This window comes from Mesoplodon bidens (assembly GCF_964165515.1).
Source record: "Mesoplodon bidens genome assembly, contig: HAP1_SCAFFOLD_213, whole genome shotgun sequence".
Taxonomy (NCBI): domain Eukaryota; kingdom Metazoa; phylum Chordata; class Mammalia; order Artiodactyla; family Ziphiidae; genus Mesoplodon; species Mesoplodon bidens.
Genome location: NW_027672455.1, coordinates 590,505 through 734,683, shown reverse-complemented (window position 1 = coordinate 734,683; position 144,179 = coordinate 590,505).

The following is a 144,179-nucleotide window of genomic DNA, read 5'->3' as shown; positions in this document are numbered from 1 at the left end:
TGTGCCTTTTTGATTTCTGGTTTTCTCTGGGTATATGCCCAGAAGTGGGATTGCTGGATCAGATGGTAATTCTATTTCTAGTTTTTTAAAGGAAACTCCATAGTGTTCTCCAAAGTGACTGTATCAATTTACATTCCCACCAATAGTGGAAGAGGGCTCCGTTTGTCCACACCCTCCCCAGAATTTGTTGTTTGTAGATTTTCTGATGATGCCGATCCTAACAGGTGTGAGGTGATACCTCATTGTAGTTTTGATTTGCATTTCTCTAATAATTAGTGCTGTTGAGCAGCTTTTCATGTGCATCTTGGCCATCTCTGTGTCTTCTTTGAAGAAACGTCTCTTTAGATCTTCTGCCCATTTTTGTATTGGGTTGTTTGTTTTTTTAATATTAAGCTGCATGAGCTGTTTATATATATTGGAGATTAAACTTTTGTCCATTGATTCGTTTGCAACGATTTTCGCCCAGTCTGAGGGATGCCTTTTTCCATTCCCGTCTTTTTAACCAAAAAAGAAAAAAAGGCAAAGAAGCAGAACACTAATGTACATAAAATATGCCTTTTGAAACGGTCGTTTTGAAATATGGACGTCCTTTGAATTTTTTGGTCGATATGTGACCCCAGGATTTGTTTTCAGGGCAGGTGTCATTTACAGGCCTGCAATGATTTTGAATATCAACTGACCATTAGCGCTGGGATTAAAGCTGCTGTTGTGTGAAACGGCCACAAGGTGGCAGCAGTTCTCCCTTACCAAATCTGGTTACTAGGGCAGCAGAGCCTCAATGGAAGTCGTGTTCTAGATTGGAATTTAGAATGGAATGTGCCAGGAGAAAGCCCCTCAAGTTTGTCTCCCTACTTCTTGTTCGTATTTTTAATTTAAATTTTTATTTTTTATTACAGCAAGTTTGATTACAATCTTTGGCTTATTGTAGGTGTCGAAGATGTGGTTCTTTTACACATATACAGATGTCTGTTCTCCCTGGGATCCTTTTCCCAGGTACGTTATGACAGAATGTTGAGTAGTCTTCTCTTGGTATTCCGTAGATCTTTGGTGATTATATATGTCACCTGTGTTTGTATATGTCTGTTAACACCGATATCGTAATGAAACCAATCCACACACCTTTCCATTGGTGAACCATAAGTGTGTTTAATGAATCTGTGATTGCCCTTCTCCGTGGAAATATCTGCCCTGGTATCCATTTTTAGGTAACACCTATAAGTGATATGATATGATATGTGTCTTTCACTTTCTGACTTACTACAAGTCACGTGATTACCTCTAGACTCATCTACGGTGCTGCAAATGGCATTGTGTCCTTATTTTCCTTGGCTTCTATTCTGCCTTAGCGAGGTCCATTTTCAACAATGTGATTCCCTGAGGGTTGCGGATTAGCTGACCTGGGCAGCCTTACCCTGCCGGCCGGCCCTCCCCAGGTGTGCCTGGTTGAGGTCAATATAAACAGCGCTCCAGTCAGCAATAGCCCCTGAAGCTGTGCCTGACTCCATATTCTCTGCCCCGTCAGCAGTCTCGGGGCTGAGCTGGTGGGAGGGAATGAGGGGCCACAGCTTTGTTGGTGGCCCGGTGTGAGTGGGGCACTGCTGGCCTTTCTGCAGGAGTTGCCAGGCTGCCACCTGTAAAGAAGAGGATGTGTCACCCACACCTTCCACTGGAATTTCTCTCCTGACAGAGGTGAGGAAGGAAAAACGCAGTGGGGGCCGGGACAGGAGGGGTATCTCAGGCAGGACAATGGAAAGCTTCTGGAAGAGCGCACGGGGCCAGGACCACCCTGGCTGGCCTGCAGTCACCAACTTGGCCTGCGTGCTTTCGCTAGTGTGCTCCATGGCCCTTCCTCTAGGCTTTCAAGCCCTTGTACATATTCAGGTGTTTTACCTGGGAAGGGTGGGAACAGTTCAGCAGCAGCTGGCCTGGGCCTCAGCTCACCTTTATTCAGAGATGCCTCGGCACGGTCTCCCAGCTTTGCAATGAGGACGCTTCTTGCGTGGGGGGTGGGTTCCTGGCTGGATGGGAGATGATTCCCCACCTCTGACCAACTTCAGAATTGTTTACCGCTGGAGAAAGTGCCCTGATAGGGTTTTCCTCTGTATAACTGGTGGGTTCAGGTTTTTTTTCGTTTATGGTTCAAGTTAGATTTTATTCCTCTTTTATGTATTTATAGATATAAGCATGGAAATAATTCATTCCTATAAATACATCTGTGTGAAGGGAATAAATTTTTTCTGTTTTATTTTTAAATTTTATTTTTTAAAATTTTGAAATTTAATTTTATTTACTTTTTTTATACAGCAGGTTATTATTAGTTATGTATTTTATGCATATACATGTATACAGGTCAACCCGAATCTCCCAACTCATCCCACCACCACCACCCCATGGCTTCCCACACTTGGTGTCCATACGTTTGTTCTCGACCTCTGCGTCTCTATTTCTTCCCTGCAAACCAGTTCATCTGTACCATTTTTTAGGTTCCACATATATGCATTAATATACAATATTTGATTTCCTCTTTCTGACTTACTTCATTCTGTATGACAGTCTCTAGATCCATCGATGTCTCTACAAATGACCCAGTTTCATTCCTTTTTGTGGCCGAGTAATATTCCATTTTATATATGTACCCCATCTTTATCCATTCATCTGTCTGTGGGCATTTAGGTTGCTTCCATTACCTGGCTATTGTAAATAGTGCTGCTATGAACATTGTGGTGAATGTGCCTTTTTGATTTCTGGTTTTCTCTGGGTATATGCCCAGAAGTGGGATTGCTGGATCAGATGGTAATTCTATTTCTAGTTTTTTAAAGGAAACTCCATAGTGTTCTCCAAAGTGACTGTATCAATTTACATTCCCACCAATAGTGGAAGAGGGCTCCGTTTGTCCACACCCTCCCCAGAATTTGTTGTTTGTAGATTTTCTGATGATGCCGATCCTAACAGGTGTGAGGTGATACCTCATTGTAGTTTTGATTTGCATTTCTCTAATAATTAGTGCTGTTGAGCAGCTTTTCATGTGCATCTTGGCCATCTCTGTGTCTTCTTTGAAGAAACGTCTCTTTAGATCTTCTGCCCATTTTTGTATTGGGTTGTTTGTTTTTTAAATATTAAGCTGCATGAGCTGTTTATATATATTGGAGATTAAACTTTTGTCCATTGATTCGTTTGCAACGATTTTCGCCCAGTCTGAGGGATGCCTTTTTCCATTCCCGTCTTTTTAACCAAAAAAGAAAGAAAGGCAAAGAAGCAGAACACTAATGTACATAAAATATGCCTTTTGAAACGGTCGTTTTGAAATATGGACGTCCTTTGAATTTTTTGGTCGATATGTGACCCCAGGATTTGTTTTCAGGGCAGGTGTCATTTACAGGCCTGCAATGATTTTGAATATCAACTGACCATTAGCGCTGGGATTAAAGCTGCTGTTGTGTGAAACGGCCACAAGGTGGCAGCAGTTCTCCCTTACCAAATCTGGTTACTAGGGCAGCAGAGCCTCAATGGAAGTCGTGTTCTAGATTGGAATTTAGAATGGAATGTGCCAGGAGAAAGCCCCTCAAGTATGTCTCCCTACTTCGTGTTCGTATTTTTAATTTAAATTTTTATTTTTTATTACAGCAAGTTTGATTACAATGTTTGGCTTATTGTAGGTGTCGAAGATGTGGTTCTTTTACACATATACAGATGTCTGTTCTCCCTGGGATCCTTTTCCCAGGTACGTTATGACAGAATGTTGAGTAGTCTTCTCTTGGTATTCCGTAGGTCTTTGGTGATTATATATGTCACCTGTGTTTGTATATGTCTGTTAACACCGATATCGTAATGAAACCAATCCACACAACTTTCCATTGGTGAACCATAAGTGTGTTTAATGAATCTGTGATTGCCCTTCTCCGTGGAAATATCTGCCCTGGTATCCATTTTTAGGTAACACCTATAAGTGATATGATATGATATGTGTCTTTCACTTTCTGACTTACTACAAGTCACGTGATTACCTCTAGACTCATCTACGGTGCTGCAAATGGCATTGTGTCCTTATTTTCCTTGGCTTCTATTCTGCCTTAGCGAGGTCCATTTTCAACAATGTGTTTCCCTGAGGGTTGCGGATTAGCTGACCTGGGCAGCCTTACCCTGCCGGCCGGCCCTCCCCAGGTGTGCCTGGTTGAGGTCAATATAAACAGCGCTCCAGTCAGCAATAGCCCCTGAAGCTGTGCCTGACTCCATATTCTCTGCCCCGTCAGCAGTCTCGGGGCTGAGCTGGTGGGAGGGAATGAGGGGCCACAGCTTTGTTGGTGGCCCGGTGTGAGTGGGGCACTGCTGGCCTTTCTGCAGGAGTTGCCAGGCTGCCACCTGTAAAGAAGAGGATGTGTCACCCATACCTTCCACTGGAATTTCTCTCCTGACAGAGGTGAGGAAGGAAAAACGCAGTGGGGGCCGGGACAGGAGGGGTATCTCAGGCAGGACAATGGAAAGCTTCCGGAAGAGCGCACGGGGCCAGGACCACCCTGGCTGGCCTGCAGTCACCAACTTGGCCTGCGTGCTTTCGCTAGTGTGCTCCATGGCCCTTCCTCTAGGCTTTCAAGCCCTTGTACATATTCAGGTGTTTTACCTGGGAAGGGTGGGAACAGTTCAGCAGCAGCTGGCCTGGGGCTCAGCTCACCTTTATTCAGAGATGCCTCGGCACGGTCTCCCAGCTTTGCAATGAGGACGCTTCTTGCGTGGGGGGTGGGTTCCTGGCTGGATGGGAGATGATTCCCCACCTCTGACCAACTTCAGAATTGTTTACCGCTGGAGAAAGTGCCCAGATAGGGTTTTCCAATGTATAACTGGTGGGTTCAGGTTTTTTTTCGTTTATGGTTCAAGTTAGATTTTATTCCTCTTTTATGTATTTATAGATATAAGCATGGAAATAATTCATTCCTATAAATACATCTGTGTGAAGGGAATAAATTTTTTCTGTTTTATTTTTAAATTTTATTTTTTAAAATTTTGGAATTTAATTTTATTTACTTTTTTTATACAGCAGGTTATTATTAGTTATGTATTTTATGCATATACATGTATACAGGTCAACCCGAATCTCCCAACTCATCCCACCACCACCACCCCATGGCTTCCCACACTTGGTGTCCATACGTTTGTTCTCGACCTCTGCGTCTCTATTTCTTCCCTGCAAACCAGTTCATCTGTACCATTTTTTAGGTTCCACATATATGCATTAATATACAATATTTGATTTCCTCTTTCTGACTTACTTCATTCTGTATGACAGTCTCTAGATCCATCGATGTCTCTACAAATGACCCAGTTTCATTCCTTTTTGTGGCCGAGTAATATTCCATTTTATATATGTACCCCATCTTTATCCATTCATCTGTCTGTGGGCATTTAGGTTGCTTCCATTACCTGGCTATTGTAAATAGTGCTGCTATGAACATTGTGGTGAATGTGCCTTTTTGATTTCTGGTTTTCTCTGGGTATATGCCCAGAAGTGGGATTGCTGGATCAGATGGTAATTCTATTTCTAGTTTTTTAAAGGAAACTCCATAGTGTTCTCCAAAGTGACTGTATCAATTTACATTCCCACCAATAGTGGAAGAGGGCTCCGTTTGTCCACACCCTCCCCAGAATTTGTTGTTTGTAGATTTTCTGATGATGCCGATCCTAACAGGTGTGAGGTGATACCTCATTGTAGTTTTGATTTGCATTTCTCTAATAATTAGTGCTGTTGAGCAGCTTTTCATGTGCATCTTGGCCATCTCTGTGTCTTCTTTGAAGAAACGTCTCTTTAGATCTTCTGCCCATTTTTGTATTGGGTTGTTTGTTTTTTTAATATTAAGCTGCATGAGCTGTTTATATATATTGGAGATTAAACTTTTGTCCATTGATTCGTTTGCAACGATTTTCGCCCAGTCTGAGGGATGCCTTTTTCCATTCCCGTCTTTTTAACCAAAAAAGAAAAAAAGGCAAAGAAGCAGAACACTAATGTACATAAAATATGCCTTTTGAAACGGTCGTTTTGAAATATGGACGTCCTTTGAATTTTTTGGTCGATATGTGACCCCAGGATTTGTTTTCAGGGCAGGTGTCATTTACAGGCCTGCAATGATTTTGAATATCAACTGACCATTAGCGCTGGGATTAAAGCTGCTGTTGTGTGAAACGGCCACAAGGTGGCAGCAGTTCTCCCTTACCAAATCTGGTTACTAGGGCAGCAGAGCCTCAATGGAAGTCGTGTTCTAGATTGGAATTTAGAATGGAATGTGCCAGGAGAAAGCCCCTCAAGTTTGTCTCCCTACTTCTTGTTCGTATTTTTAATTTAAATTTTTATTTTTTATTACAGCAAGTTTGATTACAATGTTTGGCTTATTGTAGGTGTCGAAGATGTGGTTCTTTTACACATATACAGATGTCTGTTCTCCCTGGGATCCTTTTCCCAGGTACGTTATGACAGAATGTTGAGTAGTCTTCTCTTGGTATTCCGTAGGTCTTTGGTGATTATATATGTCACCTGTGTTTGTATATGTCTGTTAACACCGATATCGTAATGAAACCAATCCACACACCTTTCCATTGGTGAACCATAAGTGTGTTTAATGAATCTGTGATTGCCCTTCTCCGTGGAAATATCTGCCCTGGTATCCATTTTTAGGTAACACCTATAAGTGATATGATATGATATGTGTCTTTCACTTTCTGACTTACTACAAGTCACGTGATTACCTCTAGACTCATCTACGGTGCTGCAAATGGCATTGTGTCCTTATTTTCCTTGGCTTCTATTCTGCCTTAGCGAGGTCCATTTTCAACAATGTGATTCCCTGAGGGTTGCGGATTAGCTGACCTGGGCAGCCTTACCCTGCCGGCCGGCCCTCCCCAGGTGTGCCTGGTTGAGGTCAATATAAACAGCGCTCCAGTCAGCAATAGCCCCTGAAGCTGTGCCTGACTCCATATTCTCTGCCCCGTCAGCAGTCTCGGGGCTGAGCTGGTGGGAGGGAATGAGGGGCCACAGCTTTGTTGGTGGCCCGGTGTGAGTGGGGCACTGCTGGCCTTTCTGCAGGAGTTGCCAGGCTGCCACCTGTAAAGAAGAGGATGTGTCACCCACACCTTCCACTGGAATTTCTCTCCTGACAGAGGTGAGGAAGGAAAAACGCAGTGGGGGCCGGGACAGGAGGGGTATCTCAGGCAGGACAATGGAAAGCTTCCGGAAGAGCGCACGGGGCCAGGACCACCCTGGCTGGCCTGCAGTCACCAACTTGGCCTGCGTGCTTTCGCTAGTGTGCTCCATGGCCCTTCCTCTAGGCTTTCAAGCCCTTGTACATATTCAGGTGTTTTACCTGGGAAGGGTGGGAACAGTTCAGCAGCAGCTGGCCTGGGCCTCAGCTCACCTTTATTCAGAGATGCCTCGGCACGGTCTCCCAGCTTTGCAATGAGGACGCTTCTTGCGTGGGGGGTGGGTTCCTGGCTGGATGGGAGATGATTCCCCACCTCTGACCAACTTCAGAATTGTTTACCGCTGGAGAAAGTGCCCTGATAGGGTTTTCCTCTGTATAACTGGTGGGTTCAGGTTTTTTTTCGTTTATGGTTCAAGTTAGATTTTATTCCTCTTTTATGTATTTATAGATATAAGCATGGAAATAATTCATTCCTATAAATACATCTGTGTGAAGGGAATAAATTTTTTCTGTTTTATTTTTAAATTTTATTTTTTAAAATTTTGAAATTTAATTTTATTTACTTTTTTTATACAGCAGGTTATTATTAGTTATGTATTTTATGCATATACATGTATACAGGTCAACCCGAATCTCCCAACTCATCCCACCACCACCACCCCATGGCTTCCCACACTTGGTGTCCATACGTTTGTTCTCGACCTCTGCGTCTCTATTTCTTCCCTGCAAACCAGTTCATCTGTACCATTTTTTAGGTTCCACATATATGCATTAATATACAATATTTGATTTCCTCTTTCTGACTTACTTCATTCTGTATGACAGTCTCTAGATCCATCGATGTCTCTACAAATGACCCAGTTTCATTCCTTTTTGTGGCCGAGTAATATTCCATTTTATATATGTACCCCATCTTTATCCATTCATCTGTCTGTGGGCATTTAGGTTGCTTCCATTACCTGGCTATTGTAAATAGTGCTGCTATGAACATTGTGGTGAATGTGCATTTTTGATTTCTGGTTTTCTCTGGGTATATGCCCAGAAGTGGGATTGCTGGATCAGATGGTAATTCTATTTCTAGTTTTTTAAAGGAAACTCCATAGTGTTCTCCAAAGTGACTGTATCAATTTACATTCCCACCAATAGTGGAAGAGGGCTCCGTTTGTCCACACCCTCCCCAGAATTTGTTGTTTGTAGATTTTCTGATGATGCCGATCCTAACAGGTGTGAGGTGATACCTCATTGTAGTTTTGATTTGCATTTCTCTAATAATTAGTGCTGTTGAGCAGCTTTTCATGTGCATCTTGGCCATCTCTGTGTCTTCTTTGAAGAAACGTCTCTTTAGATCTTCTGCCCATTTTTGTATTGGGTTGTTTGTTTTTTTAATATTAAGCTGCATGAGCTGTTTATATATATTGGAGATTAAACTTTTGTCCATTGATTCGTTTGCAACGATTTTCGCCCAGTCTGAGGGATGCCTTTTTCCATTCCCGTCTTTTTAACCAAAAAAGAAAGAAAGGCAAAGAAGCAGAACACTAATGTACATAAAATATGCCTTTTGAAACGGTCGTTTTGAAATATGGACGTCCTTTGAATTTTTTGGTCGATATGTGACCCCAGGATTTGTTTTCAGGGCAGGTGTCATTTACAGGCCTGCAATGATTTTGAATATCAACTGACCATTAGCGCTGGGATTAAAGCTGCTGTTGTGTGAAACGGCCACAAGGTGGCAGCAGTTCTCCCTTACCAAATCTGGTTACTAGGGCAGCAGAGCCTCAATGGAAGTCGTGTTCTAGATTGGAATTTAGAATGGAATGTGCCAGGAGAAAGCCCCTCAAGTTTGTCTCCCTACTTCTTGTTCGTATTTTTAATTTAAATTTTTATTTTTTATTACAGCAAGTTTGATTACAATCTTTGGCTTATTGTAGGTGTCGAAGATGTGGTTCTTTTACACATATACAGATGTCTGTTCTCCCTGGGATCCTTTTCCCAGGTACGTTATGACAGAATGTTGAGTAGTCTTCTCTTGGTATTCCGTAGGTCTTTGGTGATTATATATGTCACCTGTGTTTGTATATGTCTGTTAACACCGATATCGTAATGAAACCAATCCACACACCTTTCCATTGGTGAACCATAAGTGTGTTTAATGAATCTGTGATTGCCCTTCTCCGTGGAAATATCTGCCCTGGTATCCATTTTTAGGTAACACCTATAAGTGATATGATATGATATGTGTCTTTCACTTTCTGACTTACTACAAGTCACGTGATTACCTCTAGACTCATCTACGGTGCTGCAAATGGCATTGTGTCCTTATTTTCCTTGGCTTCTATTCTGCCTTAGCGAGGTCCATTTTCAACAATGTGATTCCCTGAGGGTTGCGGATTAGCTGACCTGGGCAGCCTTACCCTGCCGGCCGGCCCTCCCCAGGTGTGCCTGGTTGAGGTCAATATAAACAGCGCTCCAGTCAGCAATAGCCCCTGAAGCTGTGCCTGACTCCATATTCTCTGCCCCGTCAGCAGTCTCGGGGCTGAGCTGGTGGGAGGGAATGAGGGGCCACAGCTTTGTTGGTGGCCCGGTGTGAGTGGGGCACTGCTGGCCTTTCTGCAGGAGTTGCCAGGCTGCCACCTGTAAAGAAGAGGATGTGTCACCCACACCTTCCACTGGAATTTCTCTCCTGACAGAGGTGAGGAAGGAAAAACGCAGTGGGGGCCGGGACAGGAGGGGTATCTCAGGCAGGACAATGGAAAGCTTCTGGAAGAGCGCACGGGGCCAGGACCACCCTGGCTGGCCTGCAGTCACCAACTTGGCCTGCGTGCTTTCGCTAGTGTGCTCCATGGCCCTTCCTCTAGGCTTTCAAGCCCTTGTACATATTCAGGTGTTTTACCTGGGAAGGGTGGGAACAGTTCAGCAGCAGCTGGCCTGGGCCTCAGCTCACCTTTATTCAGAGATGCCTCGGCACGGTCTCCCAGCTTTGCAATGAGGACGCTTCTTGCGTGGGGGGTGGGTTCCTGGCTGGATGGGAGATGATTCCCCACCTCTGACCAACTTCAGAATTGTTTACCGCTGGAGAAAGTGCCCTGATAGGGTTTTCCTCTGTATAACTGGTGGGTTCAGGTTTTTTTTCGTTTATGGTTCAAGTTAGATTTTATTCCTCTTTTATGTATTTATAGATATAAGCATGGAAATAATTCATTCCTATAAATACATCTGTGTGAAGGGAATAAATTTTTTCTGTTTTATTTTTAAATTTTATTTTTTAAAATTTTGAAATTTAATTTTATTTACTTTTTTTATACAGCAGGTTATTATTAGTTATGTATTTTATGCATATACATGTATACAGGTCAACCCGAATCTCCCAACTCATCCCACCACCACCACCCCATGGCTTCCCACACTTGGTGTCCATACGTTTGTTCTCGACCTCTGCGTCTCTATTTCTTCCCTGCAAACCAGTTCATCTGTACCATTTTTTAGGTTCCACATATATGCATTAATATACAATATTTGATTTCCTCTTTCTGACTTACTTCATTCTGTATGACAGTCTCTAGATCCATCGATGTCTCTACAAATGACCCAGTTTCATTCCTTTTTGTGGCCGAGTAATATTCCATTTTATATATGTACCCCATCTTTATCCATTCATCTGTCTGTGGGCATTTAGGTTGCTTCCATTACCTGGCTATTGTAAATAGTGCTGCTATGAACATTGTGGTGAATGTGCCTTTTTGATTTCTGGTTTTCTCTGGGTATATGCCCAGAAGTGGGATTGCTGGATCAGATGGTAATTCTATTTCTAGTTTTTTAAAGGAAACTCCATAGTGTTCTCCAAAGTGACTGTATCAATTTACATTCCCACCAATAGTGGAAGAGGGCTCCGTTTGTCCACACCCTCCCCAGAATTTGTTGTTTGTAGATTTTCTGATGATGCCGATCCTAACAGGTGTGAGGTGATACCTCATTGTAGTTTTGATTTGCATTTCTCTAATAATTAGTGCTGTTGAGCAGCTTTTCATGTGCATCTTGGCCATCTCTGTGTCTTCTTTGAAGAAACGTCTCTTTAGATCTTCTGCCCATTTTTGTATTGGGTTGTTTGTTTTTTTAATATTAAGCTGCATGAGCTGTTTATATATATTGGAGATTAAAATTTTGTCCATTGATTCGTTTGCAACGATTTTCGCCCAGTCTGAGGGATGCCTTTTTCCATTCCCGTCTTTTTAACCAAAAAAGAAAGAAAGGCAAAGAAGCAGAACACTAATGTACATAAAATATGCCTTTTGAAACGGTCGTTTTGAAATATGGACGTCCTTTGAATTTTTTGGTCGATATGTGACCCCAGGATTTGTTTTCAGGGCAGGTGTCATTTACAGGCCTGCAATGATTTTGAATATCAACTGACCATTAGCGCTGGGATTAAAGCTGCTGTTGTGTGAAACGGCCACAAGGTGGCAGCAGTTCTCCCTTACCAAATCTGGTTACTAGGGCAGCAGAGCCTCAATGGAAGTCGTGTTCTAGATTGGAATTTAGAATGGAATGTGCCAGGAGAAAGCCCCTCAAGTTTGTCTCCCTACTTCGTGTTCGTATTTTTAATTTAAATTTTTATTTTTTATTACAGCAAGTTTGATTACAATGTTTGGCTTATTGTAGGTGTCGAAGATGTGGTTCTTTTACACATATACAGATGTCTGTTCTCCCTGGGATCCTTTTCCCAGGTACGTTATGACAGAATGTTGAGTAGTCTTCTCTTGGTATTCCGTAGGTCTTTGGTGATTATATATGTCACCTGTGTTTGTATATGTCTGTTAACACCGATATCGTAATGAAACCAATCCACACAACTTTCCATTGGTGAACCATAAGTGTGTTTAATGAATCTGTGATTGCCCTTCTCCGTGGAAATATCTGCCCTGGTATCCATTTTTAGGTAACACCTATAAGTGATATGATATGATATGTGTCTTTCACTTTCTGACTTACTACAAGTCACGTGATTACCTCTAGACTCATCTACGGTGCTGCAAATGGCATTGTGTCCTTATTTTCCTTGGCTTCTATTCTGCCTTAGCGAGGTCCATTTTCAACAATGTGTTTCCCTGAGGGTTGCGGATTAGCTGACCTGGGCAGCCTTACCCTGCCGGCCGGCCCTCCCCAGGTGTGCCTGGTTGAGGTCAATATAAACAGCGCTCCAGTCAGCAATAGCCCCTGAAGCTGTGCCTGACTCCATATTCTCTGCCCCGTCAGCAGTCTCGGGGCTGAGCTGGTGGGAGGGAATGAGGGGCCACAGCTTTGTTGGTGGCCCGGTGTGAGTGGGGCACTGCTGGCCTTTCTGCAGGAGTTGCCAGGCTGCCACCTGTAAAGAAGAGGATGTGTCACCCATACCTTCCACTGGAATTTCTCTCCTGACAGAGGTGAGGAAGGAAAAACGCAGTGGGGGCCGGGACAGGAGGGGTATCTCAGGCAGGACAATGGAAAGCTTCCGGAAGAGCGCACGGGGCCAGGACCACCCTGGCTGGCCTGCAGTCACCAACTTGGCCTGCGTGCTTTCGCTAGTGTGCTCCATGGCCCTTCCTCTAGGCTTTCAAGCCCTTGTACATATTCAGGTGTTTTACCTGGGAAGGGTGGGAACAGTTCAGCAGCAGCTGGCCTGGGGCTCAGCTCACCTTTATTCAGAGATGCCTCGGCACGGTCTCCCAGCTTTGCAATGAGGACGCTTCTTGCGTGGGGGGTGGGTTCCTGGCTGGATGGGAGATGATTCCCCACCTCTGACCAACTTCAGAATTGTTTACCGCTGGAGAAAGTGCCCAGATAGGGTTTTCCAATGTATAACTGGTGGGTTCAGGTTTTTTTTCGTTTATGGTTCAAGTTAGATTTTATTCCTCTTTTATGTATTTATAGATATAAGCATGGAAATAATTCATTCCTATAAATACATCTGTGTGAAGGGAATAAATTTTTTCTGTTTTATTTTTAAATTTTATTTTTTAAAATTTTGGAATTTAATTTTATTTACTTTTTTTATACAGCAGGTTATTATTAGTTATGTATTTTATGCATATACATGTATACAGGTCAACCCGAATCTCCCAACTCATCCCACCACCACCACCCCATGGCTTCCCACACTTGGTGTCCATACGTTTGTTCTCGACCTCTGCGTCTCTATTTCTTCCCTGCAAACCAGTTCATCTGTACCATTTTTTAGGTTCCACATATATGCATTAATATACAATATTTGATTTCCTCTTTCTGACTTACTTCATTCTGTATGACAGTCTCTAGATCCATCGATGTCTCTACAAATGACCCAGTTTCATTCCTTTTTGTGGCCGAGTAATATTCCATTTTATATATGTACCCCATCTTTATCCATTCATCTGTCTGTGGGCATTTAGGTTGCTTCCATTACCTGGCTATTGTAAATAGTGCTGCTATGAACATTGTGGTGAATGTGCCTTTTTGATTTCTGGTTTTCTCTGGGTATATGCCCAGAAGTGGGATTGCTGGATCAGATGGTAATTCTATTTCTAGTTTTTTAAAGGAAACTCCATAGTGTTCTCCAAAGTGACTGTATCAATTTACATTCCCACCAATAGTGGAAGAGGGCTCCGTTTGTCCACACCCTCCCCAGAATTTGTTGTTTGTAGATTTTCTGATGATGCCGATCCTAACAGGTGTGAGGTGATACCTCATTGTAGTTTTGATTTGCATTTCTCTAATAATTAGTGCTGTTGAGCAGCTTTTCATGTGCATCTTGGCCATCTCTGTGTCTTCTTTGAAGAAACGTCTCTTTAGATCTTCTGCCCATTTTTGTATTGGGTTGTTTGTTTTTTTAATATTAAGCTGCATGAGCTGTTTATATATATTGGAGATTAAACTTTTGTCCATTGATTCGTTTGCAACGATTTTCGCCCAGTCTGAGGGATGCCTTTTTCCATTCCCGTCTTTTTAACCAAAAAAGAAAGAAAGGCAAAGAAGCAGAACACTAATGTACATAAAATATGCCTTTTGAAACGGTCGTTTTGAAATATGGACGTCCTTTGAATTTTTTGGTCGATATGTGACCCCAGGATTTGTTTTCAGGGCAGGTGTCATTTACAGGCCTGCAATGATTTTGAATATCAACTGACCATTAGCGCTGGGATTAAAGCTGCTGTTGTGTGAAACGGCCACAAGGTGGCAGCAGTTCTCCCTTACCAAATCTGGTTACTAGGGCAGCAGAGCCTCAATGGAAGTCGTGTTCTAGATTGGAATTTAGAATGGAATGTGCCAGGAGAAAGCCCCTCAAGTTTGTCTCCCTACTTCTTGTTCGTATTTTTAATTTAAATTTTTATTTTTTATTACAGCAAGTTTGATTACAATGTTTGGCTTATTGTAGGTGTCGAAGATGTGGTTCTTTTACACATATACAGATGTCTGTTCTCCCTGGGATCCTTTTCCCAGGTACGTTATGACAGAATGTTGAGTAGTCTTCTCTTGGTATTCCGTAGGTCTTTGGTGATTATATATGTCACCTGTGTTTGTATATGTCTGTTAACTCCGATATCGTAATGAAACCAATCCACACACCTTTCCATTGGTGAACCATAAGTGTGTTTAATGAATCTGTGATTGCCCTTCTCCGTGGAAATATCTGCCCTGGTATCCATTTTTAGGTAACACCTATAAGTGATATGATATGATATGTGTCTTTCACTTTCTGACTTACTACAAGTCACGTGATTACCTCTAGACTCATCTACGGTGCCGCAAATGGCATTGTGTCCTTATTTTCCTTGGCTTCTATTCTGCCTTAGCGAGGTCCATTTTCAACAATGTGATTCCCTGAGGGTTGCGGATTAGCTGACCTGGGCAGCCTTACCCTGCCGGCCGGCCCTCCCCAGGTGTGCCTGGTTGAGGTCAATATAAACAGCGCTCCAGTCAGCAATAGCCCCTGAAGCTGTGCCTGACTCCATATTCTCTGCCCCGTCAGCAGTCTCGGGGCTGAGCTGGTGGGAGGGAATGAGGGGCCACAGCTTTGTTGGTGGCCCGGTGTGAGTGGGGCACTGCTGGCCTTTCTGCAGGAGTTGCCAGGCTGCCACCTGTAAAGAAGAGGATGTGTCACCCATACCTTCCACTGGAATTTCTCTCCTGACAGAGGTGAGGAAGGAAAAACGCAGTGGGGGCCGGGACAGGAGGGGTATCTCAGGCAGGACAATGGAAAGCTTCCGGAAGAGCGCACGGGGCCAGGACCACCCTGGCTGGCCTGCAATCACCAACTTGGCCTGCGTGCTTTCGCTAGTGTGCTCCATGGCCCTTCCTCTAGGCTTTCAAGCCCTTGTACATATTCAGGTGTTTTACCTGGGAAGGGTGGGAACAGTTCAGCAGCAGCTGGCCTGGGGCTCAGCTCACCTTTATTCAGAGATGCCTCGGCACGGTCTCCCAGCTTTGCAATGAGGACGCTTCTTGCGTGGGGGGTGGGTTCCTGGCTGGATGGGAGATGATTCCCCACCTCTGACCAACTTCAGAATTGTTTACCGCTGGAGAAAGTGCCCTGATAGGGTTTTCCTCTGTATAACTGGTGGGTTCAGGTTTTTTTTCGTTTATGGTACAAGTTAGATTTTATTCCTCTTTTATGTATTTATAGATATAAGCATGGAAATAATTCATTCCTATAAATACATCTGTGTGAAGGGAATAAATTTTTTCTGTTTTATTTTTAAATTTTATTTTTTAAAATTTTGGAATTTAATTTTATTTACTTTTTTTATACAGCAGGTTATTATTAGTTATGTATTTTATGCATATACATGTATACAGGTCAACCCGAATCTCCCAACTCATCCCACCACCACCACCCCATGGCTTCCCACACTTGGTGTCCATACGTTTGTTCTCGACCTCTGCGTCTCTATTTCTTCCCTGCAAACCAGTTCATCTGTACCATTTTTTAGGTTCCACATATATGCATTAATATACAATATTTGATTTCCTCTTTCTGACTTACTTCATTCTGTATGACAGTCTCTAGATCCATCGATGTCTCTACAAATGACCCAGTTTCATTCCTTTTGTGGCCGAGTAATATTCCATTTTATATATGTACCCCATCTTTATCCATTCATCTGTCTGTGGGCATTTAGGTTGCTTCCATTACCTGGCTATTGTAAATAGTGCTGCTATGAACATTGTGGTGAATGTGCATTTTTGATTTCTGGTTTTCTCTGGGTATATGCCCAGAAGTGGGATTGCTGGATCAGATGGTAATTCTATTTCTAGTTTTTTAAAGGAAACTCCATAGTGTTCTCCAAAGTGACTGTATCAATTTACATTCCCACCAATAGTGGAAGAGGGCTCCGTTTGTCCACACCCTCCCCAGAATTTGTTGTTTGTAGATTTTCTGATGATGCCGATCCTAACAGGTGTGAGGTGATACCTCATTGTAGTTTTGATTTGCATTTCTCTAATAATTAGTGCTGTTGAGCAGCTTTTCATGTGCATCTTGGCCATCTCTGTGTCTTCTTTGAAGAAACGTCTCTTTAGATCTTCTGCCCATTTTTGTATTGGGTTGTTTGTTTTTTTAATATTAAGCTGCATGAGCTGTTTATATATATTGGAGATTAAACTTTTGTCCATTGATTCGTTTGCAACGATTTTCGCCCAGTCTGAGGGATGCCTTTTTCCATTCCCGTCTTTTTAACCAAAAAAGAAAGAAAGGCAAAGAAGCAGAACACTAATGTACATAAAATATGCCTTTTGAAACGGTCGTTTTGAAATATGGACGTCCTTTGAATTTTTTGGTCGATATGTGACCCCAGGATTTGTTTTCAGGGCAGGTGTCATTTACAGGCCTGCAATGATTTTGAATATCAACTGACCATTAGCGCTGGGATTAAAGCTGCTGTTGTGTGAAACGGCCACAAGGTGGCAGCAGTTCTCCCTTACCAAATCTGGTTACTAGGGCAGCAGAGCCTCAATGGAAGTCGTGTTCTAGATTGGAATTTAGAATGGAATGTGCCAGGAGAAAGCCCCTCAAGTTTGTCTCCCTACTTCGTGATCGTATTTTTAATTTAAATTTTTATTTTTTATTACAGCAAGTTTGATTACAATGTTTGGCTTATTGTAGGTGTCGAAGATGTGGTTCTTTTACACATATACAGATGTCTGTTCTCCCTGGGATCCTTTTCCCAGGTACGTTATGACAGAATGTTGAGTAGTCTTCTCTTGGTATTCCGTAGGTCTTTGGTGATTATATATGTCACCTGTGTTTGTATATGTCTGTTAACTCCGATATCGTAATGAAACCAATCCACACACCTTTCCATTGGTGAACCATAAGTGTGTTTAATGAATCTGTGATTGCCCTTCTCCGTGGAAATATCTGCCCTGGTATCCATTTTTAGGTAACACCTATAAGTGATATGATATGATATGTGTCTTTCACTTTCTGACTTACTACAAGTCACGTGATTACCTCTAGACTCATCTACGGTGCTGCAAATGGCATTGTGTCCTTATTTTCCTTGGCTTCTATTCTGCCTTAGCGAGGTCCATTTTCAACAATGTGATTCCCTGAGGGTTGCGGATTAGCTGACCTGGGCAGCCTTACCCTGCCGGCCGGCCCTCCCCAGGTGTGCCTGGTTGAGGTCAATATAAACAGCGCTCCAGTCAGCAATAGCCCCTGAAGCTGTGCCTGACTCCATATTCTCTGCCCCGTCAGCAGTCTCGGGGCTGAGCTGGTGGGAGGGAATGAGGGGCCACAGCTTTGTTGGTGGCCCGGTGTGAGTGGGGCACTGCTGGCCTTTCTGCAGGAGTTGCCAGGCTGCCACCTGTAAAGAAGAGGATGTGTCACCCATACCTTCCACTGGAATTTCTCTCCTGACAGAGGTGAGGAAGGAAAAACGCAGTGGGGGCCGGGACAGGAGGGGTATCTCAGGCAGGACAATGGAAAGCTTCCGGAAGAGCGCACGGGGCCAGGACCACCCTGGCTGGCCTGCAGTCACCAACTTGGCCTGCGTGCTTTCGCTAGTGTGCTCCATGGCCCTTCCTCTAGGCTTTCAAGCCCTTGTACATATTCAGGTGTTTTACCTGGGAAGGGTGGGAACAGTTCAGCAGCAGCTGGCCTGGGGCTCAGCTCACCTTTATTCAGAGATGCCTCGGCACGGTCTCCCAGCTTTGCAATGAGGACGCTTCTTGCGTGGGGGGTGGGTTCCTGGCTGGATGGGAGATGATTCCCCACCTCTGACCAACTTCAGAATTGTTTACCGCTGGAGAAAGTGCCCTGATAGGGTTTTCCTCTGTATAACTGGTGGGTTCAGGTATTTTTTCGTTTATGGTTCAAGTTAGATTTTATTCCTCTTTTATGTATTTATAGATATAAGCATGGAAATAATTCATTCCTATAAATACATCTGTGTGAAGGGAATAAATTTTTTCTGTTTTATTTTTAAATTTTATTTTTTAAAATTTTGGAATTTAATTTTATTTACTTTTTTTATACAGCAGGTTATTATTAGTTATGTATTTTATGCATATACATGTATACAGGTCAACCCGAATCTCCCAACTCATCCCACCACCACCACCCCATGGCTTCCCACACTTGGTGTCCATACGTTTGTTCTCGACCTCTGCGTCTCTATTTCTTCCCTGCAAACCAGTTCATCTGTACCATTTTTTAGGTTCCACATATATGCATTAATATACAATATTTGATTTCCTCTTTCTGACTTACTTCATTCTGTATGACAGTCTCTAGATCCATCGATGTCTCTACAAATGACCCAGTTTCATTCCTTTTTGTGGCCGAGTAATATTCCATTTTATATATGTACCCCATCTTTATCCATTCATCTGTCTGTGGGCATTTAGGTTGCTTCCATTACCTGGCTATTGTAAATAGTGCTGCTATGAACATTGTGGTGAATGTGCCTTTTTGATTTCTGGTTTTCTCTGGGTATATGCCCAGAAGTGGGATTGCTGGATCAGATGGTAATTCTATTTCTAGTTTTTTAAAGGAAACTCCATAGTGTTCTCCAAAGTGACTGTATCAATTTACATTCCCACCAATAGTGGAAGAGGGCTCCGTTTGTCCACACCCTCCCCAGAATTTGTTGTTTGTAGATTTTCTGATGATGCCGATCCTAACAGGTGTGAGGTGATACCTCATTGTAGTTTTGATTTGCATTTCTCTAATAATTAGTGCTGTTGAGCAGCTTTTCATGTGCATCTTGGCCATCTCTGTGTCTTCTTTGAAGAAACGTCTCTTTAGATCTTCTGCCCATTTTTGTATTGGGTTGTTTGTTTTTTTAATATTAAGCTGCATGAGCTGTTTATATATATTGGAGATTAAACTTTTGTCCATTGATTCGTTTGCAACGATTTTCGCCCAGTCTGAGGGATGCCTTTTTCCATTCCCGTCTTTTTAACCAAAAAAGAAAGAAAGGCAAAGAAGCAGAACACTAATGTACATAAAATATGCCTTTTGAAACGGTCGTTTTGAAATATGGACGTCCTTTGAATTTTTTGGTCGATATGTGACCCCAGGATTTGTTTTCAGGGCAGGTGTCATTTACAGGCCTGCAATGATTTTGAATATCAACTGACCATTAGCGCTGGGATTAAAGCTGCTGTTGTGTGAAACGGCCACAAGGTGGCAGCAGTTCTCCCTTACCAAATCTGGTTACTAGGGCAGCAGAGCCTCAATGGAAGTCGTGTTCTAGATTGGAATTTAGAATGGAATGTGCCAGGAGAAAGCCCCTCAAGTTTGTCTCCCTACTTCTTGTTCGTATTTTTAATTTAAATTTTTATTTTTTATTACAGCAAGTTTGATTACAATGTTTGGCTTATTGTAGGTGTCGAAGATGTGGTTCTTTTACACATATACAGATGTCTGTTCTCCCTGGGATCCTTTTCCCAGGTACGTTATGACAGAATGTTGAGTAGTCTTCTCTTGGTATTCCGTAGGTCTTTGGTGATTATATATGTCACCTGTGTTTGTATATGTCTGTTAACTCCGATATCGTAATGAAACCAATCCACACACCTTTCCATTGGTGAACCATAAGTGTGTTTAATGAATCTGTGATTGCCCTTCTCCGTGGAAATATCTGCCCTGGTATCCATTTTTAGGTAACACCTATAAGTGATATGATATGATATGTGTCTTTCACTTTCTGACTTACTACAAGTCACGTGATTACCTCTAGACTCATCTACGGTGCCGCAAATGGCATTGTGTCCTTATTTTCCTTGGCTTCTATTCTGCCTTAGCGAGGTCCATTTTCAACAATGTGATTCCCTGAGGGTTGCGGATTAGCTGACCTGGGCAGCCTTACCCTGCCGGCCGGCCCTCCCCAGGTGTGCCTGGTTGAGGTCAATATAAACAGCGCTCCAGTCAGCAATAGCCCCTGAAGCTGTGCCTGACTCCATATTCTCTGCCCCGTCAGCAGTCTCGGGGCTGAGCTGGTGGGAGGGAATGAGGGGCCACAGCTTTGTTGGTGGCCCGGTGTGAGTGGGGCACTGCTGGCCTTTCTGCAGGAGTTGCCAGGCTGCCACCTGTAAAGAAGAGGATGTGTCACCCATACCTTCCACTGGAATTTCTCTCCTGACAGAGGTGAGGAAGGAAAAACGCAGTGGGGGCCGGGACAGGAGGGGTATCTCAGGCAGGACAATGGAAAGCTTCCGGAAGAGCGCACGGGGCCAGGACCACCCTGGCTGGCCTGCAGTCACCAACTTGGCCTGCGTGCTTTCGCTAGTGTGCTCCATGGCCCTTCCTCTAGGCTTTCAAGCCCTTGTACATATTCAGGTGTTTTACCTGGGAAGGGTGGGAACAGTTCAGCAGCAGCTGGCCTGGGGCTCAGCTCACCTTTATTCAGAGATGCCTCGGCACGGTCTCCCAGCTTTGCAATGAGGACGCTTCTTGCGTGGGGGGTGGGTTCCTGGCTGGATGGGAGATGATTCCCCACCTCTGACCAACTTCAGAATTGTTTACCGCTGGAGAAAGTGCCCTGATAGGGTTTTCCTCTGTATAACTGGTGGGTTCAGGTTTTTTTTCGTTTATGGTTCAAGTTAGATTTTATTCCTCTTTTATGTATTTATAGATATAAGCATGGAAATAATTCATTCCTATAAATACATCTGTGTGAAGGGAATAAATTTTTTCTGTTTTATTTTTAAATTTTATTTTTTAAAATTTTGGAATTTAATTTTATTTACTTTTTTTATACAGCAGGTTATTATTAGTTATGTATTTTATGCATATACATGTATACAGGTCAACCCGAATCTCCCAACTCATCCCACCACCACCACCCCATGGCTTCCCACACTTGGTGTCCATACGTTTGTTCTCGACCTCTGCGTCTCTATTTCTTCCCTGCAAACCAGTTCATCTGTACCATTTTTTAGGTTCCACATATATGCATTAATATACAATATTTGATTTCCTCTTTCTGACTTACTTCATTCTGTATGACAGTCTCTAGATCCATCGATGTCTCTACAAATGACCCACTTTCATTCCTTTTTGTGGCCGAGTAATATTCCATTTTATATATGTACCCCATCTGTATCCATTCATCTGTCTGTGGGCATTTAAGTTGCTTCCATTACCTGGCTATTGTAAATAGTGCTGCTATGAACATTGTGGTGAATGTGCCTTTTTGATTTCTGGTTTTCTCTGGGTATATGCCCAGAAGTGGGATTGCTGGATCAGATGGTAATTCTATTTCTAGTTTTTTAAAGGAAACTCCATAGTGTTCTCCATAGTGACTGTATCAATTTACATTCCCACCAATAGTGGAAGAGGGCTCCGTTTGTCCACACCCTCCCCAGAATTTGTTGTTTGTAGATTTTCTGATGATGCCGATCCTAACAGGTGTGAGGTGATACCTCATTGTAGTTTTGATTTGCATTTCTGTAATAATTAGTGCTGTTGAGCAGCTTTTCATGTGCATCTTGGCCATCTCTGTGTCTTCTTTGAAGAAACGTCTCTTTAGATCTTCTGCCCATTTTTGTATTGGGTTGTTGGTTTTTTTAATATTAAGCTGCATGAGCTGTTTATATATATTGGAGATTAAACCTTTGTCCACTGATTCGTTTGCAACGATTTTCGCCCAGTCTGAGGGATGCCTTTTTCCATTCCCGTCTTTTTAACCAAAAAAGAAAGAAAGGCAAAGAAGCAGAACACTAATGTACATAAAATATGCCTTTTGAAACGGTCGTTTTGAAATATGGACGTCCTTTGAATTTTTTGGTCGATATGTGACCCCAGGATTTGTTTTCAGGGCAGGTGTCATTTACAGGCCTGCAATGATTTTGAATATCAACTGACCATTAGCGCTGGGATTAAAGCTGCTGTGGTGTGAAACGGCCACAAGGTGGCAGCAGTTCTCCCTTACCAAATCTGGTTACTAGGGCAGCAGAGCCTCAATGGAAGTCGTGTTCTAGATTGGAATTTAGAATGGAATGTGCCAGGAGAAAGCCCCTCAAGTTTGTCTCCCTACTTCTTGTTCGTATTTTTAATTTAAATTTTTATTTTTTATTACAGCAAGTTTGATTACAATCTTTGGCTTATTGTAGGTGTCGAAGATGTGGTTCTTTTACACATATACAGATGTCTGTTCTCCCTGGGATCCTTTTCCCAGGTACCTTATGACAGAATGTTGAGTAGTCTTCTCTTGGTATTCCGTAGGTCTTTGGTGATTATATATGTCACCTGTGTTTGTATATGTCTGTTAACACCGATATCGTAATGAAACCAATCCACACACCTTTCCATTGGTGAACCATAAGTGTGTTTAATGAATCTGTGATTGCCCTTCTCCGTGGAAATGTCTGCCCTGGTATCCATTTTTAGGTAACACCTATAAGTGATATGATATGATATGTGTCTTTCACTTTCTGACTTACTACAAGTCACGTGATTACCTCTAGACTCATCTACGGTGCTGCAAATGGCATTGTGTCCTTATTTTCCTTGGCTTCTATTCTGCCTTCGCGAGGTCCATTTTCAACAATGTGATTCCCTGAGGGTTGCGGATTAGCTGACCTGGGCAGCCTTACCCTGCCGGCCGGCCCTTCCCAGGTGTGCCTGGTTGAGGTCAATATAAACAGCGCTCCAGTCAGCAATAGCCCCTGAAGCTGTGCCTGACTCCATATTCTCTGCCCCGTCAGCAGTCTCGGGGCTGAGCTGGTGGGAGGGAATGAGGGGCCACAGCTTTGTTGGTGGCCCGGTGTGAGTGGGGCACTGCTGGCCTTTCTGCAGGAGTTGCCAGGCTGCCACCTGTAAAGAAGAGGATGTGTCACCCATACCTTCCACTGGAATTTCTCTCCTGACAGAGGTGAGGAAGGAAAAACGCAGTGGGGGCCGGGACAGGAGGGGTATCTCAGGCAGGACAATGGAAAGCTTCCGGAAGAGCGCACGGGGCCAGGACCACCCTGGCTGGCCTGCAGTCACCAACTTGGCCTGCGTGCTTTCGCTAGTGTGCTCCATGGCCCTTCCTCTAGGCTTTCAAGCCCTTGTACATATTCAGGTGTTTTACCTGGGAAGGGTGGGAACAGTTCAGCAGCAGCTGGCCTGGGGCTCAGCTCACCTTTATTCAGAGATGCCTCGGCACGGTCTCCCAGCTTTGCAATGAGGACGCTTCTTGCGTGGGGGGTGGGTTCCTGGCTGGATGGGAGATGATTCCCCACCTCTGACCAACTTCAGAATTGTTTACCGCTGGAGAAAGTGCCCTGATAGGGTTTTCCTCTGTATAACTGGTGGGTTCAGGTTTTTTTTCGTTTATGGTTCAAGTTAGATTTTATTCCTCTTTTATGTATTTATAGATATAAGCATGGAAATAATTCATTCCTATAAATACATCTGTGTGAAGGGAATAAATTTTTTCTGTTTTATTTTTAAATTTTATTTTTTTAAATTTTGAAATTTAATTTTATTTACTTTTTTTATACAGCAGGTTATTATTAGTTATGTATTTTATGCATATACATGTATACAGGTCAACCCGAATCTCCCAACTCATCCCACCACCACCACCCCATGGCTTCCCACACTTGGTGTCCATACGTTTGTTCTCGACCTCTGCGTCTCTATTTCTTCCCTGCAAACCAGTTCATCTGTACCATTTTTTAGGTTCCACATATATGCATTAATATACAATATTTGATTTCCTCTTCCTGACTTACTTCATTCTGTATGACAGTCTCTAGATACATCGATGTCTCTACAAATGACCCAGTTTCATTCCTTTTTTTGGCCGAGTAATATTCCATTTTATATATGTACCCCATCTTTATCCATTCATCTGTCTGTGGGCATTTAGGTTGCTTCCATTACCTGGCTATTGTAAATAGTGCTGCTATGAACATTGTGGTGAATGTGCCTTTTTGATTTCTGGTTTTCTCTGGGTATATGCCCAGAAGTGGGATTGCTGGATCAGATGGTAATTCTATTTCTAGTTTTTTAAAGGAAACTCCATAGTGTTCTCCAAAGTGACTGTATCAATTTACATTCCCACCAATAGTGGAAGAGGGCTCCGTTTGTCCACACCCTCCCCAGAATTTGTTGTTTGTAGATTTTCTGATGATGCCGATCCTAACAGGTGTGAGGTGATACCTCATTGTAGTTTTGATTTGCATTTCTCTAATAATTAGTGCTGTTGAGCAGCTTTTCATGTGCATCTTGGCCGTCTCTGTGTCTTCTTTGAAGAAACGTCTCTTTAGATCTTCTGCCCATTTTTGTATTGGGTTGTTTGTTTTTTTAATATTAAGCTGCATGAGCTGTTTATATATATTGGAGATTAAACTTTTGTCCATTGATTCGTTTGCAACGATTTTCGCCCAGTCTGAGGGATGCCTTTTTCCATTCCCGTCTTTTTAACCAAAAAAGAAAGAAAGGCAAAGAAGCAGAACACTAATGTACATAAAATATGCCTTTTGAAACGGTCGTTTTGAAATATGGATGTCCTTTGAATTTTTTGGTCGATATGTGACCCCAGGATTTGTTTTCAGGGCAGGTGTCATTTACAGGCCTGCAATGATTTTGAATATCAACTGACCATTAGCGCTGGGATTAAAGCTGCTGTTGTGTGAAACGGCCACAAGGTGGCAGCAGTTCTCCCTTACCAAATCTGGTTACTAGGGCAGCAGAGCCTCAATGGAAGTCGTGTTCTAGATTGGAATTTAGAATGGAATGTGCCAGGAGAAAGCCCCTCAAGTTTGTCTCCCTACTTCTTGTTCGTATTTTTAATTTAAATTTTTATTTTTTATTACAGCAAGTTTGATTACAATCTTTGGCTTATTGTAGGTGTCGAAGATGTGGTTCTTTTACACATATACAGATGTCTGTTCTCCCTGGGATCCTTTTCCCAGGTACGTTATGACAGAATGTTGAGTAGTCTTCTCTTGGTATTCCGTAGGTCTTTGGTGATTATATATGTCACCTGTGTTTGTATATGTCTGTTAACTCCGATATCGTAATGAAACCAATCCACACACCTTTCCATTGGTGAACCATAAGTGTGTTTAATGAATCTGTGATTGCCCTTCTCCGTGGAAATATCTGCCCTGGTATCCATTTTTAGGTAACACCTATAAGTGATATGATATGATATGTGTCTTTCACTTTCTGACTTACTACAAGTCACGTGATTACCTCTAGACTCATCTACGGTGCTGCAAATGGCATTGTGTCCTTATTTTCCTTGGCTTCTATTCTGCCTTAGCGAGGTCCATTTTCAACAATGTGATTCCCTGAGGGTTGCGGATTAGCTGACCTGGGCAGCCTTACCCTGCCGGCCGGCCCTCCCCAGGTGTGCCTGGTTGAGGTCAATATAAACAGCGCTCCAGTCAGCAATAGCCCCTGAAGCTGTGCCTGACTCCATATTCTCTGCCCCGTCAGCAGTCTCGGGGCTGAGCTGGTGGGAGGGAATGAGGGGCCACAGCTTTGTTGGTGGCCCGGTGTGAGTGGGGCACTGCTGGCCTTTCTGCAGGAGTTGCCAGGCTGCCACCTGTAAAGAAGAGGATGTGTCACCCATACCTTCCACTGGAATTTCTCTCCTGACAGAGGTGAGGAAGGAAAAACGCAGTGGGGGCCGGGACAGGAGGGGTATCTCAGGCAGGACAATGGAAAGCTTCCGGAAGAGCGCACGGGGCCAGGACCACCCTGGCTGGCCTGCAATCACCAACTTGGCCTGCGTGCTTTCGCTAGTGTGCTCCATGGCCCTTCCTCTAGGCTTTCAAGCCCTTGTACATATTCAGGTGTTTTACCTGGGAAGGGTGGGAACAGTTCAGCAGCAGCTGGCCTGGGGCTCAGCTCACCTTTATTCAGAGATGCCTCGGCACGGTCTCCCAGCTTTGCAATGAGGACGCTTCTTGCGTGGGGGGTGGGTTCCTGGCTGGATGGGAGATGATTCCCCACCTCTGACCAACTTCAGAATTGTTTACCGCTGGAGAAAGTGCCCTGATAGGGTTTTCCTCTGTATAACTGGTGGGTTCAGGTTTTTTTTCGTTTATGGTTCAAGTTAGATTTTATTCCTCTTTTATGTATTTATAGATATAAGCATGGAAATAATTCATTCCTATAAATACATCTGTGTGAAGGGAATAAATTTTTTCTGTTTTATTTTTAAATTTTATTTTTTAAAATTTTGAACTTTAATTTTATTTACTTTTTTTATACAGCAGGTTATTATTAGTTATGTATTTTATGCATATACATGTATACAGGTCAACCCGAATCTCCCAACTCATCCCACCACCACCACCCCATGGCTTCCCACACTTGGTGTCCATACGTTTGTTCTCGACCTCTGCGTCTCTATTTCTTCCCTGCAAACCAGTTCATCTGTACCATTTTTTAGGTTCCACATATATGCATTAATATACAATATTTGATTTCCTCTTTCTGACTTACTTCATTCTGTATGACAGTCTCTAGATCCATCGATGTCTCTACAAATGACCCAGTTTCATTCCTTTTTGTGGCCGAGTAATATTCCATTTTATATATGTACCCCATCTTTATCCATTCATCTGTCTGTGGGCATTTAGGTTGCTTCCATTACCTGGCTATTGTAAATAGTGCTGCTATGAACATTGTGGTGAATGTGCCTTTTTGATTTCTGGTTTTCTCTGGGTATATGCCCAGAAGTGGGATTGCTGGATCAGATGGTAATTCTATTTCTAGTTTTTTAAAGGAAACTCCATAGTGTTCTCCAAAGTGACTGTATCAATTTACATTCCCACCAATAGTGGAAGAGGGCTCCGTTTGTCCACACCCTCCCCAGAATTTGTTGTTTGTAGATTTTCTGATGATGCCGATCCTAACAGGTGTGAGGTGATACCTCATTGTAGTTTTGATTTGCATTTCTCTAATAATTAGTGCTGTTGAGCAGCTTTTCATGTGCATCTTGGCCATCTCTGTGTCTTCTTTGAAGAAACGTCTCTTTAGATCTTCTGCCCATTTTTGTATTGGGTTGTTTGTTTTTTTAATATTAAGCTGCATGAGCTGTTTATATATATTGGAGATTAAACTTTTGTCCATTGATTCGTTTGCAACGATTTTCGCCCAGTCTGAGGGATGCCTTTTTCCATTCCCGTCTTTTTAACCAAAAAAGAAAGAAAGGCAAAGAAGCAGAACACTAATGTACATAAAATATGCCTTTTGAAACGGTCGTTTTGAAATATGGACGTCCTTTGAATTTTTTGGTCGATATGTGACCCCAGGATTTGTTTTCAGGGCAGGTGTCATTTACAGGCCTGCAATGATTTTGAATATCAACTGACCATTAGCGCTGGGATTAAAGCTGCTGTTGTGTGAAACGGCCACAAGGTGGCAGCAGTTCTCCCTTACCAAATCTGGTTACTAGGGCAGCAGAGCCTCAATGGAAGTCGTGTTCTAGATTGGAATTTAGAATGGAATGTGCCAGGAGAAAGCCCCTCAAGTTTGTCTCCCTACTTCGTGTTCGTATTTTTAATTTAAATTTTTATTTTTTATTACAGCAAGTTTGATTACAATGTTTGGCTTATTGTAGGTGTCGAAGATGTGGTTCTTTTACACATATACAGATGTCTGTTCTCCCTGGGATCCTTTTCCCAGGTACGTTATGACAGAATGTTGAGTAGTCTTCTCTTGGTATTCCGTAGGTCTTTGGTGATTATATATGTCACCTGTGTTTGTATATGTCTGTTAACTCCGATATCGTAATGAAACCAATCCACACACCTTTCCATTGGTGAACCATAAGTGTGTTTAATGAATCTGTGATTGCCCTTCTCCGTGGAAATATCTGCCCTGGTATCCATTTTTAGGTAACACCTAGAAGTGATATGATATGATATGTGTCTTTCACTTTCTGACTTACTACAAGTCACGTGATTACCTCTAGACTCATCTACGGTGCTGCAAATGGCATTGTGTCCTTATTTTCCTTGGCTTCTATTCTGCCTTCGCGAGGTCCATTTTCAACAATGTGATTCCCTGAGGGTTGCGGATTAGCTGACCTGGGCAGCCTTACCCTGCCGGCCGGCCCTCCCCAGGTGTGCCTGTTTGAGGTCAATATAAACAGCGCTCCAGTCAGCAATAGCCCCTGAAGCTGTGCCTGACTCCATATTCTCTGCCCCGTCAGCAGTCTCGGGGCTGAGCTGGTGGGAGGGAATGAGGGGCCACAGCTTTGTTGGTGGCCCGGTGTGAGTGGGGCACTGCTGGCCTTTCTGCAGGAGTTGCCAGGCTGCCACCTGTAAAGAAGAGGATGTGTCACCCATACCTTCCACTGGAATTTCTCTCCTGACAGAGGTGAGGAAGGAAAAACGCAGTGGGGGCCGGGACAGGAGGGGTATCTCAGGCAGGACAATGGAAAGCTTCTGGAAGAGCGCACGGGGCCAGGACCACCCTGGCTGGCCTGCAGTCACCAACTTGGCCTGCGTGCTTTCGCTAGTGTGCTCCATGGCCCTTCCTCTAGGCTTTCAAGCCCTTGTACATATTCAGGTGTTTTACCTGGGAAGGGTGGGAACAGTTCAGCAGCAGCTGGCCTGGGCCTCAGCTCACCTTTATTCAGAGATGCCTCGGCACGGTCTCCCAGCTTTGCAATGAGGACGCTTCTTGCGTGGGGGGTGGGTTCCTGGCTGGATGGGAGATGATTCCCCACCTCTGACCAACTTCAGAATTGTTTACCGCTGGAGAAAGTGCCCTGATAGGGTTTTCCTCTGTATAACTGGTGGGTTCAGGTTTTTTTTCGTTTATGGTTCAAGTTAGATTTTATTCCTCTTTTATGTATTTATAGATATAAGCATGGAAATAATTCATTCCTATAAATACATCTGTGTGAAGGGAATAAATTTTTTCTGTTTTATTTTTAAATTTTATTTTTTAAAATTTTGAAATTTAATTTTATTTACTTTTTTTATACAGCAGGTTATTATTAGTTATGTATTTTATGCATATACATGTATACAGGTCAACCCGAATCTCCCAACTCATCCCACCACCACCACCCCATGGCTTCCCACACTTGGTGTCCATACGTTTGTTCTCGACCTCTGCGTCTCTATTTCTTCCCTGCAAACCAGTTCATCTGTACCATTTTTTAGGTTCCACATATATGCATTAATATACAATATTTGATTTCCTCTTTCTGACTTACTTCATTCTGTATGACAGTCTCTAGATCCATCGATGTCTCTACAAATGACCCAGTTTCATTCCTTTTTTTGGCCGAGTAATATTCCATTTTATATATGTACCCCATCTTTATCCATTCATCTGTCTGTGGGCATTTAGGTTGCTTCCATTACCTGGCTATTGTAAATAGTGCTGCTATGAACATTGTGGTGAATGTGCCTTTTTGATTTCTGGTTTTCTCTGGGTATATGCCCAGAAGTGGGATTGCTGGATCAGATGGTAATTCTATTTCTAGTTTTTTAAAGGAAACTCCAGAGTGTTCTCCAAAGTGACTGTATCAATTTACATTCCCACCAATAGTGGAAGAGGGCTCCGTTTGTCCACACCCTCCCCAGAATTTGTTGTTTGTAGATTTTCTGATGATGCCGATCCTAACAGGTGTGAGGTGATACCTCATTGTAGTTTTGATTTGCATTTCTCTAATAATTAGTGCTGTTGAGCAGCTTTTCATGTGCATCTTGGCCGTCTCTGTGTCTTCTTTGAAGAAACGTCTCTTTAGATCTTCTGCCCATTTTTGTATTGGGTTGTTTGTTTTTTTAATATTAAGCTGCATGAGCTGTTTATATATATTGGAGATTAAACTTTTGTCCATTGATTCGTTTGCAACGATTTTCGCCCAGTCTGAGGGATGCCTTTTTCCATTCCCGTCTTTTTAACCAAAAAAGAAAGAAAGGCAAAGAAGCAGAACACTAATGTACATAAAATATGCCTTTTGAAACGGTCGTTTTGAAATATGGACGTCCTTTGAATTTTTTGGTCGATATGTGACCCCAGGATTTGTTTTCAGGGCAGGTGTCATTTACAGGCCTGCAATGATTTTGAATATCAACTGACCATTAGCGCTGGGATTAAAGCTGCTGTTGTGTGAAACGGCCACAAGGTGGCAGCAGTTCTCCCTTACCAAATCTGGTTACTAGGGCAGCAGAGCCTCAATGGAAGTCGTGTTCTAGATTGGAATTTAGAATGGAATGTGCCAGGAGAAAGCCCCTCAAGTTTGTCTCCCTACTTCGTGTTCGTATTTTTAATTTAAATTTTTATTTTTTATTACAGCAAGTTTGATTACAATGTTTGGCTTATTGTAGGTGTCGAAGATGTGGTTCTTTTACACATATACAGATGTCTGTTCTCCCTGGGATCCTTTTCCCAGGTACGTTATGACAGAATGTTGAGTAGTCTTCTCTTGGTATTCCGTAGGTCTTTGGTGATTATATATTTCACCTGTGTTTGTATATGTCTGTTAACACCGATATCGTAATGAAACCAATCCACACAACTTTCCATTGGTGAACCATAAGTGTGTTTAATGAATCTGTGATTGCCCTTCTCCGTGGAAATATCTGCCCTGGTATCCATTTTTAGGTAACACCTATAAGTGATATGATATGATATGTGTCTTTCACTTTCTGACTTACTACAAGTCACGTGATTACCTCTAGACTCATCTACGGTGCTGCAAATGGCATTGTGTCCTTATTTTCCTTGGCTTCTATTCTGCCTTAGCGAGGTCCATTTTCAACAATGTGTTTCCCTGAGGGTTGCGGATTAGCTGACCTGGGCAGCCTTACCCTGCCGGCCGGCCCTCCCCAGGTGTGCCTGGTTGAGGTCAATATAAACAGCGCTCCAGTCAGCAATAGCCCCTGAAGCTGTGCCTGACTCCATATTCTCTGCCCCGTCAGCAGTCTCGGGGCTGAGCTGGTGGGAGGGAATGAGGGGCCACAGCTTTGTTGGTGGCCCGGTGTGAGTGGGGCACTGCTGGCCTTTCTGCAGGAGTTGCCAGGCTGCCACCTGTAAAGAAGAGGATGTGTCACCCATACCTTCCACTGGAATTTCTCTCCTGACAGAGGTGAGGAAGGAAAAACGCAGTGGGGGCCGGGACAGGAGGGGTATCTCAGGCAGGACAATGGAAAGCTTCCGGAAGAGCGCACGGGGCCAGGACCACCCTGGCTGGCCTGCAGTCACCAACTTGGCCTGCGTGCTTTCGCTAGTGTGCTCCATGGCCCTTCCTCTAGGCTTTCAAGCCCTTGTACATATTCAGGTGTTTTACCTGGGAAGGGTGGGAACAGTTCAGCAGCAGCTGGCCTGGGGCTCAGCTCACCTTTATTCAGAGATGCCTCGGCACGGTCTCCCAGCTTTGCAATGAGGACGCTTCTTGCGTGGGGTGTGGGTTCCTGGCTGGATGGGAGATGATTCCCCACCTCTGACCAAATTCAGAATTGTTTACCGCTGGAGAAAGTGCCCTGATAGGGTTTTCCAATGTATAACTGGTGGGTTCAGGTTTTTTTTCGTTTATGGTTCAAGTTAGATTTTATTCCTCTTTTATGTATTTATAGATATAAGCATGGAAATAATTCATTCCTATAAATACATCTGTGTGAAGGGAATAAATTTTTTCTGTTTTATTTTTAAATTTTATTTTTTAAAATTTTGGAATTTAATTTTATTTACTTTTTTTATACAGCAGGTTATTATTAGTTATGTATTTTATGCATATACATGTATACAGGTCAACCCGAATCTCCCAACTCATCCCACCACCACCACCCCATGGCTTCCCACACTTGGTGTCCATACGTTTGTTCTCGACCTCTGCGTCTGTATTTCTTCCCTGCAAACCAGTTCATCTGTACCATTTTTTAGGTTCCACATATATGCATTAATATACAATATTTGATTTCCTCTTTCTGACTTACTTCATTCTGTATGACAGTCTCTAGATCCATCGATGTCTCTACAAATGACCCAGTTTCATTCCTTTTTGTGGCCGAGTAATATTCCATTTTATATATGTACCCCATCTTTATCCATTCATCTGTCTGTGGGCATTTAGGTTGCTTCCATTACCTGGCTATTGTAAATAGTGCTGCTATGAACATTGTGGTGAATGTGCCTTTTTGATTTCTGGTTTTCTCTGGGTATATGCCCAGAAGTGGGATTGCTGGATCAGATGGTAATTCTATTTCTAGTTTTTTAAAGGAAACTCCATAGTGTTCTCCAAAGTGACTGTATCAATTTACATTCCCACCAATAGTGGAAGAGGGCTCCGTTTGTCCACACCCTCCCCAGAATTTGTTGTTTGTAGATTTTCTGATGATGCCGATCCTAACAGGTGTGAGGTGATACCTCATTGTAGTTTTGATTTGCATTTCTCTAATAATTAGTGCTGTTGAGCAGCTTTTCATGTGCATCTTGGCCATCTCTGTGTCTTCTTTGAAGAAACGTCTCTTTAGATCTTCTGCCCATTTTTGTATTGGGTTGTTTGTTTTTTTAATATTAAGCTGCATGAGCTGTTTATATATATTGGAGATTAAACTTTTGTCCATTGATTCGTTTGCAACGATTTTCGCCCAGTCTGAGGGATGCCTTTTTCCATTCCCGTCTTTTTAACCAAAAAAGAAAGAAAGACAAAGAAGCAGAACACTAATGTACATAAAATATGCCTTTTGAAACGGTCGTTTTGAAATATGGACGTCCTTTGAATTTTTTGGTCGATATGTGACCCCAGGATTTGTTTTCAGGGCAGGTGTCATTTACAGGCCTGCAATGATTTTGAATATCAACTGACCATTAGCGCTGGGATTAAAGCTGCTGTTGTGTGAAACGGCCACAAGGTGGCAGCAGTTCTCCCTTACCAAATCTGGTTACTAGGGCAGCAGAGCCTCAATGGAAGTCGTGTTCTAGATTGGAATTTAGAATGGAATGTGCCAGGAGAAAGCCCCTCAAGTTTGTCTCCCTACTTCGTGTTCGTATTTTTAATTTAAATTTTTATTTTTTATTACAGCAAGTTTGATTACAATGTTTGGCTTATTGTAGGTGTCGAAGTTGTGGTTCTTTTACACATATACAGATGTCTGTTCTCCCTGGGATCCTTTTCCCAGGTACGTTATGACAGAATGTTGAGTAGTCTTCTCTTGGTATTCCGTAGGTCTTTGGTGATTATATATGTCACCTGTGTTTGTATATGTCTGTTAACACCGATATCGTAATGAAACCAATCCACACACCTTTCCATTGGTGAACCATAAGTGTGTTTAATGAATCTGTGATTGCCCTTCTCCGTGGAAATATCTGCCCTGGTATCCATTTTTAGGTAACACCTATAAGTGATATGATATGATATGTGTCTTTCACTTTCTGACTTACTACAAGTCACGTGATTACCTCTAGACTCATCTACGGTGCTGCAAATGGCATTGTGTCCTTATTTTCCTTGGCTTCTATTCTGCCTTCGCGAGGTCCATTTTCAACAATGTGATTCCCTGAGGGTTGCGGATTAGCTGACCTGGGCAGCCTTACCCTGCCGGCCGGCCCTCCCCAGGTGTGCCTGGTTGAGGTCAATATAAACAGCGCTCCAGTCAGCAATAGCCCCTGAAGCTGTGCCTGACTCCATATTCTCTGCCCCGTCAGCAGTCTCGGGGCTGAGCTGGTGGGAGGGAATGAGGGGCCACAGCTTTGTTGGTGGCCCGGTGTGAGTGGGGCACTGCTGGCCTTTCTGCAGGAGTTGCCAGGCTGCCACCTGTAAAGAAGAGGATGTGTCACCCATACCTTCCACTGGAATTTCTCTCCTGACAGAGGTGAGGAAGGAAAAACGCAGTGGGGGCCGGGACAGGAGGGGTATCTCAGGCAGGACAATGGAAAGCTTCCGGAAGAGCGCACGGGGCCAGGACCACCCTGGCTGGCCTGCAGTCACCAACTTGGCCTGCGTGCTTTCGCTAGTGTGCTCCATGGCCCTTCCTCTAGGCTTTCAAGCCCTTGTACATATTCAGGTGTTTTACCTGGGAAGGGTGGGAACAGTTCAGCAGCAGCTGGCCTGGGGCTCAGCTCACCTTTATTCAGAGATGCCTCGGCACGGTCTCCCAGCTTTGCAATGAGGACGCTTCTTGCGTGGGGGGTGGGTTCCTGGCTGGATGGGAGATGATTCCCCACCTCTGACCAACTTCAGAATTGTTTACCGCTGGAGAAAGTGCCCTGATAGGGTTTTCCAATGTATAACTGGTGGGTTCAGGTTTTTTTTCGTTTATGGTTCAAGTTAGATTTTATTCCTCTTTTATGTATTTATAGATATAAGCATGGAAATAATTCATTCCTATAAATACATCTGTGTGAAGGGAATAAATTTTTTCTGTTTTATTTTTAAATTTTATTTTTTAAAATTTTGGAATTTAATTTTATTTACTTTTTTTATACAGCAGGTTATTATTAGTTATGTATTTTATGCATATACATGTATACAGGTCAACCCGAATCTCCCAACTCATCCCACCACCACCACCCCATGGCTTCCCACACTTGGTGTCCATACGTTTGTTCTCGACCTCTGCGTCTCTATTTCTTCCCTGCAAACCAGTTCATCTGTACCATTTTTTAGGTTCCACATATATGCATTAATATACAATATTTGATTTCCTCTTTCTGACTTACTTCATTCTGTATGACAGTCTCTAGATCCATCGATGTCTCTACAAATGACCCAGTTTCATTCCTTTTTGTGGCCGAGTAATATTCCATTTTATATATGTACCCCATCTTTATCCATTCATCTGTCTGTGGGCATTTAGGTTGCTTCCATTACCTGGCTATTGTAAATAGTGCTGCTATGAACATTGTGGTGAATGTGCATTTTTGATTTCTGGTTTTCTCTGGGTATATGCCCAGAAGTGGGATTGCTGGATCAGATGGTAATTCTATTTCTAGTTTTTTAAAGGAAACTCCATAGTGTTCTCCAAAGTGACTGTATCAATTTACATTCCCACCAATAGTGGAAGAGGGCTCCGTTTGTCCACACCCTCCCCAGAATTTGTTGTTTGTAGATTTTCTGATGATGCCGATCCTAACAGGTGTGAGGTGATACCTCATTGTAGTTTTGATTTGCATTTCTCTAATAATTAGTGCTGTTGAGCAGCTTTTCATGTGCATCTTGGCCATCTCTGTGTCTTCTTTGAAGAAACGTCTCTTTAGATCTTCTGCCCATTTTTGTATTGGGTTGTTTGTTTTTTTAATATTAAGCTGCATGAGCTGTTTATATATATTGGAGATTAAACTTTTGTCCATTGATTCGTTTGCAACGATTTTCGCCCAGTCTGAGGGATGCCTTTTTCCATTCCCGTCTTTTTAACCAAAAAAGAAAGAAAGGCAAAGAAGCAGAACACTAATGTACATAAAATATGCCTTTTGAAACGGTCGTTTTGAAATATGGACGTCCTTTGAATTTTTTGGTCGATATGTGACCCCAGGATTTGTTTTCAGGGCAGGTGTCATTTACAGGCCTGCAATGATTTTGAATATCAACTGACCATTAGCGCTGGGATTAAAGCTGCTGTTGTGTGAAACGGCCACAAGGTGGCAGCAGTTCTCCCTTACCAAATCTGGTTACTAGGGCAGCAGAGCCTCAATGGAAGTCGTGTTCTAGATTGGAATTTAGAATGGAATGTGCCAGGAGAAAGCCCCTCAAGTTTGTCTCCCTACTTCGTGTTCGTATTTTTAATTTAAATTTTTATTTTTTATTACAGCAAGTTTGATTACAATGTTTGGCTTATTGTAGGTGTCGAAGATGTGGTTCTTTTACACATATACAGATGTCTGTTCTCCCTGGGATCCTTTTCCCAGGTACGTTATGACAGAATGTTGAGTAGTCTTCTCTTGGTATTCCGTAGGTCTTTGGTGATTATATATGTCACCTGTGTTTGTATATGTCTGTTAACTCCGATATCGTAATGAAACCAATCCACACACCTTTCCATTGGTGAACCATAAGTGTGTTTAATGAATCTGTGATTGCCCTTCTCCGTGGAAATATCTGCCCTGGTATCCATTTTTAGGTAACACCTATAAGTGATATGATATGATATGTGTCTTTCACTTTCTGACTTACTACAAGTCACGTGATTACCTCTAGACTCATCTACGGTGCTGCAAATGGCATTGTGTCCTTATTTTCCTTGGCTTCTATTCTGCCTTCGCGAGGTCCATTTTCAACAATGTGATTCCCTGAGGGTTGCGGATTAGCTGACCTGGGCAGCCTTACCCTGCCGGCCGGCCCTCCCCAGGTGTGCCTGGTTGAGGTCAATATAAACAGTGCTCCAGTCAGCAATAGCCCCTGAAGCTGTGCCTGACTCCATATTCTCTGCCCCGTCAGCAGTCTCGGGGCTGAGCTGGTGGGAGGGAATGAGGGGCCACAGCTTTGTTGGTGGCCCGGTGTGAGTGGGGCACTGCTGGCCTTTCTGCAGGAGTTGCCAGGCTGCCACCTGTAAAGAAGAGGATGTGTCACCCATACCTTCCACTGGAATTTCTCTCCTGACAGAGGTGAGGAAGGAAAAACGCAGTGGGGGCCGGGACAGGAGGGGTATCTCAGGCAGGACAATGGAAAGCTTCCGGAAGAGCGCACGGGGCCAGGACCACCCTGGCTGGCCTGCAGTCACCAACTTGGCCTGCGTGCTTTCGCTAGTGTGCTCCATGGCCCTTCCTCTAGGCTTTCAAGCCCTTGTACATATTCAGGTGTTTTACCTGGGAAGGGTGGGAACAGTTCAGCAGCAGCTGGCCTGGGGCTCAGCTCACCTTTATTCAGAGATGCCTCGGCACGGTCTCCCAGCTTTGCAATGAGGACGCTTCTTGCGTGGGGTGTGGGTTCCTGGCTGGATGGGAGATGATTCCCCACCTCTGACCAACTTCAGAATTGTTTACCGCTGGAGAAAGTGCCCTGATAGGGTTTTCCAATGTATAACTGTTGGGTTCAGGTTTTTTTTCGTTTATGGTTCAAGTTAGATTTTATTCCTCTTTTATGTATTTATAGATATAAGCATGGAAATAATTCATTCCTATAAATACATCTGTGTGAAGGGAATAAATTTTTTCTGTTTTATTTTTAAATTTTATTTTTTTAAATTTTGGAATTTAATTTTATTTACTTTTTTTATACAGCAGGTTATTATTAGTTATGTATTTTATGCATATACATGTATACAGGTCAACCCGAATCTCCCAACTCATCCCACCACCACCACCCCATGGCTTCCCACACTTGGTGTCCATACGTTTGTTCTCGACCTCTGCGTCTCTATTTCTTCCCTGCAAACCAGTTCATCTGTACCATTTTTTAGGTTCCACATATATGCATTAATATACAATATTTGATTTCCTCTTTCTGACTTACTTCATTCTGTATGACAGTCTCTAGATCCATCGATGTCTCTACAAATGACCCAGTTTCATTCCTTTTTGTGGCCGAGTAATATTCCATTTTATATATGTACCCCATCTTTATCCATTCATCTGTCTGTGGGCATTTAGGTTGCTTCCATTACCTGGCTATTGTAAATAGTGCTGCTATGAACATTGTGGTGAATGTGCCTTTTTGATTTCTGGTTTTCTCTGGGTATATGCCCAGAAGTGGGATTGCTGGATCAGATGGTAATTCTATTTCTAGTTTTTTAAAGGAAACTCCATAGTGTTCTCCAAAGTGACTGTATCAATTTACATTCCCACCAATAGTGGAAGAGGGCTCCGTTTGTCCACACCCTCCCCAGAATTTGTTGTTTGTAGATTTTCTGATGATGCCGATCCTAACAGGTGTGAGGTGATACCTCATTGTAGTTTTGATTTGCATTTCTCTAATAATTAGTGCTGTTGAGCAGCTTTTCATGTGCATCTTGGCCATCTCTGTGTCTTCTTTGAAGAAACGTCTCTTTAGATCTTCTGCCCATTTTTGTATTGGGTTGTTTGTTTTTTTAATATTAAGCTGCATGAGCTGTTTATATATATTGGAGATTAAACTTTTGTCCATTGATTCGTTTGCAACGATTTTCGCCCAGTCTGAGGGATGCCTTTTTCCATTCCCGTCTTTTTAACCAAAAAAGAAAGAAAGGCAAAGAAGCAGAACACTAATGTACATAAAATATGCCTTTTGAAACGGTCGTTTTGAAATATGGACGTCCTTTGAATTTTTTGGTCGATATGTGACCCCAGGATTTGTTTTCAGGGCAGGTGTCATTTACAGGCCTGCAATGATTTTGAATATCAACTGACCATTAGCGCTGGGATTAAAGCTGCTGTTGTGTGAAACGGCCACAAGGTGGCAGCAGTTCTCCCTTACCAAATCTGGTTACTAGGGCAGCAGAGCCTCAATGGAAGTCGTGTTCTAGATTGGAATTTAGAATGGAATGTGCCAGGAGAAAGCCCCTCAAGTTTGTCTCCCTACTTCTTGTTCGTATTTTTAATTTAAATTTTTATTTTTTATTACAGCAAGTTTGATTACAATGTTTGGCTTATTGTAGGTGTCGAAGATGTGGTTCTTTTACACATATACAGATGTCTGTTCTCCCTGGGATCCTTTTCCCAGGTACGTTATGACAGAATGTTGAGTAGTCTTCTCTTGGTATTCCGTAGGTCTTTGGTGATTATATATGTCACCTGTGTTTGTATATGTCTGTTAACACCGATATCGTAATGAAACCAATCCACACACCTTTCCATTGGTGAACCATAAGTGGGTTTAATGAATCTGTGATTGCCCTTCTCCGTGGAAATATCTGCCCTGGTATCCATTTTTAGGTAACACCTATAAGTGATATGATATGATATGTGTCTTTCACTTTCTGACTTACTACAAGTCACGTGATTACCTCTAGACTCATCTACGGTGCTGCAAATGGCATTGTGTCCTTATTTTCCTTGGCTTCTATTCTGCCTTCGCGAGGTCCATTTTCAACAATGTGATTCCCTGAGGGTTGCGGATTAGCTGACCTGGGCAGCCTTACCCTGCCGGCCGGCCCTCCCCAGGTGTGCCTGGTTGAGGTCAATATAAACAGCGCTCCAGTCAGCAATAGCCCCTGAAGCTGTGCCTGACTCCATATTCTCTGCCCCGTCAGCAGTCTCGGGGCTGAGCTGGTGGGAGGGAATGAGGGGCCACAGCTTTGTTGGTGGCCCGGTGTGAGTGGGGCACTGCTGGCCTTTCTGCAGGAGTTGCCAGGCTGCCACCTGTAAAGAAGAGGATGTGTCACCCATACCTTCCACTGGAATTTCTCTCCTGACAGAGGTGAGGAAGGAAAAACGCAGTGGGGGCCGGGACAGGAGGGGTATCTCAGGCAGGACAATGGAAAGCTTCCGGAAGAGCGCACGGGGCCAGGACCACCCTGGCTGGCCTGCAGTCACCAACTTGGCCTGCGTGCTTTCGCTAGTGTGCTCCATGGCCCTTCCTCTAGGCTTTCAAGCCCTTGTACATATTCAGGTGTTTTACCTGGGAAGGGTGGGAACAGTTCAGCAGCAGCTGGCCTGGGGCTCAGCTCACCTTTATTCAGAGATGCCTCGGCACGGTCTCCCAGCTTTGCAATGAGGACGCTTCTTGCGTGGGGTGTGGGTTCCTGGCTGGATGGGAGATGATTCCCCACCTCTGACCAACTTCAGAATTGTTTACCGCTGGAGAAAGTGCCCTGATAGGGTTTTCCAATGTATAACTGGTGGGTTCAGGTTTTTTTTCGTTTATGGTTCAAGTTAGATTTTATTCCTCTTTTATGTATTTATAGATATAAGCATGGAAATAATTCATTCCTATAAATACATCTGTGTGAAGGGAATAAATTTTTTCTGTTTTATTTTTAAATTTTATTTTTTTAAATTTTGGAATTTAATTTTATTTACTTTTTTTATACAGCAGGTTATTATTAGTTATGTATTTTATGCATATACATGTATACAGGTCAACCCGAATCTCCCAACTCATCCCACCACCACCACCCCATGGCTTCCCACACTTGGTGTCCATACGTTTGTTCTCGACCTCTGCGTCTCTATTTCTTCCCTGCAAACCAGTTCATCTGTACCATTTTTTAGGTTCCACATATATGCATTAATATACAATATTTGATTTCCTCTTTCTGACTTACTTCATTCTGTATGACAGTCTCTAGATCCATCGATGTCTCTACAAATGACCCAGTTTCATTCCTTTTTGTGGCCGAGTAATATTCCATTTTATATATGTACCCCATCTTTATCCATTCATCTGTCTGTGGGCATTTAGGTTGCTTCCATTACCTGGCTATTGTAAATAGTGCTGCTATGAACATTGTGGTGAATGTGCCTTTTTGATTTCTGGTTTTCTCTGGGTATATGCCCAGAAGTGGGATTGCTGGATCAGATGGTAATTCTATTTCTAGTTTTTTAAAGGAAACTCCATAGTGTTCTCCAAAGTGACTGTATCAATTTACATTCCCACCAATAGTGGAAGAGGGCTCCGTTTGTCCACACCCTCCCCAGAATTTGTTGTTTGTAGATTTTCTGATGATGCCGATCCTAACAGGTGTGAGGTGATACCTCATTGTAGTTTTGATTTGCATTTCTCTAATAATTAGTGCTGTTGAGCAGCTTTTCATGTGCATCTTGGCCATCTCTGTGTCTTCTTTGAAGAAACGTCTCTTTAGATCTTCTGCCCATTTTTGTATTGGGTTGTTTGTTTTTTTAATATTAAGCTGCATGAGCTGTTTATATATATTGGAGATTAAACTTTTGTCCATTGATTCGTTTGCAACGATTTTCGCCCAGTCTGAGGGATGCCTTTTTCCATTCCCGTCTTTTTAACCAAAAAAGAAAGAAAGGCAAAGAAGCAGAACACTAATGTACATAAAATATGCCTTTTGAAACGGTCGTTTTGAAATATGGACGTCCTTTGAATTTTTTGGTCGATATGTGACCCCAGGATTTGTTTTCAGGGCAGGTGTCATTTACAGGCCTGCAATGATTTTGAATATCAACTGACCATTAGCGCTGGGATTAAAGCTGCTGTTGTGTGAAACGGCCACAAGGTGGCAGCAGTTCTCCCTTACCAAATCTGGTTACTAGGGCAGCAGAGCCTCAATGGAAGTCGTGTTCTAGATTGGAATTTAGAATGGAATGTGCCAGGAGAAAGCCCCTCAAGTTTGTCTCCCTACTTCTTGTTCGTATTTTTAATTTAAATTTTTATTTTTTATTACAGCAAGTTTGATTACAATGTTTGGCTTATTGTAGGTGTCGAAGATGTGGTTCTTTTACACATATACAGATGTCTGTTCTCCCTGGGATCCTTTTCCCAGGTACGTTATGACAGAATGTTGAGTAGTCTTCTCTTGGTATTCCGTAGGTCTTTGGTGATTATATATGTCACCTGTGTTTGTATATGTCTGTTAACACCGATATCGTAATGAAACCAATCCACACACCTTTCCATTGGTGAACCATAAGTGGGTTTAATGAATCTGTGATTGCCCTTCTCCGTGGAAATATCTGCCCTGGTATCCATTTTTAGGTAACACCTATAAGTGATATGATATGATATGTGTCTTTCACTTTCTGACTTACTACAAGTCACGTGATTACCTCTAGACTCATCTACGGTGCTGCAAATGGCATTGTGTCCTTATTTTCCTTGGCTTCTATTCTGCCTTCGCGAGGTCCATTTTCAACAATGTGATTCCCTGAGGGTTGCGGATTAGCTGACCTGGGCAGCCTTACCCTGCCGGCCGGCCCTCCCCAGGTGTGCCTGGTTGAGGTCAATATAAACAGCGCTCCAGTCAGCAATAGCCCCTGAAGCTGTGCCTGACTCCATATTCTCTGCCCCGTCAGCAGTCTCGGGGCTGAGCTGGTGGGAGGGAATGAGGGGCCACAGCTTTGTTGGTGGCCCGGTGTGAGTGGGGCACTGCTGGCCTTTCTGCAGGAGTTGCCAGGCTGCCACCTGTAAAGAAGAGGATGTGTCACCCATACCTTCCACTGGAATTTCTCTCCTGACAGAGGTGAGGAAGGAAAAACGCAGTGGGGGCCGGGACAGGAGGGGTATCTCAGGCAGGACAATGGAAAGCTTCCGGAAGAGCGCACGGGGCCAGGACCACCCTGGCTGGCCTGCAGTCACCAACTTGGCCTGCGTGCTTTCGCTAGTGTGCTCCATGGCCCTTCCTCTAGGCTTTCAAGCCCTTGTACATATTCAGGTGTTTTACCTGGGAAGGGTGGGAACAGTTCAGCAGCAGCTGGCCTGGGGCTCAGCTCACCTTTATTCAGAGATGCCTCGGCACGGTCTCCCAGCTTTGCAATGAGGACGCTTCTTGCGTGGGGGGTGGGTTCCTGGCTGGATGGGAGATGATTCCCCACCTCTGACCAACTTCAGAATTGTTTACCGCTGGAGAAAGTGCCCTGATAGGGTTTTCCAATGTATAACTGGTGGGTTCAGGTTTTTTTTCGTTTATGGTTCAAGTTAGATTTTATTCCTCTTTTATGTATTTATAGATATAAGCATGGAAATAATTCATTCCTATAAATACATCTGTGTGAAGGGAATAAATTTTTTCTGTTTTATTTTTAAATTTTATTTTTTTAAATTTTGGAATTTAATTTTATTTACTTTTTTTATACAGCAGGTTATTATTAGTTATGTATTTTATGCATATACATGTATACAGGTCAACCCGAATCTCCCAACTCATCCCACCACCACCACCCCATGGCTTCCCACACTTGGTGTCCATACGTTTGTTCTCGACCTCTGCGTCTCTATTTCTTCCCTGCAAACCAGTTCATCTGTACCATTTTTTAGGTTCCACATATATGCATTAATATACAATATTTGATTTCCTCTTTCTGACTTACTTCATTCTGTATGACAGTCTCTAGATCCATCGATGTCTCTACAAATGACCCAGTTTCATTCCTTTTTGTGGCCGAGTAATATTCCATTTTATATATGTACCCCATCTTTATCCATTCATCTGTCTGTGGGCATTTAGGTTGCTTCCATTACCTGGCTATTGTAAATAGTGCTGCTATGAACATTGTGGTGAATGTGCCTTTTTGATTTCTGGTTTTCTCTGGGTATATGCCCAGAAGTGGGATTGCTGGATCAGATGGTAATTCTATTTCTAGTTTTTTAAAGGAAACTCCATAGTGTTCTCCAAAGTGACTGTATCAATTTACATTCCCACCAATAGTGGAAGAGGGCTCCGTTTGTCCACACCCTCCCCAGAATTTGTTGTTTGTAGATTTTCTGATGATGCCGATCCTAACAGGTGTGAGGTGATACCTCATTGTAGTTTTGATTTGCATTTCTCTAATAATTAGTGCTGTTGAGCAGCTTTTCATGTGCATCTTGGCCATCTCTGTGTCTTCTTTGAAGAAACGTCTCTTTAGATCTTCTGCCCATTTTTGTATTGGGTTGTTTGTTTTTTTAATATTAAGCTGCATGAGCTGTTTATATATATTGGAGATTAAACTTTTGTCCATTGATTCGTTTGCAACGATTTTCGCCCAGTCTGAGGGATGCCTTTTTCCATTCCCGTCTTTTTAACCAAAAAAGAAAGAAAGGCAAAGAAGCAGAACACTAATGTACATAAAATATGCCTTTTGAAACGGTCGTTTTGAAATATGGACGTCCTTTGAATTTTTTGGTCGATATGTGACCCCAGGATTTGTTTTCAGGGCAGGTGTCATTTACAGGCCTGCAATGATTTTGAATATCAACTGACCATTAGCGCTGGGATTAAAGCTGCTGTTGTGTGAAACGGCCACAAGGTGGCAGCAGTTCTCCCTTACCAAATCTGGTTACTAGGGCAGCAGAGCCTCAATGGAAGTCGTGTTCTAGATTGGAATTTAGAATGGAATGTGCCAGGAGAAAGCCCCTCAAGTTTGTCTCCCTACTTCTTGTTCGTATTTTTAATTTAAATTTTTATTTTTTATTACAGCAAGTTTGATTACAATCTTTGGCTTATTGTAGGTGTCGAAGATGTGGTTCTTTTACACATATACAGATGTCTGTTCTCCCTGGGATCCTTTTCCCAGGTACGTTATGACAGAATGTTGAGTAGTCTTCTCTTGGTATTCCGTAGGTCTTTGGTGATTATATATGTCACCTGTGTTTGTATATGTCTGTTAACACCGATATCGTAATGAAACCAATCCACACACCTTTCCATTGGTGAACCATAAGTGGGTTTAATGAATCTGTGATTGCCCTTCTCCGTGGAAATATCTGCCCTGGTATCCATTTTTAGGTAACACCTATAAGTGATATGATATGATATGTGTCTTTCACTTTCTGACTTACTACAAGTCACGTGATTACCTCTAGACTCATCTACGGTGCTGCAAATGGCATTGTGTCCTTATTTTCCTTGGCTTCTATTCTGCCTTCGCGAGGTCCATTTTCAACAATGTGATTCCCTGAGGGTTGCGGATTAGCTGACCTGGGCAGCCTTACCCTGCCGGCCGGCCCTCCCCAGGTGTGCCTGGTTGAGGTCAATATAAACAGCGCTCCAGTCAGCAATAGCCCCTGAAGCTGTGCCTGACTCCATATTCTCTGCCCCGTCAGCAGTCTCGGGGCTGAGCTGGTGGGAGGGAATGAGGGGCCACAGCTTTGTTGGTGGCCCGGTGTGAGTGGGGCACTGCTGGCCTTTCTGCAGGAGTTGCCAGGCTGCCACCTGTAAAGAAGAGGATGTGTCACCCATACCTTCCACTGGAATTTCTCTCCTGACAGAGGTGAGGAAGGAAAAACGCAGTGGGGGCCGGGACAGGAGGGGTATCTCAGGCAGGACAATGGAAAGCTTCCGGAAGAGCGCACGGGGCCAGGACCACCCTGGCTGGCCTGCAGTCACCAACTTGGCCTGCGTGCTTTCGCTAGTGTGCTCCATGGCCCTTCCTCTAGGCTTTCAAGCCCTTGTACATATTCAGGTGTTTTACCTGGGAAGGGTGGGAACAGTTCAGCAGCAGCTGGCCTGGGGCTCAGCTCACCTTTATTCAGAGATGCCTCGGCACGGTCTCCCAGCTTTGCAATGAGGACGCTTCTTGCGTGGGGGGTGGGTTCCTGGCTGGATGGGAGATGATTCCCCACCTCTGACCAACTTCAGAATTGTTTACCGCTGGAGAAAGTGCCCTGATAGGGTTTTCCTCTGTATAACTGGTGGGTTCAGGTTTTTTTTCGTTTATGGTTCAAGTTAGATTTTATTCCTCTTTTATGTATTTATAGATATAAGCATGGAAATAATTCATTCCTATAAATACATCTGTGTGAAGGGAATAAATTTTTTCTGTTTTATTTTTAAATTTTATTTTTTAAAATTTTGGAATTTAATTTTATTTACTTTTTTTATACAGCAGGTTATTATTAGTTATGTATTTTATGCATATACATGTATACAGGTCAACCCGAATCTCCCAACTCATCCCACCACCACCACCCCATGGCTTCCCACACTTGGTGTCCATACGTTTGTTCTCGACCTCTGCGTCTCTATTTCTTCCCTGCAAACCAGTTCATCTGTACCATTTTTTAGGTTCCACATATATGCATTAATATACAATATTTGATTTCCTCTTTCTGACTTACTTCATTCTGTATGACAGTCTCTAGATCCATCGATGTCTCTACAAATGACCCAGTTTCATTCCTTTTTGTGGCCGAGTAATATTCCATTTTATATATGTACCCCATCTTTATCCATTCATCTGTCTGTGGGCATTTAGGTTGCTTCCATTACCTGGCTATTGTAAATAGTGCTGCTATGAACATTGTGGTGAATGTGCCTTTTTGATTTCTGGTTTTCTCTGGGTATATGCCCAGAAGTGGGATTGCTGGATCAGATGGTAATTCTATTTCTAGTTTTTTAAAGGAAACTCCATAGTGTTCTCCAAAGTGACTGTATCAATTTACATTCCCACCAATAGTGGAAGAGGGCTCCGTTTGTCCACACCCTCCCCAGAATTTGTTGTTTGTAGATTTTCTGATGATGCCGATCCTAACAGGTGTGAGGTGATACCTCATTGTAGTTTTGATTTGCATTTCTCTAATAATTAGTGCTGTTGAGCAGCTTTTCATGTGCATCTTGGCCATCTCTGTGTCTTCTTTGAAGAAACGTCTCTTTAGATCTTCTGCCCATTTTTGTATTGGGTTGTTTGTTTTTTTAATATTAAGCTGCATGAGCTGTTTATATATATTGGAGATTAAACTTTTGTCCATTGATTCGTTTGCAACGATTTTCGCCCAGTCTGAGGGATGCCTTTTTCCATTCCCGTCTTTTTAACCAAAAAAGAAAGAAAGGCAAAGAAGCAGAACACTAATGTACATAAAATATGCCTTTTGAAACGGTCGTTTTGAAATATGGACGTCCTTTGAATTTTTTGGTCGATATGTGACCCCAGGATTTGTTTTCAGGGCAGGTGTCATTTACAGGCCTGCAATGATTTTGAATATCAACTGACCATTAGCGCTGGGATTAAAGCTGCTGTTGTGTGAAACGGCCACAAGGTGGCAGCAGTTCTCCCTTACCAAATCTGGTTACTAGGGCAGCAGAGCCTCAATGGAAGTCGTGTTCTAGATTGGAATTTAGAATGGAATGTGCCAGGAGAAAGCCCCTCAAGTTTGTCTCCCTACTTCTTGTTCGTATTTTTAATTTAAATTTTTATTTTTTATTACAGCAAGTTTGATTACAATGTTTGGCTTATTGTAGGTGTCGAAGATGTGGTTCTTTTACACATATACAGATGTCTGTTCTCCCTGGGATCCTTTTCCCAGGTACGTTATGACAGAATGTTGAGTAGTCTTCTCTTGGTATTCCGTAGGTCTTTGGTGATTATATATGTCACCTGTGTTTGTATATGTCTGTTAACACCGATATCGTAATGAAACCAATCCACACACCTTTCCATTGGTGAACCATAAGTGGGTTTAATGAATCTGTGATTGCCCTTCTCCGTGGAAATATCTGCCCTGGTATCCATTTTTAGGTAACACCTATAAGTGATATGATATGATATGTGTCTTTCACTTTCTGACTTACTACAAGTCACGTGATTACCTCTAGACTCATCTACGGTGCTGCAAATGGCATTGTGTCCTTATTTTCCTTGGCTTCTATTCTGCCTTAGCGAGGTCCATTTTCAACAATGTGATTCCCTGAGGGTTGCGGATTAGCTGACCTGGGCAGCCTTACCCTGCCGGCCGGCCCTCCCCAGGTGTGCCTGGTTGAGGTCAATATAAACAGCGCTCCAGTCAGCAATAGCCCCTGAAGCTGTGCCTGACTCCATATTCTCTGCCCCGTCAGCAGTCTCGGGGCTGAGCTGGTGGGAGGGAATGAGGGGCCACAGCTTTGTTGGTGGCCCGGTGTGAGTGGGGCACTGCTGGCCTTTCTGCAGGAGTTGCCAGGCTGCCACCTGTAAAGAAGAGGATGTGTCACCCATACCTTCCACTGGAATTTCTCTCCTGACAGAGGTGAGGAAGGAAAAACGCAGTGGGGGCCGGGACAGGAGGGGTATCTCAGGCAGGACAATGGAAAGCTTCCGGAAGAGCGCACGGGGCCAGGACCACCCTGGCTGGCCTGCAGTCACCAACTTGGCCTGCGTGCTTTCGCTAGTGTGCTCCATGGCCCTTCCTCTAGGCTTTCAAGCCCTTGTACATATTCAGGTGTTTTACCTGGGAAGGGTGGGAACAGTTCAGCAGCAGCTGGCCTGGGGCTCAGCTCACCTTTATTCAGAGATGCCTCGGCACGGTCTCCCAGCTTTGCAATGAGGACGCTTCTTGCGTGGGGGGTGGGTTCCTGGCTGGATGGGAGATGATTCCCCACCTCTGACCAACTTCAGAATTGTTTACCGCTGGAGAAAGTGCCCTGATAGGGTTTTCCAATGTATAACTGGTGGGTTCAGGTTTTTTTTCGTTTATGGTTCAAGTTAGATTTTATTCCTCTTTTATGTATTTATAGATATAAGCATGGAAATAATTCATTCCTATAAATACATCTGTGTGAAGGGAATAAATTTTTTCTGTTTTATTTTTAAATTTTATTTTTTTAAATTTTGGAATTTAATTTTATTTACTTTTTTTATACAGCAGGTTATTATTAGTTATGTATTTTATGCATATACATGTATACAGGTCAACCCGAATCTCCCAACTCATCCCACCACCACCACCCCATGGCTTCCCACACTTGGTGTCCATACGTTTGTTCTCGACCTCTGCGTCTCTATTTCTTCCCTGCAAACCAGTTCATCTGTACCATTTTTTAGGTTCCACATATATGCATTAATATACAATATTTGATTTCCTCTTTCTGACTTACTTCATTCTGTATGACAGTCTCTAGATCCATCGATGTCTCTACAAATGACCCAGTTTCATTCCTTTTTGTGGCCGAGTAATATTCCATTTTATATATGTACCCCATCTTTATCCATTCATCTGTCTGTGGGCATTTAGGTTGCTTCCATTACCTGGCTATTGTAAATAGTGCTGCTATGAACATTGTGGTGAATGTGCCTTTTTGATTTCTGGTTTTCTCTGGGTATATGCCCAGAAGTGGGATTGCTGGATCAGATGGTAATTCTATTTCTAGTTTTTTAAAGGAAACTCCATAGTGTTCTCCAAAGTGACTGTATCAATTTACATTCCCACCAATAGTGGAAGAGGGCTCCGTTTGTCCACACCCTCCCCAGAATTTGTTGTTTGTAGATTTTCTGATGATGCCGATCCTAACAGGTGTGAGGTGATACCTCATTGTAGTTTTGATTTGCATTTCTCTAATAATTAGTGCTGTTGAGCAGCTTTTCATGTGCATCTTGGCCATCTCTGTGTCTTCTTTGAAGAAACGTCTCTTTAGATCTTCTGCCCATTTTTGTATTGGGTTGTTTGTTTTTTTAATATTAAGCTGCATGAGCTGTTTATATATATTGGAGATTAAACTTTTGTCCATTGATTCGTTTGCAACGATTTTCGCCCAGTCTGAGGGATGCCTTTTTCCATTCCCGTCTTTTTAACCAAAAAAGAAAGAAAGGCAAAGAAGCAGAACACTAATGTACATAAAATATGCCTTTTGAAACGGTCGTTTTGAAATATGGACGTCCTTTGAATTTTTTGGTCGATATGTGACCCCAGGATTTGTTTTCAGGGCAGGTGTCATTTACAGGCCTGCAATGATTTTGAATATCAACTGACCATTAGCGCTGGGATTAAAGCTGCTGTTGTGTGAAACGGCCACAAGGTGGCAGCAGTTCTCCCTTACCAAATCTGGTTACTAGGGCAGCAGAGCCTCAATGGAAGTCGTGTTCTAGATTGGAATTTAGAATGGAATGTGCCAGGAGAAAGCCCCTCAAGTTTGTCTCCCTACTTCTTGTTCGTATTTTTAATTTAAATTTTTATTTTTTATTACAGCAAGTTTGATTACAATGTTTGGCTTATTGTAGGTGTCGAAGATGTGGTTCTTTTACACATATACAGATGTCTGTTCTCCCTGGGATCCTTTTCCCAGGTACGTTATGACAGAATGTTGAGTAGTCTTCTCTTGGTATTCCGTAGGTCTTTGGTGATTATATATGTCACCTGTGTTTGTATATGTCTGTTAACACCGATATCGTAATGAAACCAATCCACACACCTTTCCATTGGTGAACCATAAGTGGGTTTAATGAATCTGTGATTGCCCTTCTCCGTGGAAATATCTGCCCTGGTATCCATTTTTAGGTAACACCTATAAGTGATATGATATGATATGTGTCTTTCACTTTCTGACTTACTACAAGTCACGTGATTACCTCTAGACTCATCTACGGTGCTGCAAATGGCATTGTGTCCTTATTTTCCTTGGCTTCTATTCTGCCTTAGCGAGGTCCATTTTCAACAATGTGATTCCCTGAGGGTTGCGGATTAGCTGACCTGGGCAGCCTTACCCTGCCGGCCGGCCCTCCCCAGGTGTGCCTGGTTGAGGTCAATATAAACAGCGCTCCAGTCAGCAATAGCCCCTGAAGCTGTGCCTGACTCCATATTCTCTGCCCCGTCAGCAGTCTCGGGGCTGAGCTGGTGGGAGGGAATGAGGGGCCACAGCTTTGTTGGTGGCCCGGTGTGAGTGGGGCACTGCTGGCCTTTCTGCAGGAGTTGCCAGGCTGCCACCTGTAAAGAAGAGGATGTGTCACCCATACCTTCCACTGGAATTTCTCTCCTGACAGAGGTGAGGAAGGAAAAACGCAGTGGGGGCCGGGACAGGAGGGGTATCTCAGGCAGGACAATGGAAAGCTTCCGGAAGAGCGCACGGGGCCAGGACCACCCTGGCTGGCCTGCAGTCACCAACTTGGCCTGCGTGCTTTCGCTAGTGTGCTCCATGGCCCTTCCTCTAGGCTTTCAAGCCCTTGTACATATTCAGGTGTTTTACCTGGGAAGGGTGGGAACAGTTCAGCAGCAGCTGGCCTGGGGCTCAGCTCACCTTTATTCAGAGATGCCTCGGCACGGTCTCCCAGCTTTGCAATGAGGACGCTTCTTGCGTGGGGGGTGGGTTCCTGGCTGGATGGGAGATGATTCCCCACCTCTGACCAACTTCAGAATTGTTTACCGCTGGAGAAAGTGCCCTGATAGGGTTTTCCAATGTATAACTGGTGGGTTCAGGTTTTTTTTCGTTTATGGTTCAAGTTAGATTTTATTCCTCTTTTATGTATTTATAGATATAAGCATGGAAATAATTCATTCCTATAAATACATCTGTGTGAAGGGAATAAATTTTTTCTGTTTTATTTTTAAATTTTATTTTTTAAAATTTTGGAATTTAATTTTATTTACTTTTTTTATACAGCAGGTTATTATTAGTTATGTATTTTATGCATATACATGTATACAGGTCAACCCGAATCTCCCAACTCATCCCACCACCACCACCCCATGGCTTCCCACACTTGGTGTCCATACGTTTGTTCTCGACCTCTGCGTCTCTATTTCTTCCCTGCAAACCAGTTCATCTGTACCATTTTTTAGGTTCCACATATATGCATTAATATACAATATTTGATTTCCTCTTTCTGACTTACTTCATTCTGTATGACAGTCTCTAGATCCATCGATGTCTCTACAAATGACCCAGTTTCATTCCTTTTTGTGGCCGAGTAATATTCCATTTTATATATGTACCCCATCTTTATCCATTCATCTGTCTGTGGGCATTTAGGTTGCTTCCATTACCTGGCTATTGTAAATAGTGCTGCTATGAACATTGTGGTGAATGTGCCTTTTTGATTTCTGGTTTTCTCTGGGTATATGCCCAGAAGTGGGATTGCTGGATCAGATGGTAATTCTATTTCTAGTTTTTTAAAGGAAACTCCATAGTGTTCTCCAAAGTGACTGTATCAATTTACATTCCCACCAATAGTGGAAGAGGGCTCCGTTTGTCCACACCCTCCCCAGAATTTGTTGTTTGTAGATTTTCTGATGATGCCGATCCTAACAGGTGTGAGGTGATACCTCATTGTAGTTTTGATTTGCATTTCTCTAATAATTAGTGCTGTTGAGCAGCTTTTCATGTGCATCTTGGCCATCTCTGTGTCTTCTTTGAAGAAACGTCTCTTTAGATCTTCTGCCCATTTTTGTATTGGGTTGTTTGTTTTTTTAATATTAAGCTGCATGAGCTGTTTATATATATTGGAGATTAAACTTTTGTCCATTGATTCGTTTGCAACGATTTTCGCCCAGTCTGAGGGATGCCTTTTTCCATTCCCGTCTTTTTAACCAAAAAAGAAAGAAAGGCAAAGAAGCAGAACACTAATGTACATAAAATATGCCTTTTGAAACGGTCGTTTTGAAATATGGACGTCCTTTGAATTTTTTGGTCGATATGTGACCCCAGGATTTGTTTTCAGGGCAGGTGTCATTTACAGGCCTGCAATGATTTTGAATATCAACTGACCATTAGCGCTGGGATTAAAGCTGCTGTTGTGTGAAACGGCCACAAGGTGGCAGCAGTTCTCCCTTACCAAATCTGGTTACTAGGGCAGCAGAGCCTCAATGGAAGTCGTGTTCTAGATTGGAATTTAGAATGGAATGTGCCAGGAGAAAGCCCCTCAAGTTTGTCTCCCTACTTCTTGTTCGTATTTTTAATTTAAATTTTTATTTTTTATTACAGCAAGTTTGATTACAATCTTTGGCTTATTGTAGGTGTCGAAGATGTGGTTCTTTTACACATATACAGATGTCTGTTCTCCCTGGGATCCTTTTCCCAGGTACGTTATGACAGAATGTTGAGTAGTCTTCTCTTGGTATTCCGTAGGTCTTTGGTGATTATATATGTCACCTGTGTTTGTATATGTCTGTTAACTCCGATATCGTAATGAAACCAATCCACACACCTTTCCATTGGTGAACCATAAGTGTGTTTAATGAATCTGTGATTGCCCTTCTCCGTGGAAATATCTGCCCTGGTATCCATTTTTAGGTAACACCTATAAGTGATATGATATGATATGTGTCTTTCACTTTCTGACTTACTACAAGTCACGTGATTACCTCTAGACTCATCTACGGTGCTGCAAATGGCATTGTGTCCTTATTTTCCTTGGCTTCTATTCTGCCTTAGCGAGGTCCATTTTCAACAATGTGATTCCCTGAGGGTTGCGGATTAGCTGACCTGGGCAGCCTTACCCTGCCGGCCGGCCCTCCCCAGGTGTGCCTGGTTGAGGTCAATATAAACAGCGCTCCAGTCAGCAATAGCCCCTGAAGCTGTGCCTGACTCCATATTCTCTGCCCCGTCAGCAGTCTCGGGGCTGAGCTGGTGGGAGGGAATGAGGGGCCACAGCTTTGTTGGTGGCCCGGTGTGAGTGGGGCACTGCTGGCCTTTCTGCAGGAGTTGCCAGGCTGCCACCTGTAAAGAAGAGGATGTGTCACCCATACCTTCCACTGGAATTTCTCTCCTGACAGAGGTGAGGAAGGAAAAACGCAGTGGGGGCCGGGACAGGAGGGGTATCTCAGGCAGGACAATGGAAAGCTTCCGGAAGAGCGCACGGGGCCAGGACCACCCTGGCTGGCCTGCAGTCACCAACTTGGCCTGCGTGCTTTCGCTAGTGTGCTCCATGGCCCTTCCTCTAGGCTTTCAAGCCCTTGTACATATTCAGGTGTTTTACCTGGGAAGGGTGGGAACAGTTCAGCAGCAGCTGGCCTGGGGCTCAGCTCACCTTTATTCAGAGATGCCTCGGCACGGTCTCCCAGCTTTGCAATGAGGACGCTTCTTGCGTGGGGGGTGGGTTCCTGGCTGGATGGGAGATGATTCCCCACCTCTGACCAACTTCAGAATTGTTTACCGCTGGAGAAAGTGCCCTGAAAGGGTTTTCCTCTGTATAACTGGTGGGTTCAGGTATTTTTTCGTTTATGGTTCAAGTTAGATTTTATTCCTCTTTTATGTATTTATAGATATAAGCATGGAAATAATTCATTCCTATAAATACATCTGTGTGAAGGGAATAAATTTTTTCTGTTTTATTTTTAAATTTTATTTTTTAAAATTTTGGAATTTAATTTTATTTACTTTTTTTATACAGCAGGTTATTATTAGTTATGTATTTTATGCATATACATGTATACAGGTCAACCCGAATCTCCCAACTCATCCCACCACCACCACCCCATGGCTTCCCACACTTGGTGTCCATACGTTTGTTCTCGACCTCTGCGTCTCTATTTCTTCCCTGCAAACCAGTTCATCTGTACCATTTTTTAGGTTCCACATATATGCATTAATATACAATATTTGATTTCCTCTTTCTGACTTACTTCATTCTGTATGACAGTCTCTAGATCCATCGATGTCTCTACAAATGACCCAGTTTCATTCCTTTTTGTGGCCGAGTAATATTCCATTTTATATATGTACCCCATCTTTATCCATTCATCTGTCTGTGGGCATTTAGGTTGCTTCCATTACCTGGCTATTGTAAATAGTGCTGCTATGAACATTGTGGTGAATGTGCCTTTTTGATTTCTGGTTTTCTCTGGGTATATGCCCAGAAGTGGGATTGCTGGATCAGATGGTAATTCTATTTCTAGTTTTTTAAAGGAAACTCCATAGTGTTCTCCAAAGTGACTGTATCAATTTATATTCCCACCAATAGTGGAAGAGGGCTCCGTTTGTCCACACCCTCCCCAGAATTTGTTGTTTGTAGATTTTCTGATGATGCCGATCCTAACAGGTGTGAGGTGATACCTCATTGTAGTTTTGATTTGCATTTCTGTAATAATTAGTGCTGTTGAGCAGCTTTTCATGTGCATCTTGGCCATCTCTGTGTCTTCTTTGAAGAAACGTCTCTTTAGATCTTCTGCCCATTTTTGTATTGGGTTGTTGGTTTTTTTAATATTAAGCTGCATGAGCTGTTTATATATATTGGAGATTAAACCTTTGTCCACTGATTCGTTTGCAACGATTTTCGCCCAGTCTGAGGGATGCCTTTTTCCATTCCCGTCTTTTTAACCAAAAAAGAAAGAAAGGCAAAGAAGCAGAACACTAATGTACATAAAATATGCCTTTTGAAACGGTCGTTTTGAAATATGGACGTCCTTTGAATTTTTTGGTCGATATGTGACCCCAGGATTTGTTTTCAGGGCAGGTGTCATTTACAGGCCTGCAATGATTTTGAATATCAACTGACCATTAGCGCTGGGATTAAAGCTGCTGTTGTGTGAAACGGCCACAAGGTGGCAGCAGTTCTCCCTTACCAAATCTGGTTACTAGGGCAGCAGAGCCTCAATGGAAGTCGTGTTCTAGATTGGAATTTAGAATGGAATGTGCCAGGAGAAAGCCCCTCAAGTTTGTCTCCCTACTTCTTGTTCGTATTTTTAATTTAAATTTTTATTTTTTATTACAGCAAGTTTGATTACAATCTTTGGCTTATTGTAGGTGTCGAAGATGTGGTTCTTTTACACATATACAGATGTCTGTTCTCCCTGGGATCCTTTTCCCAGGTACGTTATGACAGAATGTTGAGTAGTCTTCTCTTGGTATTCCGTAGGTCTTTGGTGATTATATATGTCACCTGTGTTTGTATATGTCTGTTAACTCCGATATCGTAATGAAACCAATCCACACACCTTTCCATTGGTGAACCATAAGTGTGTTTAATGAATCTGTGATTGCCCTTCTCCGTGGAAATATCTGCCCTGGTATCCATTTTTAGGTAACACCTATAAGTGATATGATATGATATGTGTCTTTCACTTTCTGACTTACTACAAGTCACGTGATTACCTCTAGACTCATCTACGGTGCTGCAAATGGCATTGTGTCCTTATTTTCCTTGGCTTCTATTCTGCCTTAGCGAGGTCCATTTTCAACAATGTGATTCCCTGAGGGTTGCGGATTAGCTGACCTGGGCAGCCTTACCCTGCCGGCCGGCCCTCCCCAGGTGTGCCTGGTTGAGGTCAATATAAACAGCGCTCCAGTCAGCAATAGCCCCTGAAGCTGTGCCTGACTCCATATTCTCTGCCCCGTCAGCAGTCTCGGGGCTGAGCTGGTGGGAGGGAATGAGGGGCCACAGCTTTGTTGGTGGCCCGGTGTGAGTGGGGCACTGCTGGCCTTTCTGCAGGCGTTGCCAGGCTGCCACCTGTAAAGAAGAGGATGTGTCACCCATACCTTCCACTGGAATTTCTCTCCTGACAGAGGTGAGGAAGGAAAAACGCAGTGGGGGCCGGGACAGGAGGGGTATCTCAGGCAGGACAATGGAAAGCTTCCGGAAGAGCGCACGGGGCCAGGACCACCCTGGCTGGCCTGCAATCACCAACTTGGCCTGCGTGCTTTCGCTAGTGTGCTCCATGGCCCTTCCTCTAGGCTTTCAAGCCCTTGTACATATTCAGGTGTTTTACCTGGGAAGGGTGGGAACAGTTCAGCAGCAGCTGGCCTGGGGCTCAGCTCACCTTTATTCAGAGATGCCTCGGCACGGTCTCCCAGCTTTGCAATGAGGACGCTTCTTGCGTGGGGGGTGGGTTCCTGGCTGGATGGGAGATGATTCCCCACCTCTGACCAACTTCAGAATTGTTTACCGCTGGAGAAAGTGCCCTGATAGGGTTTTCCTCTGTATAACTGGTGGGTTCAGGTTTTTTTTCGTTTATGGTTCAAGTTAGATTTTATTCCTCTTTTATGTATTTATAGATATAAGCATGGAAATAATTCATTCCTATAAATACATCTGTGTGAAGGGAATAAATTTTTTCTGTTTTATTTTTAAATTTTATTTTTTAAAATTTTGGAATTTAATTTTATTTACTTTTTTTATACAGCAGGTTATTATTAGTTATGTATTTTATGCATATACATGTATACAGGTCAACCCGAATCTCCCAACTCATCCCACCACCACCACCCCATGGCTTCCCACACTTGGTGTCCATACGTTTGTTCTCGACCTCTGCGTCTCTATTTCTTCCCTGCAAACCAGTTCATCTGTACCATTTTTTAGGTTCCACATATATGCATTAATATACAATATTTGATTTCCTCTTTCTGACTTACTTCATTCTGTATGACAGTCTCTAGATCCATCGATGTCTCTACAAATGACCCACTTTCATTCCTTTTTGTGGCCGAGTAATATTCCATTTTATATATGTACCCCATCTGTATCCATTCATCTGTCTGTGGGCATTTAAGTTGCTTCCATTACCTGGCTATTGTAAATAGTGCTGCTATGAACATTGTGGTGAATGTGCCTTTTTGATTTCTGGTTTTCTCTGGGTATATGCCCAGAAGTGGGATTGCTGGATCAGATGGTAATTCTATTTCTAGTTTTTTAAAGGAAACTCCATAGTGTTCTCCATAGTGACTGTATCAATTTACATTCCCACCAATAGTGGAAGAGGGCTCCGTTTGTCCACACCCTCCCCAGAATTTGTTGTTTGTAGATTTTCTGATGATGCCGATCCTAACAGGTGTGAGGTGATACCTCATTGTAGTTTTGAATTGCATTTCTGTAATAATTAGTGCTGTTGAGCAGCTTTTCATGTGCATCTTGGCCATCTCTGTGTCTTCTTTGAAGAAACGTCTCTTTAGATCTTCTGCCCATTTTTGTATTGGGTTGTTGGTTTTTTTAATATTAAGCTGCATGAGCTGTTTATATATATTGGAGATTAAACCTTTGTCCACTGATTCGTTTGCAACGATTTTCGCCCAGTCTGAGGGATGCCTTTTTCCATTCCCGTCTTTTTAACCAAAAAAGAAAGAAAGGCAAAGAAGCAGAACACTAATGTACATAAAATATGCCTTTTGAAACGGTCGTTTTGAAATATGGACGTCCTTTGAATTTTTTGGTCGATATGTGACCCCAGGATTTGTTTTCAGGGCAGGTGTCATTTACAGGCCTGCAATGATTTTGAATATCAACTGACCATTAGCGCTGGGATTAAAGCTGCTGTTGTGTGAAACGGCCACAAGGTGGCAGCAGTTCTCCCTTACCAAATCTGGTTACTAGGGCAGCAGAGCCTCAATGGAAGTCGTGTTCTAGATTGGAATTTAGAATGGAATGTGCCAGGAGAAAGCCCCTCAAGTTTGTCTCCCTACTTCTTGTTCGTATTTTTAATTTAAATTTTTATTTTTTATTACAGCAAGTTTGATTACAATCTTTGGCTTATTGTAGGTGTCGAAGATGTGGTTCTTTTACACATATACAGATGTCTGTTCTCCCTGGGATCCTTTTCCCAGGTACCTTATGACAGAATGTTGAGTAGTCTTCTCTTGGTATTCCGTAGGTCTTTGGTGATTATATATGTCACCTGTGTTTGTATATGTCTGTTAACACCGATATCGTAATGAAACCAATCCACACACCTTTCCATTGGTGAACCATAAGTGTGTTTAATGAATCTGTGATTGCCCTTCTCCGTGGAAATGTCTGCCCTGGTATCCATTTTTAGGTAACACCTATAAGTGATATGATATGATATGTGTCTTTCACTTTCTGACTTACTACAAGTCACGTGATTACCTCTAGACTCATCTACGGTGCTGCAAATGGCATTGTGTCCTTATTTTCCTTGGCTTCTATTCTGCCTTCGCGAGGTCCATTTTCAACAATGTGATTCCCTGAGGGTTGCGGATTAGCTGACCTGGGCAGCCTTACCCTGCCGGCCGGCCCTCCCCAGGTGTGCCTGGTTGAGGTCAATATAAACAGCGCTCCAGTCAGCAATAGCCCCTGAAGCTGTGCCTGACTCCATATTCTCTGCCCCGTCAGCAGTCTCGGGGCTGAGCTGGTGGGAGGGAATGAGGGGCCACAGCTTTGTTGGTGGCCCGGTGTGAGTGGGGCACTGCTGGCCTTTCTGCAGGAGTTGCCAGGCTGCCACCTGTAAAGAAGAGGATGTGTCACCCATACCTTCCACTGGAATTTCTCTCCTGACAGAGGTGAGGAAGGAAAAACGCAGTGGGGGCCGGGACAGGAGGGGTATCTCAGGCAGGACAATGGAAAGCTTCCGGAAGAGCGCACGTGGCCAGGACCACCCTGGCTGGCCTGCAGTCACCAACTTGGCCTGCGTGCTTTCGCTAGTGTGCTCCATGGCCCTTCCTCTAGGCTTTCAAGCCCTTGTACATATTCAGGTGTTTTACCTGGGAAGGGTGGGAACAGTTCAGCAGCAGCTGGCCTGGGGCTCAGCTCACCTTTATTCAGAGATGCCTCGGCACGGTCTCCCAGCTTTGCAATGAGGACGCTTCTTGCGTGGGGGGTGGGTTCCTGGCTGGATGGGAGATGATTCCCCACCTCTGACCAACTTCAGAATTGTTTACCGCTGGAGAAAGTGCCCTGATAGGGTTTTCCTCTGTATAACTGGTGGGTTCAGGTTTTTTTTCGTTTATGGTTCAAGTTAGATTTTATTCCTCTTTTATGTATTTATAGATATAAGCATGGAAATAATTCATTCCTATAAATACATCTGTGTGAAGGGAATACATTTTTTCTGTTTTATTTTTAAATTTTATTTTTTAAAATTTTGAAATTTAATTTTATTTACTTTTTTTATACAGCAGGTTATTATTAGTTATGTATTTTATGCATATACATGTATACAGGTCAACCCGAATCTCCCAACACATCCCACCACCACCACCCCATGGCTTCCCACACTTGGTGTCCATACGTTTGTTCTCGACCTCTGCGTCTCTATTTCTTCCCTGCAAACCAGTTCATCTGTACCATTTTTTAGGTTCCACATATATGCATTAATATACAATATTTGATTTCCTCTTTCTGACTTACTTCATTCTGTATGACAGTCTCTAGATCCATCGATGTCTCTACAAATGACCCAGTTTCATTCCTTTTTGTGGCCGAGTAATATTCCATTTTATATATGTACCCCATCTTTATCCATTCATCTGTCTGTGGGCATTTAAGTTGCTTCCATTACCTGGCTATTGTAAATAGTGCTGCTATGAACATTGTGGTGAATGTGCCTTTTTGATTTCTGGTTTTCTCTGGGTATATGCCCAGAAGTGGGATTGCTGGATCAGATGGCAATTCTATTTCTAGTTTTTTAAAGGAAACTCCATAGTGTTCTCCATAGTGACTGTATCAATTTACATTCCCACCAATAGTGGAAGAGGGCTCCGTTTGTCCACACCCTCCCCAGAATTTGTTGTTTGTAGATTTTCTGATGATGCCGATCCTAACAGGTGTGAGGTGATACCTCATTGTAGTTTTGATTTGCATTTCTCTAATAATTAGTGCTGTTGAGCAGCTTTTCATGTGCATCTTGGCCATCTCTGTGTCTTCTTTGAAGAAACGTCTCTTTAGATCTTCTGCCCATTTTTGTATTGGGTTGTTTGTTTTTTTAATATTAAGCTGCATGAGCTGTTTATATATATTGGAGATTAAACTTTTGTCCATTGATTCGTTTGCAACGATTTTCGCCCAGTCTGAGGGATGCCTTTTTCCATTCCCGTCTTTTTAACCAAAAAAGAAAGAAAGGCAAAGAAGCAGAACACTAATGTACATAAAATATGCCTTTTGAAACGGTCGTTTTGAAATATGGACGTCCTTTGAATTTTTTGGTCGATATGTGACCCCAGGATTTGTTTTCAGGGCAGGTGTCATTTACAGGCCTGCAATGATTTTGAATATCAACTGACCATTAGCGCTGGGATTAAAGCTGCTGTTGTGTGAAACGGCCACAAGGTGGCAGCAGTTCTCCCTTACCAAATCTGGTTACTAGGGCAGCAGAGCCTCAATGGAAGTCGTGGTCTAGATTGGAATTTAGAATGGAATGTGCCAGGAGAAAGCCCCTCAAGTTTGTCTCCCTACTTCTTGTTCGTATTTTTAATTTAAATTTTTATTTTTTATTACAGCAAGTTTGATTACAATGTTTGGCTTATTGTAGGTGTCGAAGATGTGGTTCTTTTACACATATACAGATGTCTGTTCTCCCTGGGATCCTTTTCCCAGGTACCTTATGACAGAATGTTGAGTAGTCTTCTCTTGGTATTCCGTAGGTCTTTGGTGATTATATATGTCACCTGTGTTTGTATATGTCTGTTAACACCGATATCGTAATGAAACCAATCCACACACCTTTCCATTGGTGAACCATAAGTGTGTTTAATGAATCTGTGATTGCCCTTCTCCGTGGAAATGTCTGCCCTGGCCTGCAGTCACCAACTTGGCCTGCGTGCTTTCGCTAGTGTGCTCCATGGCCCTTCCTCTAGGCTTTCAAGCCCTTGTACATATTCAGGTGTTTTACCTGGGAAGGGTGGGAACAGTTCAGCAGCAGCTGGCCTGGGGCTCAGCTCACCTTTATTCAGAGATGCCTCGGCACGGTCTCCCAGCTTTGCAATGAGGACGCTTCTTGCGTGGGGGGTGGGTTCCTGGCTGGATGGGAGATGATTCCCCACCTCTGACCAACTTCAGAATTGTTTACCGCTGGAGAAAGTGCCCTGATAGGGTTTTCCTCTGTATAACTGGTGGGTTCAGGTTTTTTTTCGTTTATGGTTCAAGTTAGATTTTATTCCTCTTTTATGTATTTATAGATATAAGCATGGAAATAATTCATTCCTATAAATACATCTGTGTGAAGGGAATACATTTTTTCTGTTTTATTTTTAAATTTTATTTTTTAAAATTTTGAAATTTAATTTTATTTACTTTTTTTATACAGCAGGTTATTATTAGTTATGTATTTTATGCATATACATGTATACAGGTCAACCCGAATCTCCCAACACATCCCACCACCACCACCCCATGGCTTCCCACACTTGGTGTCCATACGTTTGTTCTCGACCTCTGCGTCTCTATTTCTTCCCTGCAAACCAGTTCATCTGTACCATTTTTTAGGTTCCACATATATGCATTAATATACAATATTTGATTTCCTCTTTCTGACATACTTCATTCTGTATGACAGTCTCTAGATCCATTGATGTCTCTACAAATGACCCAGTTTCATTCCTTTTTGTGGCCGAGTAATATTCCATTTTATATATGTACCCCATCTTTATCCATTCATCTGTCTGTGGGCATTTAGGTTGCTTCCATTACCTGGCTATTGTAAATAGTGCTGCTATGAACATTGTGGTAAATGTGCCTGTTTGATTTCTGGTTTTCTCTGGGTATATGCCCAGAAGTGGGATTGCTGGATCAGATGGTAATTCTATTTCTAGTTTTTTAAAGGAAACTCCATAGTGTTCTCCATAGTGACTGTATCAATTTACATTCCCACCAATAGTGGAAGAGGGCTCCGTTTGTCCACACCCTCCCCAGAATTTGTTGTTTGTAGATTTTCTGATGATGCCGATCCTAACAGGTGTGAGGTGATACCCCATTGTAGTTTTGATTTGCATTTCTCTAATAATTAGTGCTGTTGAGCAGCTTTTCATGTGCATCTTGGCCGTCTCTGTGTCTTCTTTGAAGAAACGTCTCTTTAGATCTTCTGCCCATTTTTGTATTGTGTTGTTTGTTTTTTTAATATTAAGCTGCATGAGCTGTTTATATATATTGGAGATTAAACTTTTGTCCATTGATTCGTTTGCAACGATTTTCGCCCAGTCTGAGGGATGCCTTTTTCCATTCCCGTCTTTTTAACCAAAAAAGAAAGAAAGACAAAGAAGCAGAACACTAATGTACATAAAATATGCCTTTTGAAACGGTCGTTTTGAAATATGGACGTCCTTTGAATTTTTTGGTCGATATGTGACCCCAGGATTTGTTTTCAGGGCAGGTGTCATTTACAGGCCTGCAATTATTTTGAATATCAACTGACCATTAGCGCTGGGATTAAAGCTGCTGTTGTGTGAAACGGCCACAAGGTGGCAGCAGTTCTCCCTTACCAAATCTGGTTACTAGGGCAGCAGAGCCTCAATGGAAGTCGTGTTCTAGATTGGAATTTAGAATGGAATGTGCCAGGAGAAAGCCCCTCAAGTTTGTCTCCCTACTTCTTGTTCGTATTTTTAATTTAAATTTTTATTTTTTATTACAGCAAGTTTGATTACAATCTTTGGCTTATTGTAGGTGTCGAAGATGTGGTTCTTTTACACATATACAGATGTCTGTTCTCCCTGGGATCCTTTTCCCAGGTACGTTATGACAGAATGTTGAGTAGTCTTCTCTTGGTATTCCGTAGGTCTTTGGTGATTATATATGTCACCTGTGTTTGTATATGTCTGTTAACACCGATATCGTAATGAAACCAATCCACACACCTTTCCATTGGTGAACCATAAGTGTGTTTAATGAATCTGTGATTGCCCTTCTCCGTGGAAATGTCTGCCCTGGTATCCATTTTTAGGTAACACCTATAAGTGATATGATATGATATGTGTCTTTCACTTTCTGACTTACTACAAGTCACGTGATTACCTCTAGACTCATCTACGGTGCTGCAAATGGCATTGTGTCCTTATTTTCCTTGGCTTCTATTCTGCCTTAGCGAGGTCCATTTTCAACAATGTGATTCCCTGAGGGTTGTGGATTAGCTGACCTGGGCAGCCTTACCCTGCCGGCCGGCCCTCCCCAGGTGTGCCTGGTTGAGGTCAATATAATGAGCGCTCCAGTCAGCAATAGCCCCTGAAGCTGTGCCTGACTCCATATTCTCTGCCCCGTCAGCAGTCTCGGGGCTGAGCTGGTGGGAGGGAATGAGGGGCCACAGCTTTGTTGGTGGCCCGGTGTGAGTGGGGCACTGCTGGCCTTTCTGCAGGAGTTGCCAGGCTGCCACCTGTAAAGAAGAGGATGTGTCACCCATACCTTCCACTGGAATTTCTCTCCTGACAGAGGTGAGGAAGGAAAAACGCAGTGGGGGCCAGGACAGGAGGGGTATCTCAGGCAGGACAATGGAAAGCTTCCGGAAGAGCGCACGGGGCCAGGACCACCCTGGCTGGCCTGCAGTCACCAACTTGGCCTGCGTGCTTTCGCTAGTGTGCTCCATGGCCCTTCCTCTAGGCTTTCAAGCCCTTGTACATATTCAGGTGTTTCACTTGGGAAGGGTGGGAACAGTTCAGCAGCAGCTGGCCTGGGGCTCAGCTCACCTTTATTCAGAGATGCCTCGGCACGGTCTCCCAGCTTTGCAATGAGGACGCTTCTTGCGTGGGGGGTGGGTTCCTGGCTGGATGGGAGATGATTCCCCACCTCTGACCAACTTCAGAATTGTTTACCGCTGGAGAAAGTGCCCTGATAGGGTTTTCCTCTGTATAACTGGTGGGTTCAGGTTTTTTTTCCTTTATGGTTCAAGTTAGATTTTATTCCTCTTTTATGTATTTATAGATATAAGCATGGAAATAATTCATTCCTATAAATACATCTGTGTGAAGGGAATAAATTTTTTCTGTTTTATTTTTAAATTTTATTTTTTAAAATTTTGAAATTTAATTTTATTTACTTTTTTTATACAGCAGGTTATTATTAGTTATGTATTTTATGCATATACATGTATACAGGTCAACCCGAATCTCCCAACTCATCCCACCACCACCACCCCATGGCTTCCCACACTTGGTGTCCATACGTTTGTTCTCGACCTCTACGTCTCTATTTCTTCCCTGCAAACCAGTTCATCTGTACCATTTTTTAGGTTCCACATATATGCATTAATATACAATATTTGATTTCCTCTTTCTGACTTACTTCATTCTGTATGACAGTCTCTAGATCCATCGATGTCTCTACAAATGACCCAGTTTCATTCCTTTTTCTGGCCGAGTAATATTCCATTTTATATATGTACCCCATCTTTATCCATTCATCTGTCTGTGGGCATTTAAGTTGCTTCCATTACCTGGCTATTGTAAATAGTGCTGCTATGAACATTGTGGTGAATGTGCCTTTTTGATTTCTGGTTTTCTCTGGGTATATGCCCAGAAGTGGGATTGCTGGATCAGATGGTAATTCTATTTCTAGATTTTTAAAGGAAACTCCATAGTGTTCTCCAAAGTGACTGTATCAATTTACATTCCCACCAATAGTGGAAGAGGGCTCCGTTTGTCCACACCCTCCCCAGAATTTGTTGTTTGTAGATTTTCTGATGATGCCGATCCTAACAGGTGTGAGGTGATACCTCATTGTAGTTTTGATTTGCATTTCTCTAATAATTAGTGCTGTTGAGCAGCTTTTCATGTGCATCTTGGCCATCTCTGTGTCTTCTTTGAAGAAACGTCTCTTTAGATCTTCTGCCCATTTTTGTATTGGGTTGTTTGTTTTTTTAATATTAAGCTGCATGAGCTGTTTATATATATTGGAGATTAAACCTTTGTCCACTGATTCGTTTGCAACGATTTTCGCCCAGTCTGAGGGATGCCTTTTTCCATTCCCGTCTTTTTAACCAAAAAAGAAAGAAAGACAAAGAAGCAGAACACTAATGTACATAAAATATGCCTTTTGAAACGGTCGTTTTGAAATATGGACGTCCTTTGAATTTTTGGGTCGATATGTGACCCCAGGATTTGTTTTCAGGGCAGGTGTCATTTACAGGCCTGCAATGATTTTGAATATCAACTGACCATTAGCGCTGGGATTAAAGCTGCTGTTGTGTGAAACGGCCACAAGGTGGCAGCAGTTCTCCCTTACCAAATCTGGTTACTAGGGCAGCAGAGCCTCAATGGAAGTCGTGTTCTAGATTGGAATTTAGAATGGAATGTGCCAGGAGAAAGCCCCTCAAGTTTGTCTCCCTACTTCTTGTTCGTATTTTTAATTAAAATTTTTATTTTTTATTACAGCAAGTTTGATTACAATCTTTGGCTTATTGTAGGTGTCGAAGATGTGGTTCTTTTACACATATACAGATGTCTGTTCTCCCTGGGATCCTTTTCCCAGGTACCTTATGACAGAATGTTGAGTAGTCTTCTCTTGGTATTCCGTAGGTCTTTGGTGATTATATATGTCACCTGTGTTTGTATATGTCTGTTAACACCGATATCGTAATGAAACCAATCCACACACCTTTCCATTGGTGAACCATAAGTGTGTTTAATGAATCTGTGATTGCCCTTCTCCGTGGAAATGTCTGCCCTGGTATCCATTTTTAGGTAACACCTATAAGTGATATGATATGATATGTGTCTTTCACTTTCTGACTTACTACAAGTCACGTGATTACCTCTAGACTCATCTACGGTGCTGCAAATGGCATTGTGTCCTTATTTTCCTTGGCTTCTATTCTGCCTTAGCGAGGTCCATTTTCAACAATGTGATTCCCTGAGGGTTGCGGATTAGCTGACCTGGGCAGCCTTACCCTGCCGGCCGGCCCTCCCCAGGTGTGCCTGGTTGAGGTCAATATAAACAGCGCTCCAGTCAGCAATAGCCCCTGAAGCTGTGCCTGACTCCATATTCTCTGCCCCGTCAGCAGTCTCGGGGCTGAGCTGGTGGGAGGGAATGAGGGGCCACAGCTTTGTTGGTGGCCCGGTGTGAGTGGGGCACTGCTGGCCTTTCTGCAGGAGTTGCCAGGCTGCCACCTGTAAAGAAGAGGATGTGTCACCCATACCTTCCACTGGAATTTCTCTCCTGACAGAGGTGAGGAAGGAAAAACGCAGTGGGGGCCGGGACAGGAGGGGTATCTCAGGCAGGACAATGGAAAGCTTCCGGAAGAGCGCACGGGGCCAGGACCACCCTGGCTGGCCTGCAGTCACCAACTTGGCCTGCGTGCTTTCGCTAGTGTGCTCCATGGCCCTTCCTCTAGGCTTTCAAGCCCTTGTACATATTCAGGTGTTTTACCTGGGAAGGGTGGGAACAGTTCAGCAGCAGCTGGCCTGGGGCTCAGCTCACCTTTATTCAGAGATGCCTCGGCACGGTCTCCCAGCTTTGCAATGAGGACGCTTCTTGCGTGGGGGGTGGGTTCCTGGCTGGATGGGAGATGATTCCCCACCTCTGACCAACTTCAGAATTGTTTACCGCTGGAGAAAGTGCCCTGATAGGGTTTTCCTCTGTATAACTGGTGGGTTCAGGTTTTTTTTCGTTTATGGTTCAAGTTAGATTTTATTCCTCTTTTATGTATTTATAGATATAAGCATGGAAATAATTCATTCCTATAAATACATCTGTGTGAAGGGAATACATTTTTTCTGTTTTATTTTTAAATTTTATTTTTTAAAATTTTGAAATTTAATTTTATTTACTTTTTTTATACAGCAGGTTATTATTAGTTATGTATTTTATGCATATACATGTATACAGGTCAACCCGAATCTCCCAACTCATCCCACCACCACCACCCCATGGCTTCCCACACTTGGTGTCCATACGTTTGTTCTCGACCTCTGCGTCTCTATTTCTTCCCTGCAAACCAGTTCATCTGTACCATTTTTTAGGTTCCACATATATGCATTAATATACAATATTTGATTTCCTCTTTCTGACTTACTTCATTCTGTATGACAGTCTCTAGATCCATCGATGTCTCTACAAATGACCCAGTTTCATTCCTTTTTGTGGCCGAGTAATATTCCATTTTATATATGTACCCCATCTTTATCCATTCATCTGTCTGTGGGCATTTAGGTTGCTTCCATTACCTGGCTATTGTAAATAGTGCTGCTATGAACATTGTGGTGAATGTGCCTTATTGATTTCTGGTTTTCTCTGGGTATATGCCCAGAAGTGGGATTGCTGGATCAGATGGTAATTCTATTTCTAGTTTTTTAAAGGAAACTCCATAGTGTTCTCCATAGTGACTGTATCAATTTACATTCCCACCAATAGTGGAAGAGGGCTCCGTTTGTCCACACCCTCCCCAGAATTTGTTGTTTGTAGATTTTCTAATGATGCCAATCCTAACAGGTGTGAGGTGATACCTCATTGTAGTTTTGATTTGCATTTCTCTAATAATTAGTGCTGTTGAGCAGCTTTTCATGTGCATCTTGGCCATCTCTGTGTCTTCTTTGAAGAAACGTCTCTTTAGATCTTCTGCCCATTTTTGTATTGGGTTGTTTGTTTTTTTAATATTAAGCTGCATGAGCTGTTTATATATATTGGAGATTAAACTTTTGTCCATTGATTCGTTTGCAATGATTTTCGCCCAGTCTGAGGGATGCCTTTTTCCATTCCCGTCTTTTTAACCAAAAAAGAAAGAAAGACAAAGAAGCAGAACACTAATGTGCATAAAATATGCCTTTTGAAACGGTCGTTTTGAAATATGGACGTCCTTTGAATTTTTTGGTCGATATGTGACCCCAGGATTTGCTTCCAGGGCAGGTGTCATTTACAGGCCTGCAATGATTTTGAATATCAACTGACCATTAGCGATGGGATTAAAGCTGCTGTTGTGTGAAACGGCCACAAGGTGGCAGCAGTTCTCCCTTACCAAATCTGCTTACTAAGGCAGCAGAGCCTCAATGGCAGTCGTGTTCTAGATTGGAATTTAGAATGGAATGTGCCAGGAGACAGCCCCTCAAGTTTGTCTCCCTACTTCTTGTTCGTATTTTTAATTTAAATTTTTATTTTTTATTACAGCAAGTTTGATTACAATGTTTGGCTTATTGTAGGTGTCAAAGATGTGGTTCTTTTACACATATACAGATGTCTGTTCTCCCTGGGATCCTTTTCCCAGGTACCTTATGACAGAATGTTGAGTAGTCTTCTCTTGGTATTCCTTAGGTCTTTGGTGATTATATATGTCACCTGTGTTTGTATATGTCTGTTAACACCGATATCGTAATGAAACCAATCCACACACCTTTCCATTGGTGAACCATAAGTGTGTTTAATGAATCTGTGATTGCCCTTCTCCGTGGAAATATCTGCCCTGGTATCCATTTTTAGGTAACACCTATAAGTGATATGATATGATATGTGTCTTTCACTTTCTGACTTACTACAAGTCACGTGATTACCTCTAGACTCATCTACGGTGCTGCAAATGGCATTGTGTCCTTATTTTCCTTGGCTTCTATTCTGCCTTAGCGAGGTCCATTTTCAACAATGTGATTCCCTGAGGGTTGCGGATTAGCTGACCTGGGCAGCCTTACCCTGCCGGCCGGCCCTCCCCAGGTGTGCCTGGTTGAGGTCAATATAAACAGCGCTCCAGTCAGCAATAGCCCCTGAAGCTGTGCCTGACTCCATATTCTCTGCCCCGTCAGCAGTCTCGGGGCTGAGCTGGTGGGAGGGAATGAGGGGCCACAGCTTTGTTGGTGGCCCGGTGTGAGTGGGGCACTGCTGGCCTTTCTGCAGGAGTTGCCAGGCTGCCACCTGTAAAGAAGAGGATGTGTCACCCATACCTTCCACTGGAATTTCTCTCCTGACAGAGGTGAGGAAGGAAAAACGCAGTGGGGGCCGGGACAGGAGGGGTATCTCAGGCAGGACAATGGAAAGCTTCCGGAAGAGCGCACGGGGCCAGGACCACCCTGGCTGGCCTGCAGTCACCAACTTGGCCTGCGTGCTTTCGCTAGTGTGCTCCATGGCCCTTCCTCTAGGCTTTCAAGCCCTTGTACATATTCAGGTGTTTTACCTGGGAAGGGTGGGAACAGTTCAGCAGCAGCTGGCCTGGGGCTCAGCTCACCTTTATTCAGAGATGCCTCGGCACGGTCTCCCAGCTTTGCAATGAGGACGCTTCTTGCGTGGGGGGTGGGTTCCTGGCTGGATGGGAGATGATTCCCCACCTCTGACCAACTTCAGAATTGTTTACCGCTGGAGAAAGTGCCCTGATAGGGTTTTCCTCTGTATAACTGGTGGGTTCAGGTTTTTTTTCGTTTATGGTTCAAGTTAGATTTTATTCCTCTTTTATGTATTTATAGATATAAGCAGGGAAATAATTCATTCCTATAAATACATCTGTGTGAAGGGAATAAATTTTTTCTGTTTTATTTTTAAATTTTATTTTTTAAAATTTTGAAATTTAATTTTATTTACTTTTTTTATACAGCAGGTTATTATTAGTTATGTATTTTATGCATATACATGTATACAGGTCAACCCGAATCTCCCAACTCATCCCACCACCACCACCCCATGGCTTCCCACACTTGGTGTCCATACGTTTGTTCTCGACCTCTGCGTCTCTGTTTCTTCCCTGCAAACCAGTTCATCTGTACCATTTTTTATGTTCCACATATATGCATTAATATACAATATTTGATTTCCTCTTTCTGACTTACTTCATTCTGTATGACAGTCTCTAGATCCATCGATGTCTCTACAAATGACCCAGTTTCATTCCTTTGTGTGGCCGAGTAATATTCCATTTGATATAAGTACCCCATCTGTATCCATTCATCTGTCTGTGGGCATTTAGGTTGCTTCCATTACCTGGCTATTGTAAATAGTGCTGCTATGAACATTGTGGTGAATGTGCCTTTTTGATTTCTGGTTTTCTCTGGGGATATGCCCAGAAGTGGGATTGCTGGATCAGATGGTAATTCTATTTCTAGTTTTTTAAAGGAAACTCCATAGTGTTCTCCATAGTGACTGTATCAATTTACATTCCCACCAGTAGTGGAAGAGGGCTCCGTTTGTCCACACCCTCCCCAGAATTTGTTGTTTGTAGATTTTCTGATGATGCCGATCCTAACAGGTGTGAGGTGATACCTCATTGTAGTTTTGATTTGCATTTCTCTAATAATTAGTGCTGTTGAGCAGCTTTTCATGTGCATCTTGGCCATCTCTGTGTCTTCTTTGAAGAAACGTCTCTTTAGATCTTCTGCCCATTTTTGTATTGGGTTGTTTGTTTTTTTAATATTAAGCTGCATGAGCTGTTTATATATATTGGAGATTAAACTTTTGTCCATTGATTCGTTTGCAACGATTTTCGCCCAGTCTGAGGGATGCCTTTTTCCATTCCCGTCTTTTTAACCAAAAAAGAAAGAAAGACAAAGAAGCAGAACACTAATGTGCATAAAATATGCCTTTTGAAACGGTCGTTTTGAAATATGGACGTCCTTTGAATTTTTGGGTCGATATGTGACCCCAGGATTTGCTTCCAGGGCAGGTGTCATTTACAGGCCTGCAATGATTTTGAATATCAACTGACCATTAGCGCTGGGATTAAAGCTGCTGTTGTGTGAAACGGCCACAAGGTGGCAGCAGTTCTCCCTTACCAAATCTGGTTACTAGGGCAGCAGAGCCTCAATGGAAGTCGTGTTCTAGATTGGAATTTAGAATGGAATGTGCCAGGAGAAAGCCCCTCAAGTTTGTCTCCCTACTTCTTGTTCGTATTTTTAATTTAAATTTTTATTTTTTATTACAGCAAGTTTGATTACAATGTTTGGCTTATTGTAGGTGTCGAAGATGTGGTTCTTTTACACATATACAGATGTCTGTTCTCCCTGGGATCCTTTTCCCAGGTACCTTATGACAGAATGTTGAGTAGTCTTCTCTTGGTATTCCGTAGGTCTTTGGTGATTATATATGTCACCTGTGTTTGTATATGTCTGTTAACACCGATATCGTAATGAAACCAATCCACACACCTTTCCATTGGTGAACCATAAGTGTGTTTAATGAATCTGTGATTGCCCTTCTCCGTGGAAATATCTGCCCTGGTATCCATTTTTAGGTAACACCTATAAGTGATATGATATGATATGTGTCTTTCACTTTCTGACTTACTACAAGTCACGTGATTACCTCTAGACTCATCTACGGTGCTGCAAATGGCATTGTGTCCTTATTTTCCTTGGCTTCTATTCTGCCTTAGCGAGGTCCATTTTCAACAATGTGATTCCCTGAGGGTTGCGGATTAGCTGACCTGGGCAGCCTTACCCTGCCGGCCGGCCCTCCCCAGGTGTGCCTGGTTGAGGTCAATATAAACAGCGCTCCAGTCAGCAATAGCCCCTGAAGCTGTGCCTGACTCCATATTCTCTGCCCCGTCAGCAGTCTCGGGGCTGAGCTGGTGGGAGGGAATGAGGGGCCACAGCTTTGTTGGTGGCCCGGTGTGAGTGGGGCACTGCTGGCCTTTCTGCAGGAGTTGCCAGGCTGCCACCTGTAAAGAAGAGGATGTGTCACCCATACCTTCCACTGGAATTTCTCTCCTGACAGAGGTGAGGAAGGAAAAACGCAGTGGGGGCCGGGACAGGAGGGGTATCTCAGGCAGGACAATGGAAAGCTTCCGGAAGAGCGCACGGGGCCAGGACCACCCTGGCTGGCCTGCAGTCACCAACTTGGCCTGCGTGCTTTCGCTAGTGTGCTCCATGGCCCTTCCTCTAGGCTTTCAAGCCCTTGTACATATTCAGGTGTTTTACCTGGGAAGGGTGGGAACAGTTCAGCAGCAGCTGGCCTGGGGCTCAGCTCACCTTTATTCAGAGATGCCTCGGCACGGTCTCCCAGCTTTGCAATGAGGACGCTTCTTGCGTGGGGGGTGGGTTCCTGGCTGGATGGGAGATGATTCCCCACCTCTGACCAACTTCAGAATTGTTTACCGCTGGAGAAAGTGCCCTGATAGGGTTTTCCTCTGTATAACTGGTGGGTTCAGGTTTTTTTTCCTTTATGGTTCAAGTTAGATTTTATTCCTCTTTTATGTATTTATAGATATAAGCATGGAAATAATTCATTCCTATAAATACATCTGTGTGAAGGGAATAAATTTTTTGTTTTATTTTTAAATTTTATTTTTTAAAATTTTGAAATTTAATTTTATTTACTTTTTTTATACAGCAGGTTATTATTAGTTATGTATTTTATGCATATACATGTATACAGGTCAACCCGAATCTCCCAACTCATCCCACCACCACCACCCCATGGCTTCCCACACTTGGTGTCCATACGTTTGTTCTCGACCTCTGCGTCTCTATTTCTTCCCTGCAAACCAGTTCATCTGTACCATTTTTTAGGTTCCACATATATGCATTAATATACAATATTTGATTTCCTCTTTCTGACTTACTTCATTCTGTATGACAGTCTCTAGATCCATCGATGTCTCTACAAATGACCCAGTTTCATTCCTTTTTGTGGCCGAGTAATATTCCATTTGATATATGTACCCCATCTTTATCCATTCATCTGTCTGTGGGCATTTAGGTTGCTTCCATTACCTGGCTATTGTAAATAGTGCTGCTATGAACATTGTGGTGAATGTGCCTTTTTGATTTATGGTTTTCTCTGGGTATATGCCCAGAAGTGGGATTGCTGGATCAGATGGTAATTCTATCTCTAGTTTTTTAAAAGAAACTCCATAGTGTTCTCCATAGTGACTGTATCAATTTACATTCCCACCAGTAGTGGAAGAGGGCTCCGTTTGTCCACACCCTCCCCAGAATTTGTTGTTTGTAGATTTTCTGATGATGCCGATCCTAACAGGTGTGAGGTGATACCTCATTGTAGTTTTGATTTGCATTTCTCTAATAATTAGTGCTGTTGAGCAGCTTTTCATGTGCATCTTGGCCATCTCTGTGTCTTCTTTGAAGAAACGTCTCTTTAGATCTTCTGCCCATTTTTGTATTGGGTTGTTTGTTTTTTTAATATTAAGCTGCCTGAGCTGTTTATATATATTGGAGATTAAACTTTTGTCCATTGATTCGTTTGCAACGATTTTCGCCCAGTCTGAGGGATGCCTTTTTCCATTCCCGTCTTTTTAACCAAAAAAGAAAGAAAGACAAAGAAGCAGAACACTAATGTGCATAAAATATGCCTTTTGAAACGGTCGTTTTGAAATATGGACGTCCTTTGAATTTTTGGGTCGATATGTGACCCCAGGATTTGCTTCCAGGGCAGGTGTCATTTACAGGCCTGCAATGATTTTGAATATCAACTGACCATTAGCGCTGGGATTAAAGCTGCTGTTGTGTGAAACGGCCACAAGGTGGCAGCAGTTCTCCCTTACCAAATCTGGTTACTAGGGCAGCAGAGCCTCAATGGAAGTCGTGTTCTAGATTGGAGTTTAGAATGGAATGTGCCAGGAGAAAGCCCCTCAAGTTTGTCTCCCTACTTCTTGTTCGTATTTTTAATTTAAATTTTTATTTTTTATTACAGCAAGTTTGATTACAATGTTTGGCTTATTGTAGGTGTCGAAGATGTGGTTCTTTTACACATATACAGATGTCTGTTCTCCCTGGGATCCTTTTCCCAGGTACCTTATGACAGAATGTTGAGTAGTCTTCTCTTGGTATTCCGTAGGTCTTTGGTGATTATATATGTCACCTGTGTTTGTATATGTCTGTTAACACCGATATCGTAATGAAACCAATCCACACACCTTTCCATTGGTGAACCATAAGTGTGTTTAATGAATCTGTGATTGCCCTTCTCCGTGGAAATATCTGCCCTGGTATCCATTTTTAGGTAACACCTATAAGTGATATGATATGATATGTGTCTTTCACTTTCTGACTTACTACAAGTCACGTGATTACCTCTAGACTCATCTACGGTGCTGCAAATGGCATTGTGTCCTTATTTTCCTTGGCTTCTATTCTGCCTTAGCGAGGTCCATTTTCAACAATGTGATTCCCTGAGGGTTGCGGATTAGCTGACCTGGGCAGCCTTACCCTGCCGGCCGGCCCTCCCCAGGTGTGCCTGGTTGAGGTCAATATAAACAGCGCTCCAGTCAGCAATAGCCCCTGAAGCTGTGCCTGACTCCATATTCTCTGCCCCGTCAGCAGTCTCGGGGCTGAGCTGGTGGGAGGGAATGAGGGGCCACAGCTTTGTTGGTGGCCCGGTGTGAGTGGGGCACTGCTGGCCTTTCTGCAGGAGTTGCCAGGCTGCCACCTGTAAAGAAGAGGATGTGTCACCCATACCTTCCACTGGAATTTCTCTCCTGACAGAGGTGAGGAAGGAAAAACGCAGTGGGGGCCGGGACAGGAGGGGTATCTCAGGCAGGACAATGGAAAGCTTCCGGAAGAGCGCACGGGGCCAGGACCACCCTGGCTGGCCTGCAGTCACCAACTTGGCCTGCGTGCTTTCGCTAGTGTGCTCCATGGCCCTTCCTCTAGGCTTTCAAGCCCTTGTACATATTCAGGTGTTTTACCTGGGAAGGGTGGGAACAGTTCAGCAGCAGCTGGCCTGGGGCTCAGCTCACCTTTATTCAGAGATGCCTCGGCACGGTCTCCCAGCTTTGCAATGAGGACGCTTCTTGCGTGGGGGGTGGGTTCCTGGCTGGATGGGAGATGATTCCCCACCTCTGACCAACTTCAGAATTGTTTACCGCTGGAGAAAGTGCCCTGATAGGGTTTTCCTCTGTATAACTGGTGGGTTCAGGTTTTTTTTCGTTTATGGTTCAAGTTAGATTTTATTCCTCTTTTATGTATTTATAGATATAAGCATGGAAATAATTCATTCCTATAAATACATCTGTGTGAAGGGAATACATTTTTTCTGTTTTATTTTTAAATTTTATTTTTTAAAATTTTGAAATTTAATTTTATTTACTTTTTTTATACAGCAGGTTATTATTAGTTATGTATTTTATGCATATACATGTATACAGGTCAACCCGAATCTCCCAACTCATCCCACCACCACCACCCCATGGCTTCCCACACTTGGTGTCCATACGTTTGTTCTCGACCTCTGCGTCTCTATTTCTTCCCTGCAAACCAGTTCATCTGTACCATTTTTTAGGTTCCACATATATGCATTAATATACAATATTTGATTTCCTCTTTCTGACTTACTTCATTCTGTATGACAGTCTCTAGATCCATCGATGTCTCTACAAATGACCCAGTTTCATTCCTTTTTGTGGCCGAGTAATATTCCATTTTATATATGTACCCCATCTTTATCCATTCATCTGTCTGTGGGCATTTAGGTTGCTTCCATTACCTGGCTATTGTAAATAGTGCTGCTATGAACATTGTGGTGAATGTGCCTTTTTGATTTCTGGTTTTCTCTGGGTATATGCCCAGAAGTGGGATTGCTGGATCAGATGGTAATTCTATTTCTAGTTTTTTAAAGGAAACTCCATAGTGTTCTCCAAAGTGACTGTATCAATTTACATTCCCACCAATAGTGGAAGAGGGCTCCGTTTGTCCACACCCTCCCCAGAATTTGTTGTTTGTAGATTTTCTGATGATGCCGATCCTAACAGGTGTGAGGTGATACCTCATTGTAGTTTTGATTTGCATTTCTCTAATAATTAGTGCTGTTGAGCAGCTTTTCATGTGCATCTTGGCCATCTCTGTGTCTTCTTTGAAGAAACGTCTCTTTAGATCTACTGCCCATTTTTGTATTGGGTTGTTTGTTTTTTTTAATATTAAGCTGCATGAGCTGTTTATATATATTGGAGATTAAACTTTTGTCCATTGATTCGTTTGCAATGATTTTCGCCCAGTCTGAGGGATGCCTTTTTCCATTCCCGTCTTTTTAACCAAAAAAGAAAGAAAGGCAAAGAAGCAGAACACTAATGTATATAAAATATGCCTTTTGAAACGGTCGTTTTGAAATATGGACGTCCTTTGAATTTTTGGGTCGATATGTGACCCCAGGATTTGTTTTCAGGGCAGGTGTCATTTACAGGCCTGCAATGATTTTGAATATCAACTGACCATTAGCGCTGGGATTAAAGCTTCTGTCGTGTGAAACGGCCACAAGGTGGCAACAGTTCTCCCTTACCAAATCTGGTTACTAGGGCAGCAGAGCCTCAATGGAAGTCGTGTTCTAGATTGGAATTTAGAATGGAATGTGCCAGGAGAAAGCCCCTCAAGTTTGTCTCCCTACTTCTTGTTCGTATTTTTAATTTAAATTTTTATTTTTTATTACAGCAAGTTTGATTACAATGTTTGGCTTATTGTAGGTGTCGAAGATGTGGTTCTTTTACACATATACAGATGTCTGTTCTCCCTGGGATCCTTTTCCCAGGTACGTTATGACAGAATGTTGAGTAGTCTTCTCTTGGTATTCCGTAGGGCTTTGGTGATTATATATGTCACCTGTGTTTGTATATGTCTGTTAACCCCGTTATCGTAATGAAACCAATCCTCACACCTTTCCATTGGTGAACCATAAGTGTACCATAAGTGTGTTTAATGAATCTGTGATTGCCCTTCTCCGTGGAAATGTCTGCCCTGGTATCCATTTTTAGGTAACACCTATAAGTGATATGATATGATATGTGTCTTTCACTTTCTGACTTACTACAAGTCACGTGATTACCTCTAGACTCATCTACGGTGCTGCAAATGGCATTGTGTCCTTATTTTCCTTGGCTTCTATTCTGCCTTAGCGAGGTCCATTTTCAACAATGTGATTCCCTGAGGGTTGCGGATTAGCTGACCTGGGCAGCCTTACCCTGCCGGCCGGCCCTCCCCAGGTGTGCCTGGTTGAGGTCAATATAAACAGCGCTCCAGTCAGCAATAGCCCCTGAAGCTGTGCCTGACTCCATATTCTCTGCCCCGTCAGCAGTCTCGGGGCTGAGCTGGTGGGAGGGAATGAGGGGCCACAGCTTTGTTGGTGGCCCGGTGTGAGTGGGGCACTGCTGGCCTTTCTGCAGGAGTTGCCAGGCTGCCACCTGTAAAGAAGAGAATGTGTCACCCATACCTTCCACTGGAATTTCTCTCCTGACAGAGGTGAGGAAGGAAAAACGCAGTGGGGGCCGGGACAGGAGGGGTATCTCAGGCAGGACAATGGAAAGCTTCCGGAAGAGCGCACGGGGCCAGGACCACCCTGGCTGGCCTGCAGTCACCAACTTGGCCTGCGTGCTTTCGCTAGTGTGCTCCATGGCCCTTCCTCTAGGCTTTCAAGCCCTTGTACATATTCAGGTGTTTTACCTGGGAAGGGTGGGAACAGTTCAGCAGCAGCTGGCCTGGGGCTCAGCTCACCTTTATTCAGAGATGCCTTGGCACGGTCTCCCAGCTTTGCAATGAGGACGCTTCTTGCGTGGGGGGTGGGTTCCTGGCTGGATGGGAGATGATTCCCCACCTCTGACCAACTTCAGAATTGTTTACCGCTGGAGAAAGTGCCCTGATAGGGTTTTCCTCTGTATAACTGGTGGGTTCAGGTTTTTTTTCGTTTATGGTTCAAGTTAGATTTTATTCCTCTTTTATGTATTTATAGATATAAGCATGGAAATAATTCATTCCTATAAATACATCTGTGTGAAGGGAATACATTTTTTCTGTTTTATTTTTAAATTTTATTTTTTAAAATTTTGAAATTTAATTTTATTTACTTTTTTTATACAGCAGGTTATTATTAGTTATGTATTTTATGCATATACATGTATACAGGTCAACCCGAATCTCCCAACTCATCCCACCACCACCACCCCATGGCTTCCCACACTTGGTGTCCATACGTTTGTTCTCGACCTCTGCGTCTCTATTTCTTCCCTGCAAACCAGTTCATCTGTACCATTTTTTAGGTTCCACATATATGCATTAATATACAATATTTGATTTCCTCTTTCTGACTTACTTCATTCTGTATGACAGTCTCTAGATCCATCGATGTCTCTACAAATGACCCAGTTTCATTCCTTTTTGTGGCCGAGTAATATTCCATTTTATATATGTACCCCATCTTTATCCATTCATCTGTCTGTGGGCATTTAGGTTGCTTCCATTACCTGGCTATTGTAAATAGTGCTGCTATGAACATTGTTGTGAATGTGCCTTTTTGATTTATGGTTTTCTCTGGGTATATGCCCAGAAGTGGGATTGCTGGATCAGATGGTAATTCTATTTCTAGTTTTTTAAAGGAAACTCCATAGTGTTCTCCAAAGTGACTGTATCAATTTACATTCCCACCAATAGTGGAAGAGGGCTCCGTTTGTCCACACCCTCCCCAGAATTTGTTGTTTGTAGATTTTCTGATGATGCCGATCCTAACAGGTGTGAGGTGATACCTCATTGTAGTTTTGATTTGCATTTCTCTAATAATTAGTGCTGTTGAGCAGCTTTTCATGTGCATCTTGGCCATCTCTGTGTCTTCTTTGAAGAAACGTCTCTTTAGATCTACTGCCCATTTTTGTATTGGGTTGTTTGTTTTTTTTAATATTAAGCTGCATGAGCTGTTTATATATATTGGAGATTAAACTTTTGTCCATTGATTCGTTTGCAATGATTTTCGCCCAGTCTGAGGGATGCCTTTTTCCATTCCCGTCTTTTTAACCAAAAAAGAAAGAAAGGCAAAGAAGCAGAACACTAATGTATATAAAATATGCCTTTTGAAACGGTCGTTTTGAAATATGGACGTCCTTTGAATTTTTGGGTCGATATGTGACCCCAGGATTTGTTTTCAGGGCAGGTGTCATTTACAGGCCTGCAATGATTTTGAATATCAACTGACCATTAGCGCTGGGATTAAAGCTTCTGTCGTGTGAAACGGCCACAAGGTGGCAACAGTTCTCCCTTACCATATCTGGTTACTAGGGCAGCAGAGCCTCAATGGAAGTCGTGTTCTAGATTGGAATTTAGAATGGAATGTGCCAGGAGAAAGCCCCTCAAGTTTGTCTCCCTACTTCTTGTTCGTATTTTTAATTTAAATTTTTATTTTTTATTACAGCAAGTTTGATTACAATGTTTGGCTTATTGTAGGTGTCGAAGATGTGGTTCTTTTACACATATACAGATGTCTGTTCTCCCTGGGATCCTTTTCCCAGGTACGTTATGACAGAATGTTGAGTAGTCTTCTCTTGGTATTCCGTAGGGCTTTGGTGATTATATATGTCACCTGTGTTTGTATATGTCTGTTAACCCCGATATCGTAATGAAACCAATCCTCACACCTTTCCATTGGTGAACCATAAGTTTGTTTAATGAATCTGTGATTGCCCTTCTCCGTGGAAATGTCTGCCCTGGTATCCATTTTTAGGTAACACCTATAAGTGATATGATATGATATGTGTCTTTCACTTTCTGACTTACTACAAGTCACGTGATTACCTCTAGACTCATCTACGGTGCTGCAAATGGCATTGTGTCCTTATTTTCCTTGGCTTCTATTCTGCCTTAGCGAGGTCCATTTTCAACAATGTGATTCCCTGAGGGTTGCGGATTAGCTGACCTGGGCAGCCTTACCCTGCCGGCCGGCCCTCCCCAGGTGTGCCTGGTTGAGGTCAATATAAACAGCGCTCCAGTCAGCAATAGCCCCTGAAGCTGTGCCTGACTCCATATTCTCTGCCCCGTCAGCAGTCTCGGGGCTGAGCTGGTGGGAGGGAATGAGGGGCCACAGCTTTGTTGGTGGCCCGGTGTGAGTGGGGCACTGCTGGCCTTTCTGCAGGAGTTGCCAGGCTGCCACCTGTAAAGAAGAGGATGTGTCACCCATACCTTCCACTGGAATTTCTCTCCTGACAGAGGTGAGGAAGGAAAAACGCAGTGGGGGCCGGGACAGGAGGGGTATCTCAGGCAGGACAATGGAAAGCTTCCGGAAGAGCGCACGGGGCCAGGACCACCCTGGCTGGCCTGCAGTCACCAACTTGGCCTGCGTGCTTTCGCTAGTGTGCTCCATGGCCCTTCCTCTAGGCTTTCAAGCCCTTGTACATATTCAGGTGTTTTACCTGGGAAGGGTGGGAACAGTTCAGCAGCAGCTGGCCTGGGGCTCAGCTCACCTTTATTCAGAGATGCCTCGGCACGGTCTCCCAGCTTTGCAATGAGGACGCTTCTTGCGTGGGGGGTGGGTTCCTGGCTGGATGGGAGATGATTCCCCACCTCTGACCAACTTCAGAATTGTTTACCGCTGGAGAAAGTGCCCTGATAGGGTTTTCCTCTGTATAACTGGTGGGTTCAGGTTTTTTTTCGTTTATGGTTCAAGTTAGATTTTATTCCTCTTTTATGTATTTATAGATATAAGCAGGGAAATAATTCATTCCTATAAATACATCTGTGTGAAGGGAATAAATTTTTTCTGTTTTATTTTTAAATTTTATTTTTTAAAATTTTGAAATTTAATTTTATTTACTTTTTTTATACAGCAGGTTATTATTAGTTATGTATTTTATGCATATACATGTATACAGGTCAACCCGAATCTCCCAACTCATCCCACCACCACCACCCCATGGCTTCCCACACTTGGTGTCCATACGTTTGTTCTCGACCTCTGCGTCTCTGTTTCTTCCCTGCAAACCAGTTCATCTGTACCATTTTTTAGGTTCCACATATATGCATTAATATACAATATTTGATTTCCTCTTTCTGACTTACTTCATTCTGTATGACAGTCTCTAGATCCATCGATGTCTCTACAAATGACCCAGTTTCATTCCTTTGTGTGGCCGAGTAATATTCCATTTGATATAAGTACCCCATCTGTATCCATTCATCTGTCTGTGGGCATTTAGGTTGCTTCCATTACCTGGCTATTGTAAATAGTGCTGCTATGAACATTGTGGTGAATGTGCCTTTTTGATTTCTGGTTTTCTCTGGGGATATGCCCAGAAGTGGGATTGCTGGATCAGATGGTAATTCTATTTCTAGTTTTTTAAAGGAAACTCCATAGTGTTCTCCATAGTGACTGTATCAATTTACATTCCCACCAGTAGTGGAAGAGGGCTCCGTTTGTCCACACCCTCCCCAGAATTTGTTGTTTGTAGATTTTCTGATGATGCCGATCCTAACAGGTGTGAGGTGATACCTCATTGTAGTTTTGATTTGCATTTCTCTAATAATTAGTGCTGTTGAGCAGCTTTTCATGTGCATCTTGGCCATCTCTGTGTCTTCTTTGAAGAAACGTCTCTTTAGATCTTCTGCCCATTTTTGTATTGGGTTGTTTGTTTTTTTAATATTAAGCTGCATGAGCTGTTTATATATATTGGAGATTAAACTTTTGTCCATTGATTCGTTTGCAACGATTTTCGCCCAGTCTGAGGGATGCCTTTTTCCATTCCCGTCTTTTTAACCAAAAAAGAAAGAAAGACAAAGAAGCAGAACACTAATGTGCATAAAATATGCCTTTTGAAACGGTCGTTTTGAAATATGGACGTCCTTTGAATTTTTGGGTCGATATGTGACCCCAGGATTTGCTTCCAGGGCAGGTGTCATTTACAGGCCTGCAATGATTTTGAATATCAACTGACCATTAGCGCTGGGATTAAAGCTGCTGTTGTGTGAAACGGCCACAAGGTGGCAGCAGTTCTCCCTTACCAAATCTGGTTACTAGGGCAGCAGAGCCTCAATGGAAGTCGTGTTCTAGATTGGAATTTAGAATGGAATGTGCCAGGAGAAAGCCCCTCAAGTTTGTCTCCCTACTTCTTGTTCGTATTTTTAATTTAAATTTTTATTTTTTATTACAGCAAGTTTGATTACAATGTTTGGCTTATTGTAGGTGTCGAAGATGTGGTTCTTTTACACATATACAGATGTCTGTTCTCCCTGGGATCCTTTTCCCAGGTACCTTATGACAGAATGTTGAGTAGTCTTCTCTTGGTATTCCGTAGGTCTTTGGTGATTATATATGTCACCTGTGTTTGTATATGTCTGTTAACACCGATATCGTAATGAAACCAATCCACACACCTTTCCATTGGTGAACCATAAGTGTGTTTAATGAATCTGTGATTGCCCTTCTCCGTGGAAATATCTGCCCTGGTATCCATTTTTAGGTAACACCTATAAGTGATATGATATGATATGTGTCTTTCACTTTCTGACTTACTACAAGTCACGTGATTACCTCTAGACTCATCTACGGTGCTGCAAATGGCATTGTGTCCTTATTTTCCTTGGCTTCTATTCTGCCTTAGCGAGGTCCATTTTCAACAATGTGATTCCCTGAGGGTTGCGGATTAGCTGACCTGGGCAGCCTTACCCTGCCGGCCGGCCCTCCCCAGGTGTGCCTGGTTGAGGTCAATATAAACAGCGCTCCAGTCAGCAATAGCCCCTGAAGCTGTGCCTGACTCCATATTCTCTGCCCCGTCAGCAGTCTCGGGGCTGAGCTGGTGGGAGGGAATGAGGGGCCACAGCTTTGTTGGTGGCCCGGTGTGAGTGGGGCACTGCTGGCCTTTCTGCAGGAGTTGCCAGGCTGCCACCTGTAAAGAAGAGGATGTGTCACCCATACCTTCCACTGGAATTTCTCTCCTGACAGAGGTGAGGAAGGAAAAACGCAGTGGGGGCCGGGACAGGAGGGGTATCTCAGGCAGGACAATGGAAAGCTTCCGGAAGAGCGCACGGGGCCAGGACCACCCTGGCTGGCCTGCAGTCACCAACTTGGCCTGCGTGCTTTCGCTAGTGTGCTCCATGGCCCTTCCTCTAGGCTTTCAAGCCCTTGTACATATTCAGGTGTTTTACCTGGGAAGGGTGGGAACAGTTCAGCAGCAGCTGGCCTGGGGCTCAGCTCACCTTTATTCAGAGATGCCTCGGCACGGTCTCCCAGCTTTGCAATGAGGACGCTTCTTGCGTGGGGGGTGGGTTCCTGGCTGGATGGGAGATGATTCCCCACCTCTGACCAACTTCAGAATTGTTTACCGCTGGAGAAAGTGCCCTGATAGGGTTTTCCTCTGTATAACTGGTGGGTTCAGGTTTTTTTTCCTTTATGGTTCAAGTTAGATTTTATTCCTCTTTTATGTATTTATAGATATAAGCATGGAAATAATTCATTCCTATAAATACATCTGTGTGAAGGGAATAAATTTTTTGTTTTATTTTTAAATTTTATTTTTTAAAATTTTGAAATTTAATTTTATTTACTTTTTTTATACAGCAGGTTATTATTAGTTATGTATTTTATGCATATACATGTATACAGGTCAACCCGAATCTCCCAACTCATCCCACCACCACCACCCCATGGCTTCCCACACTTGGTGTCCATACGTTTGTTCTCGACCTCTGCGTCTCTATTTCTTCCCTGCAAACCAGTTCATCTGTACCATTTTTTAGGTTCCACATATATGCATTAATATACAATATTTGATTTCCTCTTTCTGACTTACTTCATTCTGTATGACAGTCTCTAGATCCATCGATGTCTCTACAAATGACCCAGTTTCATTCCTTTTTGTGGCCGAGTAATATTCCATTTGATATATGTACCCCATCTTTATCCATTCATCTGTCTGTGGGCATTTAGGTTGCTTCCATTACCTGGCTATTGTAAATAGTGCTGCTATGAACATTGTGGTGAATGTGCCTTTTTGATTTATGGTTTTCTCTGGGTATATGCCCAGAAGTGGGATTGCTGGATCAGATGGTAATTCTATCTTTAGTTTTTTAAAAGAAACTCCATAGTGTTCTCCATAGTGACTGTATCAATTTACATTCCCACCAGTAGTGGAAGAGGGCTCCGTTTGTCCACACCCTCCCCAGAATTTGTTGTTTGTAGATTTTCTGATGATGCCGATCCTAACAGGTGTGAGGTGATACCTCATTGTAGTTTTGATTTGCATTTCTCTAATAATTAGTGCTGTTGAGCAGCTTTTCATGTGCATCTTGGCCATCTCTGTGTCTTCTTTGAAGAAACGTCTCTTTAGATCTTCTGCCCATTTTTGTATTGGGTTGTTTGTTTTTTTAATATTAAGCTGCCTGAGCTGTTTATATATATTGGAGATTAAACTTTTGTCCATTGATTCGTTTGCAACGATTTTCGCCCAGTCTGAGGGATGCCTTTTTCCATTCCCGTCTTTTTAACCAAAAAAGAAAGAAAGACAAAGAAGCAGAACACTAATGTGCATAAAATATGCCTTTTGAAACGGTCGTTTTGAAATATGGACGTCCTTTGAATTTTTGGGTCGATATGTGACCCCAGGATTTGCTTCCAGGGCAGGTGTCATTTACAGGCCTGCAATGATTTTGAATATCAACTGACCATTAGCGCTGGGATTAAAGCTGCTGTTGTGTGAAACGGCCACAAGGTGGCAGCAGTTCTCCCTTACCAAATCTGGTTACTAGGGCAGCAGAGCCTCAATGGAAGTCGTGTTCTAGATTGGAGTTTAGAATGGAATGTGCCAGGAGAAAGCCCCTCAAGTTTGTCTCCCTACTTCTTGTTCGTATTTTTAATTTAAATTTTTATTTTTTATTACAGCAAGTTTGATTACAATGTTTGGCTTATTGTAGGTGTCGAAGATGTGGTTCTTTTACACATATACAGATGTCTGTTCTCCCTGGGATCCTTTTCCCAGGTACCTTATGACAGAATGTTGAGTAGTCTTCTCTTGGTATTCCGTAGGTCTTTGGTGATTATATATGTCACCTGTGTTTGTATATGTCTGTTAACACCGATATCGTAATGAAACCAATCCACACACCTTTCCATTGGTGAACCATAAGTGTGTTTAATGAATCTGTGATTGCCCTTCTCCGTGGAAATATCTGCCCTGGTATCCATTTTTAGGTAACACCTATAAGTGATATGATATGATATGTGTCTTTCACTTTCTGACTTACTACAAGTCACGTGATTACCTCTAGACTCATCTACGGTGCTGCAAATGGCATTGTGTCCTTATTTTCCTTGGCTTCTATTCTGCCTTAGCGAGGTCCATTTTCAACAATGTGATTCCCTGAGGGTTGCGGATTAGCTGACCTGGGCAGCCTTACCCTGCCGGCCGGCCCTCCCCAGGTGTGCCTGGTTGAGGTCAATATAAACAGCGCTCCAGTCAGCAATAGCCCCTGAAGCTGTGCCTGACTCCATATTCTCTGCCCCGTCAGCAGTCTCGGGGCTGAGCTGGTGGGAGGGAATGAGGGGCCACAGCTTTGTTGGTGGCCCGGTGTGAGTGGGGCACTGCTGGCCTTTCTGCAGGAGTTGCCAGGCTGCCACCTGTAAAGAAGAGGATGTGTCACCCATACCTTCCACTGGAATTTCTCTCCTGACAGAGGTGAGGAAGGAAAAACGCAGTGGGGGCCGGGACAGGAGGGGTATCTCAGGCAGGACAATGGAAAGCTTCCGGAAGAGCGCACGGGGCCAGGACCACCCTGGCTGGCCTGCAGTCACCAACTTGGCCTGCGTGCTTTCGCTAGTGTGCTCCATGGCCCTTCCTCTAGGCTTTCAAGCCCTTGTACATATTCAGGTGTTTTACCTGGGAAGGGTGGGAACAGTTCAGCAGCAGCTGGCCTGGGGCTCAGCTCACCTTTATTCAGAGATGCCTCGGCACGGTCTCCCAGCTTTGCAATGAGGACGCTTCTTGCGTGGGGGGTGGGTTCCTGGCTGGATGGGAGATGATTCCCCACCTCTGACCAACTTCAGAATTGTTTACCGCTGGAGAAAGTGCCCTGATAGGGTTTTCCTCTGTATAACTGGTGGGTTCAGGTTTTTTTTCGTTTATGGTTCAAGTTAGATTTTATTCCTCTTTTATGTATTTATAGATATAAGCATGGAAATAATTCATTCCTATAAATACATCTGTGTGAAGGGAATACATTTTTTCTGTTTTATTTTTAAATTTTATTTTTTAAAATTTTGAAATTTAATTTTATTTACTTTTTTTATACAGCAGGTTATTATTAGTTATGTATTTTATGCATATACATGTATACAGGTCAACCCGAATCTCCCAACTCATCCCACCACCACCACCCCATGGCTTCCCACACTTGGTGTCCATACGTTTGTTCTCGACCTCTGCGTCTCTATTTCTTCCCTGCAAACCAGTTCATCTGTACCATTTTTTAGGTTCCACATATATGCATTAATATACAATATTTGATTTCCTCTTTCTGACTTACTTCATTCTGTATGACAGTCTCTAGATCCATCGATGTCTCTACAAATGACCCAGTTTCATTCCTTTTTGTGGCCGAGTAATATTCCATTTTATATATGTACCCCATCTTTATCCATTCATCTGTCTGTGGGCATTTAGGTTGCTTCCATTACCTGGCTATTGTAAATAGTGCTGCTATGAACATTGTTGTGAATGTGCCTTTTTGATTTATGGTTTTCTCTGGGTATATGCCCAGAAGTGGGATTGCTGGATCAGATGGTAATTCTATTTCTAGTTTTTTAAAGGAAACTCCATAGTGTTCTCCAAAGTGACTGTATCAATTTACATTCCCACCAATAGTGGAAGAGGGCTCCGTTTGTCCACACCCTCCCCAGAATTTGTTGTTTGTAGATTTTCTGATGATGCCGATCCTAACAGGTGTGAGGTGATACCTCATTGTAGTTTTGATTTGCATTTCTCTAATAATTAGTGCTGTTGAGCAGCTTTTCATGTGCATCTTGGCCATCTCTGTGTCTTCTTTGAAGAAACGTCTCTTTAGATCTACTGCCCATTTTTGTATTGGGTTGTTTGTTTTTTTTAATATTAAGCTGCATGAGCTGTTTATATATATTGGAGATTAAACTTTTGTCCATTGATTCGTTTGCAATGATTTTCGCCCAGTCTGAGGGATGCCTTTTTCCATTCCCGTCTTTTTAACCAAAAAAGAAAGAAAGGCAAAGAAGCAGAACACTAATGTATATAAAATATGCCTTTTGAAACGGTCGTTTTGAAATATGGACGTCCTTTGAATTTTTGGGTCGATATGTGACCCCAGGATTTGTTTTCAGGGCAGGTGTCATTTACAGGCCTGCAATGATTTTGAATATCAACTGACCATTAGCGCTGGGATTAAAGCTTCTGTCGTGTGAAACGGCCACAAGGTGGCAACAGTTCTCCCTTACCAAATCTGGTTACTAGGGCAGCAGAGCCTCAATGGAAGTCGTGTTCTAGATTGGAATTTAGAATGGAATGTGCCAGGAGAAAGCCCCTCAAGTTTGTCTCCCTACTTCTTGTTCGTATTTTTAATTTAAATTTTTATTTTTTATTACAGCAAGTTTGATTACAATGTTTGGCTTATTGTAGGTGTCGAAGATGTGGTTCTTTTACACATATACAGATGTCTGTTCTCCCTGGGATCCTTTTCCCAGGTACGTTATGACAGAATGTTGAGTAGTCTTCTCTTGGTATTCCGTAGGGCTTTGGTGATTATATATGTCACCTGTGTTTGTATATGTCTGTTAACCCCGTTATCGTAATGAAACCAATCCTCACACCTTTCCATTGGTGAACCATAAGTGTACCATAAGTGTGTTTAATGAATCTGTGATTGCCCTTCTCCGTGGAAATGTCTGCCCTGGTATCCATTTTTAGGTAACACCTATAAGTGATATGATATGATATGTGTCTTTCACTTTCTGACTTACTACAAGTCACGTGATTACCTCTAGACTCATCTACGGTGCTGCAAATGGCATTGTGTCCTTATTTTCCTTGGCTTCTATTCTGCCTTAGCGAGGTCCATTTTCAACAATGTGATTCCCTGAGGGTTGCGGATTAGCTGACCTGGGCAGCCTTACCCTGCCGGCCGGCCCTCCCCAGGTGTGCCTGGTTGAGGTCAATATAAACAGCGCTCCAGTCAGCAATAGCCCCTGAAGCTGTGCCTGACTCCATATTCTCTGCCCCGTCAGCAGTCTCGGGGCTGAGCTGGTGGGAGGGAATGAGGGGCCACAGCTTTGTTGGTGGCCCGGTGTGAGTGGGGCACTGCTGGCCTTTCTGCAGGAGTTGCCAGGCTGCCACCTGTAAAGAAGAGGATGTGTCACCCATACCTTCCACTGGAATTTCTCTCCTGACAGAGGTGAGGAAGGAAAAACGCAGTGGGGGCCGGGACAGGAGGGGTATCTCAGGCAGGACAATGGAAAGCTTCCGGAAGAGCGCACGGGGCCAGGACCACCCTGGCTGGCCTGCAGTCACCAACTTGGCCTGCGTGCTTTCGCTAGTGTGCTCCATGGCCCTTCCTCTAGGCTTTCAAGCCCTTGTACATATTCAGGTGTTTTACCTGGGAAGGGTGGGAACAGTTCAGCAGCAGCTGGCCTGGGGCTCAGCTCACCTTTATTCAGAGATGCCTTGGCACGGTCTCCCAGCTTTGCAATGAGGACGCTTCTTGCGTGGGGGGTGGGTTCCTGGCTGGATGGGAGATGATTCCCCACCTCTGACCAACTTCAGAATTGTTTACCGCTGGAGAAAGTGCCCTGATAGGGTTTTCCTCTGTATAACTGGTGGGTTCAGGTTTTTTTTCGTTTATGGTTCAAGTTAGATTTTATTCCTCTTTTATGTATTTATAGATATAAGCATGGAAATAATTCATTCCTATAAATACATCTGTGTGAAGGGAATACATTTTTTCTGTTTTATTTTTAAATTTTATTTTTTAAAATTTTGAAATTTAATTTTATTTACTTTTTTTATACAGCAGGTTATTATTAGTTATGTATTTTATGCATATACATGTATACAGGTCAACCCGAATCTCCCAACTCATCCCACCACCACCACCCCATGGCTTCCCACACTTGGTGTCCATACGTTTGTTCTCGACCTCTGCGTCTCTATTTCTTCCCTGCAAACCAGTTCATCTGTACCATTTTTTAGGTTCCACATATATGCATTAATATACAATATTTGATTTCCTCTTTCTGACTTACTTCATTCTGTATGACAGTCTCTAGATCCATCGATGTCTCTACAAATGACCCAGTTTCATTCCTTTTTGTGGCCGAGTAATATTCCATTTTATATATGTACCCCATCTTTATCCATTCATCTGTCTGTGGGCATTTAGGTTGCTTCCATTACCTGGCTATTGTAAATAGTGCTGCTATGAACATTGTTGTGAATGTGCCTTTTTGATTTATGGTTTTCTCTGGGTATATGCCCAGAAGTGGGATTGCTGGATCAGATGGTAATTCTATTTCTAGTTTTTTAAAGGAAACTCCATAGTGTTCTCCAAAGTGACTGTATCAATTTACATTCCCACCAATAGTGGAAGAGGGCTCCGTTTGTCCACACCCTCCCCAGAATTTGTTGTTTGTAGATTTTCTGATGATGCCGATCCTAACAGGTGTGAGGTGATACCTCATTGTAGTTTTGATTTGCATTTCTCTAATAATTAGTGCTGTTGAGCAGCTTTTCATGTGCATCTTGGCCATCTCTGTGTCTTCTTTGAAGAAACGTCTCTTTAGATCTACTGCCCATTTTTGTATTGGGTTGTTTGTTTTTTTTAATATTAAGCTGCATGAGCTGTTTATATATATTGGAGATTAAACTTTTGTCCATTGATTCGTTTGCAATGATTTTCGCCCAGTCTGAGGGATGCCTTTTTCCATTCCCGTCTTTTTAACCAAAAAAGAAAGAAAGGCAAAGAAGCAGAACACTAATGTATATAAAATATGCCTTTTGAAACGGTCGTTTTGAAATATGGACGTCCTTTGAATTTTTGGGTCGATATGTGACCCCAGGATTTGTTTTCAGGGCAGGTGTCATTTACAGGCCTGCAATGATTTTGAATATCAACTGACCATTAGCGCTGGGATTAAAGCTTCTGTCGTGTGAAACGGCCACAAGGTGGCAACAGTTCTCCCTTACCATATCTGGTTACTAGGGCAGCAGAGCCTCAATGGAAGTCGTGTTCTAGATTGGAATTTAGAATGGAATGTGCCAGGAGAAAGCCCCTCAAGTTTGTCTCCCTACTTCTTGTTCGTATTTTTAATTTAAATTTTTATTTTTTATTACAGCAAGTTTGATTACAATGTTTGGCTTATTGTAGGTGTCGAAGATGTGGTTCTTTTACACATATACAGATGTCTGTTCTCCCTGGGATCCTTTTCCCAGGTACGTTATGACAGAATGTTGAGTAGTCTTCTCTTGGTATTCCGTAGGGCTTTGGTGATTATATATGTCACCTGTGTTTGTATATGTCTGTTAACCCCGATATCGTAATGAAACCAATCCTCACACCTTTCCATTGGTGAACCATAAGTTTGTTTAATGAATCTGTGATTGCCCTTCTCCGTGGAAATGTCTGCCCTGGTATCCATTTTTAGGTAACACCTATAAGTGATATGATATGATATGTGTCTTTCACTTTCTGACTTACTACAAGTCACGTGATTACCTCTAGACTCATCTACGGTGCTGCAAATGGCATTGTGTCCTTATTTTCCTTGGCTTCTATTCTGCCTTAGCGAGGTCCATTTTCAACAATGTGATTCCCTGAGGGTTGCGGATTAGCTGACCTGGGCAGCCTTACCCTGCCGGCCGGCCCTCCCCAGGTGTGCCTGGTTGAGGTCAATATAAACAGCGCTCCAGTCAGCAATAGCCCCTGAAGCTGTGCCTGACTCCATATTCTCTGCCCCGTCAGCAGTCTCGGGGCTGAGCTGGTGGGAGGGAATGAGGGGCCACAGCTTTGTTGGTGGCCCGGTGTGAGTGGGGCACTGCTGGCCTTTCTGCAGGAGTTGCCAGGCTGCCACCTGTAAAGAAGAGGATGTGTCACCCATACCTTCCACTGGAATTTCTCTCCTGACAGAGGTGAGGAAGGAAAAACGCAGTGGGGGCCGGGACAGGAGGGGTATCTCAGGCAGGACAATGGAAAGCTTCCGGAAGAGCGCACGGGGCCAGGACCACCCTGGCTGGCCTGCAGTCACCAACTTGGCCTGCGTGCTTTCGCTAGTGTGCTCCATGGCCCTTCCTCTAGGCTTTCAAGCCCTTGTACATATTCAGGTGTTTTACCTGGGAAGGGTGGGAACAGTTCAGCAGCAGCTGGCCTGGGGCTCAGCTCACCTTTATTCAGAGATGCCTCGGCACGGTCTCCCAGCTTTGCAATGAGGACGCTTCTTGCGTGGGGGGTGGGTTCCTGGCTGGATGGGAGATGATTCCCCACCTCTGACCAACTTCAGAATTGTTTACCGCTGGAGAAAGTGCCCTGATAGGGTTTTCCTCTGTATAACTGGTGGGTTCAGGTTTTTTTTCGTTTATGGTTCAAGTTAGATTTTATTCCTCTTTTATGTATTTATAGATATAAGCATGGAAATAATTCATTCCTATAAATACATCTGTGTGAAGGGAATACATTTTTTCTGTTTTATTTTTAAATTTTATTTTTTAAAATTTTGAAATTTAATTTTATTTACTTTTTTTATACAGCAGGTTATTATTAGTTATGTATTTTATGCATATACATGTATACAGGTCAACCCGAATCTCCCAACTCATCCCACCACCACCACCCCATGGCTTCCCACACTTGGTGTCCATACGTTTGTTCTCGACCTCTGCGTCTCTATTTCTTCCCTGCAAACCAGTTCATCTGTACCATTTTTTAGGTTCCACATATATGCATTAATATACAATATTTGATTTCCTCTTTCTGACTTACTTCATTCTGTATGACAGTCTCTAGATCCATCGATGTCTCTACAAATGACCCAGTTTCATTCCTTTTTGTGGCCGAGTAATATTCCATTTTATATATGTACCCCATCTGTATCCATTCATCTGTCTGTGGGCATTTAGGTTGCTTCCATTACCTGGCTATTGTAAATAGTGCTGCTATGAACATTGTGGTGAATGTGCCTTTTTGATTTCTGGTTTTCTCTGGGTATATGCCCAGAAGTGGGATTGCTGGATCAGATGGTAATTCTATTTCTAGATTTTTAAAGGAAACTCCATAGTGTTCTCCAAAGTGACTGTATCAATTTACATTCCCACCAATAGTGGAAGAGGGCTCCGTTTGTCCACACCCTCCCCAGAATTTGTTGTTTGTAGATTTTCTGATGATGCCGATCCTAACAGGTGTGAGGTGATACCTCATTGTAGTTTTGATTTGCATTTCTCTAATAATTAGTGCTGTTGAGCAGCTTTTCATGTGCATCTTGGCCATCTCTGTGTCTTCTTTGAAGAAACGTCTCTTTAGATCTTCTGCCCATTTTTGTATTGGGTTGTTTGTTTTTTTAATATTAAGCTGCATGAGCTGTTTATATATATTGGAGATTAAACTTTTGTCCATTGATTCGTTTGCAACGATTTTCGCCCAGTCTGAGGGATGCCTTTTTCCATTCCCGTCTTTTTAACCAAAAAAGAAAGAAAGGCAAAGAAGCAGAACACTAATGTACATAAAATATGCCTTTTGAAACGGTCGTTTTGAAATATGGACGTCCTTTGAATTTTTTGGTCGATATGTGACCCCAGGATTTGTTTTCAGGGCAGGTGTCATTTACAGGCCTGCAATGATTTTGAATATCAACTGACCATTAGCGCTGGGATTAAAGCTGCTGTTGTGTGAAACGGCCACAAGGTGGCAGCAGTTCTCCCTTACCAAATCTGGTTACTAGGGCAGCAGAGCCTCAATGGAAGTCGTGTTCTAGATTGGAATTTAGAATGGAATGTGCCAGGAGAAAGCCCCTCAAGTTTGTCTCCCTACTTCTTGTTCGTATTTTTAATTTAAATTTTTATTTTTTATTACAGCAAGTTTGATTACAATGTTTGGCTTATTGTAGGTGTCGAAGATGTGGTTCTTTTACACATATACAGATGTCTGTTCTCCCTGGGATCCTTTTCCCAGGTACCTTATGACAGAATGTTGAGTAGTCTTCTCTTGGTATTCCGTAGGTCTTTGGTGATTATATATGTCACCTGTGTTTGTATATGTCTGTTAACTCCGATATCGTAATGAAACCAATCCACACACCTTTCCATTGGTGAACCATAAGTGTGTTTAATGAATCTGTGATTGCCCTTCTCCGTGGAAATGTCTGCCCTGGTATCCATTTTTAGGTAACACCTATAAGTGATATGATATGATATGTGTCTTTCACTTTCTGACTTACTACAAGTCACGTGATTACCTCTAGACTCATCTACGGTGCTGCAAATGGCATTGTGTCCTTATTTTCCTTGGCTTCTATTCTGCCTTAGCGAGGTCCATTTTCAACAATGTGATTCCCTGAGGGTTGCGGATTAGCTGACCTGGGCAGCCTTACCCTGCCGGCCGGCCCTCCCCAGGTGTGCCTGGTTGAGGTCAATATAAACAGCGCTCCAGTCAGCAATAGCCCCTGAAGCTGTGCCTGACTCCATATTCTCTGCCCCGTCAGCAGTCTCGGGGCTGAGCTGGTGGGAGGGAATGAGGGGCCACAGCTTTGTTGGTGGCCCGGTGTGAGTGGGGCACTGCTGGCCTTTCTGCAGGAGTTGCCAGGCTGCCACCTGTAAAGAAGAGGATGTGTCACCCATACCTTCCACTGGAATTTCTCTCCTGACAGAGGTGAGGAAGGAAAAACGCAGTGGGGGCCGGGACAGGAGGGGTATCTCAGGCAGGACAATGGAAAGCTTCCGGAAGAGCGCACGGGGCCAGGACCACCCTGGCTGGCCTGCAGTCACCAACTTGGCCTGCGTGCTTTCGCTAGTGTGCTCCATGGCCCTTCCTCTAGGCTTTCAAGCCCTTGTACATATTCAGGTGTTTTACCTGGGAAGGGTGGGAACAGTTCAGCAGCAGCTGGCCTGGGGCTCAGCTCACCTTTATTCAGAGATGCCTCGGCACGGTCTCCCAGCTTTGCAATGAGGACGCTTCTTGCGTGGGGGGTGGGTTCCTGGCTGGATGGGAGATGATTCCCCACCTCTGACCAACTTCAGAATTGTTTACCGCTGGAGAAAGTGCCCTGATAGGGTTTTCCTCTGTATAACTGGTGGGTTCAGGTTTTTTTTCGTTTATGGTTCAAGTTAGATTTTATTCCTCTTTTATGTATTTATAGATATAAGCAGGGAAATAATTCATTCCTATAAATACATCTGTGTGAAGGGAATAAATTTTTTCTGTTTTATTTTTAAATTTTATTTTTTAAAATTTTGAAATTTAATTTTATTTACTTTTTTTATACAGCAGGTTATTATTAGTTATGTATTTTATGCATATACATGTATACAGGTCAACCCGAATCTCCCAACTCATCCCACCACCACCACCCCATGGCTTCCCACACTTGGTGTCCATACGTTTGTTCTCGACCTCTGCGTCTCTATTTCTTCCCTGCAAACCAGTTCATCTGTACCATTTTTTAGGTTCCACATATATGCATTAATATACAATATTTGATTTCCTCTTTCTGACTTACTTCATTCTGTATGACAGTCTCTAGATCCATCGATGTCTCTACAAATGACCCAGTTTCATTCCTTTTTGTGGCCGAGTAATATTCCATTTTATATATGTACCCCATCTGTATCCATTCATCTGTCTGTGGGCATTTAGGTTGCTTCCATTACTTGGCTATTGTAAATAGTGCTGCTATGAACATTGTGGTGAATGTGCCTTTTTGATTTCTGGTTTTCTCTGGGTATATGCCCAGAAGTGGGATTGCTGGATCAGATGGTAATTCTATTTCTAGATTTTTAAAGGAAACTCCATAGTGTTCTCCAAAGTGACTGTATCAATTTACATTCCCACCAATAGTGGAAGAGGGCTCCGTTTGTCCACACCCTCCCCAGAATTTGTTGTTTGTAGATTTTCTGATGATGCCGATCCTAACAGGTGTGAGGTGATACCTCATTGTAGTTTTGATTTGCATTTCTCTAATAATTAGTGCTGTTGAGCAGCTTTTCATGTGCATCTTGGCCATCTCTGTGTCTTCTTTGAAGAAACGTCTCTTTAGATCTTCTGCCCATTTTTGTATTGGGTTGTTTGTTTTTTTAATATTAAGCTGCATGAGCTGTTTATATATATTGGAGATTAAACTTTTGTCCATTGATTCGTTTGCAACGATTTTCGCCCAGTCTGAGGGATGCCTTTTTCCATTCCCGTCTTTTTAACCAAAAAAGAAAGAAAGGCAAAGAAGCAGAACACTAATGTACATAAAATATGCCTTTTGAAACGGTCGTTTTGAAATATGGACGTCCTTTGAATTTTTTGGTGGATATGTGACCCCAGGATTTGTTTTCAGGGCAGGTGTCATTTACAGGCCTGCAATGATTTTGAATATCAACTGACCATTAGCGCTGGGATTAAAGCTGCTGTTGTGTGAAACGGCCACAAGGTGGCAGCAGTTCTCCCTTACCAAATCTGGTTACTAGGGCAGCAGAGCCTCAATGGAAGTCGTGTTCTAGATTGGAATTTAGAATGGAATGTGCCAGGAGAAAGCCCCTCAAGTTTGTCTCCCTACTTCTTGTTCGTATTTTTAATTTAAATTTTTATTTTTTATTACAGCAAGTTTGATTACAATGTTTGGCTTATTGTAGGTGTCGAAGATGTGGTTCTTTTACACATATACAGATGTCTGTTCTCCCTGGGATCCTTTTCCCAGGTACCTTATGACAGAATGTTGAGTAGTCTTCTCTTGGTATTCCGTAGGTCTTTGGTGATTATATATGTCACCTGTGTTTGTATATGTCTGTTAACTCCGATATCGTAATGAAACCAATCCACACACCTTTCCATTGGTGAACCATAAGTGTGTTTAATGAATCTGTGATTGCCCTTCTCCGTGGAAATGTCTGCCCTGGTATCCATTTTTAGGTAACACCTATAAGTGATATGATATGATATGTGTCTTTCACTTTCTGACTTACTACAAGTCACGTGATTACCTCTAGACTCATCTACGGTGCTGCAAATGGCATTGTGTCCTTATTTTCCTTGGCTTCTATTCTGCCTTAGCGAGGTCCATTTTCAACAATGTGATTCCCTGAGGGTTGCGGATTAGCTGACCTGGGCAGCCTTACCCTGCCGGCCGGCCCTCCCCAGGTGTGCCTGGTTGAGGTCAATATAAACAGCGCTCCAGTCAGCAATAGCCCCTGAAGCTGTGCCTGACTCCATATTCTCTGCCCCGTCAGCAGTCTCGGGGCTGAGCTGGTGGGAGGGAATGAGGGGCCACAGCTTTGTTGGTGGCCCGGTGTGAGTGGGGCACTGCTGGCCTTTCTGCAGGAGTTGCCAGGCTGCCACCTGTAAAGAAGAGGATGTGTCACCCATACCTTCCACTGGAATTTCTCTCCTGACAGAGGTGAGGAAGGAAAAACGCAGTGGGGGCCGGGACAGGAGGGGTATCTCAGGCAGGACAATGGAAAGCTTCCGGAAGAGCGCACGGGGCCAGGACCACCCTGGCTGGCCTGCAGTCACCAACTTGGCCTGCGTGCTTTCGCTAGTGTGCTCCATGGCCCTTCCTCTAGGCTTTCAAGCCCTTGTACATATTCAGGTGTTTTACCTGGGAAGGGTGGGAACAGTTCAGCAGCAGCTGGCCTGGGGCTCAGCTCACCTTTATTCAGAGATGCCTCGGCACGGTCTCCCAGCTTTGCAATGAGGACGCTTCTTGCGTGGGGGGTGGGTTCCTGGCTGGATGGGAGATGATTCCCCACCTCTGACCAACTTCAGAATTGTTTACCGCTGTAGAAAGTGCCCTGATAGGGTTTTCCTCTGTATAACTGGTGGGTTCAGGTTTTTTTTCGTTTATGGTTCAAGTTAGATTTTATTCCTCTTTTATGTATTTATAGATATAAGCATGGAAATAATTCATTCCTATAAATACATCTGTGTGAAGGGAATACATTTTTTCTGTTTTATTTTTAAATTTTATTTTTTAAAATTTTGAAATTTAATTTTATTTACTTTTTTTATACAGCAGGTTATTATTAGTTATGTATTTTATGCATATACATGTATACAGGTCAACCCGAATCTCCCAACTCATCCCACCACCACCACCCCATGGCTTCCCACACTTGGTGTCCATACGTTTGTTCTCGACCTCTGCGTCTCTATTTCTTCCCTGCAAACCAGTTCATCTGTACCATTTTTTAGGTTCCACATATATGCATTAATATACAATATTTGATTTCCTCTTTCTGACTTACTTCATTCTGTATGACAGTCTCTAGATCCATCGATGTCTCTACAAATGACCCAGTTTCATTCCTTTTTGTGGCCGAGTAATATTCCATTTTATATATGTACTCCATCTTTATCCATTCATCTGTCTGTGGGCATTTAGGTTGCTTCCATTACCTGGCTATTGTAAATAGTGCTGCTATGAACATTGTGGTGAATGTGCCTTTTTGATTTATGGTTTTCTCTGGGTATATGCCCAGAAGTGGGATTGCTGGATCAGATGGTAATTCTATTTCTAGTTTTTTAAAGGAAACTCCATAGTGTTCTCCATAGTGACTGTATCAATTTACATTCCCACCAATAGTGGAAGAGGGCTCCGTTTGTCCACACCCTCCCCAGAATTTGTTGTTTGTAGATTTTCTGATGATGCCGATCCTAACAGGTGTGAGGTGATACCTCATTGTAGTTTTGATTTGCATTTCTCTAATAATTAGTGCTGTTGAGCAGCTTTTCATGTGCATCTTGGCCATCTCTGTGTCTTCTTTGAAGAAACGTCTCTTTAGATCTTCTGCCCATTTTTGTATTGGGTTGTTTGTTTTTTTAATATTAAGCTGCATGAGCTGTTTATATATATTGGAGATTAAACCTTTGTCCACTGATTCGTTTGCAACGATTTTCGCCCAGTCTGAGGGATGCCTTTTTCCATTCCCGTCTTTTTAACCAAAAAAGAAAGAAAGACAAAGAAGCAGAACACTAATGTACATAAAATATGCCTTTTGAAACGGTCGTTTTGAAATATGGACGTCCTTTGAATTTTTGGGTCGATATGTGACCCCAGGATTTGTTTTCAGGGCAGGTGTCATTTACAGGCCTGCAATGATTTTGAATATCAACTGACCATTAGCGCTGGGATTAAAGCTGCTGTTGTGTGAAACGGCCACAAGGTGGCAGCAGTTCTCCCTTACCAAATCTGGTTACTAGGGCAGCAGAGCCTCAATGGAAGTCGTGTTCTAGATTGGAATTTAGAATGGAATGTGCCAGGAGAAAGCCCCTCAAGTTTGTCTCCCTACTTCTTGTTCGTATTTTTAATTTAAATTTTTATTTTTTATTACAGCAAGTTTGATTACAATGTTTGGCTTATTGTAGGTGTCGAAGATGTGGTTCTTTTACACATATACAGATGTCTGTTCTCCCTGGGATCCTTTTCCCAGGTACGTTATGACAGAATGTTGAGCAGTCTTCTCTTGGTATTCCGTAGGACTTTGGTGATTATATATGTCACCTGTGTTTGTATATGTCTGTTAACACCGATATCGTAATGAAACCAATCCACACACCTTTCCATTGGTGAACCATAAGTGTGTTTAATGAATCTGTGATTGCCCTTCTCCGTGGAAATATCTGCCCTGGTATCCATTTTTAGGTAACACCTATAAGTGATATGATATGATATGTGTCTTTCACTTTCTGACTTACTACAAGTCACGTGATTACCTCTAGACTCATCTACGGTGCTGCAAATGGCATTGTGTCCTTAGTTTCCTTGGCTTCTATTCTGCCTTAGCGAGGTCCATTTTCAACAATGTGATTCCCTGAGGGTTGTGGATTAGCTGACCTGGGCAGCCTTACCCTGCCGGCCGGCCCTCCCCAGGTGTGCCTGGTTGAGGTCAATATAAACAGCGCTCCAGTCAGCAATAGCCCCTGAAGCTGTGCCTGACTCCATATTCTCTGCCCCGTCAGCAGTCTCGGGGCTGAGCTGGTGGGAGGGAATGAGGGGCCACAGCTTTGTTGGTGGCCCGGTGTGAGTGGGGCACTGCTGGCCTTTCTGCAGGAGTTGCCAGGCTGCCACCTGTAAAGAAGAGGATGTGTCACCCATACCTTCCACTGGAATTTCTCTCCTGACAGAGGTGAGGAAGGAAAAACGCAGTGGGGGCCGGGACAGGAGGGGTATCTCAGGCAGGACAATGGAAAGCTTCCGGAAGAGCGCATGGGGCCAGGACCACCCTGGCTGGCCTGCAGTCACCAACTTGGCCTGCGTGCTTTCGCTAGTGTGCTCCATGGCCCTTCCTCTAGGCTTTCAAGCCCTTGTACATATTCAGGTGTTTTACCTGGGAAGGGTGGGAACAGTTCAGCAGCAGCTGGCCTGGGGCTCAGCTCACCTTTATTCAGAGATGCCTCGGCACGGTCTCCCAGCTTTGCAATGAGGACGCTTCTTGCGTGGGGGGTGGGTTCCTGGCTGGATGGGAGATGATTCCCCACCTCTGACCAACTTCAGAATTGTTTACCGCTGGAGAAAGTGCCCTGATAGGGTTTTCCTCTGTATAACTGGTGGGTTCAGGTTTTTTTTCGTTTATGGTTCAAGTTAGATTTTATTCCTCTTTTATGTATTTATAGATATAAGCATGGAAATAATTCATTCCTATAAATACATCTGTGTGAAGGGAATACATTTTTTCTGTTTTATTTTTAAATTTTATTTTTTAAAATTTTGAAATTTAATTTTATTTACTTTTTTTATACAGCAGGTTATTATTAGTTATGTATTTTATGCATATACATGTATACAGGTCAACCCGAATCTCCCAACTCATCCCACCACCACCACCCCATGGCTTCCCACACTTGGTGTCCATACGTTTGTTCTCGACCTCTGCGTCTCTATTTCTTCCCTGCAAACCAGTTCATCTGTACCATTTTTTAGGTTCCACATATATGCATTAATATACAATATTTGATTTCCTCTTTCTGACTTACTTCATTCTGTATGACAGTCTCTAGATCCATCGATGTCTCTACAAATGACCCAGTTTCATTCCTTTTTGTGGCCGAGTAATATTCCATTTTATATATGTACACCATCTTTATCCATTCATCTGTCTGTGGGCATTTAGGTTGCTTCCATTACCTGGCTATTGTAAATAGTGCTGCTATGAACATTGTGGTGAATGTGCTGTTTGATTTATGGTTTTCTCTGGGTATATGCCCAGAAGTGGGATTGCTGGATCAGATGGTAATTCTATTTCTAGTTTTTTAAAGGAAACTCCATAGTGTTCTCCGAAGTGACTGTATCAATTTACATTCCCACCAATAGTGGAAGAGGGATCCGTTTGTCCACACCCTCCCCAGAATTTGTTGTTTGTAGATTTTCTGATGATGCCGATCCTAACAGGTGTGAGGTGATACCTCATTGTAGTTTTGATTTGCATTTCTCTAATAATTAGTGCTGTTGAGCAGCTTTTCATGTGCATCTTGGCCATCACTGTGTCTTCTTTGAAGAAACGTCTCTTTAGATCTTCTGCCCATTTTTGTATTGGGTTGTTTGTTTTTTTTAATATTAAGCTGCATGAGCTGTTTATATATATTGGAGATTAAACTTTTGTCCATTGATTCGTTTGCAACGATTTTCGCCCAGTCTGAGGGATGCCTTTTTCCATTCCCGTCTTTTTAACCAAAAAAGAAAGAAAGGCAAAGAAGCAGAACACTAATGTACATAAAATATGCCTTTTGAAACGGTCGTTTTGAAATATGGACGTCCTTTGAATTTTTGGGTCGATATGTGACCCCAAGATTTGTTTTCAGGGCAGGTGTCATTTACAGGCCTGCAATGATTTTGAATATCAACTGACCATTAGCGCTGGGATTAAAGCTTCTGTTGTGTGAAACGGCCACAAGGTGGCAACAGTTCTCCCTTACCAAATCTGGTTACTAGGGCAGCAGAGCCTCAATGGAAGTCGTGTTCTAGATTGGAATTTAGAATGGAATGTGCCAGGAGAAAGCCCCTCAAGTTTGTCTCCCTACTTCTTGTTCGTATTTTTAATTTAAATTTTTATTTTTTATTACAGCAAGTTTGATTACAATGTTTGGCTTATTGTAGGTGTCGAAGATGTGGTTCTTTTACACATATACAGATGTCTGTTCTCCCTGGGATCCTTTTCCCAGGTACGTTATGACAGAATGTTGAGTAGTTTTCTCTTGGTATTCCGTAGGGCTTTGGTGATTATATATGTCACCTGTGTTTGTATATGTCTGTTAACCCCGTTATCGTAATGAAACCAATCCTCACACCTTTCCATTGGTGAACCATAAGTGTACCATAAGTGTGTTTAATGAATCTGTGATTGCCCTTCTCCGTGGAAATATCTGCCCTGGTATCCATTTTTAGGTAACACCTATAAGTGATATGATATGATATGTGTCTTTCACTTTCTGACTTACTACAAGTCACGTGATTACCTCTAGACTCATCTACGGTGCTGCAAATGGCATTGTGTCCTTATTTTCCTTGGCTTCTATTCTGCCTTAGCGAGGTCCATTTTCAACAATGTGATTCCCTGAGGGTTGCGGATTAGCTGACCTGGGCAGCCTTACCCTGCCGGCCGGCCCTCCACAGGTGTGCCTGGTTGAGGTCAATATAAACAGCGCTCCAGTCAGCAATAGCCCCTGAAGCTGTGCCTGACTCCATATTCTCTGCCCCGTCAGCAGTCTCGGGGCTGAGCTGGTGGGAGGGAATGAGGGGCCACAGCTTTGTTGGTGGCCCGGTGTGAGTGGGGCACTGCTGGCCTTTCTGCAGGAGTTGCCAGGCTGCCACCTGTAAAGAAGAGGATGTGTCACCCATACCTTCCACTGAAATTTCTCTCCTGACAGAGGTGAGGAAGGAAAAACGCAGTGGGGGCCGGGACAGGAGGGGTATCTCAGGCAGGACAATGGAAAGCTTCCGGAAGAGCGCATGGGGCCAGGACCACCCTGGCTGGCCTGCAGTCACCAACTTGGCCTGTGTGCTTTCGCTAGTGTGCTCCATGGCCCTTCCTCTAGGCTTTCAAGCCCTTGTACATATTCAGGTGTTTTACCTGGGAAGGGTGGGAACAGTTCAGCAGCAGCTGGCCTGGGGCTCAGCTCACCTTTATTCAGAGATGCCTCGGCACGGTCTCCCAGCTTTGCAATGAGGACGCTTCTTGCGTGGGGGGTGGGTTCCTGGCTGGATGGGAGATGATTCCCCACCTCTGACCAACTTCAGAATTGTTTACCGCTGGAGAAAGTGCCCTGATAGGGTTTTCCTCTGTATAACTGGTGGGTTCAGGTTTTTTTTCGTTTATGGTTCAAGTTAGATTTTATTCCTCTTTTATGTATTTATAGATATAAGCATGGAAATAATTCATTCCTATAAATACATCTGTGTGAAGGGAATACATTTTTTCTGTTTTATTTTTAAATTTTATTTTTTAAAATTTTGAAATTTAATTTTATTTACTTTTTTTATACAGCAGGTTATTATTAGTTATGTATTTTATGCATATACATGTATACAGGTCAACCCGAATCTCCCAACTCATCCCACCACCACCACCCCATGGCTTCCCACACTTGGTGTCCATACGTTTGTTCTCGACCTCTGCGTCTCTATTTCTTCCCTGCAAACCAGTTCATCTGTACCATTTTTTAGGTTCCACATATATGCATTAATATACAATATTTGATTTCCTCTTTCTGACTTACTTCATTCTGTATGACAGTCTCTAGATCCATCGATGTCTCTACAAATGACCCAGTTTCATTCCTTTTTGTGGCCGAGTAATATTCCATTTTATATATGTACACCATCTTTATCCATTCATCTGTCTGTGGGCATTTAGGTTGCTTCCATTACCTGGCTATTGTAAATAGTGCTGCTATGAACATTGTGGTGAATGTGCTGTTTGATTTATGGTTTTCTCTGGGTATATGCCCAGAAGTGGGATTGCTGGATCAGATGGTAATTCTATTTCTAGTTTTTTAAAGGAAACTCCATAGTGTTCTCCGAAGTGACTGTATCAATTTACATTCCCACCAATAGTGGAAGAGGGCTCCGTTTGTCCACACCCTCCCCAGAATTTGTTGTTTGTAGATTTTCTGATGATGCCGATCCTAACAGGTGTGAGGTGATACCTCATTGTAGTTTTGATTTGCATTTCTCTAATAATTAGTGCTGTTGAGCAGCTTTTCATGTGCATCTTGGCCATCTCTGTGTCTTCTTTGAAGAAACGTCTCTTTAGATCTTCTGCCCATTTTTGTATTGGGTTGTTTGTTTTTTTAATATTAAGCTGCATGAGCTGTTTATATATATTGGAGATTAAACTTTTGTCCATTGATTCGTTTGCAACGATTTTCGCCCAGTCTGAGGGATGCCTTTTTCCATTCCCGTCTTTTTAACCAAAAAAGAAAGAAAGGCAAAGAAGCAGAACACTAATGTACATAAAATATGCCTTTTGAAACGGTCGTTTTGAAATATGGACGTCCTTTGAATTTTTGGGTCGATATGTGACCCCAGGATTTGTTTTCAGGGCAGGTGTCATTTACAGGCCTGCAATGATTTTGAATATCAACTGACCATTAGCGCTGGGATTAAAGCTGCTGTTGTGTGAAACGGCCACAAGGTGGCAGCAGTTCTCCCTTACCAAATCTGGTTACTAGGGCAGCAGAGCCTCAATGGAAGTCGTGTTCTAGATTGGAATTTAGAATGGAATGTGCCAGGAGAAAGCCCCTCAAGTTTGTCTCCCTACTTCTTGTTCGTATTTTTAATTTAAATTTTTATTTTTTATTACAGCAAGTTTGATTACAATGTTTGGCTTATTGTAGGTGTCGAAGATGTGGTTCTTTTACACATATACAGATGTCTGTTCTCCCTGGGATCCTTTTCCCAGGTACGTTATGACAGAATGTTGAGTAGTTTTCTCTTGGTATTCCGTAGGGCTTTGGTGATTATATATGTCACCTGTGTTTGTATATGTCTGTTAACCCCGTTATCGTAATGAAACCAATCCTCACACCTTTCCATTGGTGAACCATAAGTGTACCATAAGTGTGTTTAATGAATCTGTGATTGCCCTTCTCCGTGGAAATATCTGCCCTGGTATCCATTTTTAGGTAACACCTATAAGTGATATGATATGATATGTGTCTTTCACTTTCTGACTTACTACAAGTCACGTGATTACCTCTAGACTCATCTACGGTGCTGCAAATGGCATTGTGTCCTTATTTTCCTTGGCTTCTATTCTGCCTTAGCGAGGTCCATTTTCAACAATGTGATTCCCTGAGGGTTGCGGATTAGCTGACCTGGGCAGCCTTACCCTGCCGGCCGGCCCTCCACAGGTGTGCCTGGTTGAGGTCAATATAAACAGCGCTCCAGTCAGCAATAGCCCCTGAAGCTGTGCCTGACTCCATATTCTCTGCCCCGTCAGCAGTCTCGGGGCTGAGCTGGTGGGAGGGAATGAGGGGCCACAGCTTTGTTGGTGGCCCGGTGTGAGTGGGGCACTGCTGGCCTTTCTGCAGGAGTTGCCAGGCTGCCACCTGTAAAGAAGAGGATGTGTCACCCATACCTTCCACTGAAATTTCTCTCCTGACAGAGGTGAGGAAGGAAAAACGCAGTGGGGGCCGGGACAGGAGGGGTATCTCAGGCAGGACAATGGAAAGCTTCCGGAAGAGCGCATGGGGCCAGGACCACCCTGGCTGGCCTGCAGTCACCAACTTGGCCTGTGTGCTTTCGCTAGTGTGCTCCATGGCCCTTCCTCTAGGCTTTCAAGCCCTTGTACATATTCAGGTGTTTTACCTGGGAAGGGTGGGAACAGTTCAGCAGCAGCAGGCCTGGGGCTCAGCTCACCTTTATTCAGAGATGCCTCGGCACGGTCTCCCAGCTTTGCAATGAGGACGCTTCTTGCGTGGGGGGTGGGTTCCTGGCTGGATGGGAGATGATTCCCCACCTCTGACCAACTTCAGAATTGTTTACCGCTGGAGAAAGTGCCCTGATAGGGTTTTCCTCTGTATAACTGGTGGGTTCAGGTTTTTTTTCGTTTATGGTTCAAGTTAGATTTTATTCCTCTTTTATGTATTTATAGATATAAGCATGGAAATAATTCATTCCTATAAATACATCTGTGTGAAGGGAATACATTTTTTCTGTTTTATTTTTAAATTTTATTTTTTAAAATTTTGAAATTTAATTTTATTTACTTTTTTTATACAGCAGGTTATTATTAGTTATGTATTTTATGCATATACATGTATACAGGTCAACCCGAATCTCCCAACTCATCCCACCACCACCACCCCATGGCTTCCCACACTTGGTGTCCATACGTTTGTTCTCGACCTCTGCGTCTCTATTTCTTCCCTGCAAACCAGTTCATCTGTACCATTTTTTAGGTTCCACATATATGCATTAATATACAATATTTGATTTCCTCTTTCTGACTTACTTCATTCTGTATGACAGTCTCTAGATCCATCGATGTCTCTACAAATGACCCAGTTTCATTCCTTTTTGTGGCCGAGTAATATTCCATTTTATATATGTACACCATCTTTATCCATTCATCTGTCTGTGGGCATTTAGGTTGCTTCCATTACCTGGCTATTGTAAATAGTGCTGCTATGAACATTGTGGTGAATGTGCTGTTTGATTTATGGTTTTCTCTGGGTATATGCCCAGAAGTGGGATTGCTGGATCAGATGGTAATTCTATTTCTAGTTTTTTAAAGGAAACTCCATAGTGTTCTCCGAAGTGACTGTATCAATTTACATTCCCACCAATAGTGGAAGAGGGCTCCGTTTGTCCACACCCTCCCCAGAATTTGTTGTTTGTAGATTTTCTGATGATGCCGATCCTAACAGGTGTGAGGTGATACCTCATTGTAGTTTTGATTTGCATTTCTCTAATAATTAGTGCTGTTGAGCAGCTTTTCATGTGCATCTTGGCCATCTCTGTGTCTTCTTTGAAGAAACGTCTCTTTAGATCTTCTGCCCATTTTTGTATTGGGTTGTTTGTTTTTTTAATATTAAGCTGCATGAGCTGTTTATATATATTGGAGATTAAACTTTTGTCCATTGATTCGTTTGCAACGATTTTCGCCCAGTCTGAGGGATGCCTTTTTCCATTCCCGTCTTTGTAACCAAAAAAGAAAGAAAGGCAAAGAAGCAGAACACTAATGTACATAAAATATGCCTTTTGAAACGGTCGTTTTGAAATATGGACGTCCTTTGAATTTTTGGGTCGATATGTGACCCCAGGATTTGTTTTCAGGGCAGGTGTCATTTACAGGCCTGCAATGATTTTGAATATCAACTGACCATTAGCGCTGGGATTAAAGCTGCTGTTGTGTGAAACGGCCACAAGGTGGCAGCAGTTCTCCCTTACCAAATCTGGTTACTAGGGCAGCAGAGCCTCAATGGAAGTCGTGTTCTAGATTGGAATTTAGAATGGAATGTGCCAGGAGAAAGCCCCTCAAGTTTGTCTCCCTACTTCTTGTTCGTATTTTTAATTTAAATTTTTATTTTTTATTACAGCAAGTTTGATTACAATGTTTGGCTTATTGTAGGTGTCGAAGATGTGGTTCTTTTACACATATACAGATGTCTGTTCTCCCTGGGATCCTTTTCCCAGGTACCTTATGACAGAATGTTGAGTAGTCTTCTCTTGGTATTCCGTAGGTCTTTGGTGATTATATATGTCACCTGTGTTTGTATATGTCTGTTAACTCCGATATCGTAATGAAACCAATCCACACACCTTTCCATTGGTGAACCATAAGTGCGTTTAATGAATCTGTGATTGCCCTTCTCCGTGGAAATATCTGCCCTGGTATCCATTTTTAGGTAACACCTATAAGTGATATGATATGATATGTGTCTTTCACTTTCTGACTTACTACAAGTCACGTGATTACCTCTAGACTCATCTACGGTGCTGCAAATGGCATTGTGTCCTTATTTTCCTTGGCTTCTATTCTGCCTTAGCGAGGTCCATTTTCAACAATGTGATTCCCTGAGGGTTGCGGATTAGCTGACCTGGGCAGCCTTACCCTGCCGGCCGGCCCTCCCCAGGTGTGCCTGGTTGAGGTCAATATAAACAGCGCTCCAGTCAGCAATAGCCCCTGAAGCTGTGCCTGACTCCATATTCTCTGCCCCGTCAGCAGTCTCGGGGCTGAGCTGGTGGGAGGGAATGAGGGGCCACAGCTTTGTTGGTGGCCCGGTGTGAGTGGGGCACTGCTGGCCTTTCTGCAGGAGTTGCCAGGCTGCCACCTGTAAAGAAGAGGATGTGTCACCCATACCTTCCACTGGAATTTCTCTCCTGACAGAGGTGAGGAAGGAAAAACGCAGTGGGGGCCGGGACAGGAGGGGTATCTCAGGCAGGACAATGGAAAGCTTCCGGAAGAGCGCACGGGGCCAGGACCACCCTGGCTGGCCTGCAGTCACCAACTTGGCCTGCGTGCTTTCGCTAGTGTGCTCCATGGCCCTTCCTCTAGGCTTTCAAGCCCTTGTACATATTCAGGTGTTTTACCTGGGAAGGGTGGGAACAGTTCAGCAGCAGCTGGCCTGGGGCTCAGCTCACCTTTATTCAGAGATGCCTCGGCACGGTCTCCCAGCTTTGCAATGAGGACGCTTCTTGCGTGGGGGGTGGGTTCCTGGCTGGATGGGAGATGATTCCCCACCTCTGACCAACTTCAGAATTGTTTACCGCTGGAGAAAGTGCCCTGATAGGGTTTTCCTCTGTATAACTGGTGGGTTCAGGTTTTTTTTCGTTTATGGTTCAAGTTAGATTTTATTCCTCTTTTATGTATTTATAGATATAAGCATGGAAATAATTCATTCCTATAAATACATCTGTGTGAAGGGAATAAATTTTTTCTGTTTTATTTTTAAATTTTATTTTTTAAAATTTTGAAATTTAATTTTATTTACTTTTTTTATACAGCAGGTTATTATTAGTTATGTATTTTATGCATATACATGTATACAGGTCAACCCGAATCTCCCAACTCATCCCACCACCACCACCCCATGGCTTCCCACACTTGGTGTCCATACGTTTGTTCTCGACCTCTGCGTCTCTATTTCTTCCCTGCAAACCAGTTCATCTGTACCATTTTTTAGGTTCCACATATATGCATTAATATACAATATTTGATTTCCTCTTTCAGACTTACTTCATTCTGTATGACAGTCTCTAGATCCATCGATGTCTCTACAAATGACCCAGTTTCATTCCTTTTTGTGGCCGAGTAATATTCCATTTTATATATGTACACCATCTTTATCCATTCATCTGTCTGTGGGCATTTAGGTTGCTTCCATTACCTGGCTATTGTAAATAGTGCTGCTATGAACATTGTGGTGAATGTGCCTTTTTGATTTATGGTTTTCTCTGGGTATATGCCCAGAAGTGGGATTGCTGGATCAGATGGTAATTCTATTTCTAGTTTTTTAAAGGAAACTCCATAGTGTTCTCCGAAGTGACTGTATCAATTTACATTCCCACCAATAGTGGAAGAGGGCTCCGTTTGTCCACTCCCTCCCCAGAATTTGTTGTTTGTAGATTTTCTGATGATGCCGATCCTAACAGGTGTGAGGTGATACCTCATTGTAGTTTTGATTTGCATTTCTGTAATAATTAGTGCTGTTGAGCAGCTTTTCATGTGCATCTTGGCCATCTCTGTGTCTTCTTTGAAGAAACGTCTCTTTAGATCTTCTGCCCATTTTTGTATTGGGTTGTTTGTTTTTTTTAATATTAAGCTGCATGAGCTGTTTATATATATTGGAGATTAAACTTTTGTCCATTGATTCGTTTGCAACGATTTTCGCCCAGTCTGAGGGATGCCTTTTTCCATTCCCGTCTTTTTAACCAAAAAAGAAAGAAAGACAAAGAAGCAGAACACTAATGTACATAAAATATGCCTTTTGAAATGGTCGTTTTGAAATATGGACGTCCTTTGAATTTTTTGGTCGATATGTGACCCCAGGATTTGTTTTCAGGGCAGGTGTCATTTACAGGCCTGCAATGATTTTGAATATCAACTGACCATTAGCGCTGGGATTAAAGCTGCTGTTGTGTGAAACGGCCACAAGGTGGCAGCAGTTCTCCCTTACCAAATCTGGTTACTAGGGCAGCAGAGCCTCAATGGAAGTCGTGTTCTGGATTGGAATTTAGAATGGAATGTGCCAGGAGAAAGCCCCTCAAGTTTGTCTCCCTACTTCTTGTTCGTATTTTTAATTTAAATTTTTATTTTTTATTACAGCAAGTTTGATTACAATGTTTGGCTTATTGTAGGTGTCGAAGATGTGGTTCTTTTACACATATACAGATGTCTGTTCTCCCTGGGATCCTTTTCCCAGGTACGTTATGACAGAATGTTGAGTAGTCTTCTCTTGGTATTCCGTAGGTCTTTGGTGATTATATATGTCACCTGTGTTTGTATATGTCTGTTAACCCCGATATCGTAATGAAACCATTCCACACACCTTTCCATTGGTGAACCATAAGTGTGTTTAATGAATCTGTGATTGCCCTTCTCCGTGGAAATGTCTGCCCTGGTATCCATTTTTAGGTAACACCTATAAGTGATATGATATGATATGTGTCTTTCACTTTCTGACTTACTACAAGTCACGTGATTACCTCTAGACTCATCTACGGTGCTGCAAATGGCATTGTGTCCTTATTTTCCTTGGCTTCTATTCTGCCTTAGCGAGGTCCATTTTCAACAATGTGATTCCCTGAGGGTTGCGGATTAGCTGACCTGGGCAGCCTTACCCTGCCGGCCGGCCCTCCCCAGGTGTGCCTGGTTGAGGTCAATATAAACAGCGCTCCAGTCAGCAATAGCCCCTGAAGCTGTGCCTGACTCCATATTCTCTGCCCCGTCAGCAGTCTCGGGGCTGAGCTGGTGGGAGGGAATGAGGGGCCACAGCTTTGTTGGTGGCCCGGTGTGAGTGGGGCACTGCTGGCCTTTCTGCAGGAGTTGCCAGGCTGCCACCTGTAAAGAAGAGGATGTGTCACCCATACCTTCCACTGGAATTTCTCTCCTGACAGAGGTGAGGAAGGAAAAACGCAGTGGGGGCCGGGACAGGAGGGGTATCTCAGGCAGGACAATGGAAAGCTTCCGGAAGAGCGCACGGGGCCAGGACCACCCTGGCTGGCCTGCAGTCACCAACTTGGCCTGCGTGCTTTCGCTAGTGTGCTCCATGGCCCTTCCTCTAGGCTTTCAAGCCCTTGTACATATTCAGGTGTTTTACCTGGGAAGGGTGGGAACAGTTCAGCAGCAGCTGGCCTGGGGCTCAGCTCACCTTTATTCAGAGATGCCTCGGCACGGTCTCCCAGCTTTGCAATGAGGACGCTTCTTGCGTGGGGGGTGGGTTCCTGGCTGGATGGGAGATGATTCCCCACCTCTGACCAACTTCAGAATTGTTTACCGCTGGAGAAAGTGCCCTGATAGGGTTTTCCTCTGTATAACTGGTGGGTTCAGGTTTTTTTTCGTTTATGGTTCAAGTTAGATTTTATTCCTCTTTTATGTATTTATAGATATAAGCATGGAAATAATTCATTCCTATAAATACATCTGTGTGAAGGGAATAAATTTTTTCTGTTTTATTTTTAAATTTTATTTTTTAAAATTTTGAAATTTAATTTTATTTACGTTTTTTATACAGCAGGTTATTATTAGTTATGTATTTTATGCATATACATGTATACAGGTCAACCCGAATCTCCCAACTCATCCCACCACCACCACCCCATGGCTTCCCACACTTGGTGTCCATACGTTTGTTCTCGACCTCTGCGTCTCTATTTCTTCCCTGCAAACCAGTTCATCTGTACCATTTTTTAGGTTCCACATATATGCATTAATATACAATATTTGATTTCCTCTTTCTGACTTACTTCATTCTGTATGACAGTCTCTAGATCCATCGATGTCTCTACAAATGACCCAGTTTCATTCCTTTTTGTGGCCGAGTAATATTCCATTTTATATATGTACCCCATCTTTATCCATTCATCTGTCTGTGGGCATTTAGGTTGCTTCCATTACCTGGCTATTGTAAATAGTGCTGCTATGAACATTGTGGTGAATGTGCCTTTTTGATTTATGGTTTTCTCTGGGTATATGCCCAGAAGTGGGATTGCTGGATCAGATGGTAATTCTATTTCTAGTTTTTTAAAGGAAACTCCATAGTGTTCTCCAAAGTGACTGTATCAATTTACATTCCCACCAATAGTGGAAGAGGGCTCCGTTTGTCCACACCCTCCCCAGAATTTGTTGTTTGTAGATTTTCTGATGATGCCGATCCTAACAGGTGTGAGGTGATACCTCATTGTAGTTTTGATTTGCATTTCTCTAATAATTAGTGCTGTTGAGCAGCTTTTCATGTGCATCTTGGCCATCTCTGTGTCTTCTTTGAAGAAACGTCTCTTTAGATCTTCTGCCCATTTTTGTATTGGGTTGTTTGTTTTTTTTAATATTAAGCTGCATGAGCTGTTTATATATATTGGAGATTAAACTTTTGTCCATTGATTCGTTTGCAACGATTTTCGCCCAGTCTGAGGGATGCCTTTTTCCATTCCCGTCTTTTTAACCAAAAAAGAAAGAAAGACAAAGAAGCAGAACACTAATGTACATAAAATATGCCTTTTGAAACGGTCGTTTTGAAATATGGACGTCCTTTGAATTTTTTGGTCGATATGTGACCCCAGGATTTGTTTTCAGGGCAGGTGTCATTTACAGGCCTGCAATGATTTTGAATATCAACTGACCATTAGCGCTGGGATTAAAGCTGCTGTTGTGTGAAACGGCCACAAGGTGGCAGCAGTTCTCCCTTACCAAATCTGGTTACTAGGGCAGCAGAGCCTCAATGGAAGTCGTGTTCTAGATTGGAATTTAGAATGGAATGTGCCAGGAGAAAGCCCCTCAAGTTTGTCTCCCTACTTCTTGTTCGTATTTTTAATTTAAATTTTTATTTTTTATTACAGCAAGTTTGATTACAATGTTTGGCTTATTGTAGGTGTCGAAGATGTGGTTCTTTTACACATATACAGATGTCTGTTCTCCCTGGGATCCTTTTCCCAGGTACGTTATGACAGAATGTTGAGTAGTCTTCTCTTGGTATTCCGTAGGTCTTTGGTGATTATATATGTCACCTGTGTTTGTATATGTCTGTTAACCCCGATATCGTAATGAAACCAATCCACACACCTTTCCATTGGTGAACCATAAGTGTGTTTAATGAATCTGTGATTGCCCTTCTCCGTGGAAATGTCTGCCCTGGTATCCATTTTTAGGTAACACCTATAAGTGATATGATATGATATGTGTCTTTCACTTTCTGACTTACTACAAGTCACGTGATTACCTCTAGACTCATCTACGGTGCTGCAAATGGCATTGTGTCCTTATTTTCCTTGGCTTCTATTCTGCCTTAGCGAGGTCCATTTTCAACAATGTGATTCCCTGAGGGTTGCGGATTAGCTGACCTGGGCAGCCTTACCCTGCCGGCCGGCCCTCCCCAGGTGTGCCTGGTTGAGGTCAATATAAACAGCGCTCCAGTCAGCAATAGCCCCTGAAGCTGTGCCTGACTCCATATTCTCTGCCCCGTCAGCAGTCTCGGGGCTGAGCTGGTGGGAGGGAATGAGGGGCCACAGCTTTGTTGGTGGCCCGGTGTGAGTGGGGCACTGCTGGCCTTTCTGCAGGAGTTGCCAGGCTGCCACCTGTAAAGAAGAGGATGTGTCACCCATACCTTCCACTGAAATTTCTCTCCTGACAGAGGTGAGGAAGGAAAAACGCAGTGGGGGCCGGGACAGGAGGGGTATCTCAGGCAGGACAATGGAAAGCTTCCGGAAGAGCGCACGGGGCCAGGACCACCCTGGCTGGCCTGCAGTCACCAACTTGGCCTGCGTGCTTTCGCTAGTGTGCTCCATGGCCCTTCCTCTAGGCTTTCAAGCCCTTGTACATATTCAGGTGTTTTACCTGGGAAGGGTGGGAACAGTTCAGCAGCAGCTGGCCTGGGGCTCAGCTCACCTTTATTCAGAGATGCCTCGGCACGGTCTCCCAGCTTTGCAATGAGGACGCTTCTTGCGTGGGGGGTGGGTTCCTGGCTGGATGGGAGATGATTCCCCACCTCTGACCAACTTCAGAATTGTTTACCGCTGGAGAAAGTGCCCTGATAGGGTTTTCCTCTGTATAACTGGTGGGTTCAGGTTTTTTTTCGTTTATGGTTCAAGTTAGATTTTATTCCTCTTTTATGTATTTATAGATATAAGCATGGAAATAATTCATTCCTATAAATACATCTGTGTGAAGGGAATAAATTTTTTCTGTTTTATTTTTAAATTTTATTTTTTAAAATTTTGAAATTTAATTTTATTTACTTTTTTTATACAGCAGGTTATTATTAGTTATGTATTTTATGCATATACATGTATACAGGTCAACCCGAATCTCCCAACTCATCCCACCACCACCACCCCATGGCTTCCCACACTTGGTGTCCATACGTTTGTTCTCGACCTCTGCGTCTCTATTTCTTCCCTGCAAACCAGTTCATCTGTACCATTTTTTAGGTTCCACATATATGCATTAATACAATATTTGATTTCCTCTTTCTGACTTACTTCATTCTGTATGACAGTCTCTAGATCCATCGATGTCTCTACAAATGACCCAGTTTCATTCCTTTTTTTGGCCGAGTAATATTCCATTTTATATATGTACCCCATCTTTATCCATTCATCTGTCTGTGGGCATTTAGGTTGCTTCCATTACCTGGCTATTGTAAATAGTGCTGCTATGAACATTGTGGTGAATGTGCCTGTTTGATTTATGGTTTTCTCTGGGTATATGCCCAGAAGTGGGATTGCTGGATCAGATGGTAATTCTATTTCTAGTTTTTTAAAGGAAACTCCATAGTGTTCTCCAAAGTGACTGTATCAATTTACATTCCCACCAATAGTGGAAGAGGGCTCCGTTTGTCCACACCCTCCCCAGAATTTGTTGTTTGTAGATTTTCTGATGATGCCGATCCTAACAGGTGTGAGGTGATACCTCATTGTAGTTTTGATTTGCATTTCTCTAATAATTAGTGCTGTTGAGCAGCTTTTCATGTGCATCTTGGCCATCTCTGTGTCTTCTTTGAAGAAACGTCTCTTTAGATCTTCTGCCCATTTTTGTATTGGGTTGTTTGTTTTTTTTAATATTAAGCTGCATGAGCTGTTTATATATATTGGAGATTAAACTTTTGTCCATTGATTCGTTTGCAACGATTTTCGCCCAGTCTGAGGGATGCCTTTTTCCATTCCCGTCTTTTTAACCAAAAAAGAAAGAAAGGCAAAGAAGCAGAACACTAATGTACATAAAATATGCCTTTTGAAACGGTCGTTTTGAAATATGGACGTCCTTTGAATTTTTGGGTCGATATGTGACCCCAGGATTTGTTTTCAGGGCAGGTGTCATTTACAGGCCTGCAATGATTTTGAATATCAACTGACCATTAGCGCTGGGATTAAAGCTTCTGTTGTGTGAAACGGCCACAAGGTGGCAACAGTTCTCCCTTACCAAATCTGGTTACTAGGGCAGCAGAGCCTCAATGGAAGTCGTGTTCTAGATTGGAATTTAGAATGGAATGTGCCAGGAGAAAGCCCCTCAAGTTTGTCTCCCTACTTCTTGTTCGTATTTTTAATTTAAATTTTTATTTTTTATTACAGCAAGTTTGATTACAATGTTTGGCTTATTGTAGGTGTCGAAGATGTGGTTCTTTTACACATATACAGATGTCTGTTCTCCCTGGGATCCTTTTCCCAGGTACGTTATGACAGAATGTTGAGTAGTCTTCTCTTGGTATTCCGTAGGGCTTTGGTGATTATATATGTCACCTGTGTTTGTATATGTCTGTTAACCCCGTTATCGTAATGAAACCAATCCTCACACCTTTCCATTGGTGAACCATAAGTGTACCATAAGTGTGTTTAATGAATCTGTGATTGCCCTTCTCCGTGGAAATATCTGCCCTGGTATCCATTTTTAGGTAACACCTATAAGTGATATGATATGATATGTGTCTTTCACTTTCTGACTTACTACAAGTCACGTGATTACCTCTAGACTCATCTACGGTGCTGCAAATGGCATTGTGTCCTTATTTTCCTTGGCTTCTATTCTGCCTTAGCGAGGTCCATTTTCAACAATGTGATTCCCTGAGGGTTGCGGATTAGCTGACCTGGGCAGCCTTACCCTGCCGGCCGGCCCTCCCCAGGTGTGCCTGGTTGAGGTCAATATAAACAGCGCTCCAGTCAGCAATAGCCCCTGAAGCTGTGCCTGACTCCATATTCTCTGCCCCGTCAGCAGTCTTGGGGCTGAGCTGGTGGGAGGGAATGAGGGGCCACAGCTTTGTTGGTGGCCCGGTGTGAGTGGGGCACTGCTGGCCTTTCTGCAGGAGTTGCCAGGCTGCCACCTGTAAAGAAGAGGATGTGTCACCCATACCTTCCACTGGAATTTCTCTCCTGACAGAGGTGAGGAAGGAAAAACGCAGTGGGGGCCGGGACAGGAGGGGTATCACAGGCAGGACAATGGAAAGCTTCCGGAAGAGTACCCGGGGCCAGGACCACCCTGGCTGGCCTGCAGTCACCAACTTGGCCTGCGTGCTTTCGCTAGTGTGCTCCATGGCCCTTCCTCTAGGCTTTCAAGCCCTTGTACATATTCAGGTGTTTTACCTGGGAAGGGTGGGAACAGTTCAGCAGCAGCTGGCCTGGGGCTCAGCTCACCTTTATTCAGAGATGCCTCGGCACGGTCTCCCAGCTTTGCAATGAGGACGCTTCTTGCGTGGGGGGTGGGTTCCTGGCTGGATGGGAGATGATTCCCCACCTCTGACCAACTTCAGAATTGTTTACCGCTGGAGAAAGTGCCCTGATAGGGATTTCCTCTGTATAACTGGTGGGTTCAGGTTTTTTTTCGTTTATGGTTCAAGTTAGATTTTATTCCTCTTTTATGTATTTATAGATATAAGCATGGAAATAATTCATTCCTATAAATACATCTGTGTGAAGGGAATAAATTTTTTCTGTTTTATTTTTAAATTTTATTTTTTAAAATTTTGAAATTTAATTTTATTTACTTTTTTTATACAGCAGGTTATTATTAGTTATGTATTTTATGCATATACATGTATACAGGTCAACCCGAATCTCCCAACTCATCCCACCACCACCACCCCATGGCTTCCCACACTTGGTGTCCATACGTTTGTTCTCGACCTCTGCGTCTCTATTTCTTCCCTGCAAACCAGTTCATCTGTACCATTTTTTAGGTTCCACATATATGCATTAATATACAATATTTGATTTCCTCTTTCTGACTTACTTCATTCTGTATGACAGTCTCTAGATCCATCGATGTCTCTACAAATGACCCAGTTTCATTCCTTTTTGTGGCCGAGTAATATTCCATTTTATATATGTACCCCATCTGTATCCATTCATCTGTCTGTGGGCATTTAGGTTGCTTCCATTACCTGGCTATTGTAAATAGTGCTGCTATGAACATTGTGGTGAATGTGCCTTTTTGATTTCTGGTTTTCTCTGGGTATATGCCCAGAAGTGGGATTGCTGGATCAGATGGTAATTCTATTTCTAGTTTTTTAAAGGAAACTCCATAGTGTTCTCCAAAGTGACTGTATCAATTTACATTCCCACCAATAGTGGAAGAGGGCTCCGTTTGTCCACACCCTCCCCAGAATTTGTTGTTTGTAGATTTTCTGATGATGCCGATCCTAACAGGTGTGAGGTGATACCTCATTGTAGTTTTGATTTGCATTTCTCTAATAATTAGTGCTGTTGAGCAGCTTTTCATGCGCATCTTGGCCATCTCTGTGTCTTCTTTGAAGAAACGTCTCTTTAGATCTTCTGCCCATTTTTGTATTGGGTTGTTTGTTTTTTTAATATTAAGCTGCATGAGCTGTTTATATATATTGGAGATTAAACTTTTGTCCATTGATTCGTTTGCAACGATTTTCGCCCAGTCTGAGGGATGCCTTTTTCCATTCCCGTCTTTGTAACCAAAAAAGAAAGAAAGGCAAAGAAGCAGAACACTAATGTACATAAAATATGCCTTTTGAAACGGTCGTTTTGAAATATGGACGTCCTTTGAATTTTTGGGTCGATATGTGACCCCAGGATTTGTTTTCAGGGCAGGTGTCATTTACAGGCCTGCAATGATTTTGAATATCAACTGACCATTAGCGCTGGGATTAAAGCTGCTGTTGTGTGAAACGGCCACAAGGTGGCAGCAGTTCTCCCTTACCAAATCTGGTTACTAGGGCAGCAGAGCCTCAATGGAAGTCGTGTTCTAGATTGGAATTTAGAATGGAATGTGCCAGGAGAAAGCCCCTCAAGTTTGTCTCCCTACTTCTTGTTCGTATTTTTAATTTAAATTTTTATTTTTTATTACAGCAAGTTTGATTACAATGTTTGGCTTATTGTAGGTGTCGAAGATGTGGTTCTTTTACACATATACAGATGTCTGTTCTCCCTGGGATCCTTTTCCCAGGTACCTTATGACAGAATGTTGAGTAGTCTTCTCTTGGTATTCCGTAGGTCTTTGGTGATTATATATGTCACCTGTGTTTGTATATGTCTGTTAACTCCGATATCGTAATGAAACCAATCCACACACCTTTCCATTGGTGAACCATAAGTGCGTTTAATGAATCTGTGATTGCCCTTCTCCGTGGAAATATCTGCCCTGGTATCCATTTTTAGGTAACACCTATAAGTGATATGATATGATATGTGTCTTTCACTTTCTGACTTACTACAAGTCACGTGATTACCTCTAGACTCATCTACGGTGCTGCAAATGGCATTGTGTCCTTATTTTCCTTGGCTTCTATTCTGCCTTAGCGAGGTCCATTTTCAACAATGTGATTCCCTGAGGGTTGCGGATTAGCTGACCTGGGCAGCCTTACCCTGCCGGCCGGCCCTCCCCAGGTGTGCCTGGTTGAGGTCAATATAAACAGCGCTCCAGTCAGCAATAGCCCCTGAAGCTGTGCCTGACTCCATATTCTCTGCCCCGTCAGCAGTCTCGGGGCTGAGCTGGTGGGAGGGAATGAGGGGCCACAGCTTTGTTGGTGGCCCGGTGTGAGTGGGGCACTGCTGGTCTTTCTGCAGGAGTTGCCAGGCTGCCACCTGTAAAGAAGAGGATGTGTCACCCATACCTTCCACTGGAATTTCTCTCCTGACAGAGGTGAGGAAGGAAAAACGCAGTGGGGGCCGGGACAGGAGGGGTATCTCAGGCAGGACAATGGAAAGCTTCCGGAAGAGCGCACGGGGCCAGGACCACCCTGGCTGGCCTGCAGTCACCAACTTGGCCTGCGTGCTTTCGCTAGTGTGCTCCATGGCCCTTCCTCTAGGCTTTCAAGCCCTTGTACATATTCAGGTGTTTTACCTGGGAAGGGTGGGAACAGTTCAGCAGCAGCTGGCCTGGGGCTCAGCTCACCTTTATTCAGAGATGCCTCGGCACGGTCTCCCAGCTTTGCAATGAGGACGCTTCTTGCGTGGGGGGTGGGTTCCTGGCTGGATGGGAGATGATTCCCCACCTCTGACCAACTTCAGAATTGTTTACCGCTGGAGAAAGTGCCCTGATAGGGTTTTCCTCTGTATAACTGGTGGGTTCAGGTTTTTTTTCGTTTATGGTTCAAGTTAGATTTTATTCCTCTTTTATGTATTTATAGATATAAGCATGGAAATAATTCATTCCTATAAATACATCTGTGTGAAGGGAATAAATTTTTTCTGTTTTATTTTTAAATTTTATTTTTTAAAATTTTGAAATTTAATTTTATTTACTTTTTTTATACAGCAGGTTATTATTAGTTATGTATTTTATGCATATACATGTATACAGGTCAACCCGAATCTCCCAACTCATCCCACCACCACCACCCCATGGCTTCCCACACTTGGTGTCCATACGTTTGTTCTCGACCTCTGCGTCTCTATTTCTTCCCTGCAAACCAGTTCATCTGTACCATTTTTTAGGTTCCACATATATGCATTAATATACAATATTTGATTTCCTCTTTCAGACTTACTTCATTCTGTATGACAGTCTCTAGATCCATCGATGTCTCTACAAATGACCCAGTTTCATTCCTTTTTGTGGCCGAGTAATATTCCATTTTATATATGTACCCCATCTTTATCCATTCATCTGTCTGTGGGCATTTAGGTTGCTTCCATTACCTGGCTATTGTAAATAGTGCTGCTATGAACATTGTGGTGAATGTGCCTTTTTGATTTATGGTTTTCTCTGGGTATATGCCCAGAAGTGGGATTGCTGGATCAGATGGTAATTCTATTTCTAGTTTTTTAAAGGAAACTCCATAGTGTTCTCCGAAGTGACTGTATCAATTTACATTCCCACCAATAGTGGAAGAGGGCTCCGTTTGTCCACTCCCTCCCCAGAATTTGTTGTTTGTAGATTTTCTGATGATGCCGATCCTAACAGGTGTGAGGTGATACCTCATTGTAGTTTTGATTTGCATTTCTGTAATAATTAGTGCTGTTGAGCAGCTTTTCATGTGCATCTTGGCCATCTCTGTGTCTTCTTTGAAGAAACGTCTCTTTAGATCTTCTGCCCATTTTTGTATTGGGTTGTTTGTTTTTTTTAATATTAAGCTGCATGAGCTGTTTATATATATTGGAGATTAAACTTTTGTCCATTGATTCGTTTGCAACGATTTTCGCCCAGTCTGAGGGATGCCTTTTTCCATTCCCGTCTTTTTAACCAAAAAAGAAAGAAAGACAAAGAAGCAGAACACTAATGTACATAAAATATGCCTTTTGAAATGGTCGTTTTGAAATATGGACGTCCTTTGAATTTTTTGGTCGATATGTGACCCCAGGATTTGTTTTCAGGGCAGGTGTCATTTACAGGCCTGCAATGATTTTGAATATCAACTGACCATTAGCGCTGGGATTAAAGCTGCTGTTGTGTGAAACGGCCACAAGGTGGCAGCAGTTCTCCCTTACCAAATCTGGTTACTAGGGCAGCAGAGCCTCAATGGAAGTCGTGTTCTGGATTGGAATTTAGAATGGAATGTGCCAGGAGAAAGCCCCTCAAGTTTGTCTCCCTACTTCTTGTTCGTATTTTTAATTTAAATTTTTATTTTTTATTACAGCAAGTTTGATTACAATGTTTGGCTTATTGTAGGTGTCGAAGATGTGGTTCTTTTACACATATACAGATGTCTGTTCTCCCTGGGATCCTTTTCCCAGGTACGTTATGACAGAATGTTGAGTAGTCTTCTCTTGGTATTCCGTAGGTCTTTGGTGATTATATATGTCACCTGTGTTTGTATATGTCTGTTAACCCCGATATCGTAATGAAACCAATCCACACACCTTTCCATTGGTGAACCATAAGTGTGTTTAATGAATCTGTGATTGCCCTTCTCCGTGGAAATGTCTGGCCTGGTATCCATTTTTAGGTAACACCTATAAGTGATATGATATGATATGTGTCTTTCACTTTCTGACTTACTACAAGTCACGTGATTACCTCTAGACTCATCTACGGTGCTGCAAATGGCATTGTGTCCTTATTTTCCTTGGCTTCTATTCTGCCTTAGCGAGGTCCATTTTCAACAATGTGATTCCCTGAGGGTTGCGGATTAGCTGACCTGGGCAGCCTTACCCTGCCGGCCGGCCCTCCCCAGGTGTGCCTGGTTGAGGTCAATATAAACAGCGCTCCAGTCAGCAATAGCCCCTGAAGCTGTGCCTGACTCCATATTCTCTGCCCCGTCAGCAGTCTCGGGGCTGAGCTGGTGGGAGGGAATGAGGGGCCACAGCTTTGTTGGTGGCCCGGTGTGAGTGGGGCACTGCTGGTCTTTCTGCAGGAGTTGCCAGGCTGCCACCTGTAAAGAAGAGGATGTGTCACCCATACCTTCCACTGGAATTTCTCTCCTGACAGAGGTGAGGAAGGAAAAACGCAGTGGGGGCCGGGACAGGAGGGGTATCTCAGGCAGGACAATGGAAAGCTTCCGGAAGAGCGCACGGGGCCAGGACCACCCTGGCTGGCCTGCAGTCACCAACTTGGCCTGCGTGCTTTCGCTAGTGTGCTCCATGGCCCTTCCTCTAGGCTTTCAAGCCCTTGTACATATTCAGGTGTTTTACCTGGGAAGGGTGGGAACAGTTCAGCAGCAGCTGGCCTGGGGCTCAGCTCACCTTTATTCAGAGATGCCTCGGCACGGTCTCCCAGCTTTGCAATGAGGACGCTTCTTGCGTGGGGGGTGGGTTCCTGGCTGGATGGGAGATGATTCCCCACCTCTGACCAACTTCAGAATTGTTTACCGCTGGAGAAAGTGCCCTGATAGGGTTTTCCTCTGTATAACTGGTGGGTTCAGGTTTTTTTTCGTTTATGGTTCAAGTTAGATTTTATTCCTCTTTTATGTATTTATAGATATAAGCATGGAAATAATTCATTCCTATAAATACATCTGTGTGAAGGGAATAAATTTTTTCTGTTTTATTTTTAAATTTTATTTTTTAAAATTTTGAAATTTAATTTTATTTACTTTTTTTATACAGCAGGTTATTATTAGTTATGTATTTTATGCATATACATGTATACAGGTCAACCCGAATCTCCCAACTCATCCCACCACCACCACCCCATGGCTTCCCACACTTGGTGTCCATACGTTTGTTCTCGACCTCTGCGTCTCTATTTCTTCCCTGCAAACCAGTTCATCTGTACCATTTTTTAGGTTCCACATATATGCATTAATATACAATATTTGATTTCCTCTTTCAGACTTACTTCATTCTGTATGACAGTCTCTAGATCCATCGATGTCTCTACAAATGACCCAGTTTCATTCCTTTTTGTGGCCGAGTAATATTCCATTTTATATATGTACCCCATCTTTATCCATTCATCTGTCTGTGGGCATTTAGGTTGCTTCCATTACCTGGCTATTGTAAATAGTGCTGCTATGAACATTGTGGTGAATGTGCCTTTTTGATTTATGGTTTTCTCTGGGTATATGCCCAGAAGTGGGATTGCTGGATCAGATGGTAATTCTATTTCTAGTTTTTTAAAGGAAACTCCATAGTGTTCTCCGAAGTGACTGTATCAATTTACATTCCCACCAATAGTGGAAGAGGGCTCCGTTTGTCCACTCCCTCCCCAGAATTTGTTGTTTGTAGATTTTCTGATGATGCCGATCCTAACAGGTGTGAGGTGATACCTCATTGTAGTTTTGATTTGCATTTCTGTAATAATTAGTGCTGTTGAGCAGCTTTTCATGTGCATCTTGGCCATCTCTGTGTCTTCTTTGAAGAAACGTCTCTTTAGATCTTCTGCCCATTTTTGTATTGGGTTGTTTGTTTTTTTTAATATTAAGCTGCATGAGCTGTTTATATATATTGGAGATTAAACTTTTGTCCATTGATTCGTTTGCAACGATTTTCGCCCAGTCTGAGGGATGCCTTTTTCCATTCCCGTCTTTTTAACCAAAAAAGAAAGAAAGACAAAGAAGCAGAACACTAATGTACATAAAATATGCCTTTTGAAATGGTCGTTTTGAAATATGGACGTCCTTTGAATTTTTTGGTCGATATGTGACCCCAGGATTTGTTTTCAGGGCAGGTGTCATTTACAGGCCTGCAATGATTTTGAATATCAACTGACCATTAGCGCTGGGATTAAAGCTGCTGTTGTGTGAAACGGCCACAAGGTGGCAGCAGTTCTCCCTTACCAAATCTGGTTACTAGGGCAGCAGAGCCTCAATGGAAGTCGTGTTCTGGATTGGAATTTAGAATGGAATGTGCCAGGAGAAAGCCCCTCAAGTTTGTCTCCCTACTTCTTGTTCGTATTTTTAATTTAAATTTTTATTTTTTATTACAGCAAGTTTGATTACAATGTTTGGCTTATTGTAGGTGTCGAAGATGTGGTTCTTTTACACATATACAGATGTCTGTTCTCCCTGGGATCCTTTTCCCAGGTACGTTATGACAGAATGTTGAGTAGTCTTCTCTTGGTATTCCGTAGGTCTTTGGTGATTATATATGTCACCTGTGTTTGTATATGTCTGTTAACCCCGATATCGTAATGAAACCAATCCACACACCTTTCCATTGGTGAACCATAAGTGTGTTTAATGAATCTGTGATTGCCCTTCTCCGTGGAAATGTCTGCCCTGGTATCCATTTTTAGGTAACACCTATAAGTGATATGATATGATATGTGTCTTTCACTTTCTGACTTACTACAAGTCACGTGATTACCTCTAGACTCATCTACGGTGCTGCAAATGGCATTGTGTCCTTATTTTCCTTGGCTTCTATTCTGCCTTAGCGAGGTCCATTTTCAACAATGTGATTCCCTGAGGGTTGCGGATTAGCTGACCTGGGCAGCCTTACCCTGCCGCCCGGCCCTCCCCAGGTGTGCCTGGTTGAGGTCAATATAAACAGCGCTCCAGTCAGCAATAGCCCCTGAAGCTGTGCCTGACTCCATATTCTCTGCCCCGTCAGCAGTCTCGGGGCTGAGCTGGTGGGAGGGAATGAGGGGCCACAGCTTTGTTGGTGGCCCGGTGTGAGTGGGGCACTGCTGGCCTTTCTGCAGGAGTTGCCAGGCTGCCACCTGTAAAGAAGAGGATGTGTCACCCATACCTTCCACTGGAATTTCTCTCCTGACAGAGGTGAGGAAGGAAAAACGCAGTGGGGGCCGGGACAGGAGGGGTATCTCAGGCAGGACAATGGAAAGCTTCCGGAAGAGCGCACGGGGCCAGGACCACCCTGGCTGGCCTGCAGTCACCAACTTGGCCTGCGTGCTTTCGCTAGTGTGCTCCATGGCCCTTCCTCTAGGCTTTCAAGCCCTTGTACATATTCAGGTGTTTTACCTGGGAAGGGTGGGAACAGTTCAGCAGCAGCTGGCCTGGGGCTCAGCTCACCTTTATTCAGAGATGCCTCGGCACGGTCTCCCAGCTTTGCAATGAGGACGCTTCTTGCGTGGGGGGTGGGTTCCTGGCTGGATGGGAGATGATTCCCCACCTCTGACCAACTTCAGAATTGTTTACCGCTGGAGAAAGTGCCCTGATAGGGTTTTCCTCTGTATAACTGGTGGGTTCAGGTTTTTTTTCGTTTATGGTTCAAGTTAGATTTTATTCCTCTTTTATGTATTTATAGATATAAGCATGGAAATAATTCATTCCTATAAATACATCTGTGTGAAGGGAATAAATTTTTTCTGTTTTATTTTTAAATTTTATTTTTTAAAATTTTGAAATTTAATTTTATTTACGTTTTTTATACAGCAGGTTATTATTAGTTATGTATTTTATGCATATACATGTATACAGGTCAACCCGAATCTCCCAACTCATCCCACCACCACCACCCCATGGCTTCCCACACTTGGTGTCCATACGTTTGTTCTCGACCTCTGCGTCTCTATTTCTTCCCTGCAAACCAGTTCATCTGTACCATTTTTTAGGTTCCACATATATGCATTAATATACAATATTTGATTTCCTCTTTCTGACTTACTTCATTCTGTATGACAGTCTCTAGATCCATCGATGTCTCTACAAATGACCCAGTTTCATTCCTTTTTGTGGCCGAGTAATATTCCATTTTATATATGTACCCCATCTTTATCCATTCATCTGTCTGTGGGCATTTAGGTTGCTTCCATTACCTGGCTATTGTAAATAGTGCTGCTATGAACATTGTGGTGAATGTGCCTTTTTGATTTATGGTTTTCTCTGGGTATATGCCCAGAAGTGGGATTGCTGGATCAGATGGTAATTCTATTTCTAGTTTTTTAAAGGAAACTCCATAGTGTTCTCCAAAGTGACTGTATCAATTTACATTCCCACCAATAGTGGAAGAGGGCTCCGTTTGTCCACACCCTCCCCAGAATTTGTTGTTTGTAGATTTTCTGATGATGCCGATCCTAACAGGTGTGAGGTGATACCTCATTGTAGTTTTGATTTGCATTTCTCTAATAATTAGTGCTGTTGAGCAGCTTTTCATGTGCATCTTGGCCATCTCTGTGTCTTCTTTGAAGAAACGTCTCTTTAGATCTTCTGCCCATTTTTGTATTGGGTTGTTTGTTTTTTTTAATATTAAGCTGCATGAGCTGTTTATATATATTGGAGATTAAACTTTTGTCCATTGATTCGTTTGCAACGATTTTCGCCCAGTCTGAGGGATGCCTTTTTCCATTCCCGTCTTTTTAACCAAAAAAGAAAGAAAGACAAAGAAGCAGAACACTAATGTACATAAAATATGCCTTTTGAAACGGTCGTTTTGAAATATGGACGTCCTTTGAATTTTTTGGTCGATATGTGACCCCAGGATTTGTTTTCAGGGCAGGTGTCATTTACAGGCCTGCAATGATTTTGAATATCAACTGACCATTAGCGCTGGGATTAAAGCTGCTGTTGTGTGAAACGGCCACAAGGTGGCAGCAGTTCTCCCTTACCAAATCTGGTTACTAGGGCAGCAGAGCCTCAATGGAAGTCATGTTCTAGATTGGAATTTAGAATGGAATGTGCCAGGAGAAAGCCCCTCAAGTTTGTCTCCCTACTTCTTGTTCGTATTTTTAATTTAAATTTTTATTTTTTATTACAGCAAGTTTGATTACAATGTTTGGCTTATTGTAGGTGTCGAAGATGTGGTTCTTTTACACATATACAGATGTCTGTTCTCCCTGGGATCCTTTTCCCAGGTACGTTATGACAGAATGTTGAGTAGTCTTCTCTTGGTATTCCGTAGGTCTTTGGTGATTATATATGTCACCTGTGTTTGTATATGTCTGTTAACCCCGATATCGTAATGAAACCAATCCACACACCTTTCCATTGGTGAACCATAAGTGTGTTTAATGAATCTGTGATTGCCCTTCTCCGTGGAAATGTCTGCCCTGGTATCCATTTTTAGGTAACACCTATAAGTGATATGATATGATATGTGTCTTTCACTTTCTGACTTACTACAAGTCACGTGATTACCTCTAGACTCATCTACGGTGCTGCAAATGGCATTGTGTCCTTATTTTCCTTGGCTTCTATTCTGCCTTAGCGAGGTCCATTTTCAACAATGTGATTCCCTGAGGGTTGCGGATTAGCTGACCTGGGCAGCCTTACCCTGCCGGCCGGCCCTCCCCAGGTGTGCCTGGTTGAGGTCAATATAAACAGCGCTCCAGTCAGCAATAGCCCCTGAAGCTGTGCCTGACTCCATATTCTCTGCCCCGTCAGCAGTCTCGGGGCTGAGCTGGTGGGAGGGAATGAGGGGCCACAGCTTTGTTGGTGGCCCGGTGTGAGTGGGGCACTGCTGGCCTTTCTGCAGGAGTTGCCAGGCTGCCACCTGTAAAGAAGAGGATGTGTCACCCATACCTTCCACTGGAATTTCTCTCCTGACAGAGGTGAGGAAGGAAAAACGCAGTGGGGGCCGGGACAGGAGGGGTATCTCAGGCAGGACAATGGAAAGCTTCCGGAAGAGCGCACGGGGCCAGGACCACCCTGGCTGGCCTGCAGTCACCAACTTGGCCTGCGTGCTTTCGCTAGTGTGCTCCATGGCCCTTCCTCTAGGCTTTCAAGCCCTTGTACATATTCAGGTGTTTTACCTGGGAAGGGTGGGAACAGTTCAGCAGCAGCTGGCCTGGGGCTCAGCTCACCTTTATTCAGAGATGCCTCGGCACGGTCTCCCAGCTTTGCAATGAGGACGCTTCTTGCGTGGGGGGTGGGTTCCTGGCTGGATGGGAGATGATTCCCCACCTCTGACCAACTTCAGAATTGTTTACCGCTGGAGAAAGTGCCCTGATAGGGTTTTCCTCTGTATAACTGGTGGGTTCAGGTTTTTTTTCGTTTATGGTTCAAGTTAGATTTTATTCCTCTTTTATGTATTTATAGATATAAGCATGGAAATAATTCATTCCTATAAATACATCTGTGTGAAGGGAATAAATTTTTTCTGTTTTATTTTTAAATTTTATTTTTTAAAATTTTGAAATTTAATTTTATTTACTTTTTTTATACAGCAGGTTATTATTAGTTATGTATTTTATGCATATACATGTATACAGGTCAACCCGAATCTCCCAACTCATCCCACCACCACCACCCCATGGCTTCCCACACTTGGTGTCCATACGTTTGTTCTCGACCTCTGCGTCTCTATTTCTTCCCTGCAAACCAGTTCATCTGTACCATTTTTTAGGTTCCACATATATGCATTAATATACAATATTTGATTTCCTCTTTCTGACTTACTTCATTCTGTATGACAGTCTCTAGATCCATCGATGTCTCTACAAATGACCCAGTTTCATTCCTTTTTGTGGCCGAGTAATATTCCATTTTATATATGTACCCCATCTTTATCCATTCATCTGTCTGTGGGCATTTAGGTTGCTTCCATTACCTGGCTATTGTAAATAGTGCTGCTATGAACATTGTGGTGAATGTGCCTTTTTGATTTATGGTTTTCTCTGGGTATATGCCCAGAAGTGGGATTGCTGGATCAGATGGTAATTCTATTTCTAGTTTTTTAAAGGAAACTCCATAGTGTTCTCCGAAGTGACTGTATCAATTTACATTCCCACCAATAGTGGAAGAGGGCTCCTTTTGTCCACACCCTCCCCAGAATTTGTTGTTTGTAGATTTTCTGATGATGCCGATCCTAACAGGTGTGAGGTGATACCTCATTGTACTTTTGATTTGCATTTCTCTAATAATTAGTGCTCTTGAGCAGCTTTTCATGTGCGTCTTGGCCATCTCTGTGTCTTCTTTGAAGAAACGTCTCTTTAGAACTTCTGCCCATTTTTGTATTGGGTTGTTTGTTTTTTTAATATTAAGCTGCATGAGCTGTTTATATATATTGGAGATTAAACCTTTGTCCATTGATTCGTTTGCAACGATTTTCGCCCAGTCTGAGGGATGCCTTTTTCCATTCCCGTCTTTTTAACCAAAAAAGAAAGAAAGACAAAGAAGCAGAACACTAATGTGCGTAAAATATGCCTTTTGAAACGGTCGTTTTGAAATATGGACGTGCTTTGAATTTTTGGGTCGATATGTGACCCCAGGATTTGTTTTCAGGGCAGGTGTCATTTACAGGCCTGCAATGATTTTGAATATCAACTGACCATTAGCGCTGGGATTAAAGCTGCTGTTGTGTGAAACGGCCACAAGGTGGCAGCAGTTCTCCCTTACCAAATCTGGTTACTAGGGCAGCAGAGCCTCAATGGAAGTCGTGTTCTAGATTGGAATTTAGAATGGAATGTGCCAGGAGAAAGCCCCTCAACTTTGTCTCCCTACTTCTTGTTTGTGTTTTTAATTTAATTTTTATTTTTTATGACAGCAAGTTTGATTACAATGTTTGACTTGTTGGAGGTGTGGAAGATGTGGTTCTTTTACACATATACAGATGTCTGTTTTTCCTGGGATCCTTTTCCCATGTACCTTATGACAGAATGTTGAGTAGTCTTTTGGTATTCCGTAGGTCTTTGGTGATTATATATGTCACCTGTGTTTGTATAAGTCTGTTAACCCCGATATCGTAATGAAACCAATCCTCACACCTTTCCATTGGTGAACCGTAAGTTTGTTTAATGAATCTGTGATTGCCCTTCTCCGTGGAAATATCTGCCCTGGTATCCATTTTTAGGTAACACCTATAAGTGATATGATATGATATGTGTCTTTCACTTTCTGACTTACTACATGTCACGTGATTACCTCTAGACTCATCTACGGTGCTGCAAATGGCATTGTGTCCTTTTTTTCCTTGCCTTCTATTCTGACTTAGCGAGGTCCATTTTCAACAATGTGATTCCCTGCGGGTTGTGGATTAGCTGACGTGGGCAGCCTTATCCTGCCGGCCGGCCCTCCCCAGGTGTGCCTGGTTGAGGTCAATATAAACAGCGCTCCAGGCAGCAATAGCCCCTGAACCTGTGCCTGACTCCATATTCTCTGCCCCGTCAGCAGTCTCGGGGCTGTGCTGGTGGGAGGGAGTGAGGGGCCACAGCTTTGTTGGTGGCCCGGTGTGAGTGGGGTTCTGCTGACCTTTCTGCAGGAGTTGCCAGGCTGCCTCCTGTAAAGAAGAGGATGTGTCACCCATACCTTCCGCTGGAATTTCTCTCCGGACAGAGGTGAGGAAGGAAAAAAGCAGTGGCGGTCGGGACAGGTGGGGTATCTCAGCAGGACAATGGGAAGCTTCCGGAAGAGCACCCGGGGCCAGGACCACCCTGGCTGACCTGCAGGCACCATGTTGGCCTGCGTGCTGTCGCTTGTGTGGATCCGTGGCCCTTCCTCTGGGCTCATAAGCCCTTGTACATATTCAGGTGTTTAACTTGGGAAGGGTGGGAACAGTTCAGCAGCAGCTGGCCTGGGGCTCAGCTCACCTTTATTCAGAGATGCCTCGGCACGTTCCCCCAGCTTTGCAATGAGGACGCTCCTTGCATGGGGTGTGGGTTGCTGGCTGTATGGGATATGATTCCCCACCTCTGACCAATTTCAGAATTGTTTACCGCTGGAGCAAGTGCCCTGATAGGGTTTTCCACTGTATAACTGGTGGGTTCAGGGTTTTTTTTCTTTTATGGTTTAAGTTAGATTTTATTCCTCTTTTATGTATTTATAGATATAAGCATGGAAATAATTCATTACTATAAATACATCTGTGTGAAGGGAAGAACTTTTTTCTCTATTATTTTTAAATTTTATTTTGTAAAATTTTGAAATTTAATTTTTCTAATTTTTTTATACAGCAGGTTATTATTAGTTATGTATTTTATGCATATACATGTATGCAGGTCAATCCCAATCTCCCAACTCATCCCACCACCACCACACCATGGCTTCCCACACTTGGTGTCCATACGTTTGTTCTCTACCTGTGTGTCTCTATTTCTTCCCTGCAAACCAGTTCCTCTGTAAAATTTCTTAGGTTCCACATATATGCATTAATATACAATATTTGTTTTCCTCTTTCTGACTTACTTCATTCTATATGACAGTCTCTAGATCCATCGATGTCTCTACAAATGACCCAGTTTCATTCCTTTTTATGGCCGAGTAATATTCCATTTTATATATGTACCCCATCTTTATCCATTCATCTGTCTGTGGGCATTTAGGTTGCTTCCATTACCTGGCTATTGTAAATAGTGCTGCAATGAACATTGTGGTGAATGTACCTTTTTGATTTATGGTTTTCTCTGGGTATATGCCCAGAAGTGGGAATGCTGGATCAGATGGTAATTCTACTTCTAGTTTTTTAAAGGAAATTCCATACTCTTCTCCATAGTGACGGTATCTATTTACATTCCCACCAATAGTGGAAGAGGGCTCCTTTTGTCCACACCCTCCCCAGAATTTGTTGTTTGTTGATTTTCTGATGATGCCGATCCTAACAGGTGTGAGGTGATACCTCATTGTAGTTTTGATTTGCATTTCTCTAATAATTAGTGCTGTTGAGCAGCTTTTCATGTGCGTCTTGGCCATCACTGTGTCTTCTTTGAGGAAACGTCTCTTTAGAACTTCTGCCCATTTTTGTATTGGGTTGTTTGTTTTTTTAATATTAAGCTGCATGAGCTGTTTATATATATTGGAGATTAAACCTTTGTCCATTGATTCGTTTGTAACGATTTTCGCCCAGTCTGAGGGATGCCTTTCTCCATTCCCGTCTTTTTAACGAAAAAAGAAAGAAAGACAAAGAAGCAGAACACTAATGTGCATAAAATATGCCTTTTGAAACGGTCGTTTGGAAATATGGACGTCCTTTGAATTTTTTGGTCGATATGTGACCCCAGGATTTGCTTCCAGGGCAGGTGTCATCTACAGGCCTGCAATGATTTTGAATATCAACTGACCATTAGCGCTGGGATTAAAGCTGCTGTTGTGTGAAACGGCCACAAGGTGGCAGCAGTTCTCCCTTACCAATCTGGTTACTAGGGCAGCAGAGCCTCAATGGAAGTCGTGTTCTAGATTGGAATTTAGAATGGAATGTGCCAGGAGAAAGCCCCTCAAGTTTGTCTCCCTACTTCTTGTTCGTATTTTTAATTTAAATTTTTATTTTTTATTACAGCAAGTTTGATTACAATGTTTGGCTTATTGTAGGTGTCGAAGATGTGGTTCTTTTACACATATACAGATGTCTGTTCTTCCTGGGATCCTTTTCCCAGGTACGTTATGGCAGAATGTTGAGTAGTCTTCTCTTGGTATTCCGTAGGTCTTTGGTGATTATATATGTCACCTGTGTTTGTATATGTCTGATAACCCCGATATCGTAATGAAACCAATCCTCACACCTTTCCATTGGTGAACCATAAGTTTGTTTAATGAATCTGTGATTGCCCTTCTCCGTGGAAATATCTGCCCTGGTATCCATTTTTAGGTAACACCTATAAGTGATATGATATGATATGTGTCTTTCACTTTCTGACTTACTACAAGTCACGTGATTACCTCTAGACTCATCTACGGTGCTGCAAATGGCATTGTGTCCTTATTTTCCTTGGCTTCTATTCTGCCTTAGCGAGGTCCATTTTCAACAATGTGATTCCCTGAGGGTTGTGGATTAGCTGACCTGGGCAGCCTTACCCTGCCGGCCGGCCCTCCCCAGGTGTGCCTGGTTGAGGTCAATATAAACAGCGCTCCAGTCAGCAATAGCCCCTGAAGCTGTGCCTGACTCCATACTCTCTGCCCCGTCAGCAGTCTCGGGGCTGAGCTGGTGGGAGGGAATGAGGGGCCACAGCTTTGTTGGCGGCCCGGTGTCAGTGGGGCACTGCTGGCCTTTCTGCAGGAGTTGCCAGGCTGCCACCTGTAAAGAAGAGGATGTGTCACCCGTACCTTCCGCTGCAATTTCTCTCCGGACAGAGGTGAGGAAGGAAAAAAGCAGTGGGGTTCGGGACACGAGGGGTATCTCAGCAGGACAATGGGAAGCTTCCGGAAGAGCACCCGGGGCCAGGACCACCCTGGCTGACCTGCAGGCACCATGTTGGTCTGCGTGCTGTCGCTTGTGTGGCTCCATGGCCCTTCCTCTAGGCTTTAAAGCCCTTGTACATATTTAGGTGTTTTACCTGGGAAGAGTGGGAACAGTTCACCAGCAGCTGGCCTGGGGCTCAGCTCACCTTTATTCAGAGATGCCTCGGCACGGTCTCCCAGCTTTGCAATGAGGACGCTCCTTGCGTGGGGTGTGGGTGCTAGCTGGACGGGAGATGATTCCACACCTCTGACCAGTTTCAGAATTGTTTACCGCTGGAGCAAGTGCCCTGATAGGGTTTTCCTCTGTATAACTGGTGGGTTCAGGTTTTTTTTCGTTTATGGTTCAAGTTAGATTTTATTCCTCTTTTATGTATTTATAGATATAAGCATGGAAATAATTCATTCCTATAAATACATCTATGTGAAGGGAAGAACTTTTTTCTGTTTTATTTTTAAATTTTATTTTTTAAATTTTTGAAATTTAATTTTATTTACTTTTTTATACAGCAGGTTATTATCAGTTATGTATTTTATGCATATACATGTATACAGGTCAATCGCAATCTCCCAACTAATCCCACCACCACCACCCTATGCCTTCCCACACTTGGTGTCCATAGGTTTGTTCTCTACCTCTGTGTCTCTATTTCTTCCCTGCAAACCAGTTCATCTGAACCATCTTTTAGGTTCCACATATATGCATTAATATACAATATTTGTTTTCCTCTTTCTGACTTACTTCATTCTATATGAGAGTCTCTAGATCCATCGATGTCTCTACAAATGACCCAGTTTCATTCCTTTTTATGGCCGAGTAATATTCCATTTTATATATGTACCCCATCTTTATCCATTCATCTGTCTGTGGGCATTTAGTTTGCTTCCATTACCTGGCTATTGTAAATAGTGCTGCAATGAACATTGTGGTGAATGTGCCTTTTTTATTTATGGTTTTCTCTGGGTATATGCCCAGAAGTGGGAATGCTGGAGCAGATGGTAATTCTACTTCTAGTTTTTTAAAGGAAACTCCATACTGTTCTCCATAGTGACGGTATCAATTTACATTCCCACCAATAGTGGAAGAGGGCTCCTTTTGTCCACACCCTCCCCAGAATTTGTTGTTTCTTGATTTTCTGATGATGCCGATCCTAACAGGTGTGAGGTGATACCTCATTGTAGTTTTGATTTGCATTTCTCTAATAATTAGTGATGTTGAGCAGCTTTTCATGTGCGTCTTGGCCATCTCTGTGTCTTCTTTGAAGAAACGTCTCTTTAGAACTTCTGCCCATTTTTGTATTGGGTTGTTTGTTTTTTTAATATTAAGCTGCATGAGCTGTTTATATATATTGGAGATTAAACCTTTGTCCATTGATTCGTTTGTGAACGTTTTCGCCCATTCTGAGGGTTGCCTTTTTCCATTCCCGTTTTTTTAACGAAAAAAGAAAGAAAGACAAAGAAGCAGAACACTAATGTGCATAAAATATGACTTTTGAAACGGTCGTTTTGAAATATGGACGTCCTTTGAATTTTTTGGTCGATATGTGACCCCAGGATTTGTTTTCAGGGCAGGTGTCATTTACAGGCCTGCAATGATTTTGAATATCAACTGACCATTAGCGCTGGGATTAAAGCTGCTGTTGTGTGAAACGGCCACAAGCTGGCAGCAGTTCTCCCTTACCAAATCTGGTTACTAGGGCAGCAGAGCCTCAATGGAAGTCGTGTTCTAGATTGGAATTTAGAATGGAATGTGCCAGGAGAAAGCCCCTCAAGTTTGTCTCCCTACTTCTTGTTCGTATTTTTATTTTAAATTTTTATTTTTTATTACAGCAAGTTTGATTACAATGTTTGGCTTATTGTAAGTGTCGAAGATGTGGTTCTTTTACACATATACAGATGTCTCTTTTTCCTGGGATCCTTTTCCCAGGTACGTTATGACAGAATGTTGAGTAGTCTTCTCTTGGTATTCCGTAGGTCTTTGGTGATTATATATGTCACCTGTGTTTGTATATGTCTGTTAACTACGATATCGTAAAGAAACCAATCCTCACACCTTTCCTTTGGTGAACCATAAGTTTGTTTAATGAATCTGTGATTGCCATTCTCCGTGGAAATATCTGCCCTGGTATCCATTTTTAGGTAACACCTATAAGTGATATGATATGATATGTGTCTTTCACTTTCTGACTTACTACAAGTCACGTGATTACCTCTAGACTCATCTACGGTGCTGCAAATGGCATTGTGTCCTTATTTTCCTTGGCTTCTATTCTGCCTTAGTGAGGTCCATTTTCAACAATGTGATTCCCTCAGCGTTGTGGATTAGCTGACCTGGGCAGCCTTACCCTGCCGGCCGGCCCTCCCCAGGTGTGCCTTGTTGAGGCCAATATAAATAGCGCTCCAGGCAGCAATAGCCCCTGAAGCTGTGCCTGACTCCTTATTCTCTGCCCCATCAGCAGTCTCGGGGCTGAGCTGGTGGGAGGGAATGAGGGGCCACAGCTTTTTTGGCGGCCCGGTGTGAGTGGGTCACTGCTGGCCTTTCTGCAGGAGTTGCCAGGCTGCCACCTGTAAAGAAGAGGATGTGTCACACATACCTTCCCCTGGAATTTCTCTCCGGACAGAGGTGAGGAAGGAGAAAAGCAGTGGGGGCCGGGACAGGAGGGGTATCACAGGCAGGACAATGGAAAGCTTCCGGAAGAGTACCCGGGGCCAGGACCCCCCTGGCTGGCCTGCAGGCACCAAGTTGGCCTGCGTGCTGTCGCTTGTGTGGCTCCACGGCCCTTCCTCTAGGCTTTCAAGCCCTTGTACATATTCAGGTGTTTTACCTGGGAAGGGTGGGAACAGTTCAGCAGCAGCTGGCCTGGGGCTCAGCTCACCTTTATTCAGAGATTCCTCGGCACGGTCTCCCAGCTTTGCAAAGAGGATGCTCCTTGCGTGGGGGTTGGGTGCTAGCTGGATGGGAGATGATTCCACACCTCTGACCAATTTCAGAATTGTTTACCGCTGGAGCAAGTGCCCTGATAGGGTTTTCCTCTGTGTAACTGGTGGGTTCAGGTTTTTTTTCGTTTATGGTTCAAGTTAGATTTCATCCCTCTTTTATGTATTTATAGATATAAGCATGGAAATAATTCATTCCTATAAATACATGTTTGTGAAGGGAAGAACTTTTTTCTGTTTTATTTTTAAATTTTATTTTTTAAAATTTTGAAATTTAATTTTATTTACTTTTTTATACATCAGGTTATTATCAGTTATGTATTTTATGCATATACATGTATACAGGTCAATCCCAATCTCCCAACTCATCCCACCACCACCACCCCATGGCTTCCCACACTTGGTGTCCATACGTTTGTTCTCTACCTCTGTGTCTCTATTTCTTCCCTGCAAACCAGTTCATCTGTACCATTTTTTAGGTTCCACATATATGCATTAATATACAATATTTGTTTTCCTCTTTCTGACTTACCTCATTCTGTATGACAGTCTCTAGATACATCGATGTCTCTACAAATGACCCAGTTTCATTCCTTTTTATGGCCGAGTAATATTCCATTTTATATATGTACCCCATCTTTATCCATTCATCTGTCTGTGGGCATTTAGGTTGCTTCCATTACCTGGCTATGGTAAATAGTGCTGCAATGAACATTGTGGTGAATGTGCCTTTTTGATTTATGGTTTTCTCTGGGTATATGCCCAGAAGTGGGATTGCTGGATCAGATGGTAATTCTATTTCTAGTTTTTTAAAGGAAACTCCATACTGTTCTCCATAGTGACGGTATCAATTTACATTCCCACCAATAGAGGAAGAGGGCTCCTTTTGTCCACACCCTCCCCAGAATTTGTTGTTTGTAGATTTTCTGATGATGCCGATCCTAACAGGTGTGAGGTGATACCTCATTGTAGTTTTGATTTGCATTTCCCTAATAATTAGTGCTGTTGAGCAGATTTTCATGTGCATCTTGGCCATCTCTGTGTCTTCTTTAAAGAAACGTCTCTTTAGATCTTCTGCCCATTTTTGTATTGGGTTGTTTGTTTTTTTAATATTAAGCTGCATGTGCTGTTTATATATATTGGAGATTAAACCTTTGTCCATTGATTCGTTTGCAACGATTTTCGCCCAGTCTGTGGGATGCCTTTTTCCATTCCCGTCTTTTTAACCAAAAAAGAAAGAAAGACAAAGAAGCAGAACACTAATGTGCATAAAATATGCCTTTTGAAACGGTCGTTTTGAAATATGGACGTCCTTTGAATGTTTTGGTCGATATGTGACCCCAGGATTTGTTTTCAGGGCAGGTGTCATTTACAGGCCTGCAATGATTTTGAATATCAACTGACCATTAGCACTGGGATTAAAGCTGCTGTTGTGTGAAACGGCCACAAGGTGGCAGCAGTTCTCCCTTACCAATTCTGGTTACTAGGGCAGCAGAGCCTCAATGGAAGTGTTCTAGATTGGAATTTATAATGGAATGTGCCAGGAGAAAGCCCCTCAAGTTTGTCTCCCTACTTCTTGTTTGTGTTTTTAATTTAATTTTTATTTTTTATGACTGCAAGTTTGATTACAATGTTTGGCTTGATGGAGGTGTGGAAGATGTGGTTCTTTTACACATATACAGATGTCTGTTTTTCCTGGGATCCTTTTCCCATGTACGTTATGACAGAATGTTGAGTAGTCTTTTGGTATTCCGTAGGTCTTTGGTGATTATATATGTCACCTGTGTTTGTATAAGTCTGTTAACACCGATATCGTAATGAAACCAATCCTCACACCTTTCCATTGGTGAACCATAAGTTTGTTTAATGGATCTGTGATTGCCCTTCTCCGTGGAAATATCTGCCCTGGTATCCATTTTTAGGTAACACCTATAAGTGATATGATATGATATATGTGTCTTTCATTTTCTGACTTACTACATGTCACGTGATTACTTCTAGACTCATCTACGGTGCTGCAAATGGCATTGTGTCCTTTTTTTCCTTGCCTTCTATTCTGACTTAGCGAGACCCATTTTCAATAATGTGATTCCCTCAGGGTTGTGGATTAGCTGACCTGGGCAGCCTTATCCTGCCGGCCGGCCCTCCCCAGGTGTGCCTGGTTGAGGTCAATATAAACAGCGCTCCAGGCAGCAATAGCCCCTGAACCTGTGCCTGTCTCCATATTCTCTGCCCCGTCAGCAGTCTCGGGGCTGTGCTGGTGGAGGGAGTGAGGGGCCACAGCTTTGTTGGTGGCCCGGTGTGAGTGGGGTTCTGCTGACCTTTCTGCAGGAGTTGCCAGGCTGCCTCCTGTAAAGAAGAGGATGTGTCACCCATACCTTCCGCTGGAATTTCTCTCCGGACAGAGGTGAGCAAGGAAAAATGCAATGGGTGCCGGGACAGGTGGGGTATCTCAGGCAGGACAATGGAAAGCTTCCGGAAGAGCGCCCGGGGCCAGGACCACCCTGGCTGGCCTGCAGGCACCATGTTGGCCTGCATGCTGTCGCTTGTGTGGCTCCATGGCCCTTCCTCTGGGCTTATAAGCCCTTGTACATATTCAGGTGTTTTACCTGGGAAGGGTGGGAACAGTTCAGCAGCAGCTGGCCTGGGGCTCAGCTCACCTTTATTCAGAGATGCCTCGGCATGGTCCCCCAGCTTTGCAATGAGGACGCTCCTTGCATGGGGTGTGGGTTGCTGGCTGTATGGGAGATGATTCCCCACCTCTGACCAATATCAGAATTGTTTACCGCTGGAGCAAGTGCCCTGATAGGGTTTTCCTCTGTATAACTGGTGGGTTCAGTTTTTTTTTCTTTTATGGTTTAAGTTAGATTTTATTCCTCTTTTATGTATTTATAGATATAAGCATGGAAATAATTCATTCCTATAAATACATCTGTGTGAAGGGAAGAACTTTTTTCCCTATTACTTTTAAATTTTATTTTGTAAAATTTTGAAATTTAATTTTTTTTATTTTTTTATACAGCAGGTTATTATTAGTTATGTATTTTATGCATATACATGTATACAGGTCAATCCCAATCTCCCAACTCATCCCACCACCACCACCCCATGGCTTCCCACACTTGGTGTCCATACGTTTGTTCTCTACCTCTGTGTCTCTATTTCTTCCCTGCAAACCAGTTCATCTGTACCATTTTTTAGGTTCCACATATATGCATTAATATACAATATTTGTTTTCCTCTTTCTGACTTACCTCATTCTGTATGACAGTCTCTAGATACATCGATGTCTCTACAAATGACCCAGTTTCATTCCTTTTTATGGCCGAGTAATATTCCATTTTATATATGTACCCCATCTTTATCCATTCATCTGTCTGTGGGCATTTAGGTTGCTTCCATTACCTGGCTATGGTAAATAGTGCTGCAATGAACATTGTGGTGAATGTGCCTTTTTGATTTATGGTTTTCTCTGGGTATATGCCCAGAAGTGGGATTGCTGGATCAGATGGTAATTCTATTTCTAGTTTTTTAAAGGAAACTCCATACTGTTCTCCATAGTGACGGTATCAATTTACATTCCCACCAATAGTGGAAGAGGGCTCCTTTTGTCCACACCCTCCACAGAATTTGTTGTTTGTAGATTTTCTGATGATGCCGATCCTAACAGGTGTGAGGTGATACCTCATTGTAGTTTTGATTTGCATTTCCCTAATAATTAGTGCTGTTGAGCAGATTTTCATGTGCATCTTGGCCATCTCTGTGTCTTCTTTAAAGAAACGTCTCTTTAGATCTTCTGCCCATTTTTGTATTGGGTTGTTTGTTTTTTTAATATTAAGCTGCATGAGCTGTTTATATATATTGGAGATTAAACCTTTGTCCATTGATTCGTTTGCAACGATTTTCGCCCAGTCTGAGGGATGCCTTTTTCCATTCCCGTCTTTTTAACCAAAAAAGAAAGAAAGACAAAGAAGCAGAACACTAATGTGCGTAAAATATGCCTTTTGAAACGGTCGTTTTGAAATATGGACGTCCTTTGAATTTTTTGGTCGAAATGTGACTCCAGGATTTGTTTTCAGGGCAGGTGTCATTTACAGGCCTGCAATGATTTTGAATATCAACTGACCATTAGCGCTGGGATTAAAGCTGCTGTTGTGTGAAACGGCCACAAGGTGGCAGCAGTTCTCCCTTACCAAATCTGGTTACTAGGGCAGCAGAGCCTCAATGGAAGTCGTGTTCTAGATTGGAATTTAGAATGGAATGTGCCAGGAGAAAGCCCCTCAAGTTAGTCTCCCTACTTCTTGTTCGTATTTTTATTTTAAATTTTTATTTTTTATTACAGCAAGTTTGATTACAATGTTTGGCTTATTGTAAGTGTCGAAGATGTGGTTCTTTTACACATATACAGATGTCTCTTTTTCCTGGGATCCTTTTCCCAGGTACGTTATGACAGAATGTTGAGTAGTCTTCTCTTGGTATTCCGTAGGTCTTTGGTGATTATATATGTCACCTGTGTTTGTATATGTCTGTTAACTACGATATCGTAAAGAAACCAATCCTCACACCTTTCCTTTGGTGAACCATAAGTTTGTTTAATGAATCTGTGATTGCCATTCTCCGTGGAAATATCTGCCCTGGTATCCATTTTTAGGTAACACCTATAAGTGATATGATATGATATGTGTCTTTCACTTTCTGACTTACTACAAGTCACGTGATTACCTCTAGACTCATCTACGGTGCTGCAAATGGCATTGTGTCCTTATTTTCCTTGGCTTCTATTCTGCCTTAGTGAGGTCCATTTTCAACAATGTGATTCCCTCAGCGTTGTGGATTAGCTGACCTGGGCAGCCTTACCCTGCCGGCCGGCCCTCCCCAGGTGTGCCTTGTTGAGGCCAATATAAATAGCGCTCCAGGCAGCAATAGCCCCTGAAGCTGTGCCTGACTCCTTATTCTCTGCCCCATCAGCAGTCTCGGGGCTGAGCTGGTGGGAGGGAATGAGGGGCCACAGCTTTTTTGGCGGCCCGGTGTGAGTGGGTCACTGCTGGCCTTTCTGCAGGAGTTGCCAGGCTGCCACCTGTAAAGAAGAGGATGTGTCACCCATACCTTCCCCTGGAATTTCTCTCCGGACAGAGGTGAGGAAGGAGAAAAGCAGTGGGGGCCGGGACAGGAGGGGTATCACAGGCAGGACAATGGAAAGCTTCCGGAAGAGTACCCGGGGCCAGGACCCCCCTGGCTGGCCTGCAGGCACCAAGTTGGCCTGCGTGCTGTCGCTAGTGTGGCTCCACGGCCCTTCCTCTAGGCTTTCAAGCCCTTGTACATATTCAGGTGTTTTACCTGGGAAGGGTGGGAACAGTTCAGCAGCAGCTGGCCTGGGGCTCAGCTCACCTTTATTCAGAGATTCCTCGGCACGGTCTCCCAGCTTTGCAAAGAGGATGCTCCTTGCGTGGGGGTTGGGTGCTAGCTGGATGGGAGATGATTCCACACCTCTGACCAATTTCAGAATTGTTTACCGCTGGAGCAAGTGCCCTGATAGGGTTTTCCTCTGTGTAACTGGTGGGTTCAGGTTTTTTTTCGTTTATGGTTCAAGTTAGATTTCATCCCTCTTTTATGTATTTATAGATATAAGCATGGAAATAATTCATTCCTATAAATACATGTTTGTGAAGGGAAGAACTTTTTTCTGTTTTATTTTTAAATTTTATTTTTTAAAATTTTGAAATTTAATTTTATTTACTTTTTTATACATCAGGTTATTATCACTTATGTATTTTATGCATATACATGTATACAGGTCAATCCCAATCTCCCAACTCATCCCACCACCACCACCCCATGGCTTCCCACACTTGGTGTCCATACGTTTGTTCTCTACCTCTGTGTCTCTATTTCTTCCCTGCAAACCAGTTCATCTGTACCATTTTTTAGGTTCCACATATATGCATTAATATACAATATTTGTTTTCCTCTTTCTGACTTACCTCATTCTGTATGACAGTCTCTAGATACATCGATGTCTCTACAAATGACCCAGTTTCATTCCTTTTTATGGCCGAGTAATATTCCATTTTATATATGTACCCCATCTTTATCCATTCATCTGTCTGTGGGCATTTAGGTTGCTTCCATTACCTGGCTATGGTAAATAGTGCTGCAATGAACATTGTGGTGAATGTGCCTTTTTGATTTATGGTTTTCTCTGGGTATATGCCCAGAAGTGGGATTGCTGGATCAGATGGTAATTCTATTTCTAGTTTTTTAAAGGAAACTCCATACTGTTCTCCATAGTGACGGTATCAATTTACATTCCCACCAATAGAGGAAGAGGGCTCCTTTTGTCCACACCCTCCCCAGAATTTGTTGTTTGTAGATTTTCTGATGATGCCGATCCTAACAGGTGTGAGGTGATACCTCATTGTAGTTTTGATTTGCATTTCCCTAATAATTAGTGCTGTTGAGCAGATTTTCATGTGCATCTTGGCCATCTCTGTGTCTTCTTTAAAGAAACGTCTCTTTAGATCTTCTGCCCATTTTTGTATTGGGTTGTTTGTTTTTTTAATATTAAGCTGCATGTGCTGTTTATATATATTGGAGATTAAACCTTTGTCCATTGATTCGTTTGCAACGATTTTCGCCCAGTCTGAGGGATGCCTTTTTCCATTCCCGTCTTTTTAACCAAAAAAGAAAGAAAGACAAAGAAGCAGAACACTAATGTGCATAAAATATGCCTTTTGAAACGGTCGTTTTGAAATATGGACGTCCTTTGAATGTTTTGGTCGATATGTGACCCCAGGATTTGTTTTCAGGGCAGGTGTCATTTACAGGCCTGCAATGATTTTGAATATCAACTGACCATTAGCGCTGGGATTAAAGCTGCTGTTGTGTGAAACGGCCACAAGGTGGCAGCAGTTCTCCCTTACCAATTCTGGTTACTAGGGCAGCAGAGCCTCAATGGAAGTGTTCTAGATTGGAATTTATAATGGAATGTGCCAGGAGAAAGCCCCTCAAGTTTGTCTCCCTACTTCTTGTTTGTGTTTTTAATTTAATTTTTATTTTTTATGACTGCAAGTTTGATTACAATGTTTGGCTTGATGGAGGTGTGGAAGATGTGGTTCTTTTACACATATACAGATGTCTGTTTTTCCTGGGATCCTTTTCCCATGTACGTTATGACAGAATGTTGAGTAGTCTTTTGGTATTCCGTAGGTCTTTGGTGATTATATATGTCACCTGTGTTTGTATAAGTCTGTTAACACCGATATCGTAATGAAACCAATCCTCACACCTTTCCATTGGTGAACCATAAGTTTGTTTAATGGATCTGTGATTGCCCTTCTCCGTGGAAATATCTGCCCTGGTATCCATTTTTAGGTAACACCTATAAGTGATATGATATGATATATGTGTCTTTCATTTTCTGACTTACTACATGTCACGTGATTACTTCTAGACTCATCTACGGTGCTGCAAATGGCATTGTGTCCTTTTTTTCCTTGCCTTCTATTCTGACTTAGCGAGACCCATTTTCAATAATGTGATTCCCTCAGGGTTGTGGATTAGCTGACCTGGGCAGCCTTATCCTGCCGGCCGGCCCTCCCCAGGTGTGCCTGGTTGAGGTCAATATAAACAGCGCTCCAGGCAGCAATAGCCCCTGAACCTGTGCCTGTCTCCATATTCTCTGCCCCGTCAGCAGTCTCGGGGATGTGCTGGTGGAGGGAGTGAGGGGCCACAGCTTTGTTGGTGGCCCGGTGTGAGTGGGGTTCTGCTGACCTTTCTGCAGGAGTTGCCAGGCTGCCTCCTGTAAAGAAGAGGATGTGTCACCCATACCTTCCGCTGGAATTTCTCTCCGGACAGAGGTGAGCAAGGAAAAATGCAATGGGTGCCGGGACAGGTGGGGTATCTCAGGCAGGACAATGGAAAGCTTCCGGAAGAGCGCCCGGGTCCAGGACCACCCTGGCTGGCCTGCAGGCACCATGTTGGCCTGCATGCTGTCGCTTGTGTGGCTCCATGGCCCTTCCTCTGGGCTTATAAGCCCTTGTACATATTCAGGTGTTTTACCTGGGAAGGGTGGGAACAGTTCAGCAGCAGCTGGCCTGGGGCTCAGCTCACCTTTATTCAGAGATGCCTCGGCACGGTCCCCCAGCTTTGCAATGAGGACGCTCCTTGCATGGGGTGTGGGTTGCTGGCTGTATGGGAGATGATTCCCCACCTCTGACCAATATCAGAATTGTTTACCGCTGGAGCAAGTGCCCTGATAGGGTATTCCTCTGTATAACTGGTGGGTTCAGGTTTTTTTTTCTTTTATGGTTTAAGTTAGATTTTATTCCTCTTTTATGTATTTATAGATATAAGCATGGAAATAATTCATTCCTATAAATACATCTGTGTGAAGGGAAGAACTTTTTTCCCTATTACTTTTAAATTTTATTTTGTAAAATTTTGAAATTTAATTTTTTTTATTTTTTTTATACAGCAGGTTATTATTAGTTATGTATTTTATGCATATACATGTATACAGGTCAATCCCAATCTCCCAACTCATCCCACCACCACCACCCCATGGCTTCCCACACTTGGTGTCCATACGTTTGTTCTCTACCTCTGTGTCTCTATTTCTTCCCTGCAAACCAGTTCATCTGTACCATTTTTTAGGTTCCACATATATGCATTAATATACAATATTTGTTTTCCTCTTTCTGACTTACCTCATTCTGTATGACAGTCTCTAGATACATCGATGTCTCTACAAATGACCCAGTTTCATTCCTTTTTATGGCCGAGTAATATTCCATTTTATATATGTACCCCATCTTTATCCATTCATCTGTCTGTGGGCATTTAGGTTGCTTCCATTACCTGGCTATGGTAAATAGTGCTGCAATGAACATTGTGGTGAATGTGCCTTTTTGATTTATGGTTTTCTCTGGGTATATGCCCAGAAGTGGGATTGCTGGATCAGATGGTAATTCTATTTCTAGTTTTTTAAAGGAAACTCCATACTGTTCTCCATAGTGACGGTATCAATTTACATTCCCACCAATAGTGGAAGAGGGCTCC